The 129,700-nt window shown below is 45.5% G+C and overlaps 23 protein-coding genes, 7 long non-coding RNA genes and 4 pseudogenes across 45 annotated transcripts; 19 read left to right on the forward strand and 15 right to left on the reverse strand.

The window, feature by feature from the left end:
* Nucleotides 1-1,460: 1,460 nt before the first annotated feature.
* On the reverse strand, nt 1,461-1,882 carry LOC136188116 (uncharacterized). Its single transcript, XR_010670122.1, has 2 exons — nt 1,768-1,882; nt 1,461-1,607 (listed from the first exon to the last, which is right to left on the reverse strand). It is a non-coding gene; the product is annotated as an uncharacterized lncRNA (long non-coding RNA).
* Nucleotides 1,883-2,246: 364 nt separating this feature from the next.
* On the forward strand, nt 2,247-4,536 carry LOC136188350 (DNA ligase 1-like). The gene is made up of 4 exons (XM_065976103.1): nt 2,247-3,315; nt 3,377-3,623; nt 4,208-4,294; nt 4,455-4,536. Exons 1-4 carry the CDS (start codon nt 2,247-2,249, stop codon nt 4,534-4,536), a joined length of 1,485 nt encoding a protein of 494 aa, XP_065832175.1.
* Nucleotides 4,537-6,834: 2,298 nt separating this feature from the next.
* On the reverse strand, nt 6,835-9,870 carry LOC136187952 (uncharacterized). Its single transcript, XR_010670054.1, has 4 exons — nt 9,742-9,870; nt 9,220-9,685; nt 7,142-7,235; nt 6,835-6,981 (listed from the first exon to the last, which is right to left on the reverse strand). It is a non-coding gene; the product is annotated as an uncharacterized lncRNA (long non-coding RNA).
* On the reverse strand, nt 7,293-8,239 carry LOC136187953 (uncharacterized). Its single transcript, XR_010670055.1, has 6 exons — nt 8,020-8,239; nt 7,879-7,966; nt 7,773-7,818; nt 7,565-7,720; nt 7,386-7,505; nt 7,293-7,334 (listed from the first exon to the last, which is right to left on the reverse strand). It is a non-coding gene; the product is annotated as an uncharacterized lncRNA (long non-coding RNA).
* Nucleotides 8,437-9,140, reverse strand: LOC136188114 (uncharacterized). The gene is made up of 3 exons (XR_010670120.1): nt 8,973-9,140; nt 8,649-8,729; nt 8,437-8,559 (listed from the first exon to the last, which is right to left on the reverse strand). It is a non-coding gene; the product is annotated as an uncharacterized lncRNA (long non-coding RNA).
* A 74-nt stretch (nt 9,871-9,944) lies between the features above and the next one.
* Nucleotides 9,945-11,598, reverse strand: LOC136188020 (uncharacterized). Its single transcript, XR_010670077.1, has 4 exons — nt 10,737-11,598; nt 10,250-10,374; nt 10,096-10,195; nt 9,945-10,039 (listed from the first exon to the last, which is right to left on the reverse strand). It is a non-coding gene; the product is annotated as an uncharacterized lncRNA (long non-coding RNA).
* Nucleotides 11,599-15,529: 3,931 nt separating this feature from the next.
* Nucleotides 15,530-17,164, reverse strand: LOC136188582 (uncharacterized). Of its 2 annotated transcripts, XM_065976315.1 has the most exons (6): nt 16,682-17,164; nt 16,308-16,372; nt 16,129-16,204; nt 15,846-16,067; nt 15,685-15,796; nt 15,530-15,559 (listed from the first exon to the last, which is right to left on the reverse strand). In XM_065976315.1, exons 1-6 carry the CDS (start codon nt 16,743-16,745, stop codon nt 15,541-15,543), a joined length of 558 nt encoding a protein of 185 aa, XP_065832387.1. In that variant the 5' UTR covers nt 16,746-17,164; the 3' UTR covers nt 15,530-15,540. The 2 variants fall into 2 exon arrangements, 1 of the variants encoding a protein (XP_065832387.1); XR_010670248.1 differs by lacking the exons at nt 15,530-15,559; nt 15,685-15,796; nt 16,308-16,372 and having other exon boundaries at nt 15,798-16,067.
* Nucleotides 17,165-38,666: 21,502 nt separating this feature from the next.
* Nucleotides 38,667-39,621, reverse strand: LOC136187992 (octapeptide-repeat protein T2-like). Of its 4 annotated transcripts, none has more exons than XM_065975701.1 (5): nt 39,516-39,621; nt 39,149-39,238; nt 38,999-39,087; nt 38,841-38,942; nt 38,667-38,789 (listed from the first exon to the last, which is right to left on the reverse strand). In XM_065975701.1, the coding sequence occupies exons 1-5, from the start codon at nt 39,580-39,582 to the stop codon at nt 38,682-38,684; spliced, it is 456 nt and encodes a 151-aa protein (XP_065831773.1). In that variant the 5' UTR covers nt 39,583-39,621; the 3' UTR covers nt 38,667-38,681. The 4 variants fall into 4 exon arrangements, 3 of the variants coding, with proteins under 3 accessions (XP_065831773.1, XP_065831771.1, XP_065831774.1); XM_065975699.1 differs by having other exon boundaries at nt 38,832-38,942; XM_065975702.1 differs by having other exon boundaries at nt 38,668-38,789; nt 38,845-38,942.
* A 2,561-nt stretch (nt 39,622-42,182) lies between these two features.
* LOC136187911 (disks large-associated protein 5-like) lies at nt 42,183-44,860 on the reverse strand. Of its 2 annotated transcripts, none has more exons than XM_065975626.1 (15): nt 44,685-44,860; nt 44,469-44,634; nt 44,357-44,410; nt 44,247-44,301; nt 43,892-44,189; nt 43,735-43,826; nt 43,482-43,658; nt 43,311-43,418; nt 43,153-43,254; nt 42,989-43,096; nt 42,878-42,919; nt 42,783-42,812; nt 42,628-42,720; nt 42,383-42,574; nt 42,183-42,326 (listed from the first exon to the last, which is right to left on the reverse strand). In XM_065975626.1, exons 1-14 carry the CDS (start codon nt 44,845-44,847, stop codon nt 42,389-42,391), a joined length of 1,674 nt encoding a protein of 557 aa, XP_065831698.1. In that variant the 5' UTR covers nt 44,848-44,860; the 3' UTR covers nt 42,183-42,326; nt 42,383-42,388. The 2 variants fall into 2 exon arrangements, with proteins under 2 accessions (XP_065831698.1, XP_065831697.1); XM_065975625.1 differs by having other exon boundaries at nt 43,482-43,679.
* Nucleotides 44,861-44,946: 86 nt separating this feature from the next.
* Nucleotides 44,947-46,587, forward strand: LOC136187955 (uncharacterized). Its single transcript, XM_065975657.1, has 2 exons — nt 44,947-45,019; nt 45,086-46,587. Exons 1-2 carry the CDS (start codon nt 45,004-45,006, stop codon nt 46,519-46,521), a joined length of 1,452 nt encoding a protein of 483 aa, XP_065831729.1. The 5' UTR covers nt 44,947-45,003; the 3' UTR covers nt 46,522-46,587.
* A 2,848-nt stretch (nt 46,588-49,435) lies between these two features.
* Nucleotides 49,436-49,996, reverse strand: LOC136188305 (uncharacterized). The gene is made up of 4 exons (XR_010670192.1): nt 49,859-49,996; nt 49,731-49,797; nt 49,580-49,683; nt 49,436-49,526 (listed from the first exon to the last, which is right to left on the reverse strand). It is a non-coding gene; the product is annotated as an uncharacterized lncRNA (long non-coding RNA).
* A 61-nt stretch (nt 49,997-50,057) lies between these two features.
* LOC136187909 (lysine-specific demethylase 2A-like) lies at nt 50,058-53,078 on the forward strand. Its single transcript, XM_065975624.1, has 16 exons — nt 50,058-50,102; nt 50,169-50,316; nt 50,367-50,445; nt 50,507-50,553; nt 50,627-50,799; nt 50,852-50,958; nt 51,017-51,110; nt 51,167-51,320; nt 51,387-51,502; nt 51,558-51,797; nt 51,856-51,915; nt 51,974-52,333; nt 52,389-52,415; nt 52,462-52,539; nt 52,592-52,660; nt 52,729-53,078. Exons 1-16 carry the CDS (start codon nt 50,070-50,072, stop codon nt 52,954-52,956), a joined length of 2,013 nt encoding a protein of 670 aa, XP_065831696.1. The 5' UTR covers nt 50,058-50,069; the 3' UTR covers nt 52,957-53,078.
* Nucleotides 53,079-53,614: 536 nt separating this feature from the next.
* On the forward strand, nt 53,615-55,142 carry LOC136188297 (voltage-dependent calcium channel subunit alpha-2/delta-1-like). Its single transcript, XM_065976043.1, has 5 exons — nt 53,615-53,754; nt 53,806-53,923; nt 53,985-54,526; nt 54,583-54,738; nt 54,810-55,142. Exons 3-5 carry the CDS (start codon nt 54,255-54,257, stop codon nt 54,997-54,999), a joined length of 618 nt encoding a protein of 205 aa, XP_065832115.1. The 5' UTR covers nt 53,615-53,754; nt 53,806-53,923; nt 53,985-54,254; the 3' UTR covers nt 55,000-55,142.
* A 63-nt stretch (nt 55,143-55,205) lies between these two features.
* LOC136188301 (deubiquitinase OTUD6B-like) lies at nt 55,206-57,043 on the forward strand. Its single transcript, XM_065976050.1, has 8 exons — nt 55,206-55,259; nt 55,309-55,505; nt 55,564-55,704; nt 55,751-55,810; nt 55,865-55,966; nt 56,021-56,079; nt 56,129-56,232; nt 56,287-57,043. Exons 1-5 carry the CDS (start codon nt 55,208-55,210, stop codon nt 55,937-55,939), a joined length of 525 nt encoding a protein of 174 aa, XP_065832122.1. The 5' UTR covers nt 55,206-55,207; the 3' UTR covers nt 55,940-55,966; nt 56,021-56,079; nt 56,129-56,232; nt 56,287-57,043.
* Nucleotides 57,044-59,486: 2,443 nt separating this feature from the next.
* LOC136188298 (uncharacterized) lies at nt 59,487-60,588 on the reverse strand. The gene is made up of 7 exons (XM_065976044.1): nt 60,338-60,588; nt 60,200-60,291; nt 60,005-60,134; nt 59,902-59,952; nt 59,765-59,845; nt 59,636-59,707; nt 59,487-59,580 (listed from the first exon to the last, which is right to left on the reverse strand). Exons 1-7 carry the CDS (start codon nt 60,497-60,499, stop codon nt 59,569-59,571), a joined length of 600 nt encoding a protein of 199 aa, XP_065832116.1. The 5' UTR covers nt 60,500-60,588; the 3' UTR covers nt 59,487-59,568.
* Nucleotides 60,589-60,597: 9 nt separating this feature from the next.
* LOC136188287 (E3 ubiquitin-protein ligase Mdm2-like) lies at nt 60,598-62,338 on the forward strand. 5 transcript variants are annotated; one of them, XM_065976027.1, is made up of 6 exons: nt 60,598-60,688; nt 60,742-60,881; nt 60,933-61,013; nt 61,077-61,219; nt 61,272-61,552; nt 61,606-62,338. In XM_065976027.1, the coding sequence occupies exons 2-6, from the start codon at nt 60,846-60,848 to the stop codon at nt 62,271-62,273; spliced, it is 1,209 nt and encodes a 402-aa protein (XP_065832099.1). In that variant the 5' UTR covers nt 60,598-60,688; nt 60,742-60,845; the 3' UTR covers nt 62,274-62,338. The 5 variants fall into 5 exon arrangements, with proteins under 5 accessions (XP_065832099.1, XP_065832102.1, XP_065832103.1 ...); XM_065976030.1 differs by having other exon boundaries at nt 60,604-60,681; XM_065976031.1 differs by having other exon boundaries at nt 60,613-60,675.
* Nucleotides 62,162-64,814, reverse strand: LOC136188283 (von Willebrand factor A domain-containing protein 5A-like). Its single transcript, XM_065976021.1, has 4 exons — nt 64,377-64,814; nt 63,516-64,313; nt 63,343-63,457; nt 62,162-63,281 (listed from the first exon to the last, which is right to left on the reverse strand). Exons 1-4 carry the CDS (start codon nt 64,784-64,786, stop codon nt 62,334-62,336), a joined length of 2,271 nt encoding a protein of 756 aa, XP_065832093.1. The 5' UTR covers nt 64,787-64,814; the 3' UTR covers nt 62,162-62,333.
* Nucleotides 64,815-64,839: 25 nt separating this feature from the next.
* On the reverse strand, nt 64,840-67,277 carry LOC136188289 (von Willebrand factor A domain-containing protein 5A-like; annotated as a pseudogene).
* A 56-nt stretch (nt 67,278-67,333) lies between these two features.
* LOC136188292 (B-cell receptor-associated protein 31-like) lies at nt 67,334-68,554 on the forward strand. Of its 2 annotated transcripts, none has more exons than XM_065976037.1 (7): nt 67,334-67,484; nt 67,540-67,631; nt 67,682-67,835; nt 67,891-68,023; nt 68,082-68,193; nt 68,245-68,345; nt 68,416-68,549. In XM_065976037.1, exons 1-7 carry the CDS (start codon nt 67,393-67,395, stop codon nt 68,464-68,466), a joined length of 735 nt encoding a protein of 244 aa, XP_065832109.1. In that variant the 5' UTR covers nt 67,334-67,392; the 3' UTR covers nt 68,467-68,549. The 2 variants fall into 2 exon arrangements, with proteins under 2 accessions (XP_065832109.1, XP_065832108.1); XM_065976036.1 differs by having other exon boundaries at nt 67,335-67,484; nt 68,395-68,554.
* Nucleotides 68,547-69,664, forward strand: LOC136188296 (glutamate receptor-interacting protein 2-like). The gene is made up of 6 exons (XM_065976041.1): nt 68,547-68,633; nt 68,693-68,863; nt 68,913-68,984; nt 69,058-69,121; nt 69,200-69,345; nt 69,405-69,664. The coding sequence occupies exons 1-6, from the start codon at nt 68,603-68,605 to the stop codon at nt 69,557-69,559; spliced, it is 639 nt and encodes a 212-aa protein (XP_065832113.1). The 5' UTR covers nt 68,547-68,602; the 3' UTR covers nt 69,560-69,664.
* Nucleotides 69,578-71,379, reverse strand: LOC136188286 (caspase-3-like). 2 transcript variants are annotated; one of them, XM_065976025.1, is made up of 3 exons: nt 71,300-71,379; nt 70,636-71,251; nt 69,578-70,585 (listed from the first exon to the last, which is right to left on the reverse strand). In XM_065976025.1, exons 2-3 carry the CDS (start codon nt 71,249-71,251, stop codon nt 69,654-69,656), a joined length of 1,548 nt encoding a protein of 515 aa, XP_065832097.1. In that variant the 5' UTR covers nt 71,300-71,379; the 3' UTR covers nt 69,578-69,653. The 2 variants fall into 2 exon arrangements, with proteins under 2 accessions (XP_065832097.1, XP_065832098.1); XM_065976026.1 differs by having other exon boundaries at nt 70,636-71,240; nt 71,300-71,362.
* A 684-nt stretch (nt 71,380-72,063) lies between these two features.
* Nucleotides 72,064-76,292, forward strand: LOC136188282 (low-density lipoprotein receptor-like). Of its 2 annotated transcripts, none has more exons than XM_065976020.1 (16): nt 72,064-72,260; nt 72,432-72,566; nt 72,771-72,896; nt 72,948-73,064; nt 73,115-73,276; nt 73,326-73,496; nt 73,551-73,670; nt 73,727-73,867; nt 73,920-74,042; nt 74,103-74,228; nt 74,276-74,418; nt 74,478-74,938; nt 74,995-75,405; nt 75,461-75,640; nt 75,697-75,796; nt 76,254-76,292. In XM_065976020.1, exons 1-16 carry the CDS (start codon nt 72,212-72,214, stop codon nt 76,275-76,277), a joined length of 2,589 nt encoding a protein of 862 aa, XP_065832092.1. In that variant the 5' UTR covers nt 72,064-72,211; the 3' UTR covers nt 76,278-76,292. The 2 variants fall into 2 exon arrangements, with proteins under 2 accessions (XP_065832092.1, XP_065832091.1); XM_065976019.1 differs by lacking the exon at nt 76,254-76,292 and adding an exon at nt 75,885-76,153.
* A 658-nt stretch (nt 76,293-76,950) lies between these two features.
* Nucleotides 76,951-77,985, forward strand: LOC136188295 (large ribosomal subunit protein eL13-like; annotated as a pseudogene).
* An 8-nt stretch (nt 77,986-77,993) lies between these two features.
* LOC136188290 (3'(2'),5'-bisphosphate nucleotidase 1-like) lies at nt 77,994-79,356 on the reverse strand. The gene is made up of 6 exons (XM_065976034.1): nt 79,240-79,356; nt 79,084-79,185; nt 78,922-79,029; nt 78,810-78,858; nt 78,449-78,755; nt 77,994-78,384 (listed from the first exon to the last, which is right to left on the reverse strand). The coding sequence occupies exons 1-6, from the start codon at nt 79,348-79,350 to the stop codon at nt 78,093-78,095; spliced, it is 969 nt and encodes a 322-aa protein (XP_065832106.1). The 5' UTR covers nt 79,351-79,356; the 3' UTR covers nt 77,994-78,092.
* Nucleotides 79,357-79,377: 21 nt separating this feature from the next.
* Nucleotides 79,378-80,435, forward strand: LOC136188300 (N-terminal kinase-like protein). 2 transcript variants are annotated; one of them, XM_065976048.1, is made up of 5 exons: nt 79,378-79,481; nt 79,533-79,592; nt 79,635-79,718; nt 79,774-79,887; nt 79,955-80,435. In XM_065976048.1, exons 1-5 carry the CDS (start codon nt 79,380-79,382, stop codon nt 80,123-80,125), a joined length of 531 nt encoding a protein of 176 aa, XP_065832120.1. In that variant the 5' UTR covers nt 79,378-79,379; the 3' UTR covers nt 80,126-80,435. The 2 variants fall into 2 exon arrangements, with proteins under 2 accessions (XP_065832120.1, XP_065832121.1); XM_065976049.1 differs by having other exon boundaries at nt 79,638-79,718.
* A 400-nt stretch (nt 80,436-80,835) lies between these two features.
* LOC136188288 (RNA-binding protein 47-like) lies at nt 80,836-82,518 on the forward strand. The gene is made up of 4 exons (XM_065976033.1): nt 80,836-81,670; nt 81,771-81,941; nt 81,991-82,201; nt 82,262-82,518. Exons 1-4 carry the CDS (start codon nt 80,881-80,883, stop codon nt 82,296-82,298), a joined length of 1,209 nt encoding a protein of 402 aa, XP_065832105.1. The 5' UTR covers nt 80,836-80,880; the 3' UTR covers nt 82,299-82,518.
* A 30-nt stretch (nt 82,519-82,548) lies between these two features.
* Nucleotides 82,549-83,907, forward strand: LOC136188291 (ubiquitin-conjugating enzyme E2 J1-like). The gene is given in 8 exon segments (XM_065976035.1): nt 82,549-82,604; nt 82,661-82,734; nt 82,791-82,922; nt 82,997-83,081; nt 83,132-83,237; nt 83,297-83,349; nt 83,352-83,425; nt 83,479-83,907. Coding segments are annotated over 8 exon segments (930 nt in total). The 5' UTR covers nt 82,549-82,570; the 3' UTR covers nt 83,851-83,907.
* A 500-nt stretch (nt 83,908-84,407) lies between these two features.
* LOC136188285 (sphingosine-1-phosphate lyase 1-like) lies at nt 84,408-86,210 on the forward strand. The gene has a single exon (XM_065976024.1). The coding sequence runs from the start codon at nt 84,420-84,422 to the stop codon at nt 86,067-86,069; it is 1,650 nt and encodes a 549-aa protein (XP_065832096.1). The 5' UTR covers nt 84,408-84,419; the 3' UTR covers nt 86,070-86,210.
* A 136-nt stretch (nt 86,211-86,346) lies between these two features.
* LOC136188302 (ephrin type-B receptor 4a-like) lies at nt 86,347-90,221 on the forward strand. Of its 3 annotated transcripts, XM_065976054.1 has the most exons (13): nt 86,347-86,394; nt 86,445-86,986; nt 87,038-87,203; nt 87,265-87,404; nt 87,454-87,609; nt 87,666-87,908; nt 87,958-88,051; nt 88,108-88,164; nt 88,218-88,326; nt 88,379-88,567; nt 88,913-89,023; nt 89,069-89,343; nt 90,037-90,221. In XM_065976054.1, exons 5-9 carry the CDS (start codon nt 87,492-87,494, stop codon nt 88,219-88,221), a joined length of 516 nt encoding a protein of 171 aa, XP_065832126.1. In that variant the 5' UTR covers nt 86,347-86,394; nt 86,445-86,986; nt 87,038-87,203; nt 87,265-87,404; nt 87,454-87,491; the 3' UTR covers nt 88,222-88,326; nt 88,379-88,567; nt 88,913-89,023; nt 89,069-89,343; nt 90,037-90,221. The 3 variants fall into 3 exon arrangements, with proteins under 3 accessions (XP_065832126.1, XP_065832124.1, XP_065832125.1); XM_065976052.1 differs by lacking the exons at nt 88,913-89,023; nt 89,069-89,343; nt 90,037-90,221 and adding an exon at nt 88,782-88,896 and having other exon boundaries at nt 87,038-87,404; XM_065976053.1 differs by lacking the exons at nt 88,913-89,023; nt 89,069-89,343; nt 90,037-90,221 and adding an exon at nt 88,692-88,709 and having other exon boundaries at nt 87,038-87,404.
* Nucleotides 90,222-90,794: 573 nt separating this feature from the next.
* LOC136188306 (uncharacterized) lies at nt 90,795-91,356 on the forward strand. The gene is made up of 4 exons (XR_010670193.1): nt 90,795-90,911; nt 90,964-91,082; nt 91,138-91,213; nt 91,269-91,356. It is a non-coding gene; the product is annotated as an uncharacterized lncRNA (long non-coding RNA).
* A 53-nt stretch (nt 91,357-91,409) lies between these two features.
* On the forward strand, nt 91,410-93,129 carry LOC136188303 (ankyrin repeat and BTB/POZ domain-containing protein 2-like). The gene is made up of 10 exons (XM_065976055.1): nt 91,410-91,472; nt 91,526-91,704; nt 91,777-91,903; nt 91,952-92,061; nt 92,117-92,182; nt 92,243-92,296; nt 92,351-92,413; nt 92,469-92,511; nt 92,569-92,622; nt 92,676-93,129. The coding sequence occupies exons 1-5, from the start codon at nt 91,454-91,456 to the stop codon at nt 92,171-92,173; spliced, it is 492 nt and encodes a 163-aa protein (XP_065832127.1). The 5' UTR covers nt 91,410-91,453; the 3' UTR covers nt 92,174-92,182; nt 92,243-92,296; nt 92,351-92,413; nt 92,469-92,511; nt 92,569-92,622; nt 92,676-93,129.
* A 5,987-nt stretch (nt 93,130-99,116) lies between these two features.
* Nucleotides 99,117-109,506, reverse strand: LOC136188352 (NADH-cytochrome b5 reductase 3-like; annotated as a pseudogene).
* Nucleotides 109,507-109,981: 475 nt separating this feature from the next.
* On the forward strand, nt 109,982-117,999 carry LOC136188279 (low-density lipoprotein receptor-related protein 4-like). The gene is made up of 30 exons (XM_065976017.1): nt 109,982-110,122; nt 110,189-110,299; nt 110,437-110,553; nt 110,830-110,946; nt 111,001-111,120; nt 111,171-111,290; nt 111,340-111,459; nt 111,785-111,892; nt 111,952-112,089; nt 112,149-112,283; nt 112,333-112,455; nt 112,504-112,894; nt 112,978-113,369; nt 113,420-113,560; nt 113,615-113,809; nt 113,855-114,366; nt 114,435-114,522; nt 114,607-114,750; nt 114,807-114,944; nt 114,998-115,651; nt 115,711-115,839; nt 115,905-116,113; nt 116,170-116,354; nt 116,414-116,808; nt 116,862-117,005; nt 117,193-117,300; nt 117,356-117,461; nt 117,521-117,581; nt 117,634-117,657; nt 117,719-117,999. Exons 1-30 carry the CDS (start codon nt 110,065-110,067, stop codon nt 117,845-117,847), a joined length of 5,412 nt encoding a protein of 1,803 aa, XP_065832089.1. The 5' UTR covers nt 109,982-110,064; the 3' UTR covers nt 117,848-117,999.
* Nucleotides 118,000-120,069: 2,070 nt separating this feature from the next.
* LOC136188353 (DNA ligase 1-like) lies at nt 120,070-121,181 on the forward strand (annotated as a pseudogene).
* The last annotated feature ends 8,519 nt before the right edge of the window (nt 121,182-129,700 follow it).

Consider the following 129,700-nt stretch of genomic DNA (forward strand, 5'->3'; position numbering starts at 1 on the left):
CCCTAACCCTAACCCTAACCCTAACCCTAACCCTAACCCTAACCCTAACCCTAACCCTAACCCTAACCCTAACCCTAACCCTAACCCTAACCCTAACCCTAACCCTAACCCTAACCCTAACCCTAACCCTAACCCTAACCCTAACCCTAACCCTAACCCTAACCCTAACCCTAACCCTAACCCTAACCCTAACCCTAACCCTAACCCTAACCCTAACCCTAACCCTAACCCTAACCCTAACCCTAACCCTAACCCTAACCCTAACCCTAACCCTAACCCTAACCCTAACCCTAACCCTAACCCTAACCCTAACCCTAACCCTAACCCTAACCCTAACCCTAACCCTAACCCTAACCCTAACCCTAACCCTAACCCTAACCCTAACCCTAACCCTAACCCTAACCCTAACCCCTAACCCTAACCCTAACCCGAACCCTAGCCCTTACCCTACCCGCTAACCCTAACCCTAACCCTAACCCTAACCCTAACCCTAACCCTAACCCTAAGTTTTACAAGACATCGCAACGATTCTAAAACAAAAGATTATAAAATCTATGAACATATGAAAGAAAATAAACTCACCTTCGAAGACAACATTATCGTCACCCCATTGCAGCAAGTAGAAAAAGAAGATCTCGTAACGACCGAGACATACTGGATCAAAACTCTAAAAACACTCCACCCCAAAGGTTTCAACACAAAATTCGAGAAAAGCTCTGATAAAACATGATAAAAATGCTACCTAATCCCATCCCAAACACTCACCCTTGTCCACCACCAAGAATAAGAAAGGAAATGAAATAAAAATGCTATCTAATCCTATCCCAAACCCTCACCCTTATCCACCACCAAGAATAAAAAAGGAAATAAAATAAAAATGCTACCTAATCCTATCCCAAACCCTCACCCTTATTCACCACCACAAAGGAAAAGGAAATGAAATAAAAATGCTACCTAATCCTATCCCAAATCCTCACCCCTATCCACCACCACAAAAGAAAAGAAAAAGAAATAAAAATACCACCTAATCCTAATCCAAACCCTCACCCTCACTCCCCACCACAAAGGAAAAGGAAATGAAATAAAAATGCTACCTAATCCTATCCCAAACCCTTACCCTTATCCACCACCACAAAAGAAAAGAAAAAGAAATAAAAATACCACCTAATCCTAATCCAAACCCTCACCCTCACTCCCCACCAAGAAAAAGAAAGAAAAAGAAATAAAAATACCACCTAATCCCATCCCAAACCCTCACCCTTACCCACAAATCAGCTCATAATTCAAAGAAATGATCCAGCAAAAAAATACACAGGTAACGCACTCTAATAAAAAACAAGGAAAAGCTAAATAATTCAAAAAGATAGTCTATAAACTTATCTGACGACGGAACACACGCAAAATGACGCAAAACCACATATAACAATCTCCTAAAACAAAAGTAAACAAAACTGAGACGCTTTTCATTCAACAAACTTCGATTGAAAAAAGAATCGTCAATATCGACGCAACGACGTTGTTAATGCAACGTAAATGACACTTACCGATGTATCACACTCCACAAACACGTTTTCGTACATCAAGAACTCCGGAAACTGCCCCGAAAACTAGAAATCACTCGTACAAAACACAATGACGTAAAAAAGTGATTGTTATAACGCGCGCTAAGATAATACGGACCATTACTGGTACCGCGCGAAATCACTCAAGAATTTATTAGGACAATATAAAAAACACCTTAACAACTGTCTAAATAAATGAACCTACCATTGGTTGACTGATAAACGTGTAGGTCGGTCCTTCTCCTGCCGAGGTCGAAATTGACCATACGAATAAATATGTTTATTCGTGGAGTTCGGAACTAGGTATTAGGGGTTATTAAACCCGAACCCTAGCCCTTACCCTACCCGCTAACCTTAACTTTCTCGGTCAATTAACCACGCGGTCGAGCTGGTAAGACTTGCACGTATTATCCTCCCGATGTGTGGGAAACGAAATTACTAAACGACAGTTGATAATCGATATCAAATACATCATTACAGAAAAAAAACGCTTAAAAAACGCCTAAAAACGCCTTTAAAAAGCCCCCGTATATCACGTGAGATCACGTGACGATGACATCACACAATCGTATAAAAGGTTGCGCACGCAGCCAAACACGCCACTCGATACCTTGCGACTGACGAAGGCCTAACAGCCGAAAACGTGCCCGGGTTGTTTTTGCTCTATACGGTATCGAAAGGAACATGGATGCGAAACGCAGCAATAAGGACAAAACGAAGAAACAAAACCCGAAGAGGACGACGGAACACTCCCGCAAATCAGAAACGAAGAACGACGCAAAAAGTAAGCTTTCTCTCACTAGCAAACGACGACGCCTCTTCGTGGAAGAGGAAGAAATCGACGACGACGAAATCGACTACGTGCCGGAGACGCCGATGAAGAATATGCCCGTCAAAACGACATCGCCGAGCGATCAGGACGGATTTGAAGATCCAGAAATAACGGATAAAGAAATCGAAGACGAAGAAAGCGAAGAAGACGACGAGGAAACGTCCGAAAAGGTTCAAAATGACGAAGATACGAAGGTGCGAAAAAGCCCTGAAAAGGAGCCCCCCCACGAGGCAGACGCCACGCCCACAATGGCGCGCGCCATGGCTGACGCCCACAATCAGGCTATGGCGAAACAGCTGGAACAAAATGCGAAATTGATTGAAGACCTACAACGACAACTACGAGAAAAAGAAAGAGCCGAAGTCAAAGAAAAGGAAAAAGGGAAGGGAAAAGAGGAAGAAAAGGAAAAGGAGGACAAGTACAAGATTCCAAAGAATAAAATCACGCCTGAAATTATCGAACAACGAAAAGAAGATGCTCAAGAACTTACCAAAAACATAATCAAGAACAAAAGAAAAAAGGCTATAGCTATAGCACGAAAGAATGAGTTGCAAGACTTTCTCGACAGGGAATTGTATCCAAAAGGCCTGCAAATATCAGTGAATATCACGCCGATGATGGCAGAAATCTCGGACATCATGGAAACTTTCAGTGCCGAAAAGAAACAATTTGAAATCAAGACGATGCGAAACCTTATCGCCCATCACATCAAAGTTGAAACGCAGATGAAGAAAGAAATCAAAGAAGACAACGAACAACTGACAAAGCTCAAAAGAATCCTGCCCGGCGAAGACCAATTTTGGGAGGACATCGAATATCAAAATAACAAAGCACAGATGAATGTCGAAAAAGAACTAAAAGAAATGGAAATAAATCACAATGAAAAAGCAAGACATCTTGCAATGCCTAAAAAGGAGAAAAGTAAGAATGAAATATCTTCTTTCACCCAAACACTTTATCCTAATTCTTTTTCAATAACCAGGAAAAGAAACAGGAAAAGGAAAAGGCCACGACGAACGAGAACAAAAGGAGAAAAGTCAGTACAAGGAAAAAGAGACGAAGAAACAATGGCAGAGAAACGAAGGGCCCTCAAGGAAACGCCCGTACAAGGAAGACGACAAAATGCAGGACAAGGAACACAACTGGCGCAGACGAGAACAATTGCTGAAGGAATTACAAGAACTAGAAGAAAGAAAACCAATAGGAGAACGAGAAAGGGAAGAGGAAAGGCAATACGACAGAAGATACGAAAGAAGCTATTATCACAGAAAGGAATATTCAGGGAAAAATTACCACAGGAAATACGACCAGCAGAGGGACTACAGAAGAAGAGAAGAAAGGAGAGACGACCGGCGAAGATACGAAGATTACAGAAGACGATAAGGACAAAGGAAAAAATCAAGACGAAGAAAGACAATGAAAAGACAAAAAATTGTTGTGTTGTAAATTTATCTTCATTTGCTTTGAGTGATATAGAAATAAATTTATTAAACAGAGGGTTGAAATTTGTTCCCACACCAGCCAAACCAAACAAAGCTCGCCTCTTAACCGATCTAAAAACATTCATTAGAAAGGTAAGGATAGGATACTTTTGGGCGATACGGAAAAACGCAAAATCAAAGCGTAAACACCCTCTGGCACCAAAAAGTACCTGGATCCCACCGAAAGCAACAAACATGAAACTAGAAAGAACAATTACTAGACTGGAAAGGACAATCAAACATTTACGGCCTAAAACCCCGAAAAATAACGTTACAAAAGAAGAGAGACGAGCCCTTAAGTCATTAGCAAATAATAAAAACATTATAATTAGAAAGGCGGATAAAGGGGCTGCTATTATAGTAGAAAATGTAAACGACTATATCACAAAGGGACTGGAGCATTTAAACGACGAAAACACGTATAAGAGATTAGATAAAGACCCAACCCAAGCGCTCGTAAAATCAATAAATTCTACTGTAGAGAGCCTTGCCAACCAGGGGGTAATAGATGCTGAAACGACGACATTTCTGCTTAAAAACCCAGAAGAAGTTAGACCCCAGTTAATGTATTTCTTGAAGAAAATTCACAAAAATCCCATGGGAGTGCGCCCAATCTGCAGCGCATCAGCCGGGCCGACTGAAGGTCTATCAAAAATTGTAGATACCATACTACAACCAATAGTCCCAACCTTACCAAGCTTTGTAAAAGACAGCGGACATTTCTGTAAAATCATTGAGGAAACTCTTATCCCCGACGACGCAATACTTGTGGCGTTGGATGTTAAATCTCTTTACCCAAGCATCCCCCAAGAGGATGCAATCTCTGCTTGTAAAGAAGCGACAGAAAAATTCTACAAAAATGATAATGACGCACCAGTCATTGTTGAAACGTTTCTAAACTTCATACTAAAAGGAAACGTCTTTACTTTCAATGGCCAAACATACCTGCAAAAACACGGGACGGCAATGGGCACAAAAACGGCCCCTTGTCTCGCAAACATCTTCATGGGGGACTTTGAACAAAAATTCATGGCCACCCAAGCAAAAAAGCCTCATCTATGGAAAAGATATATAGATGATATCTTTATGGTATGGACACATACCGAAGAGGAATTAACCACATTCCTCCTAGCGCTGAACTACTTCAGTACGAGCATAAAATTCACACATGAAATAAGCCACACGGAATCCACCTTTCTCGATACGACAGTCTATAAAGGACCAAAATACGAAGAATTCAATATCCTGGACATAAAGACCTATTTTAAACCGACTAATAAATTTGCCTACCTCAATTACAATTCATGTCATCCAAATCATTGCAAAACAGCCATCATAAACGGAGAATTAAACAGGTTCCTCAGAACCACTTCAAATGAAGAAGAATACGAAGCACTAAAACAAAAGCACATTGAAAGACTTAAAAACAGAGAATACCCGGAACGTCTCCTTCAAAAAGAAACGGAAAAAATGCCTTTTACAAAACGCCCTGAAATCATCAGTAGAATTACTGGCAAAACAAGAAATCAATTGAATAACAAAAAGAAGAAAATTCCTTTCACCTTCGTCACCACTTTTGATCCATGGCTTCAACATTTTAAAAAAGGAATAAGGGAATGCTGGAAAGACGTGGAAAAGGATCCAATTCTGAGTAATTTATTCCCTGAGCCAATAGTGTTTGCCTACAAGAATGAAAAGTCATTAAATAGCAAATTGGTTCGCGCAAAACTCCCCAACCAACCTCAGCCAGTAATAGAAAAAGACACAGCACCCATCTCTCCAATCCTCCCAAACGTGGAACGGCGAATTACACCCTGCCGCTTCATAAACTGCAAAAGCTGCCACGTCTTAACGACCTCAAACACTTTGAAAAGCCACTCCACAGGAATAATCTATCCCATTAAACAAAAAATGAATTGCAAATCTGAAAACGTAATATACGTACTGACTTGTAAACACTGCCAACTCCAATACGTCGGCCAAACTTCAAAAATGATTCAGGAACGGATTACAAGACATCGCAACGATTCTAAAACAAAAGATTATAAAATCTATGAACATATGAAAGAAAATAAACTCACCTTCGAAGACAACATTATCGTCACCCCATTGCAGCAAGTAGAAAAAGAAGATCTCGTAACGACCGAGACATACTGGATCAAAACTCTAAAAACACTCCACCCCAAAGGTTTCAACACAAAATTCGAGAAAAGCTCTGATAAAACATGATAAAAATGCTACCTAATCCCATCCCAAACACTCACCCTTGTCCACCACCAAGAATAAGAAAGGAAATGAAATAAAAATGCTATCTAATCCTATCCCAAACCCTCACCCTTATCCACCACCAAGAATAAAAAAGGAAATAAAATAAAAATGCTACCTAATCCTATCCCAAACCCTCACCCTTATTCACCACCACAAAGGAAAAGGAAATGAAATAAAAATGCTACCTAATCCTATCCCAAATCCTCACCCCTATCCACCACCACAAAAGAAAAGAAAAAGAAATAAAAATACCACCTAATCCTAATCCAAACCCTCACCCTCACTCCCCACCACAAAGGAAAAGGAAATGAAATAAAAATGCTACCTAATCCTATCCCAAACCCTTACCCTTATCCACCACCACAAAAGAAAAGAAAAAGAAATAAAAATACCACCTAATCCTAATCCAAACCCTCACCCTCACTCCCCACCAAGAAAAAGAAAGAAAAAGAAATAAAAATACCACCTAATCCCATCCCAAACCCTCACCCTTACCCACAAATCAGCTCATAATTCAAAGAAATGATCCAGCAAAAAAATACACAGGTAACGCACTCTAATAAAAAACAAGGAAAAGCTAAATAATTCAAAAAGATAGTCTATAAACTTATCTGACGACGGAACACACGCAAAATGACGCAAAACCACATATAACAATCTCCTAAAACAAAAGTAAACAAAACTGAGACGCTTTTCATTCAACAAACTTCGATTGAAAAAAGAATCGTCAATATCGACGCAACGACGTTGTTAATGCAACGTAAATGACACTTACCGATGTATCACACTCCACAAACACGTTTTCGTACATCAAGAACTCCGGAAACTGCCCCGAAAACTAGAAATCACTCGTACAAAACACAATGACGTAAAAAAGTGATTGTTATAACGCGCGCTAAGATAATACGGACCATTACTGGTACCGCGCGAAATCACTCAAGAATTTATTAGGACAATATAAAAAACACCTTAACAACTGTCTAAATAAATGAACCTACCATTGGTTGACTGATAAACGTGTAGGTCGGTCCTTCTCCTGCCGAGGTCGAAATTGACCATACGAATAAATATGTTTATTCGTGGAGTTCGGAACTAGGTATTAGGGGTTATTAAACCCGAACCCTAGCCCTTACCCTACCCGCTAACCCTAATGCCATTTGAAAAGCGTCCAGAAATAATAGAAAAAATCACCTGCCACACAAAAAATCAAAAACAAAAAGACTACAGTAAAATGCCCCTTACAATGGTCACAACATTTGACCCATGGCTCCGCAAATTCCCAGAAATAATCAGAAAACACTGGAAAAAAGTAGAGGACGACCCATTCCTCAAAAACATCTTCCCTAATCCACTCATTTTTGCCTACAAAAAGGACAAAACAATCGCATCAAAAATAGTGAAATCCAAAATATCAAATCAACCTGAACCTCCAATGGAAAAAGATACCCTTCCAATAAAAACAATTCATCCTAGCTTCAACAGAAAAATATCCCGGTGCAGATCTGCCAACTGCAAACTATGCAGATGTATAACGACATCAAACACAATCACGAGCTCTCATACAAAAAGATCCTATCCTATAAAACAAGAGATGAATTGCAGAACATGGAATGTCATCTACGTCATCACCTGCAAACACTGCAATCAACAATACGTGGGACAAACTTCACAGTCTCTACAAGATAGAATAACAAAACATAGAAACGACCTAAAGAGCAAAAACTACCTAATTTACCAACACTTCAGGAGACACAGGCTTAACATGGAAGACGACATCAAAGTCACGCCAATTGAACAAGTAACAAAAGAAAAGCTACTAGAAACTGAAACAAAATGGATTAAAACATTGGAAACCTTAAACCCAAAAGGACTCAACTCCAAATTCGAAAAGCACTCAGACACCAACGAAATCGTCCAAGCAAAACCAATCGCCACAATTAAACAATGAACCTACTCCAATACACCACCCATACACAAAACAAATATCAACAAAAATACTTCCAACCCAATACCAAACCCCCAACCTTATACACCACACAGACGAAAAAACAAATAAAAATATCACTAACCCAATACCAAACCCTGACCCTAATACACCACACACACAAGAAAATCAATAAAAATTAAAAAATTAATAAAAATATAAAAAGAAAAAATACACCACACGGACAAGAAAACTAATAAAAAACACCACCAACCCTATACACAACCACTCACCCTTCCATCCCATTCGAAAAAGAAACCAAAAACGAACAAGGAAAATACCAAGATAACGAAGAAAAAACAATCCTGATAACGCACGCTATACAACAAGAAAAACCCAAGAAATACGCAACAAAAGAGAACAAATAAACACTTATCTGACAAAAGGACGCAAGAGAAGCAACCGATAAACCCATAGGAAACGAGGAACAACCTAAGAAACAGAGTTTTCATTCAGAAAACGATCGACGGAAACAAAACGAAAAATCACGCTAAATCTAAATCAATACCAATCCTCCTCACCTCAAACATTCGCCGGCAACAACGAGGAACATGAAAAACAGGCGTAAAAGCCGAGAAACGGCAGGGAAACAACAAAGAAACCTTGCCAAAAAACTTTATATAACGCGCGCTAAACAATGTAAACAATGAAAACAAAACGCGCAAAAACTATACCAGTAAAAACACACGAAATAAACACACAATCAAAATAGAATACAGGATACAATACCAGCACCCAAAAGGAAACAAAGAAAACATAAATAGAAAAAGAACCCCCAATAGGGGCCCCAATACAAACTCCTCCAAAACACACTCCAGAAAGGAAGAAATACATGAGAAACTAACCTTCCTGACAAATCTGGATTGGTCTCGCATGACTGGCAAGCCATCTTCCGCGGAGATAAATGTCAGCCTAACATCCATGTCATCTTTGATACATGAATGTTGTTTGGAACTAGGAATTAGAGGTTAATAAACCCGAACCCTAGCCCTTACCCATAACCACTAACCCTAACCCTAACCCTTTTCGATCGCGATCGATCGCGATTTTGGGAAGAACGCGCCCATTTCACTTCTAAGAGTACAAACTTACCTTTTGAAGTCCTCCGGTTGTGTTTCGAATTTCGATTCCGACGCGGGAGAAGCCGTTCAGGTCTCATGAGGCAGTTCTTCGCTGTCACGTGTTGCGCATGCGCACAGTGACTGGATATTAAGCAATATTGTCCAAATTTATAACGAACAATATTACTGAGCCTTTATTATTAATTGGACGAGATTTCCAATTGCCATGGCGACACACGGACACAGAAATTGAGGCAATAGAGTCCTGGACCCTGTTTTCTCACATTGAATGAGAACATGGAAACCAGTCTCTGTACATTCTCATCGTTCTGTCCTAACCCGTGCAAACCCTAACCCTTGAACCCAGTATAGGCAGGGACATTGATTCCCAGCCTTGTTCAAGGCAATATTGTACCACTTTGTTCCTCTGATTCAAAATAGAATAAGGAACAAGCGGTCCACTGTCGAGTAAACCACATAGAGACTCAATATTGACTCTAGACGATGTGACGGGTGTTTTCCAACGACCGTGTTTGGATACTGGATCGCTCACGTGACATATGGGTACTCGGCTATCGACTGGCACCGTGAGAGGATTGATAACTCCTGGGCTCTAGCATTAGCGATGGGGGGACTCGTCCTTGCTGTCTACTTTTGTTATTCCCTACATGGTGTAACCCTAACCCTATATGCCCCTACAATAAACGATTGAAAATATTTCATTAAAAAGAATAATACCTACAACACATACCATTGATCGATTCGTTGCTCATCCCCTCGCTCACCCATCGCTCACTCTTCTCCTCCCTCGCGTGTCCTATTCCTCCTCTCATCCCTCCATACATATGCCCCTAAAGTAAACAATTTAAAATAATTCATCAAAAAGAATAATACCTACAGCACATACCATCGACCGATCCACTGCCATTCCTTTCTCTCACCTATCGCGCATTCCTCTCCTCTCTCGCGAGCCCCATCCCTCCGCTGATCCCTCCATACATATACCCCTAGAACAAACGAATTAAAAACCAAAATAGAAAATAAATAAGTTAAAACCACACCTTATGATTAATCTCCTGCATGACCCATCTCTACACAACACAAAAAACCAAAGCCCATACAACGCATAAAATTACGATGCACTTATCTAACAAAGCCTCGCAACAAGCCTTCCCTAAAAAACAACCTGAAAAAAGAAAAAAATGAAACAAACCTTCCCCCTAAGAACACAAAGAACTACTTAGGAAACAACACCCAAACCATACACAAATCCACGCCCTACTTTCACCCGCACAACATACAACACGCGAAAACACCCGAGAACGCAAAAAATCACAACAACGACGCCGGTTTCCCCACGCGGGCCCCCAACTTCCACCGCGTAACGTAAACGACCCCTCGAGCACGCCCTAAAACCCGTCGCGCAACGATCTAATTCCAAAACTAGCGCAGAGAGCGAATAATAATAATACGAAAACGGATAGAACGCGTAGGTGACCCCGCAACCGAAACACGCGCGATGAAAAGACACACAAACATGCAATCTACCTTTCGTCGCGACCAATTCCCTCTCATTCCCTCTCCTTCGCCCCATTTAAAGCCACCATAGAAATGAAAGAAAATCCTAACCCCGTATGCGCGTAACCCCGGATAACCACGAAGGAAATTTCAAATCATCAACGAAAAATAAATAAGAAAGACTCCCCACACGTCTAAAAACCTACAACACTACACGCCCACCACCGGTCCCAACTTAGAACGTAGCTGAAAATTATCAGAAACGCAAATGTGAACACATCGTTAAAACGGAATTTTATTACATCAAACCTCAAATACGCCCAAGAGACCCTACACCCATATTAAACTACATAAAATTCTCTACAAAACCCCAGTAAAATAATTGCCAATACTCTTAACCTACTATATAGAATAAGAAGTATAAGTTGAAGGTCTTCTAAAACACGTATTTAGTAATAATCAATAGAGATCACACCCAATGACGTCACCCATAGGAATGTAGATAGTACTCACAAAACGCTTTCAAATGATATATTATACGACCACAACGAACCAAATAAGAAGTTAATCCAGCAACTTATAGATTTTAGACCCCCTTTTTGAATTCTAAATTTTAGCATAATTCCATAAACAATGACTTAGGACACCCAGGATTTTTTTCAGAAAGGGACACCCGCGGTAGAATTATATTCCGCAACTTTACCAACGCACTCCCATATCTCCCTAGCAACTAAAAATCTTAAAAGAATTTTCCTAAACACAAACCTCTTTAACCAACCATAACTTTACAATAGAAGCGCGATTCAGGACCCAATCTTCCCCTTCCAGTAATACCTCGCCAAGGAACCTATAAACCCTGCTGTTGCCATAGTTACCAAGAATTTTCTAAAAACCAATATATCGATCCCCAAACCCCGCCACCCGACTCTCCTGCTCCCCACGCTCGCTAGGCCCCTTCCTTCTTCCCCCTTTCCCCCCCCCCCCCCCCAAAGGGGCAATACCCCACCACCATAAATCACCAAACGGAAAACCTACAAGGAATAACTCAACGGGAAAAAAAAGGAAAAAAGATAAACGAAAAATATAAGTATACAAATTACTCCAACCTTCTAAACAGGACACCAAATTCCAGGTCGGTCGTGGAGACTAGCAGTTGATACAGATCTGCCTTGTGCAATATCCGTACTATAACCCTAACCCTAACCCTAACCGTAAAAATTCCAAACAAGCTCACAACATCGCCAAAAATTCTCTTTGCCTCGCTATTCAGAGGACAACGTCCGTGATGAGCAGTGACTCCTTGCTTGCGCAACTCTTGTTGCGCCCAGATAAATCTATTCTCAACTTCATGCAAAAAATCATTAATGGCAATTGCGCGAATTTCGATTTCAGACTGTCCAAAGTACTTGAAAAAATCGAAAGGTTCTTCATTGCGCACAAACCGAAGAGCTTCTCCAAATGTTTTTGTTACTACACGACTTTCTAGACGAAAACCCCCAATGTCGTCTTTGCATTTTTTTAAGTCGTCAAGGAGTTCTGCAAAATGGGTAAGAACGGCAAAGCCCCACTGTGTCGTGTTTGGTAAAGTTTCAAGTTTATATTTGTTTGCCGCTCTAATAAAATGATAAATTAATGAATAAAACTTGACTTGAATACAGCTTTCAGCAATTCCATTTTTGTACTGAATAGTTAAATTGCCACCGTGACTGTGTTGGGGGGCATCACGAGTATCAAGAGGCCCAAATACATCGTATTTGTCCAATTTTACGTCTCGTGGCAACAAGTCTGTGTGCAAAGCTTTTACAACAAAAATCTGCGGATGCGGGCAACTTAGGCTGATGTCCCAGCAGTTTGGAGGATATCCATTTTGCTCCGCAACGCAATTACAAACGTTTTCGCTTCTTGAGAAATCGTTGAACTCTGAAGTAAATTGCTTCATTCCGAAGTTTGTAATCCTGATGTAATGAACACCCAGAGAACGCAATCCGTCAGCAAAAACGTTTGTCGGAATAAATTTTCTATGTCCTTTGATGAGAAACTTCTTTTCATCATCTGCAGGCATCACTATTTGCCCTTTCTCTCTAAAATATTTGCACAAACTTCGTTTTAGATTCACTTGAAACTTTGTTTCAATGATAGTAGAAGTCTCTGACAAAGTCAAGCTGCTGAAATCGTATCTTCTGTAGAAACTGCGATCTTGGAATGCTCGCCCTTGCGAAAACGCCAGTCCAATGGTTTCGCCAACTAACCTTTTCAAAAATTCAGTCAAATTCTCGTTTACTGTAACATTCACACTGTAAAAGTCAATGTCAAACCGACGTCCGTCAAAAAGGTTTCTAAAATCTTGTGCAGAATACGACTCCATTCTATCAGAGAGAGCAAGTTGACTGGAGCACTGGAACACGACGAATGAAAAGCAATAAGCGCTTGCCTAAAATATATTGACAGACGTCTATTAGCGCATTTGACTTCCGTTGCGAAATTCTTAGCGCAGACACCATTTTCAAAAACACTTTAAATACCGGACCCCAAACAACCACATTATGACGTCACATTTTAAAAATTCTCTAAATTTCGTTTTCCTTTAGCGCACTTGCCTTTCCCGTAAGAAATTTTTAGCGCACTCACCACTTTCAAAAAGACTTTAAATACCGAACCACAACCAACCACTTTATGACGTCAGATTTTGAAATTTTCTTTAATTTCGTTTCCCTTTAGCGCACTTGCCTTTCCCTTGAGAAATTCTTAGCGCACTCACCACTTTCAAAAAGACTTTAAATACCGGACCACAACCAACCACTTTATGACGTCAGATTTCAAAAATTCTTTTTATTTTGTTTCCCCTTAGCGCACTTGCCTTTCCCGTGACAAATTCTTAGCGCACTCACCACTTTCAAAAAGACTTTAAATACCGGACCACACCCAACCACTTTATGACGTCAGATTTTGAAAATTTCTTTCATTTTGTTTTCCCTTAGCGCACTTGCCTTTCCCGTGACAAATTCTTAGCGCACTCACCACTTTCAAAAAGACTTTAAATACCGGACCACAACAAACCACTTTATGACGTCAGATTTCAAAAATTCTTTTTATTTCGTTTCCCCTTAGCGCACTTGCCTTTCCCGTGACAAATTCTTAGCGCACTCACCACTTTAAAAAAGACTTTAAATACCGGACCACACCCAACCACTTTATGACGTCAGATTTTGAAAATTCCTTTCATTTCGTTTTCCCTTAGCGCACTTGTCTTTCCCGTGACAAATTCTTAGCGCACTCACCACTTTCAAAAAGACTTTAAATACCGCACCACACTCAACCACTTTATGACGTCAGATTTCAAAAATTCTCTTTATTTCGTTTCCCCTTAGCGCACTTGCCTTTCCCGTGACAATTTCTTAGCGCACTCACCACTTTCAAAAAGACTTTAAATACCGGACCACAACCAACCACTTTATGACGTCAGATTTTGAAAATTCTCTTTATTTCGTTTCCCCTTAGCGCACTTGCCTTTCCCGTGACAAATTCTTAGCGCACTCACCACTTTAAAAAAGACTTTAAATACCGGACCACACCCAACCACTTAATGACGTCAGATTTTGAAAATTTCCTTTATTTCGTTTCCCCTTAGCGCATTTGCCTTTTCCGTGACAATTTTTTAGCGCACTCACCACTTTCAAAAAGACTTTAAATACCGGACCACAACCAACCACATTATGACGTCAGATTTTGAAAATTCTTTATTTCGTTTCTCTTAGCGCACTTGCCGTTCCGTGACCAATTCTCGGCGCACTCGTCACTTTCAAAAAGACTTTAAATACCCAACATCAACCAACCACTTTGTGACTTCACTTTTAAAGAAACCACTTTTGCCTAACAACTACAATATAAATTTTTAAATCATTTATAACTAAAAGGGTTTACAAACAATTTCTTTAAAAACGGCCACTCACCCAAAAAAAATCACCCAAAAAAGTGACTTTACAAAAACCTTCATAACTTCTTTATACTAAATAATTTGCACAGCAAATATAGGATCAATCGAAAGCTTATTAAATTTCCTTTTAAATGATGCTATGCATGACGTCATACGTTCAATATTTAAGGAGTTATTAAGGGTCACCCAAGTGGGTACACCTTTTAACCCTAACCCTAACCCTAACCCTAACCCTACGCTGGGCTAAGTTGGGCTACGCTGGGCTAAGTTGGGCTACGCTGGGCTAAGTTGGGCTACGCTGGGCTAAGTTGGGCTACGCTGGGCTAAGTTGGGCTACGCTGGGCTAAGTTGGGCTACGCTGGGCTAAGTTGGGCTACGCTGGGCTAAGTTGGGCTACGCTGGGCTAAGTTAAGCGTGGTTTGAGCATGCGCTTACGGTGTGGGCGGCGTTAGCCCCAAGAGTGTGGTGACGTTAAGCAAGATTAACTGCCACGGGCACCCGCGGCACTTCCTAATTAGGAAGTGCTTCATTACTTTACAGAAATTATGTGTTTCTAAAATTGCCACTTTTTTTGGTTGCGAATTTGTTTTTCGTTTTTATATACAATTAACGATGAAAGACAAGTATATCGTTGTACGTTCTTTTCGCTCAATTGTTTTTCTATCTTCTGATTTTGCGCGATTTTCTATTGTTTTTTGTTTCTCGGCGTTTGAAGGGCGTTAGAAGGTGATCGCTGCTGAAAGAATACATTAAACATTGAAGCGAATGAAAGCTGTAGCGCGGTTTAGCTTTCTCTGGCGTTTCGAGGGCGCAAGAGAGACTCGCGTTTTCTCCATCGTTTTGGCGCTTCTGCGCCTTACCCAAAGCTTTACTATTATCGCTCTTGGCCCAGAGGAATGGCTAGCATGAAATATAAGGTCTATGAGTAATTTTATTAGAAATAGAAAATTACACAAAGGAACTATGAGTAAACTTGGGATACCTCTATAGTTATTACTCTAAGCCTAGTCCTTATGGAAGACGTTTCGCGATGTAACTTCTTACCTCAACATCTGCATAGGGATCCGGATGGTCTTTGACATAGCTACACGCCCGAAGGATATTCTGTCGCGTTTTCGCGGCCCCAAGGGCCCGCTTGAAACAAGGGAAGATACACCTAAAAAATAAAAAACAATTTTATTTTTTGGTTGCTATGGCAACGATACTTTGGCTATCAACAACTCCGGGGTCAGAGAGACCAGATAAAAAATCTCGGCTCGATCCGACAAAGGGAAGGCACTTTGCCAACGTCGCAAAGATGTACAAAAAGCCAAAAAGTTTACGAGTAGAAATTTCACTCAAAAATTTGACCGACGGCCACCAAACCCTTTCGTCCCTTGCGTACCACCCAATAGAAATTCTCTCCAGGAAAAATCGCGAACGAATTCCTTCAGGGGACGGAGAAAATCGAAAAACAATTTCGAATTTTCTCGTTTGCGATCAAACGACTTAAAAATTGTGCCATTTCGCCACGAAACGTCGCACGACGACCGGACCACGACCAATCGAATCGCCAACGACGACTCTATAAGATTGATTCAAAGCCATGTCGAAATTCGCGAATTTTCGACATAAAAACGTGTCAAATAAACAAACACGCCTTCTCGCGTGCGTCGAAATCACCCCACCTTTGCGACGCCGTCGTGCCTCAACGACGCCACGTACGGCGACAAACGTACCATCGATCGAAACCCTATATCATCTAGTTTTCGATTTTCGATTCGCCGACGGCATACGATACGCCGTTTGTCGTGGAGCGAGCGCGAAAGTTAAGGGCCACGCCCCCTTTTCGCACATCGAAATCGTCGCAAACGACTCGAAATACGCCACGGAATGCAGCTAAACGCTTCGTAACGTTTCGAAAACATGATTCCGCGTCGAAACGAAACGATTCCAGCGCATTTCGCAGGGCGCGTCGCACCTTGGCGACCCGACGCCTCGATTTCGATCGTTTCGCGCCATTGCGAACGGTCGAACGGGTTCTAAACTACTCAAGACTCACCTCTTTCACTCTTTTGACTTCGCTCAAGCTTCGAATCTGTCGTTTTGAGCCATTTTCCATTCATTCGTAACAAACGAGTCAAGCGCGCTAACGCACGCACGTGACTATGGTGGATTATATAAGTGACGTCAAAAAAAGTATTGAAAACCAAGATTTCAAACTATTTACAATCGATAATAGTGTAGCAGGGGTTTGCGAGGGTGTTCGAGGCAAAACGGTACACGTTAAGCGTTAAACGAGCCCGAATTCCACTCGACGGCAGCTCTACACAGTCTGTTCGCTCTAACTCGGTTCGCTTTGTACCTAACCCGATCCCTACCTTCTAAACCTTCACCCCAGTATCTGTCCACGCGGTTCTCGCTTTCCACGTGTCCGTTGCGCCTGTTATGACGACTGGAACGGCGCGTCGTTCGTATTCTCGAAAATTGTCCTAGGACAATTTTATAATTGTCCCAGAACAAATTGTCCCAAGGACAAATTGCCCCAAGGACAATTTTGAAAAGATCCTTTACTCATAATGAAGGTAGAACCTTCACTCCGAATTAAGGTACAGGGTTCTGCCGAGAATATTTTTAGTGTGGGAAGAAGGTATGGAAGGATAGATAAAATACGCAATTTTAAAAAAAGTCCGAGACAATTTTAAAAATCGTCAAAGACAATTTTAAAATGGTCCTAGGCAATTTAAAAAATTTCTTAAAACGATTTTTAAAATTGTCTTGGACCATTTTTAAAACTGTTGGCGATTTTTAAATTTTTTAAATTGTCTCAGGACAATTTTAAAAATTGTTCCAAGACAATTTTAAAGGATTGTCTTGGAACAATTTTTAAAATTGTCCTGAGACAATTTTAGACTTGTCTTGGGACAATTTTTAGAAATGTCTGGGGACAATCTTTAGAAATGTCTTGAGATCTACGAATCTACGATCTACGAATCTACGATCTACAAATCTACAAATCTACGATCTACAAATCTAACGATCTACAAATCTACAATCTACAAATCTACGATCTACGAATCTACGATCTACGAATCTACAATCTACGAATCTAACGATCTACAAATCTACAATCTACAAATCTACGATCTACAAATCTACGACCTACGATCTACGAATCTACAATCTACAAATCTAAAAATCTACGATCTACGAATCTACAAATCTAACGATCTACAAATCTACAAATCTACAAATCTACAATCTACGATCTACAATCTACAAATCTACGATCTACAATCTATAATCTACAAATCTACGAATCTACGATCTACAAATCTACAATCTACAAATCTACGATCTCCGAATCTACGATCTACGAATCTACGATCTACAAATGTACAAATCTACGATCTATATTTACAATCTACAAATCTAACGATCTACAAATCTACAATCTACAAATCTACGATCTACGAATCTACGATCTACGAATCTACAATCTACGAATCTAACGATCTACAAATCTACAATCTACAAATCTACGATCTACAAATCTACGATCTACGATCTACGAATCTACAATCTACAAATCTAAAAATCTACGATCTACGAATCTACGATCTACAAATCTACAATCTACAAATCTACGATCTCCGAATCTACGATCTACGAATCTACAATCTACAAATCTAAAAATCTACGATCTACGAATCTACGATCTACAAATCTACAATCTACAAATCTACGATCTCCGAATCTACGATCTACGAATCTACGATCTACAAATGTACAAATCTACGATCTACGAATCTACAATCTACGAATCTAACGATCTACAAATCTACAATCTACAAATCTACGATCTACAAATCTACGATCTACGATCTACGATCTACGAATCTACAATCTACAAATCTAAAAATCTACGATCTACGAATCTACGATCTACAATCTACAAATCTAACGATCTACAAATCTATAAATCTACAAATCTACAATCTACGATCTACAATCTACAAATCTACGATCTACAATCTATAATCTACAAATCTACGAATCTACGATCTACAAATCTACGATCTACAAATCTACAATCTACAAATCGAAGCTACAAATCTACAAAATCGAAGCTACGAATCTACAAATCTACGAATCTACAAATCTACAAATCTACAAATCGAAGCTACAAATCTACTACAAATCTACGATCTACGAATCTACAATCTACAAATCTACAATCTACGAATTTACGATCTACAATCTACAAATCTAAAAATCTACAATCTATAATCTACAAATCTACGAATCTACGATCTACAAATCTACGATCTATAATCTACAAATCGAAGCTACAAATCTACGAATCTACAAATCTACAAATCTACAAATCTACAAATCTACTATCTACAAATCTACAAATCTACGAATCTACAAATCTACAAATCTACAAATCTACAAATCTACTACAAATCTACGATCTACGAATCTACGATCTACGAATCTACGATCTACGAATCTACTATCTACAAATCTACAAATCTACGAATCTACAAATCTACAATCTACAAAACTACAAATCTACGAATCTACAAATCTACTAATCTACAATCTACAAATCTACGATCTACGAATCTACGATCTACGAATCTACAATCTACAAATCTACTAATCTACAATCTACAATCTACAAATCTACAAATCTACGATCTACGAATCTACGATCTACGAATCTACAATCTACAAATCTACAAATCTACAATCTACGAATCTACGATATACGAATCTACAATCTACGAATCTACAAATCTACAATCTACAAATCTACAATCTACCTACCATCTAATTTTTCTTGGGACAATTTTTAAAATTGTCTTGGACCATTTATAAAATCGTCTTGGACCATTTTTAAAATTGTCTTGGACCATTTTAAAAATTGTCTTGGACGGTTGTTTTGGACGATGTACCCGGCAGTAATTATTGCAAGCTACGGGCTGTCATAACGTTATAGTAGTATGGGTCGGCGATAGGCGAGTAAGGGTCGGGGCCGACCCATGCCGACCCATGTGGGCAGAACCCTGAAGGTAGAACTTTTACTCGTTGTGAATGTAGAACCTTCACTCGTAGTAAAGGTAGAACCTTTACTCGTTGTGGAGGTAGAGCCTTTACTCGTAGTGTAGATAGAACCTTCACTAATATAGAAGGTAAAACCTTCCCTTGTTGTGAAGGTATAACCTTCACTCATAGTGAAGGTAGAACTTTCACTCCTAGTGAAGGCAGAACCTTCCATCGAAGTGAAGGTAGAATCATCACTCTTTGTGAAGGTAGAACCTTCACTCCTAACGAAGGTAAAACTTGTACTACTAATGAAATTAGAACATTCACTACTAATGAATGATCTCTCCTAATGAAGGTAGAACCTTCACTCGTTGTGAAGGTAGAACTTTCACTCGCTGTGAAGGTACAACCTACACTCCTAGTGAAGGTAGAACTTTCACTTGTTGAGAATAAATACCGAATTAATTCCGAATAAATGCCGCATTAATTCCGAATAAATGCCGCATTAATTACGAATAAATTCTCCCCAAGACAAATTGTCCCCAGGTAAAATTGTCCCAGGAGAAATTGTCCCAGGACAAATTGTCCCAGGACAAATTGTACCGAGGACAAATTGTCCCAGGACAAATTGTCCCCAGGAAAAATTGTCCCCAGGACAAATTGTCCCCAGGAAAAATTGTCCAGGACAAATTGTCCCAGGACAAATTGTCCCAGGACAAATTGTCCCAGGAGAAATTCTCCCCAGGACAAATTGTCCCAGAACAAATTGTCCCCAGGACAAATTGTCCCCAGGACAAATTGTCCCCAGGACAAATTGTCCCAGAACAAATTCTCAAAAAATTACAGGGAAATTACAGGGGGTTAGCCAACGTGTCTCTCCTGTAATAAATTACAGCGAAATTACAGGGAGTTAGCCAACGGGTCTCTCCTGTAATAAATTAAAGGGAAATTACAGGGGGTGTATATATTCTGGCAGGCGGTGTACGTACTCCGCCAGCAGGCGGTGTATATATTCCTGCAGGCGGTGTACATATTCCGGCAGGCGGTGTAAATATTCCGGCTGGCGGTGTATACATTCTGGCAGGCGGTGTAAGTACTCAGCCAGCAGGCGGTGTATATATTCCGGCAGGCGGTGAACGTACTCCACCAGCAGGCGGTGTATGTATTCCGGCAGGCGGTGTAGATATTCCGGCAGGCGGTATATATATTCTGGCAGGCGGTGTATATATTCCGGCAGGCGGTGTAAATATTCCGGCAGGCGGCGTAAATATTCCGGCAGGCGGCGTATATATTCCGGGAGGCGGTGTACGTACTCCGCCGGCAGGCGGTGTATATATTCCGGCAGGCGGTGTATATATTCAGGCAGGCGGTGTATATATTCTGGCAGGCGGTGTAAGTACTCGGCCAGCAGGCGGTGTATATTTTCCGGCAAGCGGTGTACGTACTCCGCCAGCAGGCGGTGTATATATTCCGGCAGGCGGTGTATACATTCCGGCAAGCGGTGTACGTACTCCGCCAGCAGGCGGTGTAGATATTCTGGCAGGCGGTGTAAGTACTTCGCCAGCAGGCGGTGTATATATTCCTGCAGGCGGTGTAGATATTCTGGCAGGCGGTGTACGTACTCCGCCAGCAGGCGGTGTATATATTCCTGCAGGCGGTGTAGATATTCTGGCAGGCAGTGTACGTACTCCGGCGGCAGGCGGTGTATATATTCCGGCAGGCGGTGTATATATTCTGGCAGGCGGTGTAAGTACTCCGCAAGCAGGCGGTGTATATATTCCGGCAGGCGGTGTAAGTACTCAGCCAGCAGGCGGTGTATATATTCCGGCAGGCGGTGTACGTACTCCGCCGGCTGGCGGTGTATATATTCTCGCAGGCGGTCTACGTACTCCTCCAGCAGGCGGTGTATATATTCTGGCAGGCGGTGTAAGTACTCTGCCAGCAGGCGGTGTATATATTCCGGCAGGCGGTGTAGATATTCTTGCAGGCGGTGTACGTACTAAGCCAGCATGCGGTGTATATATTCCGGCAGGCGGTGTATATATTCTGGCAGGCGGTGTAAGTACTCCACCAGCAGGCGGTGTATATATTCCGGCAGGCGGTGTAAGTACTCAGCCAGCAGGCGGTGTATATATTCCGGCAAGCTGCGTACGTACTCCGCCGGCAGGCGGTGTACGTACTCCGCCGGCAGGCGGTGTATATAATCTGGCAGGCGTTGTATATATTCTGGCAGGCGGTGTACGTACTCTGCCGGCAGGCGGTGTACGTACTCCGCCGGCAGGCGGCGTAGATATTCCGGCAGGCGGCGTATATATTCTGGCAGGCTGTGTACGTACTCTGCCGGCAGGCGGTGTATATATTCCGGCAGGCGGTGTACGTACTCCGCGAGAAGGCGGTTTATATATTCCGGCAGGCGGTGTATTCCGGCAGGCGGTGTATATATTCTGGCAGGCGGTGTACGTACTCCGCCGGCAGGCGGCGTATATATTCCGGCAAGCGGTGTACGTACTCCGCCGGCAGGCGGAGTAGATATTCTGACAGGCGGTGTACGTACTCCGCCGGCAGGCTGTGTATATATTCTGGCAGGCGGGGTACGTACTCCGCCGGCAGGCGGTGTACATATTCCGGCAGGCGGTGTATATATTCAGGCAGGCGGTGTATATATTCTGACAGGCGATGTAAGTACTCAGACAGAAGGCGGTGTATATTTTCCGGCAAGCGGTGTACGCACTCCGCCAGCAGGCGGTGTATATATTCCGGCAGGCGGTGTATAAATTACGGCAAGCGGTGTACGTACTCCGCCAGCAGGCGGTGTAGATATTTTGGCAGGCGGTGTACGTACTCCGCCGGCAGGCGGTGAATATATTCTCGCAGGCGGTGTACGTACTACGCCAGCAGGCGGTGTATATATTCCGGAAGGCGGTGTATATATTCCGGAAAGCGGTGTACGTACTCCGCCAGCAGGCGGTGTACATTCCGGCAGGCGGTGTATAAATTACGGCAAGCGGTGAACGTACTCCGCCAGCAGGCGGTGTAGATATTTTGGCAGGCGGTGTACGTACTCCGCCGGCAGGCGGTGTATATATTCTCGCAGGCGGTGTACGTACTACGCCAGCAGGCGGTGTATATATTCCGGCAGGCGGTGTATATATTCCGGAAAGCGGTGTACGTACTCCGCCAGCAGGCGGTGTAGATATTCTGGCAGGAGGTGTACGTACTCGGCCGGCAGGCGGTGTATATATTCTGGCAGGCGGGGTACGTACTCCGCCGGTAGGCGGGGTACGTACTCCGCCGGCAGGCGGTGTATATATTCCGGCAGGCGGTGTATATATTCCGGCAGGCGGTGTACGTACTCCGCCGGCAGACGGTGTATATATTCCGGCAGGCGGTGTACGTACTCCGCCGGCAGGCTGTGTATATATTCTGGCAGGCGGTGTACGTACTCCGCCGGCAGGCGGTGTATATATTCCGGCAGGCGGTGTATATATTCAGGCAGGCGGTGTATATATTCTGGCAGGCGGTGTAAGTACTCAGCCAGAAGGCGGTGTATATTTTCCGGCAAGCGGTGTACGTACTCCGCCAGCAGGCGGTGTATATATTCCGGAGGGCAGTGTAAATATTCCGGCAAGCGGTGTACGTACTCCGCCAGCAGGCGGTGTACATTCCGGCAGGCGGTGTATAAATTACGGCAAGCGGTGAACGTACTCCGCCAGCAGGCGGTGTAGATATTTTGGCAGGCGGTGTACGTACTCCGCCGGCAGGCGGTGTATATATTCTCGCAGGCGGTGTACGTACTACGCCAGCAGGCGGTGTATATATTCCGGCAGGCGGTGTATATATTCCGGAAAGCGGTGTACGTACTCCGCCAGCAGGCGGTGTAGATATTCTGGCAGGAGGTGTACGTACTCGGCCGGCAGGCGGTGTATATATTCTGGCAGGCGGGGTACGTACTCCGCCGGTAGGCGGGGTACGTACTCCGCCGGCAGGCGGTGTATATATTCCGGCAGGCGGTGTATATATTCCGGCAGGCGGTGTACGTACTCCGCCGGCAGACGGTGTATATATTCCGGCAGGCGGTGTACGTACTCCGCCGGCAGGCTGTGTATATATTCTGGCAGGCGGTGTACGTACTCCGCCGGCAGGCGGTGTATATATTCCGGCAGGCGGTGTATATATTCAGGCAGGCGGTGTATATATTCTGGCAGGCGGTGTAAGTACTCAGCCAGAAGGCGGTGTATATTTTCCGGCAAGCGGTGTACGTACTCCGCCAGCAGGCGGTGTATATATTCCGGAGGGCAGTGTAAATATTCCGGCAAGCGGTGTACGTACTCCGCTGGCAGGCGGTGTATATATTCTGGCAGGCGGGTACGTACTCCGCCGGCAGGCGGTGTATATATTCTGGCAGGCGGTGTAAGTATTCCGCCAGCAGGCGGTGTATATATTCCGGCAGGCAATGTACGTACTCCGCCAGCAGGCGGTGTATATCTTCCGGCAGGCGGTGTATTCCGGCAGGCGGTGTATATATTCTGGCAGGCGGTGTACGTACTCCGCCAGCAGGTGGTGTATATACTCCGGAGGCGGTGTATATATTCCGGAAAGCGGTGTACGTACTTCGCCAGAAGGCGGTGTAGATATTCTGGCAGGCGTTGTAATTACTCCGCCAGAAGGCGGTGTATATATTCCGGCAGGCGGTGTAGATATTCCGGCAGGCGGTGAACGTACTCCACCAGCAGGCGGTGTATGTATTCCGGCAGGCGGTGTAGATATTTTGGCAGGCGGTGTATATATTGTGGCAGGCAGTGTACGTACTCCGCCTGCAGGCGGTGTATATATTCCGGCAAGCGGTGTACCTACTCCGCCAGCAGGCGGTGTATATATTCCGGCAGGCGGTGTATATATTCCGGAAAGTGGTGTACGTACTCCGCCAGCAGGCGGGGTAGATATTTTAGCAGGCGGTGTACGTACTCCGCTGGCAGGCGGTGTATATATTCTGGGAGGCGGTGTACGTACTCCGCCGGCAGGCGGTGTATATATTCCGGCAGGCTGCGTACGTACCCCGCCGGCAGTCGATATACGTACTCCGCCGGCAGGCGGTGTATATAATCTGGCAGGCGGTGTATATATTCTGGGAGGCGGTGTACGTACTCCGCCGGGAGGCGGCGTAGATATTCCGGCAGGCGGCGTATATATTCCGGCAGGCGGTGTACGTACTCCGCCAGAGGGCGGTGTAGATATTCTGGCAGGCGGTGTATTCCGGCAGGCGGTGTATATATTCCGGCAGGCGGTGTATATATTCCGGCAGGCGGTGTACCTACTCCGCCAGCAGGCGGTGTATATATTCCGGCAAGCGGTGTACGTACTCCGCCAGAGGGCGGTGTAGATATTCTGGCAGGCGGTGTATTCCGGCAGGCGGTGTATATATTCCGGCAGGCGGTGTACCTACTCCGCCAGCAGGCGGTGTATATATTCTGGCAGGAGGTGTATATATTCCGGCAAGCGGTGTACGTACTCCGCCGGCAGGCGGTGTATATATTCTCGAAGGCGGTGTACGTACTCCGCCAGCAGGCGGTGTATATATTCCGGCAATCGGTGTACGTACTCCGCGGGCGACGAACGCTCTAAACTGCTTCGTAACTATCTACTACTTACCTTTTGACGTCGCTCGGACCTTCGCATCGTCGAAAACGAGCCAGAAACCGTGTTTCTTCGAAACGAGACGCGCGCGCTAACATAAGCACGTGACCTCACCGGTTTAACATTGTGACATCATAAATAAACTATTAACGATCGGGGTTTCACATTGCTACGCCTATAGAATGCCACGGCAACACGTACAGAGCGGTTTCGCGAATATTGGAAGAGGGACAATTTGTCCCCAGGACAAATTGTCCCAGGACAAATTGTCCCAGGACAAATTGGGCCAGGACCAATTGTCCCCAGGACAAATTGACCAAGGACAATTTGTCCCCAGGACAAATTGTCTGTCCCAGGATAAATTGTCCCCAGGACAAATTGTCCCTGGATAAATTGTCCCCAGAACAAATTGTCCCAGGACAAATTGTCTTTAGGACAAATTGTCCCCAGGACAAATTGTCCAAGGACAAATTGCCCCAGGAGAAATTGTCCCCAGGAGAAATTGTCCCAGGACAAATTCTCCCAAAAATTACATCGAAATTACACGGGGTTAGCCAACGGGTCTCTCCTGTAATAAATTACAGCGAACTTACACGGGCAAGCTAAGGCCCTGAAGATAAAGTTGAGAGCCTAAACTTTCATTCTAAGGACCTGAAGATAAAGTTGAGGGCCTAAACTTTGATTCTAAGGCCCTGAAGATAAAGTTGAGGACCTAAACTTTGATTCTAAGGCCCTGAAGATAAAGTTGAGGGCCTAAACTTTGATTCTAAGGGCCTGAAGATAAAGTTGAGGTCCTAGACTTTGATTCTAAAGACCTGAAGATAAAGTTGAGGGCCAAAACTTTGATTCAAAGGAGCTAAAGATAAAGTTGAGGGCATAAACTCTAATTCTAAGACCCTGAAGATAAAGTTGAAGGCCCAAACATTGATTCTAAGGGCCTGAAGATAAACGTCAGGACCAAAACTCTGATTCTAAGGACCTGAAGATAAAGTTGAGGGCCTAAACTTTGATTCTAAGAGCCTGAAGATAAAGTTGAGGGCCTAAACTTTGATTCCAAGGACCTGAAGATAAGTTGAGGGCCTAAAAATTGATTCTAAGGCCCTGAAGATAAAGTTGAGGGCATAAACTTTGATTCTAGGGACATGAAGATAAAGTTGAGGGCCTAAACTTTGATTCTAAAGCCCTGAAGATAAAGTTGAGGGCCTAAACTTTGATTCTAGGCACCTGAAGATAAAGTTGAGGGCCTAAACTTTGATTCCAAGGACCTAAAGATAAAGTTGAGGGCCTAAACTTTGATTCTAAGAGCCTGAAGATAAAGTTGAGGGCCTAAACTTTGACTCTAAGGGCCTGAAGATAAGTTGAGGGCCTAAACTTTGACTCTAAGGGCCTGAAGATAAGTTGAGGGCCTAAACATTGATTCTAAGGGCCTGAAGATAAAGTTGAGGGCCTAAACTCTGATTCTAAGGCCCTGAAGATAAATTTGAGGGTCTAAACTTTGATTCTAATGAGCTAAACATAAAGTTGAGGGCATAAACTTTGATTCTAAGGCCCTGAAGATAAAGTTGAACGCCTAAACTTTGATTCTAGGGGTCTGAAGATAAAGTTGAGGGCCTAAACTCCGATTCTAAGGACCTGAAGATAAAGTTGAGAGACTAAACTTTGATTCTAAGGGTCTGAAGATAAAGTTGAGGGCCTAAACTCCGATTCTAAGGACCTGAAAATAAAGTTGAGAGACTAAACTCTGATTCTAAGGACCTGAAGATAAAGTTGAGGGCCTAAACTTTGATTCTAAGAGCCTGAAGATAAAGTTGAGGGCCTAAACTTTGATTCTAAGGACCTGAAGATAAAGATGAGAGACTAAACTTTGATTCTAAGCACCTGAAGATAAAGTTGAGGGCCTGAACTTTGATTCTAAGAATTTGAAGATAAAGTTGAGGGCCTAAACTTTGATTCTAGGGACCTGAAGATAAAGTTGAGGGCCTAAACTTTGATTCTAAGGGCCTGAAGATAAAGTTGAGGGCCTAAACTTTAATTCTAGGGACCTGAAGATAAAGTTGAGGGCCTAAACTTTGATTCCAAGGACCTAAAGATAAAGTTGAGGGCCTAAACTTTGATTCTAAGAGCCTGAAGATAAAGTTGAGGGCCTAAACTTTGATTCTAAGGGCCTGAAGATAAGTTGAGGGCCTAAACATTGATTCTAAGGGCCTGAACATAAAGTTGAGGGCCTAAACTCTGATTCTAAGGCCCTGAAGATAAATTTGAGGGTCTAAACTTTGATTCCAATGAGCTAAACATAAAGTTGAGGGCATAAACTTTGATTCTAAGGACCTGAAGATAAAGTTGAGGGCCTAAACTTTGATTCTAGAGACCTGAAGATGAAGTTGAGGGCCCAAATTTTGATTCTAAGGACCTGAAGATAAAGTTGAGGGCCTAAACTCTGATTCTAAGGCCCTGAAGATAAAGTTGAGGGCCTAGACTTTGATTCTAAGGCCCTGAAGATAAAGTTGAAGGCCTTAACTTTGATTCTAAGGCCCTGAAGATAAATTTGAGGGTCTAAACTTTGATTCTAATGAGCTAAACATAATGTTGAGGGCATAAACTTTGATTCTAAGGGCCTGAAGATAAAGTTGAGGGCCTAAACTCCGATTCTAAGGACCTGAAGATAAAGTTGAGAGACTAAACTTTGATTCTAAGGACCTGAAGATAAAGTTGAGGGCCTAAACTTTGATTCTAGGGACCTGAAGATAAAGTCGAGGGACTAAACTTTGATTCTAGGGACATGAAGATAAAGTTGAGAGCCTAAACTTTGATTCTAAGAACCTGAAGATAAAGTTCAAGGTCTAAACTTTTATTGTAACGGTCTGAAGTTAAAGTTCAGGATCAAAACTCTGATTCTAAGGACCTGAAGATAAAGTTGAGGGCCTAAACTCTGATTCTAAGGACCTGAAGATAAAGTTGAGGGCCTAAACTTTGATTCTAAGGATTTGAAGATAAAGTTGAGGGCCTAAACTTTGATTCTAGGGACCTGAAGATAAAGTTGAGGGCCTAAAATTTGATTCCAAGGACCTGAAGATAAGTTGAGGGCCTAAAAATTGATTCTAAGGCCCTGAAGATAAAGTTGAGGGCATAAACTTCGATTCTAAGGCCCTGAAGATAAAGATGAGGGCCTAAACTTTGATTCTAAGGCCCTGAAGATAAAGTTGAGGGCATAAACTTCGATTTTAAGGTTCTGAAGATAAAGATGAGGGCCTAAACTTTGATTCTAAGGACCTAAAGATAAAGTTAAGGACTTAAACTTTGATTCTAAGGAGCTAAAGATAAATTTGAGGGCCTAAACTCTAATTTTAAGACCCTGAAGATAAAGTTGAAGGCCCAAACATTGATTCTAAGGGCTTGAAGATAACGGTCAGGGCCAAAACTCTGATTCTAAGGACCTGAAGACAAAGTTGAGGGCCTAAACTCCGATTGTAAAGACCTGAAGATAAAGTTGAGGGCCTAGACTTTGATTCTAAGGCCCTGAAGATAAGGTTGAAGGCCTAAACTTTGATTCTAAGGCCCTGAAGAGAAATTTGAAGGCCCAAACTTTGATTCTAAAGGTCTGAAGTTAAAGTTCAGGGCCAAAACTCTGATTCTAAGGACCTGAAGATAAAGTTGAGGGCCTAAACTTTGATTGTAAGGACCTGAAGATAAAGTTGAGGGCCTAAACTCTGATTGTAAGGACCTGAAGATAAAGTTGAGGGCCTAAACTTTGATTCTAGGGACCTGAAGATAAAGTTGAGGGCCTAAACTTTGATTCCAAGGACCTAAAGATAAAGTTGAGGGACTAAACTTTGATTCTAAGAGCCTGAAGATAAAGTTGAGGGCCTAAACTTTGATTCTAAGAGCCTGAAGATAAAGTTGAGGGCCTAAACTTCGATTCTAAGGGCCTGAAGATAAATTTGAGGGTCTAAACTTTGATTCCAATGAGCTAAACATAAAGTTGAGGGCATAAACTTTGATTCTAAGGACCTGAAGATAAAGATGAGGGCCTAAACTTTGATTCTAAGGACCTAAAGATAAAGTTAAGGGCTTAAACTTTGATTCTATGAAGCTAAAGATAAAGTTGAGGGCCTAAACTCTAATTTTAAGACCCTGAAGATAAAGTTGAAGGCCCAAACATTGATTCTAAGGGCCTGAAGATAAAGGTCAGGGCCAAAACTCTGATTCTAAGGACCTGAAGATAAAGTTGAGGGCCTAAACTTTGATTCTAAGAGCCTGAAGATAAAGTTGAGGGCCTAAACTTTGATTCTAAGGACCTGAAGATAAAGATGAGAGACTAAACTTTGATTCTAAGCACCTGAAGATAAAGTTGAGGGCCTGAACTTTGATTCTAAGAATTTGAAGATAAAGTTGAGGGCCTAAACTTTGATTCTAAGGACCTGAAGATAAAGTTGAGGGCCTAAACTTTGATTCTAAGGCCCTGAAGATAAATTTGAGGGTCTAAACTTTGATTCCAATGAGCTAAACATAAAGTTGAGGGCATAAACTTTGATTCTAAGGGCCTGAAGATAAGTTGAGGGCCTAAACATTGATTCTAAGGGCCTGAAGATAAGGTTGAGGGCCTAAACTTTGATTCTAAGGCCCTGAAGATAAAGTTGAGGGCATAAACTTCGATTTTAAGGTTCTGAAGATAAAGATGAGGGCCTACACTTTGATTCTAAGGACCTAAAGATAAAGTTAAGGGCTTAAACTTTGATTCTAAGAATTTGAAGATAAAGTTGAGGGCCTAAACTTTGATTCTAAGGACCTGAAGATAAAGTTGAGGGCCTAAACTTTGATTCTAAAGGCCTGAAGATAAAGTTGAGGGCCTAAACTTTGATTCCAAGGACCTAAAGATAAAGTTGAGGGCCTAAACTTTGATTCTAAGGACCTGAAGATAAAGTTGAGGGCCTAAACTTTGATTGTAAGGACCTGAAGATAAAGTTGAGGGCCTAAACTCTGATTGTAAGGACCTGAAGATAAAGTTGAGGGCCTAACTTTGATTCTAAGGATTTGAAGATAAAGTTGAGGGCCTAAACTTTGATTCTAGGGACCTGAAGATAAAGTTGAGGGCCTAAAATTTGATTCCAAGGACCTGAAGATAAGTTGAGGGCCTAAAAATTGATTCTAAGGCCCTGAAGATAAAGTTGAGGGCATAAACTTCGAATCTAAGGCCCTGAAGATAAAGATGAGGGCCTAAACTTTGATTCTAAGGCCCTGAAGATAAAGTTGAGGGCATAAACTTCGATTTTAAGGTTCTGAAGATAAAGATGAGGGCCTAAACTTTGATTCTAAGGACCTAAAGATAAAGTTAAGGGCTTAAACTTTGATTCTAAGGAGCTAAAGATAAAGTTGAGGGCCTAAACTCTAATTTTAAGACCCTGAAGATGAAGTTGAAGGCCCAAACATTGATTCTAAGGGCCTGAGGATAAAGGTCAGGGCGAAAACTCTGATTCTAAAAACCTGAAGATAAAGTTGAGGGCCTAAACTTTGATTCTAAGAGCCTGAAGATAAAGTTCATTGCCAAAACTCTGATTCTAAGGACCTGAAGATAAAGTTGAGGGCCTAAACTTTGATTCTAAGGATTTGAAGATAAAGTTGAGGGCCTAAACTTTGATTCTAGGGACCTGAAGATAAAGTTGAGGGCCTAAACTTTGATTCTAAGGACCTGAAGATAAAGTTGAGGGCCTAAACTTTGATTGTAAGGACCTGAAGATAAAGTTGAGGGCCTAAACTCTGATTGTAAGGACCTGAAGATAAAGTTGAGGGCCTAACTTTGATTCTAAGGATTTGAAGATAAAGTTGAGGGCCTAAACTTTGATTCTAGGGACCTGAAGATCAAGTTGAGGGCCTAAAATTTGATTCTAAGGCCGTGAAAATAAATTTGAGGGTCTAAACTTTGATTCTAATGAGCTAAACATAAAGTTGAGGGCATGAACTTTGATTCTAAGGGCCTGAAGATAAAGTTGAGGGCCTAAACTCCGATTCTAAGGACCTGAAGATAAAGTTGAGGGCCTAAACTTTGATTCTAGGGACCTGAAGATAAAGTTGAGGTCCTAAACTCTGATTCTAAGGCCCTGAAGATAAATTTGAGGGTCTAAACTTTGATTCCAATGAGCTAAACATAAAGTTGAGGGCATAAACTTTGATTGTAAGGACCTGAAGATAAAGTTGAGGGCCTAAACTTTGATTCTAGGGACCTGAAGATAAAGTTGAGGGCCTAAACTTTGATTCTAGGGACATGAAGATAAAGTTGAGAGCCTAAACTTTGATTCCAAGGACCTAAAGATAAATTTGAGGGCCTAAACTTTGATTCTAAGAACCTGAAAATAAAGTTCAAGGTCTAAACTTTGATTGTAACGGTCTGAAGTTAAAGTTCAGGATCAAAACTCTGATTCTAAGGACCTGAAGATAAAGTTGAGGGCCTAAACTTTGATTCCAAGGATTTGAAGATAAAGTTGAGGGCCTAAACTTTGATTCTAGGGACCTGAAGATAAAGTTGAGGGCCTAAAATTTGATTCCAAGGACCTGAAGATAAGTTGAGGGCCTAAAAATTGATTCTAAGGCCCTGAAGATAAAGTTGAGGGCATAAACTTTGATTCTAGGGACCTGAAGATAAAGTTGAGGGCCTAAACTTTGATTTTAAGGGCCTGAAGATAAAGTTGAGGGCCTAAACTTTGATTCTAGGGACCTGAAGATAAAGTTGAGGGCCTAAACTTTGATTCCAAGGACCTAAAGATAAAGTTGAGGGCCTAAACTTTGATTCTAAGAGCCTGAAGATAAAGTTGAGGGCCTAAACTTTGATTCTAAGGGCCTGAAGATAAGTTGAGGGCCTAAACATTGATTCTAAGGGCCTGAAGATAAAGTTGAGGGCCTAAACTCTGATTCTAAGGCCCTGAAGATAAATTTGAGGGTCTAAACTTTGATTCCAATGAGCTAAACATAAAGTTGAGGGCATAAACTTTGATTCTAAGGCCCTGAAGATAAAGTTGAGGGCATAAACTTCGATTTTAAGGTTCTGAAGATAAAGATGAGGGCCTACACTTTGATTCTAAGGACCTAAAGATAAAGTTAAGGGCTTAAACTTTGATTCTAAGAATTTGAAGATAAAGTTGAGGGCCTAAACTTTGATTCTAAGGACCTGAAGATAAAGTTGAGGGCCTAAATTTTGATTCTAAAGGCCTGAAGATAAAGTTGAGGGCCTAAACTTTGATTCCAAGGACCTAAAGATAAAGTTGAGGGCCTAAACTTTGATTCTAAGGACCTGAAGATAAAGTTGAGGGCCTAAACTTTGATTGTAAGGACCTGAAGATAAAGTTGAGAGCCTAAACTCTGATTGTAAGGACCTGAAGATAAAGTTGAGGGCCTAACTTTGATTCTAAGGATTTGAAGATAAAGTTGAGGGCCTAAACTTTGATTCTAGGGACCTGAAGATAAAGTTGAGGGCCTAAAATTTGATTCCAAGGACCTGAAGATAAGTTGAGGGCCTAAAAATTGATTCTAAGGCCCTGAAGATAAAGTTGAGGGCATAAACTTCGAATCTAAGGCCCTGAAGATAAAGATGAGGGCCTAAACTTTGATTCTAAGGCCCTGAAGATAAAGTTGAGGGCATAAACTTCGATTTTAAGGTTCTGAAGATAAAGATGAGGGCCTAAACTTTGATTCTAAGGACCTAAAGATAAAGTTAAGGGCTTAAACTTTGATTCTAAGGAGCTAAAGATAAAGTTGAGGGCCTAAACTCTAATTTTAAGACCCTGAAGATGAAGTTGAAGGCCCAAACATTGATTCTAAGGGCCTGAGGATAAAGGTCAGGGCGAAAACTCTGATTCTAAAAACCTGAAGATAAAGTTGAGGGCCTAAACTTTGATTCTAAGAGCCTGAAGATAAAGTTCATTGCCAAAACTCTGATTCTAAGGACCTGAAGATAAAGTTGAGGGCCTAAACTTTGATTCTAAGAGCCTGAAGATAAAGTTGAGGGCCTAAACTTTGATTCTAAGGACCTGAAGATAAAGTTGAGAGACTAAACTTTGATTGTAAGCACCTGAAGATAAAGTTGAGGGCCTAAACTTTGATTCTAAGAATTTGAAGATAAAGTTGAGGGCCTAAACTTTGATTCTAGGGACCTGAAGATAAAGTTGAGGGACTAAACTTTGATTCTAAGGGCCTGAAGATAAAGTTGAGGGCCTAAACTTTGATTCTAGGGACCTGAAGATAAAGTTGAGGGCCTAAACTTTGATTCCAAGGACCTAAAGATAAAGTTGAGGGCCTAAACTTTGATTCTAAGAGCATGAAGATAAAGTTCAGGGCCTAAACTTTGATTCTAAGGGCCTGAAGATAAGTTGAGGGCCTAAACATTGATTCTAAGGGCCTGAAGATAAAGTTGAGGGCCTAAACTCTGATTCTAAGGCCCTGAAGATAAATTTGAGGGTCTAAACTTTGATTCCAATGAGCTAAACATAAAGTTGAGGGCATAAACTTTGATTCTAAGGGCCTGAAGATAAAGTTGAGGGCCTAAACTCCGATTCTAAGGACCTGAAGATAAAGTTGAGAGACTAAACTTTGATTCTAAGGACCTGAAGATAAAGTTGAGGGCCTAAACTTTGATTCTAGGGACATGAAGATGAAGTTGAGGGCCTAAATTTTGATTCTAAGGACCTGAAGATAAAGTTGAGGGCCTAAACTCTGATTCTAAGGCCCTGAAGATAAACTTGAGGGCCTAGACTTTGATTCTAAGGTCCTGAAGATAAAGTTGAAGGACTAAACTTTGATTCTAAGGCCCTGAAGAGAAATTTGAAGGCCCAAACTTTGATTCTAAATGTCTGAAGATAAAGTTCAGGGCCAAAACTCTGATTCTAAGGACCAGAAGATAAAATTGAGGGCCTAGACTTTGATTCTGAGGACCTGAAGATAAAGTTGATGGCCTAAACTTTGATTCTAAGAGCCTGAAGATAAAGTTGAGGGCCTAAACTTTTATTCTAAGGACCTGAAGATAAAGTTGAGGCCCTAAACTCTGATTCTAAGGCCCTGAAGATAAACTTGAGGGCCGAGACTTTGATTCTAAGGCCCTGAAGATAAAGTTGAAGGCCTAAACTTTGATTCTAAGGCCCTGAAGAGAAATTTGAAGGCCCAAACTTTGATTCTAAGTGTCTGAAGTTAAAGTTCAGAGCCAAAACTCTGATTCTAAGGACCTGAAGATAAAGTTGAGGGCCTAGACTTTGATTCTAAGGACCTGAAGATAAAGTTGATGGCCTAAACTTCGATTCTAAGAGCCTGAAGATAAAGTTGAGGGCCCAAACTTTTATTCTAAGGGCATGAAGATAAAGTTGAGGGCCTAGACTTTGATTCTAAGGGCCTGAAGATAAAGTTGAGGGCCTAAACTCTGATTCTAAGGCACTGAAGATAAAGTTGAGGGCCTAGACTTTGATTCTAAGGCCCTGAAGATAAAGTTGAAGGCCTAAACTTTGATTCTAAGGCCCTGAAGAGAAATTTGAAGGCCCAAACTTTGATTCTAAGGGTCTGAAGTTAAAGTTCAGAGCCAAAACTGTGATTCTAAGGACCTGAAGATAAAGTCGAGGGCCTAGACTTTGATTCTAAGGACCTGAAGATAAAGATGATGGCAGAAACTTTAATTCTAAGAGCCTGAAGATAAAGTTGAGGGCTTAAACTTTTATTCTAAGGGCCTGAAGATAAAGTTGAAGGCCTAGACTTTGATTCTAAGAGCCTGAAGATAAAGTTGAGGGCCTAAACTCTGATTCTAAGGCTCTGAAGATAAAGTTGAGGGCCTAAACTTTGATTCTAAGGATTTGAAGATAAATTTGAGGGCCTAAACTTTGATTCTAGGGACCTGAAGATAAAGTTGAGGGCCCAAACTTTGATTCCAAGGACCTGAAGATAAGTTGAGGGTCTAAAAATTGATTCTAACGCCCTGAAGATAAAGTTGAGGGCATAAACTTCGATTCTAAGGCCCTGAAGATAAAGATGAGGGCCTAAACTTTTATTCTAAGGCCCTGAAGATAAAGTTGAGGGCATAAACTTCGATTTTAAGGTTCTGAAGATAAAGATGAGGGTCTAAACTTTGATTCTAAGGACCTAAAGATAAAGTTAAGGGCTTAAACTTTGATTCTAAGTGTCTGAAGTTAAAGTTCAGGGCCAAAACTCTGATTCTAAGGCCCTGAAGATAAATTTGAGGGTCTAAACTTTGATTCTAATGAGCTAAACATAAAGTTGATGGCCTAAACTTTGATTCTAAGGGCCTGAAGATAAAGTTGAGGGCCTAAACTCCGATTCTAAGGACCTGAAGACAAAGTTGAGAGAATAAACTTTGATTCTAAGGACCTGAAGATAAAGTTGACGGCCTAAACTTTGATTCTAGGGACCTGAAGATAAAGTTGAGGGCCAAAACTTTGATTCTAAAGGCCTGAAGATAAAGTTGAGAGCCTAAACTTTGATTCTAGGGACCTGAAGATAAAGTTGAGAGCCTAAACTTTGATTCTAAGAACCTGAAGATAAAGTTGAAGGTCTAAACTTTGATTCTAACGGTCTGAAGTTAAAGTTCAGGGTCAAAACTCTGATTCTAAGGACCTGAAGATAAGTTGAGGACCTAAACTCTGATTCTAAGGCCCTGAAGATAAAGTTGAGGGCCTAAACTTTGATTCTAAGGATTTGAAGATAAAGTTGAGGGCCTAAACTTTGATTCTAGGGACCTGAAGATAAAGTTGAGGGCCTAAACTTTGATTCCAAGGACCTGAAGATAAGTTGAGGGCCTAAAAATTGATTCTAAGGCCCTGAAGATAAAGTTGAGGGCATAAATTTCGATTCTAAGGCCCTGAAGATAAAGATGAGGGCCTAAACTTTTATTCTAAGGACCTGAAGATAAAGTTGAGGGCATAAACTTCGATTTTAAGGTTCTGAAGATAAAGATGAGGGCCTAAACTTTGATTCTAAGGCCCTAAAGATAAAGTTAAGGGCTTAAACTTTGATTCTAAGTGTCTGAAGTTAAAGTTCAGGGCCAAAACTCTGATTCTAAGGCCCTGAAGATAAATTTGAGGGTCTAAACTTTGATTCTAATGAGCTAAACATAAAGTTGATGGCCTAAACTTTGATTCTAAGGGCCTGAAGATAAAGTTGAGGGCCTAAACTCCGATTCTAAGGACCTGAAGACAAAGTTGAGAGAATAAACTTTGATTCTAAGGACCTGAAGATAAAGTTGACGGCCTAAACTTTGATTCTAGGGACCTGAAGATAAAGTTGAGGGCCAAAACTTTGATTCTAAAGGCCTGAAGATAAAGTTGAGAGCCTAAACTTTGATTCTAGGGACCTGAAGATAAAGTTGAGAGCCTAAACTTTGATTCTAAGAACCTGAAGATAAAGTTGAAGGTCTAAACTTTGATTCTAACGGTCTGAAGTTAAAGTTCAGGGTCAAAACTCTGATTCTAAGGACCTGAAGATAAGTTGAGGACCTAAACTCTGATTCTAAGGCCCTGAAGATAAAGTTGAGGGCCTAAACTTTGATTCTAAGGATTTGAAGATAAAGTTGAGGGCCTAAACTTTGATTCTAGGGACCTGAAGATAAAGTTGAGGGCCTAAACTTTGATTCCAAGGACCTGAAGATAAGTTGAGGGCCTAAAAATTGATTCTAAGGCCCTGAAGATAAAGTTGAGGGCATAAATTTCGATTCTAAGGCCCTGAAGATAAAGATGAGGGCCTAAACTTTTATTCTAAGGACCTGAAGATAAAGTTGAGGGCATAAACTTCGATTTTAAGGTTCTGAAGATAAAGATGAGGGCCTAAACTTTGATTCTAAGGCCCTGAAGATAAAGTTGAACGCCTAAACTTTGATTCTAAGGGTCTGAAGATAAAGTTGAGGGCCTAAACTCCGATTCTAAGGACATGAAGATAAAGTTGAGAGACTAAACTTTGATTCTAAGGACCTGAAGATAAAGTTGAGGGCCTAAACTTTGATTCTAGGGACCTGAAGATGAAGTTGAGGGCCTAAATTTTGATTCTAAGGACCTGAAGATAAAGTTGAGGGTCTAAACTCTGATTCTAAGGAGCTAAAGATAAAGTTGAGGGCCTAAACTCTAATTTTAAGACCCTGAAGATAAAGTTGAAGGCCCAAACATTGATTCTAAGGGCCTGAAGATAAAGGTCAGGGCCAAAACTCTGATTCTAAGGACATGAAGATAAAGTTGAGGGCCTAAACTTTGATTCTAAGAGCCTGAAGATAAAGTTCATGGCCAAAACTCTGATTCTAAGGACCTGAAGATAAAGTTGAGGGCCTAAACTTTGATTCTAAGAGCCTGAAGATAAAGTTGAGGGCCTAAACTTTGATTCTAAGGACCTGAAGATAAAGTTGAGAGACTAAACTTTGATTCTAAGCACCTGAAGATAAAGTTGAGGGCCTGAACTTTGATTCTAAGAATTTGAAGATAAAGTTGAGGGCCTAAACTTTGATTCTAGGGACCTGAAGATAAAGTTGAGGGCCTAAACTTTGATTCTAAGGGCCTGAAGATAAAGTTGAGGGCCTAAACTTTGATTCCAAGGACCTAAAGATAAAGTTGAGGGCCTAAACTTTGATTCTAAGAGCCTGAAGATAAAGTTGAGGGCATAAAATTTTATTCTAAGGACCTGAAGATAAAGTTGAGGCCCTAAACTCTGATTCTAAGGCCCTGAAGATAAACTTGAGGGCCTAGACTTTGATTCTAAGGCCCTGAAGATAAAGTTGAAGGCCTAAACTTTGATTCTAAGGCCCTGAAGAGAAATTTGAAGGCCCAAACTTTGATTGTAAGTGTCTGAAGTTAAAGTTCAGAGCCAAAACTCTGACTCTAAGGACCTGAAGATAAAGTTGAGGGCCTAGACTTTGATTCTAAGGACCTGAAGATAAAGTTGAGGGCCTAAACTTTGATTCTACGAGCCTGAAGATAAGTTGAGGGCCTAAAAATTGATTCTAAGGCCCTGAAGATAAAGTTGATTGCCTAAAATTTGATTCCAAGGACCTGAAGATAAGTTGAGGGCCTAAAAATTGATTCTAAGGCCCTGAAGATAAAGTTGAGTGCATAAACTTCGATTCTAAGGCCCTGAAGATAAAGATGAGGGCCTAAACTTTGATTCTAAGGCCCTGAAGATAAAGTTGAGGGCATAAACTTCGATTTTAAGGTTCTGAAGATAAAGATGAGGGCCTAAACTTTGATTCTAAGGACCTAAAGATAAAGTTAAGGGCTTAAACTTTGATTCTAAGGAGCTAAAGATAAAGTTGAGGGCCTAAACTCTAATTTTAAGACCCTGAAGATAAAGTTGAAGGCCCAAATATTGATTCTAAGGGCCTGAAGATAAAGGTCAGGGCCAAAACTCTGATTCTAAGCATACCTTTGATCCCTCGATAGTCGTCCTTCCTCCTGATCACTTTTCCGTCCTTCCCACTCGCGTCCCTTGTTCATAGCCTTCTTCCTTACACTCTTCCACATCTAGAAAACGAATTAGAAACTCCTTAATTACTAAAACTCTACCTCCATCACATGCCGTCGATCCCTTGATATTCCTTCATCTTCTTGATTGCTTGTTCCTCCTTCTCCCTCGCGTCCCTTGCTCTTGTCCTCGTTCCTCCCATTCCTATGCACCTAAAAAAACTAATTAGAAATCATCCAACATAAAAAACTCTACCTCCATCACATACCGTCGATCCCTTGATATTCCTCCTTCTCCTTGCTTGCTTGTTCCTCTTCTCCCTCGCGTCCCTTGGTCTTGTCCTCGTTCCTCCCATTCCTATGCACCCCCCCAAAAAACTAATTAGAAATATGTAACACAATTAGGACCCAATATATACCTATGAGTATTGACTCTGCCCTAACACTGCCCCTAAAATAGACGGCCCCGACGGTAAATTTGATGAACCGGGAGAGATTTAACAGCAATACTACGTCGAGAACCACGATTAGGACCCGAATACGCGAAATAGACGCCTAAAACAACTCGACTCCCACGAGACGAATCGATCTCCCCTCCCGGGCCCCCAATTTCCTCCGCGCAACGCCAACAAACCCTCGTGAAAGCTCGTAACATCACCGAGAAGCGCCGAAAACCAAAAAAACCGACGAGAGAGCGAATAAACGCGAAGATAACACCTCCGAACGTACACAGAGCCCCCGTAACGCGATCGCGAGCAACGAGAAGCACGTAAAAACGTTCCTAACCTATCGCGATTGTACATCTTCCCCTCCTTTCATCGCGGTCGCCCCGTTTTGAGCCGGTTTCAGTCATCCCAGCGCAATGACTGAAAATGCAGTTCCCGTATATCAGCAACCTGAATAAACATTATTCGCATATATTGAAAAATACGAACACGATCTCGCACACTGTCACACATGCATAGAAAAAAATTAGACAACCTAGAGCGCGAAAAAACCGAAAATTTTCGCGGCCCGGTTCCTAATAGGGGCCCCATTTTCATCTAATATTTCTTTGCTTATTTTAAGCTGGAAATCACTCGATAGAGCTCTTCTCTAATTAAGAAAAATGTTTTCAAAGCTGCCTTAGCTTTTAAAAGAGCGAAATTTTCTCGGCTCGGTTCCTAATGGGCGCCCCGTTTTCATCTAATAATTATTTGCTTATTTTATGCTGGAAATCAGTCGATAAAGCTCTTCTCTAATTCAGAAAAATGTTTTCAACACTGCTATAGCTTTTAAAACAGCGAAATTTTGGCGGGCCGGTTCCTAATGGGGACCCCAATTTCTTCTAAAAAAATTTTGCGTATCTAACGTTGTGAATCAGAAGAACGATGTCTTATTCATTTGAATGCACATGCTTTTATTTGAATGCACATGTTTTCATTTGAATCCACAGGGCCTCAAGTAAGTGCACAGGCTCTCAATTGAATGCACAGGCTTTCATTTGAATGCACAGGCTTTCAATTGAATGCACAGGCTTTCATTTGAATTCACATGCTTTCACTTGAATGCACAGGCTTTCATTTGAATGCACAGGCTTTCATTTGAATACACAGGCCTTCATTTGAATACACAGGCCTTCATTTGAATGCACAGGCTTTCATTTGAATGCACATGCTTTCATTTGAATGCACACGCTTTTATTTGAATGCACAGGCTTTCATTTGAATGCACAGGCTTTCATTTGAATGCACAGGCTTTCATTTGAATGCACAGGCTTTCATTTGAATGCACAGGCTTTCATTTGAATGCACAGGCTTTCATTTGAATGCACAGGCTTCCATTTGAATGCACAGGCTTTCATTTGAATACACAGGCCTTGATTTGAATGCACAGGCTTTCATTTGAATGCACATGTTTTCATTTGAATCCACAGGGCACTTACTTGAGTCCCTGTGGATTCAAGTGCATTCAAATGAAAGCATGTGCATTCAAATGAAAGCCTGTGCATTCAAATGAAAGCCTGTGCATTCAATTGAGAGCCTGTGCACTTACTTGAGGCCCTGTGGATTCAAATGAAAACATGTGCATTCAAATGAAAGTTTGTGTATTCAAATGAAAGCCTGTGCATTCAATTAAAAGCCTGTGCATTCAAATGAAAGCCTGCGCCAAACCTCTTTGCGTTCGCAGTGAATACTTCAGCAGCATGTTTTCGTCGAATTGGAAAGAAATTTCGACGAAGGACGCGAGCGAGTCGACTCCAATTCGCATTGAAGAAGCAACGTACGAAGCGTTTCATGCTGTCATCACGTATCTCGTCACCGGGTGCTTGGAAGTTCGTAAGTATTTTCGTATCATTCCTGATATACTCGTGTTGGCGGATCGATATCTCGTTGAAAATCTGCGCGAGTTCTGCATCTCGCATATGGCTCGGAGAGTTTCAATTGAAACTGCTCTCGATTATCTGTCTTTGGCTGACAGGTTCAGCTTCCGAGAGCTGAGGAAAACGGCTCTGCAGTTTGCTGCAAAAAATTTCAAGACGCTGTGTCATGACGACCGGTTTGCGGCTCTTGGCGGTGAACTACTTGCCGAAATTATGAGAGTTATTGCGTCGTCAAGTTCGTCGGAGGAAGAACATTGACTGGTAATTTTGGCGCGGATTTCTTTGTTGTATGTGACTTATGCAGTTTTGAGTAAACACAGTGTTTCTTCATTATGATTAATTAATAGTCTGCAGCTTTTCAGCAAACAATAATTTCGACGAGTTGTAAAATCGATCTTTCCTTTCTGAACTTCTATTTGTGTTGCATCGTTTGGCGAAAAAGCGCTTGGAGAGAACGCTGGCCAGATTATCCATGACTAATAACGACAATGCCTGTTGCACTCCCTATACAACCGTTCTAAGTCATCCGTGGGTTCTACTGGTTGATTTATTTACGGATGTTTAATTCTTCTAATTAGCATTGCAGCATTATTCACATCGAGAGAGAGAGAGAGAGAAGAGTCACACATATAAAATCAGCGATTTATTTCTTATTAGACTACCTTGAGTGTCTTTCCTTATTAGGCTGTTGCACTGAGTTCATACTGGATATCTATAACATTGGAATTTTTACGTGCAGGTTTTGAAGCTGCTGAGAAATCAGGGCGAACAGAATAGCTTTGAATTTAGTTTGAGATGAGACGAGTTCAGTTGGAGAACGTCCTGTCCATTTCTATCGTCCTTTCGATATTAGTGTAAATAGCTATCTCCAAGAAGATGGCCCATGCAACGCACTCAACGATAAAGTTAGAAGTGCGTTTTCCGAACGATGTCGGCATTCCGTTCAGTGAAAAATTAAGGACGGCGTTCAATACGTGATGCTCGTAATTAATGCACTACAACAATGAGAAAATGAGGTCAGATTATGTCGACTCGTCCGGAATGAAATTCTACTATACACTCCACGATCCACCACAGATGTTAGGAGAATATTTGTGATGCCACTTGCACTAAATTTTCATAAGCAGGAATCTAAACTAACACATACACTACTTAGCAAGCGCACTATTGTCTGTAGTGTAGGAAAACTGTGAACTGAAACTACGACGTCTTACGAGGAATTAGAAGACTTGAACCTAATTGAAAAACCAATTAAAAATCACATACTTTCCATCCTGAGTGAGAATCTTACTCAGAATTAGCCCTCGTCGTTCGCCTCGACTGGCGACGAGGTGTAAAGCACATCAGATTTAAGTGAATCAATCCCGTTCTCCTCTTCCTCCTCTTCTTCCAGAGAGTCGGACTCAATATTTCCTCCGGTGGACGTCGGCATCAAGTAGGATTGCTGTAGAACAGCTGGCTCATCTTCCTCTATCGGCGAAGTCTAGCATCCGTGCTATTATTAAATCAATCATTTAGCTTTCATTTGAGTCTTACTGCATCCATCGTCTGCTCATCTTCGTCAAATAAAACGCGCTGCTTAGCTGTCGAGCCCTTCTTCTGATGACTGCGGGAAAGTCTCTTCTTTGACTATCACACACACACACACCCATATACAAAAGATGTACGTACAGTTATATCTCTTTCCTTACAGTTGACGATTGAAGGGACAGCCTTGCACGCTAAAATAATAATCACTACTGTATTAGCCCAGTCCAATACGCAGCACGCGACTCCTATTCCTTACCTCAAATTTCAATGACAAGGGAGTCTTTTCAAGCAGTTTTTGCTGCACAAAAAAAAAAGAACACCAGTCAGGTCCAAAACAAAGAGAGCACCATAAGAACGTGTATCTTACCCTGATAATTAGTTGCCTCTGACTTCGTCTCTTACTCTTGGATTTTCCGCTAGACGGCCACTTCGGTGGCGGAGGAGTTCGGCCCTCGTCGTCGTCATCGCTGCTCAACTAAAATAAAGTGCATATAAAAGAAAGTGCAGTCGTCATGTTTCATATAAACGTACTGTAGGTGGTGGAGTCTTCAAATCGTTTTCAACTGGCATTGGCGCCACTGCTGCTGCTGCTGCTGCTGCAGAATCATCTGTATGAGCTTTCTGAGCAAAAATCTAATGCAAAAAAATTCCGCCTCTCAATCACAATACAAAGAGCACTCTCTACTCACGACAACATCACCAGAGGAAGCCTCTTCTTTCATGGCTAACATCTTCTTCTTAGCCGATAGCAATCGTGAATGAAGTCTTGTGCTTCGCCTGATCGGACACGGTGTTTTCTGTAACAAAACCAGATTGTAAATAAAAAGCCATTTGATTATTACATAATATACACACGTCACCTTCCTTGTCTTCTTGACTTTCTTTTGACGAACAGGAGTCATCTCCCTCTCCCAGCCGTTGAGCTGCGTCTTCTGGATCTTTGCAAACTGCTTGTCGATGTCTTCAATTTGGCCCTCGATCATGTCCCAATAGCCCTGGACATCGTCGAGAGTCACTTCCTTATCAATGTCGACATTCTTGAAAACAAAAATGAAACGCTTTTAATTAATTAATTAATTAATTAATTAATAATAGAAAGTCGAGCGCGCGTACCTCTGCGTCATCACAGAGTTTTTCGAAAAACGTGAACTTCTTTTGAAGCAGAAGCTGCGCTTTTCCGACAGCAGCCCGAATCATTTTGCAGCCTGAACAAAAAAATAAATAACGCAGCGGTAAACAATTCCTCAAAAAATTTCAATTAATTAAAAACCTTGCTCTGGGATATCTGTCTCTAAGTAGTTCGACCACGTCGTGCAAGCAACGTCAATTTCATCCGCCTTTTTGCGAATGATTTGTCGGAAATGGTTGAAGCCAGCAAGTTTAGTAGTAGGAGATTCCTCTTCCGTTTCCGTTTCCGTCTCTGTCTCCGTCTCTGTCACCGTTTCCAGTTCTTTCACGGGTGAAGCGGCGGAAGGGAGAGGAGGTGCCGCGAATAACACACCAAAAGGCGAAAATCCTTTTCCGAATTCAAACGACGACCCGGTTTTACTTTTTGGCGTCATCAACTTCTGCGAAAAGAGCGCGTTAATTGAATTAATTTGTAAAAATCCAACATTCAAAATCGCCTTTGTTTCAGTAGGTGTAGTTTTAATTTGTTTCTTAGGAGCCGGCATGGCAGGTCTAAAAACAATCTCTAATGAGTAAATTAACTAATTACATATGTATTCTTAGACACTTGTTTGTGAGGCTTATCGCCTGTTTTCTGCTCTCCACCGTCGCTGAGGTGAATCTAAAAAATTGTAAAATGTATGTGTCATGGGCAATTTCGAGTTTTTCTTATACTGTACCCCATTTTCTTGACGGGTTCCAGTCTTTCTGGAATCGTATTCGTCTTCGAGACGAGGACGAACGGCTTTTTCTTCATCGCCTCCTGTCGTTTCAACAGCTCTTTTCGCTTCTTGAATTCCTGCATCCGTTCGCTCATCGATTTTCCCTCGTCCTGGGTCGTCGGTCCTGAAGCGAAAGACTCGCGCGTCAATATAGAGCTCGAAAGGCGAACGAACTCGTTGCGATGTGCCGTTTCGGCCCCCTCTTCGGAACGCGGTTTCGTCGCGCGTTCAGAGCGTCGTGACGTCGCCGATCGTGTTCCTCTTCGTGTTTTCGAAAGCGGCGGTCCTCGGCAGAAAGTCCTCGCGCTTTGTACGCTCGCTGACAGTTGCGATCCATGCCTTCTTTTTGTTCGAATTGTGCGCGTGCGCTTTGCAAAATTTATAGACACGTGGTCTCTACCTAGTCTAGCGCGCACTAGATAAAAAGTCTTCCGAAGCCAGAGATTAAATAGGAGATCTCTGCCGAAGCCCTGTTCCGCGAAGCCTTCCGTAAATGACGTCTACCGAAGGTAAGAAGCGTGTGGACAGCCATGTTCGTGTTCGTTACACTTCGGACGTCTTCTTCGTGCATCTAGTTGGCTTCGTTGAGACTCTTTCACGTTCGCAATCGTTCTCCCAACTCGTCGGCATAGTCGTGCTAGACGAAGGCGTGTTTTGCGCCGACTGCGACAAACATTGCATCTGGAGAGTCGATCCTTCGTCTGGAACAGTCTCGTGCTTCGCCGGAGTCGAGGGAATCTTCGGATGTCTCGACGGTTCTTCAACGACGGCGAGGTTCTACGGCCCCAAAGGCCTCGCCGTCTCACCCTCCAAATCGTCTATCTACGTCGCTGATTTCCACAATAGCCTCATTAGAAAAGTACAATTAGGCGATGGAGCCGTGTCTACTGTACTACTACTAGTAGGCATTCCACGAGGAATTGTGGCAACAGATGATGAACGCTTGTTATTTTCCTGTTGGGATTGCACTATCCGCGAAATTCGGCTCGATACCAAACCCGATTTGACGTCCGTGGCGGCGGGTACCTCGTTTGAATCAGGCGACCGTGATGGCCACGGCAATGAAGCAAAATTTGATTCTCCTTGGGAACTGGCCTTAGGACCAGACGGTTCTGTGTATGTGGCCGACATTGGTACTATAAGAACGATCAGCAGAGATTATGAAGTTGGAACCATTGGCACAGGTTTTAATGAAATCGATGGCGTCGCCGTAGATGATGAACGAAACGTCTATGTCTGTGATCAGTCTTATAAAATCTACATGCTTGCGCCATCAGGAGAAATTCAAACTGTGTGCGGATCAGGTGAAAGTAACTCCGTTGACGGCAGTGGTGCCCTAGCTTCGTTGAATGAACCGCAATCCTTGTTCTATGATTCCAAATCTGGATTCCTCTACTTTGCAGAGTCAAAAGCAGTTCGTAGGGTCAGAGTAAAGGCTTCTACTTTTCGTGATCCTAAACTGTCGATCGACTTGGCCAAGATGATAAACGGCAGTGACAGTCTCCCAGTGGGTAACACTATATTTTTGGTCGAAGGAAAACGCATCAGTGTTTGCACGAGTCTCCTCTGCGTTCGAAGCGAATATTTCAGCAGCATGTTTTCGTCCAATTGGAAAGAATATTCCGAAAAGGTCACAAGCGAGTCTACTCCGATTTGCATCAAAGCCACAACGTACGAATCGTTCAGCGCTGTCATCACTTTTCTCGTCACCGGTTGCTTGGAGATTTTAAAGCATTCTCATATCATCCCAGATATACTCGTCTTGGCCGATCGATATCTTGTTGAAAATTTGCGCGAGTTCTGCATCGCACATCTGGCTCGGAGAGTTTCCAATCAAACTGCTGTCGATTATCTGTCTCTAGCCGATAGGTTTGGCTTCCGAGAGCTGAAGAAAGTGGCTCTGCAGTTTGTTGCAAAAAATGTCAAGACTCTCTGCCGTGACGAGCACTTTGCAGGTCTTGGCAGTGAGCTACTTGTCGAAATCGTGACAGCCATTGCATCATCAAGTTAGAACATAATTGACAGCGTTAATTTTGACGCGGATTTCTTTTGTTTTGCGTGTCTAATGCAGTTTCAAAGTAAATGCAGTGTTGCTTAATTATTTAGTTAACAACAATAAATTCGTCATGTTTTGGTGACCAGCTTGTGCGTTTGAATTTCTACAATTATTTACACTGTACGAAGCCTGGCTCTGAATTTTCTCCAACATCCAACACGACGTGCTCTCATTTAGCGCCGAACCCTCAGCGGAATCTCCGCGCAGTCTAGCGCGCACTGATATAAAAGACTCTTCCAAAAGCGGCCGTAAATGACATCTACCGAAGGTAAGAAGTGCACGACAGCTATGTTCGTTGCACTTTGGAAGCCTTCTTCGTACAACTGAACTCTGCGGAATAGTCGTGCTACAGTAGAAGAAGGCGTGTTTTGCGTCGACAACGACAAACACTGCATGATGTGGAGAGTCGATCGTTCGTCCGGAACAGCGTCGTGTTACGCGGGAATCGAGGGAGACGCCGGATTTCGCGACGGTTCTCCGACGACGGCGAAGTTTGACGGTCCAAGAGGCCTCGCCGTCTCAGCGTCGAAATCGTCGATCTACGTCACCGATTTCAACAGCGGTCGCATTAGGGAAGTGCAATTAATTAATTAAGCGACGGAACAGTTTCTACTCTAGGCAATCGCACAGTGACACCTACTAAGCCAGAAGGGATTGATGGACGCTTGCTAGTCTCCTGTTCTGATAGCACTACCGGTATCCGCGAAATTAGGCTCGGTGTTGATCCCGCTTCGGTGGCACTAGCGGCGGGCACCAGGGAAATACGAGGCAACAGAGACGGCCACTGCAGCGTAGCAAAGTTCCGTCATCCCCGACAAATGGCCATGGGGCCAGACGGCGGTTCTGTTTACGGTTTACGTGACTGACTTCTATAATCACACTCTATGTTGGCGATCGGTCATACATGTATAGAATCTATATGCTCGTGCCATCGGGACTCTATTGGAACTCTATTGGAACTCTATTGGAACTCTATTGATGGCAATATAAATATCATTATATATACATGTACATACCACTTGGTTGAATGGGCAAAGAAGCAATTCTCTCAATTGAACGATGGGGCTAATCGTGAACGACGAAGTCACGCCCGTTTCATTGCAATTCGCCGCCGCCGTCGATCCACGTTGTCGCAAGACTCCTCATTGAAGTTGAACGCGAAGCGGCCTTCAAGAGTTGCCCTGACATTCGCGAGCGGATTGCTCTGTATGCAAGCAATCCGATAAAATAGTGTTTGGGTGCAAAAACCTTTTGAAAAGTGGCAGCGACCCGAATTCTCTCCCGGCAAATTACCGAAGCGTTGAGCGGATCGAGCGAACCGAAGCACGTCGCGTCGTAGACGGTCGCCGCGATCGTCGACTCGTCTTCGAACGTCGTCGCGGAGAAGACGAACTCGTCGCGCGACGTTTTGCATTCGAGAAGTTCGGCGAACGAACCCGCGTACTCGAACGCGTCTTTTCGCGGCGACGCGACGGCGGCGTCGTTCCCGTTCGAAACGTTTGGATGAACGTGCCGCCGCCCGACGCGACCGGGTCGAAGTCGGCGGCGAACGCCGTCGGCGTGTCGAGTCTTTTATTCACGGTTGCGCCCGAACCGAAACGTGTCCGGGAAGACGCTGCGATCGACGATCGCCAGCGCGTCGACGTCGCGATGCGATTCGAAGTCGAATGTCCAGAGTTCGTATTCGTCTTTGCATCGATCCGTGTTGAGCGTGAGAGACACGTTCGCAGTTCCCCGTCTACGGAGAAGTCGAGCGTCGCCGTGCCCGAACATGGCGTCGCTTGGGACCCCGTTAGCGCGACGAGGAAAATAGGCGACGAGACGTCGCTTCGATTGTACGACCATCGTTTCAGGCGAACGACTTCTCGAGCCGAGCTCTTGAGGCTAACCTTCCCTTTCGGTGCGCGTGACGTCATGTCGTATATTGGGGCGTCGAAGCATGGATAGGTTAGCTTACTTTCACTAATATTGACTAGTACACTGCGCCTGACAAGGCCGCCATCCGAAGCCTTCACTTGAAAACGATGAGTTTGACTTCTACGTTTCCTAATACTCTCTCTGACCAAAAGAACGCCTGTAGAAAAGTCAACAGAAAAAAACGACGAGCCGTTGAGAGAATAGTGCACTTCTCCATTGGGACCTATATCCGTATCATGAGCAAACACTTGGCCAACAAACGCTCTCAGTTCAGCCGCTTCAGATATAGAGAAAGTATAGTTGTCTTCATCAAAACGCGGTATGTTGTCATTCACGTCATCAACGTCAACGCCCACAATCACTTGGACACGCGTCGAAAAACGCCGTCGTACGCCTCAACGAGCAGTCGATATTCGCTTCGTGTCTCGCGATTGAGCGATCCAACGAGATAAACATCACCTAAAGCAAAACGTCCAATCATCGAAGAGCGAATAGCAAACACTTCCGGTGACGTCATCAAACGAAAGTCGATGTTTCCCTTCGTGTCCTCGTCGAATCGAGTCTTTTACCATTGCGAATCCTGATAGGAGCGTTGACGTCTGGCTCGACTGCTTCGCGACTCAGCCACAGGCTATTCCAAGTCAAGCCCCCGTTCGAATCCTTGTTCGAACGTTCTTTGTTCGCTACCAGCGTTTTGCTCTTAATATTATTTTATTAACTAGACGTGAGAAAGCGCGCCAAGAGACACGCCCTTTTCAACCCGAACATACGGGCATCATGCAAAAGTAATACATTTAAATGACGTCACTCCTGTTAATTTTAAGAAGCAACTTGCGAGCGTTTGACTGCTTTCCCACGCCAGTCTTTCATGATGCGCTGGTACATGCCCTGCCTATCATACCGTTCTTTTATTTCTTATTTGATTAATTAATCAATAAGTATATAATATAAAATACGACATGTCAATGTAAAATAATAATGCTACGGCTAGCTACAGGTACTCTCTAACCTTGTCCTTGTTCAATTGACTTTACCGTGTATCTCTGTCAAAAAAATACAATGCGACATAGGAAAAACACGATGAAAAATCGCAAACCTTTCTCGGACACATTTTCCACAGCGAGAGCCCCCATACGCTCGCGCTACTGCCTTTTTCGGCTTCGCGAGAAGTTGGAGCTTTTTTGGCCGAACGGCTGGCAGCTAAAAGAAAATTATTGGCAATGAAGTCGTTTCGCGAAGAGACTTACAGTTTGCAGTCGCCGCAGCACGGCACTTTTCCCGCTTTTTTCGTGTACAAATATACGAGACGACCACCTAAAGACAATCGCTAGCATCGTTTTTCTTCGTACACGTACGATGCATCGCTAGAGCGTACCGGGCGTTTTCGATCTGTTCGCGAGAACGGTGAATCGATCGAGAGCTCGCCTTCGACGGGCGCGACGGGCGCGAAGAGCGCGTCCTTTTCGAGCCACAGGCTATTCCAAGCCAAGTGATCGTAACTTCTTCGAGACATTTGCAACGCGTCACGTGCCTAATGACCTCAGCGTGTTGCCCTCTGCGCATGCCCACTGTAGCAGCTTCAAAAAATGATCAGAAACGACGCTTCAGATCGGCAACTGGTATCGCTCGACCGACTCGCAGGCGTCGAATACATGCACCTGACGTCTAATTTGCATTGCAAATAGCGAGATTCGCGCGGCGCTCGCCGAACGATCACGGACGACGTTCCGGAACTGAACGAGTGTCTTTCGTCGAAGCGCGCCTTCACTGTCGAGACGAAAATCACGAGCGGTCGATTTCCGGAGCGATTCGTTCGCTACATGACGGGAAAAGGTGCGAAAACGACGCGCGAAGCGAAAAATATATAAATTTTGTTCATATAGATTTTACGTTGGATTACGTTCGACGGAACGGTTTCTTTTCGCCGCTCGTCTTTCGCAACAAGGAGGGTTTGGACATGAGGTTAGAGAATGAATATCGATAATTAGAATTTGACGTTTATGGCTTCCGTTGTTCTTCTTAGGATGCCCAATGAACAATTCTCGGTCGATGACGTCAAGTGTTACGTCGGTACGCGCGAGTTCGAGTCTCCCTTCCTTCGTCTTCGTCAAATTTTTTTTTTAATTTTTTTTATTTAATTAAGGCAATAGACGGATTATTGACGTCATGGACGTTTCGTCGCAGCAGGCGTTGGAAATGGCGATGGAAGAGTTTGCCGCCTATTATCAAAGTCGAAAGCGCTCGCGTCTGCTCAACGTCACAAGTCTCGAGTTCAGTCAGACGCCTATGGATCAGTTGGTCCAATCGCCAAGAGTGGTACGCATGAAAACTCAGTCTAGGGGGAGATAGCTTATTGTGTATTTCTTAGGTTCGATTAATAGACTGGGTCGACAAAGTTTGGCCGCACAATTTGAAGCTGGAGCAGACGGAGGGAACGAATCAGATGATGAATATGAAATATCCCAAAGTGCAAAAGTGAGAACTATATGAGATAAAATTCAATGGATTATCTAATGAAGTCTTTGTCCGGCAGATATTGTCTAATAAGCGTCGGCGGTTCGTACACGGATTTCCACATCAATTTCGGAGGGACATCTGTATGGTATCACGTACTAAGAGGAGAAAAGGTATAGGGTACTCATATCATATAAGACGTCTCCCCTGTATTCACGACTTCTTCTAGATCTTCTGGCTAATACCTCCAACACCAGAAAATCTTATCATCTACGAAGAGTGGGTGAAATCGGGTCGCCAACAGGACGTCTTTCTCGGCGATCTCGTCAACGAATGCGGTCTCGTTCGACTACGAGAGGGCTACACGTTCATGATACCCACAGGTAATAATTCAATTAATTCGATTAATTAATTCAATTAATCTAATTATGTTTTTAATTCGATTATAGGTTGGATTCATGCCGTGTACACTCCCATGGATAGTCTCGCGTTTGGGGGCAATTTTCTGCATAGTTTTAATATTGAAGGGCAACTCGTCGTTTCTGATATAGAAGATAGGACTCAGGTTTTACATAATTATATATTTTTTCGCTTGCAATTGGTTTTCTTTTTTTGCGTAGGTTCCTTTTAAATCTCGCTATCCGTTTTTCGTCGAGATCATGTGGTACGTCATCAAGGATTACGTGACGTCGCTCGAACGGAAACGGGACAATAGTGCGGCAGCTTTGCTCAACTGTCTCTCATTGTACGAGATTCAAGGCTTAGCCGCGTTGGTCTTCCGCATGGAACAGACGCCGCTCTGGCGAAAGCGAGTCCCAACGGAGATGAGCGACCCCGAAGCTCTCCTAATCCGGCTAAAAGTAAGAAAACGTATGGTATCTTCATGATGGAAAAAGATGCAAGACAACAACGTCTTAGAGTCTTCTAAACGGATATCAAATATTGACAACATACATGGCATCAGAATTACGAGAAGAGGTAAAACGGAGAGAGAGAGAGAGAGAAAGTTAATTTAATTCACTAGGATCTTTCCTAGAAACCTCGAAGCGTCAGGGACGATTCTCCGCCTCCGCCTTCGCTCTCGCCGTCGCAACGCTTCAGCGATCATTACTACTGGCGTTTTCCCGAAGCGAAGCGTACAAAGACTGAAGACGATCGTCATCAAAATGATGATGACGACGACGGCGAGTTGACGGCGGCACGAGTTCGCCGCCGCGACGACGTCGTCGCGGCGTCGCATTCGTTACAGGACGTTCGGGAGCGGAGGAATCGGTGCGGGCGATGCGTCCGTTGTCTGTCGGTCGAGTGTCGCGAGTGTCGCCATTGCTTGGATATGCCGAAGAACGGCGGGACGGGACGATTGCGACAGGCGTGCGAGAAGAGAAAGTGTTTGAAGGTGAGATTGAGACTAACGTCACGTGTGAGATTCTTATTTATTGTTTATTTATTAGATGAAATGTCAGACGACTGAGGAAACGGTATGCCTATAGTTTTTCCTTATTATTATTGTTTATTTTTTTTCAGGAAGACCGTGATGATAGCGAGAATGATGATGATGATGAAGAAGAGGTCTCGTATGACGACAATGACACGTCGTCTGACGTAAGCGATGTCTTCTCTACCTCGAAAAGGGGGCATCGTGATTTCTCTCAAGGAGCTATCTGACGTTTCTATCTCGTCATCTTCATCGCATTCTATGCCAGCAATAGGACGTCGAGAGAAGGTGACCTCTTTCTCTACACTTGCCTTATTATTATTATTATTAATCATCATTATTATTTTTTTTTCAAGGCTAAGGTTCAGAAGACTGGTCGGACGCCGCGTTCAGCTAAATCTCCTTCCGCGGGTCCCGACGCTCTTTCTGAACTCGACATGTTCGACTTCAACGAAGAGGCATTGGATCTGATGGTGGGATCAGTTCAAGGTTTAGCCGATCTCACACCAGATGACCTCGTGAGTCTATACGGCGGTACGACGACGGACCCCAACGGCACTCACAGCGTCGCGAGAACGGAATAAAGACTGGGCATCACCACAATCGGTTGGATAATTTTTGGCGTTGTCCGTGTTTGGAACGGCTAGTGTAAGAGTTTCGCTAAGAAATTAATTACTCAATTACTTTTATTCTTTTCAACGAATATTGCCCGAAAAAAAATTTTCGCATTCGCTTTCGAGACTTTGAGCAAATCGACAATTCGCAAGCAGTGAAAATAATTGATATCTACGCTCAAATAATTTAATGTCACCATCGCCATGGCAACCGTACAGGATCCCCGTAAGAGAAGAGTCATTTCTTACTGTACTGCTCCGCCTCTTTTTTAGGCCCGCCCTACTGTACTGTAGGAACAAAGCGCCCGTACATGTATACGTTTGAGGTTTTTGGTATTACGGGCGATCGAATGAAAGAGGCAATGGCTAAGGATATGGCTATGATGGGAATAGCCAATAGTGGAGAAGATCGCGATAAGGATCCCGTTTTCAAAACGAGAGAACTTCAAAAGATACGGAAATGGGATGTGGGTGACGTCATGAAAATGGCAGCGTAGCACAGACTCGTTTAATCGTTCATGGACCTTTTCATATTGATTTGCACATTTTCCAGAGGCACAAAATAGTACATAGTCGAGGCACGTGTCTTCTAGCTGCTGTCCCGTATTAGTGTTCGCGGACACTAAGAAAACGTTCGATATGTCGTCGTCGCGGCCGCGAAAACGGTCCCACCAGTCGCTCGATTCGTCGGATCATCGAGATGAATCCGTAGCCATGTCGTACGAAGAGCTTAGTGGCGATCATTCGCAGCACAGTGAAGCGACGAGGGTAAAACGAATGAAATGGAGCTTTGAGATGTCTTACGAAGCGATTATAAAGCGATCGGAATCAGAAAACGGCATAATCGAGCGATTGGAACTAAAAAACTTTATGTGCCATCGTTTTTTGGAACTCGAACTCAATCCTCAAGTAAATTTCATCATTGGAAAGAACGGAAGTAAGTGAGGCCCCTTTTGGGGAACGAGCGAGCCTATCAATTCATTGTGTATTTATAAAAGGTGGAAAAAGTGCTGTTATGCAAACGACGGGAGAATGCTTTACGTTCGATCCGGCGAACGCCGGATCGCGTCTTCTTCCTTCGAGCGTCGTTTTACTTCTTCTTGGGCTCTTCGATCGACGTTACTTTGGGGGATTCTAATTGTTGTTCTTTCCCTACTCGTCGTGAGAGGGCGTGGTCAGGCATTAACATCGACGTCAAAACGTGGACTCAAGTGATCGGAAGTCAATTGACTGGACTCAAAGTGGCGGACACTCAGAGAGCGTTTCATATGAATTCGTTCTTGTCGGAGAACGTTTCCGGGCTGGAAATGGTCGAACGAATTGCTAGTGGATTGGAAGCGTTTTTCGATCAAAAACAGAAGGCGGTTCAAGATCTCGCCGCGATGAAGCGGAATTATTGTATCAAGACTTTGAGAAAAGCGACTACTACGTCAGCCCTGACGATTCTTCTCGAACGGTCGCTCCCAATACGGATGGGTATTCGAACGGATTACAGTGACGCCCATTTTCCTAATTCTTTATTGCAAGCATCCTATTCGGAGTAAGAATAGAAACAAAACTTTAGGAATTTCAGTCTTATATGTGCGCGTGTTCTAGCATTTTCAAACAGAAGGTTTCGTTCGATCCGAGTGTGATCAAACTCCCGGATGCTGTATCGAGAAGCGACGCTGGCGTCGCCGCCGCCGAAATCCGATGGGCGAACGGTCTCGACGATCTCTTCAAGAAGAATTACCAAAACGACTCGTCGCTAAGGTACAAAAAATAATCCTATATTTTATATATTTATTAAATTTTAATTAATTAATTAATTAATTAATTAATAGGTGGCAATACTTTGCGACGACGCGTGGCATGATTCGCGTCTATCCTTCCTACGAATGGGGACGCAATTTCGCCGGTTTCCATCGCGACTACGATCCGCGCATTCGTCCCTGGTACGTTTCGTCCACGTCCGGGCCCAAAAACGTCATGATCATTCTCGACTGTTCGTCGTCCATGGTGGGCACTCGCTAAGGCCGCGGCAAAAACGATTCTCAACACGCTGACGCAACAGGATTACGTCAACGTCATTGGTTGTCTCTTATTTTATCTACTAGTGGTCTTGTCTGTTTCTCCTATACGAATTCTTTGATGTCATTGTTTGCTTGTTTCTTATTGTGTCTGATCGTTTATTTATAGTACACTCCGTTTACTCTTGTGTTGATTCGCGCGCGCTAGTGAAATGGAAGAGGAAGTTCTTCTTCGTCATCGAGAGGAAACGAAAGAACTGCGAGGTTATACAAAGGTTCCGCCTATAAAACTATTCTCAGTGCTTTGAGTTAGCTCGTCTTTTGGCTGTGCGAAAAGCGGCGAAGGGCGATAAAAAGGAGAAGAAGCGTGCGCTAGCCGAAATTGAAAAATTGGAGAACGAAATGAAAGAACGACACGAAAGAGAACTCGAGCAACTGAAAGAGAATGACGATTCTGGTGAAAAACCACTGGCTCAGCCGCCGAAACAGTCGAGAGCGCAAAGAAGAAAAGTCTATTCCATGCAACCACGCCCACGTCGATTTCTAAAAAACAACGAATTTTTTATAGGAGCGAAAATTAGGCGAGGCGAAAGAACGAGAAGATCGCGTGCTAGCCGAAGAAGAAGAGGACAGAAAGACGTCACAACGGCATTTGGAAAGAGAGAAATTGAAGGAGTTGCTTTCAAAAGGGAATATGACAATTCATGACGTAAGATCAGAACAAATTAAAATTATTAGTTAATGTATATTTCTAGATTGCGCCAGATGGTGATTGCCTTTATAGTGCCATAAGCTATCAGCTGAGTCATGAAAAGGCAATTTTTTATCTTTCAGTCCAATTGACTAATCCATTGTCTGACTTTTTTTAGATGACGTACAGCGCTAAAGAGCTTCGATCTTTAGCTGCAGACGAGATACTATACATATGTTCCTTTTCTTATTGATCCACGAAAGTGGCCACAGTCCACAAGGTCCTCAATCTTTTTCTTCGTTGCCACACACGTACTTAGGCTTTATTTTTAAAGACATACGAGAATATTGCACGCAGATAAAGGAGACTAGTAATTGGGGTGGTCACGTTGAGGTATGTACATGTATTTTCTTATTAATAATATGGTTGAGCCTGGTGATAGATTCAAGCACTATGTGCCAGACTTAATTGTGCCGTGCGCGTCTATCAAGCGGAGGAAAATCAGCCACTTTTGTTTGGCTCTGGCTCAAAGACCCTTCACTTCGTGTAAGTTGGTTACGATATGATGAGAAGATTGGCGGCCAAATCGAATTTCTTTAGATATCATCGTCACGAATACGGATTGGGAGAACATTACAATTCCGTCACAGTCCAAAACAAGTAGGTCAATTAATAGTAATTAATTAATTAATCAATCACGTTGAAACACCCTTGAGGTTAACATAGCATTAATAATCCTCCCCGTCCTCCTCGGCCTCCCCTCATTCCACCACGCCCACCAAAGCCTGCATCTAAAAAATACCAATAATAATAATAATAATTTTCGTGACTAATTTAATTTACCTCCTCTGCCGCCTGGGCCCTTTTGACCTGGGGGTCTCGGTAAGAAACGCATAAGCGGGGGAGTAGCCGATTGGGATCAATGTACAGCTAATTTTTAATTGAAATGACGTCACGGTTATTAATTACTTATTTTACTAAACTACCTTGTCTTTCACTCCAAATGATTATTTCGCTTACATTCCTTCAGACAGTTTAACAGAAAATAACTACATATAGAATCTCTCGATTTTAATTTTAAAGTGATGGCCCCTTTTTCTGTTTTCCTCACGTATTCCGTCATTGGTCCGAAATACGGAACCTTTTCGATGGTTGCCGTACAAACTAAATCACCCTCGCACTCGTGCATCACTTCTCCCACTTCTAAAATAACGAATTATGGGCTCTATCTCAGAAAAAAACCGCCATTCTTAGATTCTACCTATGACATAGTCGGGAGGTCCTTGCGGGTATCCTGAGAATCCTCCGCGCCCTCCGCCTTTGCCTCCTCTCCCGCGAAATCCTCCTCGCGAGCCTCCGCGACACGAGGGGCTAGGGACCGAGACATGTGATTCTGCGCAGTAGACGCACGTGACGTAAACCCCACTTGTCTCTCGTTCTCTGTACAGAAGCAAGTGTGGAAGCTCGCATATGATGAAAAAAATCCCAATAATAGTTGTTAGAAACCCGTTTCTACTTTTTCAGGGATTCGTGTTTGCAATTACCGTCGCCGTTTCAAAGCGACGACTATTATCGTTTCGACGATAACCAGAAAGCGCTCGAAAATGTTTCTGGCACATTCTAGGGTATCATTTACCTACATATACAAGGTTTCGGTTGAATTTCAGCATTTGAAGGAGGCTATAGACAAAGAAGAACAGTCTCTTTTTCATGTAATATGCTGAGAAACCTTTGTATGTAGGTACATGTTACTCTAAAATGTTCTAGAAAATTTTTAAAAGGTTTCTAGATTTTTGGAAATTTTTTCTTCGATTTGCGAGCTTCCACCCTAACACACTCCCTAACACACAAACGAGACAAGTGGGGTTTTACGTCACGTGCGTCTACTGCGCAGAATCACATGTCTCGGTCCCTAGCCCCTCGTCTCCGCGACCCCGGTAGGCCATGTTTTCTGATCGAGATAGCGTGCGCCGAGTCCTGCGGCTCTTTGCGCACGCTGCACTGTTTTCTCCGCGTGCTCTCTGACTGTCGAATTTGACAGCCGACAGAGGTAGGCCTAAAGCGCAAGATCGCCCACGTCCTGAATCCGAAGAGACTTCAAGCAAAGGTAACGCGTCACCTCAGTCCACTTGCAACAAACGGTTAACAATAACAACAATCAACAATTCGTTGCAACGAACGGCGGCCAGCAACGACGATGTCGGCCGTTTGTTGCAAGCCTTATGCGTTGGTAATCGGACACCGCGATGCTCTCACATTCCCTGCACAAGAGGACGGCATGACTAAGTACTGCTACAGCATGACTTATTATATTATTCAGGCTGTTTTTTTAGGCTGGCAGGGGGTCCTGAGCATGACCCCTTATAAAAAAACTGCTCTTGGGCGTCCTGAGCATGACGCCTTCAAAAACTGCTCTTCGGGGTCCTGGGCAAGACCCCGTCAAAAAAACTGCCCGCATGAAAGCAAGAAGAGGACTGTTGTTTTTTTATTTTTATTGAAATAAATTTGCTATACTCTCTCCTTTTCTCCATGGCGACGGCAGCACACACGGGGTGTACCACCTCGCCGGTGCCCCATCTAACCTATCTAACCTACCTATTCTACCTAACGCGCAAACGCTCGCTGTGCGCTGTCATGTTATGCGCCTAACTACAACCGAAACGTGCAATATAAAGACAACAAGCAAAACGTCCTCAATGCTTTCTTGGACACCTGCCTTCTCCGATCCAACGTGAAATCAAATGAAATGCGGCGGCGGGTTGGCGCGTGCAGAGCAAGCTCGTGCAAGCTAACGTACGCTACAAAGCAGAACAGTTCAAATCGTTTCTCGCGAAAATGACTTACTACGGAGGCATTTTGGGCGGTGCGACGAGCTCCAACATCGGAACGAGCTCGAGTCTCGGCTTGAATCCTCACTTGGAGGGCGTCGACACATGATGCGTGCAAAGAATTGGCGAAAGCGTCGGCAGGCCTCGCACCGACCGATTGCTTGCGCGCATTAGGCGTGACAACGAGCGGCGGCGGCGACACGACGAAGATCCGAGACGACATGGAAAAGGAAAAGAATCGGCGCGAGAAATATCCGGGCACGTACGGGCCCATGGCAACGGCGTGCCCAAATGGCCAGTTGATCAATCCAGACGAAGTATGGATGTGGAGGCTGGGGCCATTTGATTGGCGACGAAGTATCCGCATTTTGGATAACCCAAAAAGCGATTAAAATGATTTACGACGCCGACGACGGACTCGAAGCGGCTCCCCACGACGTCCAGTTTCTTCGAACGAAATTGTTTGACTTTTTGGGCATGACGGTTTGCAAATCGTCTTCGTCGTCACCGTTCGTAATTTATTAAACTATTGATCCATTATTGATTAATAATTAGATTCATGAGTTTACGTCTCACCTGAGCCGTTCTACCGCAATTCGGTTCTAGACAGTCCTGAAGAGTGACTTTATCACCTGGAAGAGGCACCATGGGTCTAAGGAACAAAAAGGATAAGTCTCCTAGGACATCATATGTAGGATATGAGGCACCCCATTCATTCCAGGCATATTCCCCCAGAAGTATCGTCGTCTATTCGCCGCCGACACGGGAAACGCGTCAACAACGACAGGACTACACTATCAAGAAAAAATATATATAAAATTAATTACTGTAATACTAGATATCGGGTTTCTTACCTGAAAAAATCTTGAAATTGTTTTTCGAACTTCGGACGTCATTGACATGACATTTTCAAAAAGCCAAAAGAAGGGTCTTGATTGGCTGTGAGCGCACGACTCGTTCGCCGTGCACGGATCGTGAACGCACGGCTTCAAATATTAAAAAATGCGATAAAACTCGAAAAAGAGCTGACCACTACCCTCTAGATAGAAAATCCTCATATCAATTTCTATCCAAATAAATAAATAAATAAATAAATAAATAAATTAGTGACGTCATAGTACCATTCTTGTTTCGGACTGCATCAATTTACAACAATACCAATTGGAATCTTCTTCAAACACGGCACCACAGATCTAAAAAAATTAATTAATTAATTAATAATTAATTAAAAACCATATTTTTAAACAGACCTGTCCGATTTGAACAGCAGGCGTTTTGGGACACCAAGACTTGAACCACTCTTGTAATTGTTGCAATTTCGACTCGGACATCTAAAAAAGAGAGAATCAAAAAGAAACTCCCTTCTCCTTCATTGTATCTTTCTTACTTGCGCCCAGAAACTGCAATCGGTCTCCACGCTCGTAATAATAAGCGACATCTACAATATACATTGTACGGTACACTCGTCTATGCACGTGCACGTCACGTGCCTCTTCCGGTTCCGCCGGCGCGTCTCGCCGTTCCGCTTCGGTATTCGATCGCCCCTTCGAACGACGATAAGACTCACACGTAGTCGAATAAAACGCGAAGCGCGAGCGATCTGCTACTTGTACTGTAGTACTGTATGAAAGAAATACGAGAACCAATGAGAAGGCGCCGCGGGTGCGTGGGAGGTCCTCACGCACCTGGACGTCTTCCAGAAAACATTGTTCCAGTGAGCGCGCGTTCGGCGCGTTCGGCGCGTTCGGCTTCCTCGTCGTTCGGAAAGTGTACGAATCTATAAAAAAGTCGACGATCGAAGCGATCGCTGTTTTTTTACGTACGCGTAGCCAGTAGGCCTTGACGTTTGTCCTTCGTAAGCATCTGGATAGTCGATCGACGACACTTTGGCGTGTTCTCCATTTTAGCAGTCGTCCAACTTGAATCATTCCCATGGGGGAGCTGGGGGGGCCTCCCATCCCTCCCGTACAGTGCCTTGCGAACATCGACCGAGAGGTTCCCCACGCGCAGATCGAATCCCGATTCGAGCTTTTCTTCGCTTGATGATTCGCTAAAAGGCGTGTAGGTGTGTACGATGACGTTGGACCATAGACACGCCCGGATTATAACAAGTCGTCCTTTGTCTTCGAGAATACAGTACCGTCACTCAGGTGACCCTATCGTAAAAGTCCGCGGTATATATTGTGGTGAGAGAACCGACGGACCCACCAACGTGTGCTCTGGCTAGTTCTGGGCTGCACGCCCCGACAGACTCGCCTCGACGACTCCAGGCGACGAGCCGAACAACTCCGCGCCCGTGAGCAGTACCGTACAACTACAGTGACCATCCGAATGGCTAGTCAACCGTACCAACGGGGAACCACCTACGTAAGCTATCTCTTTTGGCTCGTCTCTTCCACTTTGAGCGGCTCTTTTCAGTACCAAATATCGCGCGAATTGGGCTTTGTCCTTCAACCAACGGTAGCCCAACAAGCGTCGCTGCTTCTTTCGCTCAATCAGGCACGGTTTCACGCGCACCGTTTCAACCACGCAATAATCGATCCATTCTTTTCTCATCAACAGATAACGGAACACATTCGCCTCTATCTCGTCGCTCGCAACCTGATCGACGAATCCGTGCGCCCGGTCGTCGTTCGCTGTGGCGACGATCCAATCGGCAAAGTCCTCGGCGTTCGACAATTCACACTCGTTCACGACACGCTCTGGTATCTAAACACACGCCTTCAATTCTTCCTCATATACTGACTCTTGGTATAGCTCTTTGCTGCTTCCCCACTGCCGCAGAGTGACTGTCCAAAGACCCGACGCTCCCGCCATCATCGCTGCCGTTGCCGCCGCGGCGGCGTCTCGCGCTCGAAACCGTGACATCGCTGCGACTCCGACTCCAACTCCGACTCCGACTCGTCCCTTCCTTGTACCTCCCTCAGCGCTGCCTCCATCTGACTCGGGACCATCAGCTGCTTCTCGAAGAGAGGCGGCAAGATCGAGAGAAGAGCAATCGAGAGAAGAGCAATCGAGGGAATCTCGACCGTCTATCGGTACAGAAACAGAACGACCTGTTAATATTTTTTTTGTATTGGCTAATTTTTAGAAGAGGAAACAGCAGTTCCCCTTGCTTCTTCGACTCAAACTTCTCTCGGCTACGACACGGGCAACGACAGCGATGCAACGATCATCTTGTCAGCCGGAGAAGAACAAAAGGAGGAAGAAAAAGAAGAGGTAGAGGAAGAAGAAGAAGAAAAAGAACTGGAGGAGGAGGAGGAGGACGAAGACGAGGCAGAGGAAGAGGAGGAGGAGGAAGAGATAGAAGAGTCTGGCATTTTTATCCAGCGTTACCAGCAATTGTCTCAAGAGGACACCGACGTGCCAGAAGTCAACGACGACAATTACATCTATCTTGACGAAATGCTAACCGAGTACGAATTCACGGAATACGAGCCGGACAGCGTATCGAGTTCAGACGGTTCATACTACTCCGACTCTGCTGAATCAGAACAGATGATCAATGCTCAAGTGGGAACTGTTGATACTGACGTCAGGTCTTCAGTTGGCGTGCACAGTGCGACGGCGGCGGCGGCGGCGGCAGCGGCACGCACGTGCGTCGTCTGCTTGACGCGGCCCGTCAATGCGACAATCACCCACGGGGTTTCGGCACACTTTGTCTGCTGCATGCGCTGTGGACGACGTTTGGCAAGAAAGCGAAAGGGCTGTCCGATATGTAGAAAAACTATTGAGTCCGTTATATTGACTTATACCTAATGTAGACGTTGCCCAGAGTCTCTCTCTATTTGACTATCAAAATTAATTGATAGGGTTAGCTCAGCGTCTTGGTATTTCTTTGGACTCTGAAGTGTTCTCACCTTGATATTTGGTCATCATGAAGGTAAAACCAGTGGACGAATCCTTTCCAAACGGCGAGAGGGCGTCCAGATCTTTAGCGGATTTCTTAAGGAGACGAGCGACGACTGAATCAAGTGGCCATGCACCTGACGCTTCTTGCAATGACACAATTGTTATAAATGCATCATCGGCATCAGGCATCTTCTGCCGTGATGCGCCCTCACAGACACGCTCATCTGCTGCGTCAGCCACAGCATCAAAATTCGAAAGAAATCTTGAACTAGTAATTTTTACACCAAGTGTTACAAGGCGAGCACCACCACGAGCACTACCAGTAGGTAGACCACGAATCATAGGAGCGCCTTTTTTCTTACACTTTTTCAGAGCACCCATTGACATACATGAAGTCCCACTCTGCTCTGCCATGGCCATCGGAATCTGTCTCAACTCCATGCTGCCCGTCACTGGCTCTTCATTTTCTTTGTCAACCGCTACAAACGATGTGTGGCTGCTAATCACGCTAGCGCTGGTGCTCAGCTTTACGATGGCCTCCTTGACTGCGCTGCCAAGTTGCTTCTTTACAAAAATTTTGTCAATCAAATCACTTTCGACGTCTTTGATCAGTGATTTGATTGCAAGCTGGTGAACAGCTTTTCCTCCTCCACTACTTCCACTCGGTTTCACTTCAAAATCAATAGACAGCTCAAGATTCTCCGTTCCTATGTACCCTTTGAGTGACGCGGAGCCTTTTAGGTCACCTACTCGTGGAAGGTCAATGAGCAAGCCGTAAATGATGAGACGATCTCCGCTAAACACCGGAGGAACTTTTGACGGAGTTTGAACGAGTTTGCTTTCCCCGGGTAAGGACCAGTTGATGTGAACGTCGGAAACTGACGGAGCCAAAGCACGCTTTAGCATTCTCATAACCTATAATAGGAAAACAGACATGAAATCATCTCATCCCCTTGTTTATAATGACAATTCACACCTTGGGCTGCATTCGTTCTCCTGATTGAATGAATTCACTTGAGCCTTTACCAGCTTCGGCTATTCCTTTCACAAGTTCAGTTGAAGCGCCTGATCCGATCCCAACAGAGAAACACCTACAACACCGAATTTGTCATCTGACATCATCATAACTCCAAAGTCATTACAGCTTACCTGGCTTTGTGAGCATTCTTCTTTACTTCTTCTATCACACCGTATGTATTGGATACGGCCCCATCTGTGAGTACAAAGATCTGCTTTGGAAGACCTTTCACAGATGGCATCTTGAAGATCTCTTGGAGGGGTGCTAGCAATACTGTTCCGCCGAGATTAGCGTGAAGACTTTTCGTGTGCTGCATCGCCTTGTCTAGATTGCCCTGATTATAGGCAACGCTCTCTTTAAACAACTTCTCGTGGCTCGATCCGAATCCCACGATATTGAAATAGCAATCATCGGGTATGCTCTTCAGAAACAACATCATCGTTTCTTTGGCAGCCTCAATGTAGCCGCCACTCATGCTACCACTTCGATCTATAACGAAGATCAGTTCGCTCACTGCATCCGTTGTACTGAAATGAGGAAAGTAGTTCAGCGTCACTGCTGGATCAGACAGAAGAGCGACGCCGCCCTCCGCTCCCATCTCAACAACAGCATGCGGTTGGTGAGCGTTCTTTGGCTTGATGGTCACAACCACGTCTTTGTCGAATCTGTGTTCTTCAGCCAATCGAACTAGCGTTACGCTATACCCATCGTCGTCTACTGGTACAGCATGTTCAGTCGTCAGTTGATGAGTCGGCGACGTGACGCCGTCGACATCGGCTTCAATTCTCATTTCAAAGGAGAATGTGTAAGGAATCGCTGAAGCCGGCAGATACGTCACGCCCGTCGTCGGATTCGTCGATTCGGCTGGCTTCGATGACGCTGCGTGATAAGGCGGTGTTAGAACGGATGGAAGATTGAAACGAACCGAACTGAACAAACAAATATAATTAATTAAATCATCGACTTTATCTGTTGCTAAATATCTTTTCTACCCGTCGTGTTCTGTCGGCAATTCCATTATGAACGTTATCATCTCGACCGTCGCTTTCTTCTTTGGTGGAAGATTTGCGACGCTCACCGTGAAAATGTCGTGACGGACCGATTCCATAAGAAAAGCCGATTGACCGCTTGCGATTGCATCGTCATACGCTTGCTTCGCTTCTTCTTTCTCTTTCATTATCCCGACGATCTTTCTGTCGTCGATTAGAGCCGTGAAATCGACGACAGTCGACGATTCGTCGAGAGGAAACGTAAAAACGGCTTCAACTGGGTTCCCTTCCTCGTTTTCGTACTCCAATCGAGACAGGACTCGAGCCGTGTATCCAATTACAGTGCTCTCGACTCTAACCGATCGCAGAGGAATCGGAGAGCCGCCGCTCTTCTTGCATAGACCACACGGCATGAGAGGTTCAGAGGCTTGCGCAGTGCAACATCCTGTCACGTCAGATACGGCCTACACACACAGAATGAGATCTAATAAGCAAAACGAATAATTAGCTTGCAATTTGCAGCGCAGTGCCTGTCATGAGCAGTTTGTCATTAGAAGAGCTTTTGAGCTGCTTTCATCAAATCTTCCCACGTTGTTTGCTTCGGGAGCTTCTGCTTCTTAGCCCACTTTGTAGCCTTGTTTGCCATTAGCTCCCATTCGTCTTTGAAGCTTGCGCACGTGACCTCCAGCTAAGTCAGAACGATGGCCGTTGCCCAGATGCTCTTGCACACAGCAGACGATCCCTTTCCAAACGGCGAGAGAGCATCCAAATCTTTAACAGATTTGCTGACGAGACGAGCGACGGCAACATCAAGCGGCCACGCACCTGACGCCTGCTGCAATGACACAATTGTTATAAATGCATCATCGGCTGTTTTCTCCACTGACGCTTTCGCCTTCGTAGGCAATTGAAACGCTTTATGCTCCTTCTTCTTCTTCTCCCCCTTCTCCTCTATCTCTATCTCTTCATCGTCATCAGACCACTCTGAATCATTATCATCCTCATCATCATCATCCAAAACAGCAGCAGCCCTTCGAAGCCTCAAACTGTTCAACGCGGATCCTCCAGCCACGTAATTCCTGGCATCTATAATCCTCCTCCTCCTCCTCCTCCTCAGCGACCGGAATACGCCTTAGATTCGTGCTTCCCGCCACCGGCTCATCGTTTCCTTCATCGACAGCTACAAACGATGTGTGGCTGCAAATCACGCTAGCGCTGGTGCTCAGCTTTACAATTGCATCCTTGTCCGACTTGACTGCGCTGCCAAGTTGCTTCTTTACAATATCTTTGTCAGTCAAATCACTTTCGACGTCCCTGATCAGTGATTTGATTGCAAGCTGGTGGACAGCTTTTCCTCCACTACTTCCACTCGGTTTCACTTCAAAATCGATAGACAGCTTGAGATTCTCCGTTCCTATGTATCCTTTGAGTGACGCGGAGCCTTTTAGGTCACCTACTTGTGGAAGATCAACGAGAAAGCCATAAATGATTAGACGATCGCCGCTGAACACCGGAGGAACTTTTGATGGAGTTTGAATGACTTTGCTTTCCCCAGGTAAGGACCAGCTGATGTGAACATCTGAGAGTGATGGAGCCAATGAGCGCTTCAGCATTCTCATTACCTACAGGAAACCAAATATGTGAAGTGTCACCCTAATTAATACCGTAGTGAGAATTTATACCTTAGGCTGCATTCGTTCGCCAGCTTGAATAAATTCACTTGAGCCTTTACCAGCTTTGGCTATTCCTTTCACGAGTTCAGTTGAAGCGCCGGATCCAATTCCAACAGAGAAACGCCTGCAAAAACAAGGCAATTATTTCAAAATGAACATTGACTGGAAAGACAGTACCTAGCTTTGTGAGCATTCTTCTTCACTTCTTCAATGACACTGTATGTATTGGATACGTCCCCGTCTGTGAGTACAAAGATCTGCTTTGGAAGACCTTTCACAGATGGCATCTTGAAGATCTCTTCGAGAGGTGGCAGCAATTCTGTTCCGCCGAGATCGGCTCGTATGCTTTTTGTGTGCTGAACGGCCTTGTCTAGATTTCCCTGATTATAAACAACACTCTCTTTGAACAGCTTCTTGTGGCTCGATCCGAATCGCACGATATTGAAATAGCAATCGTCGGGAATGCTCTTCAGAAACAGCATCATCGTTTCCTTTGCAGAGCCGTAATATATTTGCCACTCATGCTTCCACTTCGATCGATCACGAAGATCAGCTCACTCACAGCATCTGTTGTACTGAAATGGGGAAAGTAATTGAGCGTCACTGCTGGATTGGCTAGAAGAGCGTCACCGCCCTTCACTCCCATCTCAACGACGGCGTGCGGTTGGTGAGTGTTCTTTGGAAGGGAATGAAAGGCGGACGCGGTCGACGCAAATCGAGACTCTCGAAAATGGGCGCCTTGACGACGCGAGTCTCGCGCGCCCTCCGCGTCGACGTCATCGTACCAGACGGTTCGACGTCGAGAAACAGCGCCGACGCACGTATTACTGACGGGCTCAAACACGCGAGCCCACGGCCCGACGTAGTTCCAAGGGCGCGAATCGACGACGAGTCGTCGACGCGTACCGTACGCGAGTGCGAAGCAATAGGCGACGTGATGGAGCTGGCAGCCGAGACCGCAGTCCTTGTTCACGTCGCAGACGAGCTCTCTCGCGTCTGCGCATGTGTCCGATTGGGGATTTTGGAGCGTTTCGAAGCGGCTTCGAACGAGGCGACGGAGTTTTGCCGCTGCGACGTCGTTTTTCGGCGACCTTTCTTCGTTCGTATCGGTCGTTAGGGCGGCGAGAAGCGGCTTGAGGCGGTTTGCTAGGTCGTGCGACTTCGTCTCGGCGCGTACGAGTCGCCAGCGACATGGGGAGAGAAAGGCTATTTTAGGCGCGTCTGTCCAACTACATTTGTCCTATTATGTAATCTCTTTTTGTGGAACTCTTGTGGTGACGTATGCATGACGTCGGCTGAACTCGCGCTGCGCTACTGCGACACGTTCACTTTTGTTCCCCTTTGCAATGACGCTGCAGTGGACTCTCGTTGCTTACTTTCTCTACGGCGAAATAGGCCTCGTTGCTCTCCTCTGCATTCCCAAAATATCCGCGAGAAGGTAAAGCGACTCGAACGTGGCCTCTTCGAGAGAAATTTCGACGTCGCTTTTGCAGATGGAATCGCATCTTCAATTCTTCACTGTTGAATTGGTACGCTACCTTCTACTTCTTTGCTTTTGTTGCCGTTCTAGTTCTTTTCTTCGCTGGCAAGTCTATAAAAACGAAAAAATTCATAGACTCTATCCTTTGATTTCAGATGCCATCAATCAGATACAAAAACATCCCGGAAGAGAGGCGATGGAAGGCAAGACAGGACCTACTCACTTGCACGAGCAGACTCTCGACTCTATTATTCGATTTCGAGCACAGAGGAATTTCTACATCAGCGGAATGGCCCTTCTTTTAATCGTGTAAAAAAGAGACATGTCTAATAATGTTGTTGCCTTATTCGATTTCTTTTTGTAGCGTGCTGCAACGAATGATTACCTCGCTGTGCAGAGAAGCGCGACGAGAGGCGTCTCACGAAGCAGCCATAAAACAGGCCACCAGTGCGAGTGATCAAGCGCAAAAACTGATGGAGGAAGATGAGAAATTGAGGGTCAGCTTGGGGATACAGTATACGTGTGGAAGTCTTATGGACGGTGTCTTTGTTGCAGGCTGACGAACTTGAAAAGGAAGAAGGGAAGAAAGGTGGCGAGACAGAGGATGTGGAAAAAGACGAAATTGACGGGGAAAAACTTAGAAATGAGCTGGAGCGTTTGAAAGAAAGTTGGGTCAGAAAAACAGGTTCTTTATCTCTTCCTCATTTGGGGTTTTCAGAAAATGCCACATTGAAATCTGATGCCGAGGCATCAAGAAAGCAAGCCAAAGGCGTTTCTACGGAGTATGATCGTCTTATGTCAGAGCATTCTATTCTTCAGGTATATTGACAAGATTTGCTTGCTGGAAAGAAATGACTTTTACATATAGAAAAAACTGCAAGACGTGGAGGAAAAACTGCAAGACGTGGAGGGAAATGAAGAATCGAAGAAAGATCAATAAATCTGCACTAAAAATGTGACTGCTCTGTTTTGTTGTTGTTGTGCTAGCGTTGCATGACGTATTAGATAATACGGGATCGGTGTCTTGACAACGTCATCAACGCGTCGGAAAGTGTCTCCAGCTCGTACAAAAGAGAATGGGCAATATCCAAGGAGCGCGATCAAAAGGCAACCATAGTATAGAGGCAAAGCGAAATTCTCTTGATTGCTTCGCAAAAAAACCCCAGGCAAACGTCGAAAAGCCTCCACCGATTCTCCGCCGAAGGTCCGCGAATCGAAAACGCCACCGCCTGCCGCTCCAGCCGTCGCGGACGAAGAAACAGTGGCGACGACAAAGAGAAAACGACGTCCTCCTCGAAAATCGCAGACGCACGTCGATCCCGCGTCGGCGAAAGCTGGTATCTCGACAAAACGGCTTAGGCGCGAACCAAACTCTCTCCGTCTAAGGCACGAAAAAGGAGGTCGCCTACGTAGAATTGTTAAAGCAAACCGGTCAAAGCCTCGGCCTTATTTTGGCTGGTGCGAAAGCAAACGTTTGGCTTGCCCATGTTTTGTAAATATTCCGTTTTTTTTTCTCCCTCTCCTCCACCAGGCGGAGCGGACAAAGGGCAACTGCTACGAGTTGGTGGTCTACGACCGAATGGAATAGCGAATCAGTGAGAGAGAGAGAGAGAATGGGGGGAGGAAGCACATACATACAGATATATATATATGATTCTTTGTTTTGTCTATAGAAGCGAGTCGCTTCAAGTTGGCCATCGCATATTGGCTGTGAATGGAAAGAGCACCGATGCGTTGACGCACGACGACGTCATTCAGCTCGTAAAGAATGCCGAAGAGATGATCAATTTGGAAATTGAGTACGACGCACCGTTGGATGGTATGCTCGTTCTTTCCGCCGTCATCGATAGAGAGACGTCGCGTTCCTGCGCGCTTTAGGCCCGTCTCCCGATGACGGAGTCACAACGAAGACGGTTTTGATTTGTCTGAAAAAGGAGGGCTCCACGTTCGGATTTACGATATCGGGTGGAGTCGAGAAGGGCCGTCCTTTGACGGTGTCCTACGTTCGTCCGGGAACGGCTGCGTATAAGTGAGAAAGAGGGGATCGACGCATGACGACGTTTTTGATTTAGATGTAGACGCCAACTAAATGCTATTTTACCTGCATGCAAAACGATGAGTCCGTTCTTAACTAGAAGTGAAGACCAGTCGTTTCGTCAGTTGATTGATTGGCGACGGAATCTGCTTCAAACCTTCGCTAGTCGTTGCTTGAGACAGACGATGATTGACGAGAATCAGCATGTCAGATAGAGACATGCCCTCCTTGGCATACTCATTCAGCACGGCTACCAGGGTGCAGATATACCATGAGCCGTGCGTTGTACTGCGAAAGGAGACCGTTTCAGGTGCCGTGGAGTAGCCAATGAGAAAATCAGCCCCGAGAGGGATTTTGATCTGTTCTTGGGCATCGCGTTGTGCGATCCTTGGCAAAGAATCCGTCTCAACTCCTTTATCCTCCCCAGAACCCCGGCACGCTTGAATGAAAAAAAGCTTCGGTTTGAGATTCAAACTGGGACAAGCGAGTCCGTTCACTTTCGACAAGATTTCGCTCACGGACACGGGAAAGGAGTCGGAGCCGTAGATAAAATCTTTTTTGCCGTGCGTCAGAAGGCAACAAACGAAGCAATCGTAATTGCTGTGATCTCTTTGTCCGTAACTGGTCATGACGCGCACGATTTCGCTGCTCGTGCAATCGCGGTGAATCAATACATCAAAATTGAGGTTTTTGAACGCTGTTTGCAAATGTCCGGCATCGACGCTCGTGCCCTGTCGCAAACCCAGATTCAGTTCCGTTCTTTGAAAATGTTCTATGCTTATGATGACCGCTAAGCCTCTGGGATTTCGTTTCATGCTGTAACACGGCAAAGCGTCTCTCAAGCGACCCTTTTGATGATGATGATGCGGTCTGCTATTAACAGCCATAGAATTAGCACCAACCACCACTCTTCCAGAAGCAAAATCGTTTCGTGGCTGCACACCCATTGTCTCAGGCACATTCATTACTTCCTCTGGCAAGTGTGCAGACACATCCATTGGTTCGTCGGGCAAGCGTGCAGCCACTACACGTAAAACGCTATATAAAGGGTTAGCATATATAAAACAATTTTACCTCTTTGATAGCCAAGTGTCAGCACATGCCCTCCAGCTCCACTTGGTCGAACAACTTCCTTCCTTTCCTCGAAGATTTTCACCACATTCACCAAATCACGTCTTCCCAAGATATCCATCAACTCAATAAGAAAATTGAGGTTATCTTTTCCCAGGTGACCTCTCGCCTCCAACTCCGTTAAAAAACTCTGCAAATCATTCAAATATTGACGTCGACCACCTGGTATATCGTCCCAACAAAGCTGCTTCAAAGACTCCAACTCAGTTGACGTTATGCTCTCCGATAGAACGTCGACGAGACTACGGAACGAATGGTCAGGGTTGACCACCGGTTTCGCGCGGGCAATTTCTCCTTCCGACGGCCGAATATCAAACTTTCTTATGATATCAAAGCGTTGGATTCTTTCCAAGATTCGAATCAAATAGTTGAGATTGTCTCGTTTTAGAAGACCCAGCTCTTCCATGAAGTGAAAAAGCTCTTGCGCCGTTCGTGCCCGTTCTCTTTTGCCTGCGGGAATATCTTCGGCGCATAGTTGCTTTATTCGGCCCAATTCGGCTCTGGTTAGCTCGTCAGAAATCTGCTTCAGCTTTTTGCGATACTGAAGACTGGCAGCCATCTAGAAAACAAAAGGAAAAAGACCGGCAACCCTTTTAGAAAGTCTTACGTTCAGAGTAATCCAGGGAATGACTCGTTTTGACCCGAAACCAGAGATATATCTCTGTCGTTGTCGTCACGCCATGCCCCGGATCCAATAAAGCGCGCGCTAATCTCGTTAGCAACACTGTAATTGGCGAAGCGGCGTTTTCTGGGTCTTTAGTAATGCTAAAGACTTCTCTTTTTCGTGGGAAGCTCCGCCCTTCAATAATATACGGGATAATGTAAAAGCGCGAAAATACAGAACCCATCACATGCACCTCCAAGGTTTTCAATACGATATAAATGTCCGATCGACCACGAGAAAACTTTTGTGCTAGTGGCTACTTTCTTACATATAGATCTTGAGAGTTCCGTGTCAAGCGACTTTGTGATGGTTCACGTTCATTCGTAATTCCAATAGCTGAAATTCGATTTTGGTTTATGCGTTCGTTCATTCTTTTTCTATTTAGAATCTGTGCCTTTTTTTCTGGCTCGTTTCGATTCCTAGCCCCTGACATTTTATGAAATGCGTTTCTTGTTGTTCCCTATTATCTCGAGAATTGGCGTATTTGCTTGAAATTTCGATCGACGTGACTCCGTTGAACGTTCTCTTGATCGTCGTCTACGTTGCTTGTCGAACAATCCAACGTCTCTTCGACGAACTCTAAACAGGCTCAGATGGTAAATAAAAATCATTTTGTAATCATTATCTAATATTATTGAAGGGATTTCAAAGCGGTGGCATGAGCACATACCCCGGATGTGCTCCCGAGCACATGCCCCGGATGTGCAGATTTCACTTCGCTCGGCTCGCTCGCGGACACGTCTCTCGTCGCTCCCGTCTCGTGTACATCTATCTACGAAGTGCTGCGCGATCTCGCTTCTCGTTGGAAGATCGCGTATCCCTCCTCGAGCCTTCGATCGCTAAAAGAAGGCGAATATGGGCGAAGTACTCGTCGTAGCGGCCCTATGTATCGGCCTAGGACTAGGTAAGCGTGAATCTTGCGGTGCGAAGCGCGCGATCCCGTCTGCCCTTACGCGCACGTGTCCCCCTACGCGTCCTCTCACGTTGTTGTTCGCTTCGTCGACGTTTCCCATTTCTTCGACGCTAAAACAGTTCCGTCCCAGCATAGATCTCCTCTCTCTCTCTCTCTTCTTAGCGGATCTATGTAAGGAGCACGCCGACGAGCTCTTTTCGTGCAAATCGGGCGCGTTCAATTGCGTCTCGCGATCGTTCGTCTGCGACGGCGAAAATGACTGCGATAAGGGCGAAGACGAACACTACTGCGGCGTCGGTAAGACGAAAAGCGTCCGATTCGATTCGTCTGATTGGGTGGGGCTCCCTTTTTCCCTTCGCATTTCTTTTGAATGCCGTAAGACTTTCTATTGGTCCTTCTCAGTGAAATGGGAACGTAAAATCGGGGGGGTTATCACCCCTGGGGCGAACAATTCCCTCGATCCACAAGGCGTTCCGCTAAGAATTCCTTTCATTTGCGCAGATTGCGAAAGCAAGGGCTTATTCCGTTGCGTCATCGGACACCCGTGCATTCCGGGATCGTGGAAATGCGACGGCGACAACGACTGCATCGACGGATCCGACGAAACGACGGCACTATGCGGAACGAGTAAGCGAAAATAAAAGCAAATCGATTTATTATCTCTGTTTCTAATAATAGAATGCGACCGACCTAATCAATTCCACTGTGGTTCCGGCGAATGCATAGCGGTCTCCTCCGTGTGCGACGGCAATCGCGACTGCTTCGACAATTCAGACGAAACTCCGCCAAACTGCTGTAAGAAAATATATTAATTAATGACTAATTATTTATCTTGTGTTTTTTAGTTGCGACTCCTGAGCCTCCCTGCAATACGACTTTTCAGTTCGACTGCAAAGAGGAGTTGTCTCGATGCATTCCTCTCCAATGGAAGTGCGACGGCGAAAACGACTGTGACAACGGCATCGACGAAGATGGATGCTCCAATGCGCGACCACCACCTCAGCAACGTAATAAATGAATAAATTTATATATATATATTATATACATATTGTATAGCGTCACCTGTTTCTCCTGGTCGGTCACGTCCCACTGTTCCGGCTATACTCCAGTGCAGCGATCGCGAGTACAAGTGTCTCGATGGCGAGCGTTGTATTCCCTATCCCTATCGATGCGACTCGTATGTCGATTGCAAGGACGGCTCGGATGAGGACCAAGAGACGTGCAAAAGTAACGTGGCTGAGATTTTTAATTTTCAATTTTTTCTGACGTCATAATTCATAGCTGCACCGAGATGCCCGCCCAGACTTCAGTTCTCCTGCGTGACAACGCCCCAGTGCGTACCGTGGTCGAAGCACTGCGACGGAACCGACGATTGCCAGGACAACTCGGACGAATATGGATGTAAGCGTGCATAAATGTATGACTCATTGAAAAATCAATAAAAATAAATGATTTAGGTGAATTGACTAACGCTCCTTCGTTTCTGATTGCCTCCTGCGAGGGCATGTTCAAGTGCGGCTCGGGCGAGTGTCTCTCATACAAGCGCGTGTGCGACAACAAGACGCACTGCAGTGACGGATCGGACGAGCAGAATTGCTGTTAGAATTACCAATGACGCGTTACGATTTATCTCTATTGATGTCTTTCTAGTCATCAATGAATGTGCGAGTGGGACATCGCCGTGCCGAGGCTCTCAGACGTGCGTCGATTTGCCGACCGGGTACGACTGCACGTGTCAGAAAGGATATCAAAGAACTGCAAGCGGATGCGAAGGTAGGACATCCGGGATGAGACTCATGAATCCCTAAGCTAAAACGTCCTCTCTCTCTCTAGATATTGATGAATGTGCTTCATTTGGATATTGCCAGCAGCACTGCTCCAACTCTGAGGGAAGTTTCAAGTGTTCGTGCGACTCAGGATATATACTGAGACCTGATCAGCGTTCCTGCAAATCCGAGAGTGAGTACTAAAAATAGGGAGAATAGTATTGACTGTGGGCTGTCTAGGCGGAGAGGCGTACCTGCTCTACACTCACGGCAGCGAAATTCGCAGCATGGACCTGGCGTCGCTGCAGTACGACAAAGTCTATCACTCGTCCCAAGGCACAATCTCGTACGTCGGAGTAACATTCCACTACCAAAGCAGCATGGTAAGAACAAACAACATATATTCAATAATAGATTAAATAAAATACATGTACATGTATAGGTGTACTTTTGTGACTTTCAATCTCACTCCATCCACGGCGTCCCGCTTTCCGGCGGTGACGTCATCGAGCTCTACACCGACGTCGGCGCGCCGGAGGGTCTCGCCGTCGACTGGCTCAACAATCGTCTCTACTGGACCGAGTCCGATCACGGCAACGTCGTCATGGGATCGCTCGACGGAGACGTGAGCTCGCGACGCGTGATCGTGAGCATGCCGAAAAGCAAGCCTCGCGGCATTGCCGTCGATCCGCGACGCGGCGTCATGTTTTGGACGGATTGGGGCGAGTGGTCGCTCGTCGTGCGCGCCAACATGGACGGAAGCGACGTGCGCGTGCTGATCAACGACACGGACGTCGCCAAGTGGCCGAACGGACTGACGATCGATTTATACGGCGAATACGTCATCTGGTGCGACGGATGGTACGAGAAGATCGTCGTGATGGACTACGAAGGAAAGAAAATGTAAGTACATAGAGAACGCCCTATATATATATAGAATTATATTTATCTGTTATTAGGAAAACTCTTATTCAAGGTGGCATAGGCAATATATTCGGACTCGCTCTCTACGACGACAAGCTCATATTCTCCGAGTGGCGCCAAGGCAAAGTCTTCATCTCCGGCATGCTCGACGGCAGTCACAAGTACACCGTCGCCTCGTCGGCGGTCAGCAACGTGCAAGGGATCGCGATGTATCAGGAACAGCAGCAGCCGTTCCACGATAATCCGTGTCGAGGATCGATGTGCTCGCACTATTGCGTGCCGAGTGCCGGCGCCGAGACGGGCTTCGTTTGCGTGTGCGATTCCGGTATACGATTGCTTAACGACGGCGCGACGTGCGGACATCCGGAAGTGCTCTGCGATAATCAGTATTGCAATTGGAATGGCGACTGTTTGAGGAAATTGGATTCGGTAGATCAAGTCTGCTTGTAAGTGTATATAAAATATTTATTTATTTATTTTATATTTTCCTTTGTTTTTTAGGTGCAATAAGGGGTTTTATGGGTCTCGGTGCGATCTGTTGACGCTTATTATTATTGCGCCAACTCGTTCCGCCGTTTCATCGTCTTCTGATAAATTACCTATCGTTTTCGGCACTGTTTTCGGCTTTCTATTCCTCGCTGTTGCAGTAGCCGTGATTTTCTTTTTCCTACGACGCAAATCGTGAGTTTTTTGACGTTCGATTACTGTTTGCGTATTCTAAAGACGTTTTCGTATAGGGAAGTGAATTTCGACAATCCCGTGTACGATTCGAACAGGGACAGCGTGACCGTGAGAGCGAAGGACGACTACAACACATCCCCCAACGGCCACACTCCGGTAAAATCCTTATAGAAATATATGTCATAATAAATAGCATGCACACAAACACGTGGGGGACTTAGTTATATTATAAATTATTATGTAGATGAACGGTGGCACAACGGTGACGAGCGTTTGATTGACGCGTCTCGTCCTGGTGGTGTTTATGTTTTTGGGGTTTGGATAGAAGGAGACTGGGACATGGCATGGAATGTCTTTTTTTTTGTTGCGATACGTTGTGTCAGAAAAACGAATGATACCCCCTGACTGAAAATCTAATTATTCAGAAGTACCATAGTCCTTGCTTTTTAAAACCTATTATTGTTAGAGTTGGCTCTTGAGCCTGTACATAGTAGAGAATGATTTATTTACAGACTCGTTTCTTCTTTGCGTCCGCGTCTCGAGCCCCCGTATTTGATTTTCGTCTGTCTACAAAGCGCATCATTTTTTATTGCTTGTATTTGGAATGTACTAGGCTATCGCCTCTGAAAGACGATAATCAATCACGGAAGCGGTCACGCGGCGCCGCCTCCTCCCGCCGCCGCCGCCGACGCGCTCGCCGCCCGGTAGACGAGATTCCTCGAGAGGTACCTCATCTTCAGTAGCCTCTTTTCTGTAGACTTCTAGACGAAGCTGTAGACGACAAAGAGAGGAGTGGAAAGGATCTTGGAAAATGGAAGGGATCGGCTGTCGCGTCGTTCGCGGTCCGGACTGGAAGTGGGGCTAGCAAGACGGCGGCGAAGGTGACGTCGGCACGGTGCGAAGCTTCGAAACGACCGAAGAAGTCGTCATCGTGTGGGACAACGGCACGGCGGCGAACTATCGCTGCTTCGGCGCGTACGACCTTCGCGTGCTCGACAGCGCTCCGTCGGGAATTCGTCACGAAGGCGCGACGTGCTACGGCTGTCGAATGCAGCCCGTCATCGGCACGCGATGGAAATGTCTCGACTGTTTCGATTGAGCGACAACTGTGAGTATATTGTGGGTGGGGCTAATAGAATTGTTACGACGCCTCTTCGAGACACATTACGGCGCTCTCTTTCGGTTGAGTTTTTATGTGAGGATTGAGCAAGCTAGCTTTATTAATTAACTTGAGAAAAATCTCCAAAAATCTAGAGGCAAAAAAGGCTGCCGTAACAATTGCCCACGTGTTCGAGGAACGAGCGAACTGCGCGTGCGTCTAGTCGGCCATCATCGTGTGCGTCTCTCGTATTTTATCCCGTCGCATCTCGGTAATCGTTCGCGTTGCCGATCGTTCAATACGACCAAAAGCAACCTAAAACGTCTCTCTAAGATCTACCGTCTGAAATGGCGGCGCCGAGAGGCAACAACATAATCCAAAACAACCACTTCTACAAAGACTGGCAGCGCTACGTCAAAACCACCTTCGACCAGCCGGGCTGCAAGAAGCGTCGTCGCCTCGCTCGCCAAGAAAAAGCGAAACGAATCGCTCCACGCCCCGTAGCCGGCTCAGCTCGTCCAACAGTCCGCTATAACACGAAAACGAGAACGGGACGCGGCTTCACTCTCGAAGAAATCAAAGTAGGAAATCAGAATCGTTCGACTCTCAAACGGGGCCCCAATCAAGGATCTCTCCTCTAGGCGGCTGGATTGACCCCGAAATTCGCCCAAACAGTCGGAATCGCCGTCGATCATCGGCGTCGCAACAAGTCAACCGAATCGCTGCAGATGAACGTGCAGCGCTTGAAGGAATACATGAGCAAGTTGATCGTTTTCCCACGAAAGGCGAACAAACCGAAGATAGGCGATAGCGACGTAAGTTACTTGGAGCCACGTCTTCTCCGTACCCCAAAGGGGGTCTCCTTATTCCATTTCTACCATTCAGTATCCATACATGTAGTTATAATGTTTCTTTCCTCTCCTGCCTCATTCTTTCATGGAAGAAATCTCTTTTCATTATTCTTTTTACTTCTTTCCAGGCTGAAGAGTTGAAATTGGCCCAGCAGTTGGTCGGTCCACTCTTCCCCAACGCTTACCCTGTTGATCCTCCCAAAGCAAGAGTCATTACTGAAGAAGAAAAGTTAGCGTATTTCAGTCAATGCGCATTGCGCGCTAATCGGCATTCGCGCCCTGCGAGCAAAGAAAGCCGAAGAGGCAGATTTAACGAAAAAGAAGTCGACAGACAGGAGTTGCAATTTTGTAACGTGGAACAATCGATCAATATAATAAAAATACCTGTTGTGACTATCCCCACACACCGCGTCGCCTAGGAAACGACCAGAAATTACCAGTATAGCAAATATCAATCCATTTATATCAATCCAATTAGGGACTGTTTTAAATGCTGGGTTCTTCATACGGATTGTAGTCTCGCTTGTACGGCCTTCGTATTGGCTTCAGTGACATGTACTCCGAACCTCGGCGTTTTTGAGATGACGTAGTGAAGTATTGTACCTGGTTTGTTTGAAACTCTCGCGACGTTGCATAAGTGCTGTTGAGCGGCTTTCGCGATTTGAGTCACTCTCTCGAGCACGAAACCTCCCTCCGTGTCTGAAGTCCATAGGTGAAGAAAAGCACGGCAATTACGCCCTGGCCCGAGTCCCCCAAATACAGGAGGAAACTGAACGTCAATAGCTAACTGCATGCTAAAGAACACGTGCAGTCATTAAAGACGTGGAATTTTATAATTAATTAATTAATCAATTGTACCACATTTGGATCTTCCGGACTGCCGCACAATTCCGTGATTTTTCCCCAAAGGTACACCGTTGCCAATAATTTCGTCTATCTTCTCCGAAAAGCTCACTTCCGTGTGTTCGCGTTGAGGCGACGATTTGGCGTTGGGGTGGCAATTCAGCTGGGGTGTCGCCACGTATGCCCACGCCCATCATTCCCCATATCATTCGACCAGGCAAAGTGTCCGGGGTTTTTTGATAGAATGGTTGATAGATGACGCCGGCAATTGGCTCGCTTCCAATCGCTATGCCTATTAGGACTGTGACGCGATCGAGAAAACCTAAAAAAATGATTCGAAATGAAATTAGTTTTCTTTTGATTTTAATTAATTAACCGGCTGTGAATTCTGACGTTCCGTAGAGAGGATTGACCCATATGGAAATCTGAAAGGTGATAATAAAAGTTCTATATATAGAAATCGAGTTCTTTTTTTATATATACTGTACGTCTTTTTCTTCTATTCCCTTGTAGATTTTTGGGCATTCCACGCTGAGAACGCTCTCGTCTTTAGCGTCCGTTATAAGACGTTGATCGTCTGCAGAAGGCGGTAAATCCTAAGAAAAACAATTTATAATAATAATGATTTTTTATTTTTTAGCGCATTCTACCTCTTCTCCTATCACGGTCACGTTTGGATATTGGGATTTGAGCGATGCTAGAATGCATCGTTGGGAGCGTCGATCGGCTTCTGTTTGCGGATCGTCGACGCCCTTTAGCGGAAAGTCGAAATCGTTTCATCTTCTAAAATATCGTCGTTTTCTTGCCTTTTCGACGACAGCGAGCTTTCCCGATTGGAGAACGTCTCGTATGTGTTGACCTGCTCGTCTGGCTACCGCCACAGACGAAGCTAATAAACGAATCATGAGATCTTGCATATCTTTTTGTCATAAAGGACCCGGATACGATGGGCCAGGGTCAAGGAAAAGACCTTTCCTACGAAATAGAAGACAAATACGAATGCCTAATCGGCAAAACGGTTTGGTCAGTTCACAAAGGAAAACGAAAGGTAGTCGTAAACGCTGTAAAAAGACGCCATTTTACTCTGGCGACATTTTAGTCCGATAATTTGGCCGTGACGCTCTTCGTGTTCGAAGGCAGTGAAGGAAGAGAGCAAGAGGTAAAACAGCGATCCGTCGTACGCCAATTCCGAGTTGTTTAGCAGATGAAAGCAGCGAAAAGAGCGTACGTTCGACTAAAAACGTTTCGTCATCCAAACGTCATCAAATTTATCGATGGAATGGAGGTAAGAGAAAAAGCAACAGTGAAATTGTTAACTACAGTAGAATTGTGCAATGTAGACGGAAACGACTCTAACAGTGGCCACGGAACCGGTCACTCCTTTGGAAGAGTTTCTTCGTCAAAAAGACGGAAAAAATGAATTGGAAATTAGTTGGGGATTGCATCAAATTTCGGTACGTAAGAAATCATCCCAGCATAGGAACTAAGGGAATTAATTAATTAATTAGATATTCTCTATAGAAAGGATTGACGTTTTTGAGTGAGGATTGTAGTCTTGTACACGGAAATATTTGCCTTTCTTCCGTCTTTGTTGATCAACGAAGACCCCAAACGAGGCGAGGCGTGTGGCCCGATTTTTATCTTCTCAACCCGGGCCTCAAACCGGGCGTAAGAAGAAATCGCCGCCACTAGCGTTGCCCTGGGCTGGAGATAAGCTTATCACTTCCGGAGTAATCAAAAGCCTTCAAATGGAAGAAGGGATCGGACAAAGCTAGCTTCAGATAAGTGTTTAGATAATGCCTTAGTTTCAGTAGCTTTGGTCATCTTGTTTGTTGCAGGGATCGCTTTGCGTCGTGATGTATAGGGTGAGGGATGGGTTCATGTTTGGTGTTCAGTTTTCTTTTTAGACTTTGAGGACATGTATATACAGTATAAAAAGTGCCCTATGACGCATACATATTGTACAACTGCATGCAGTGAATTTTATTGTTATGTGTCGTACAAATCATTCAGTTCAGCGAGAGCGGTTTCTGTCTCTTCGACGACGCTCGTCGCTTCTACGTCTGTCGTCGCGGTCGTCGTCACGGTAACGGTCTCGTCGTCACGGTAACGGTCTCGTCGTCGAGGGCTGTCTCTTCTGCCTCCGCTTCTTTCCTCTTCAAAGCTTCTGCGTCTTGAGTCTCGATCTCTTGCAAGGATCATAGCGATCCTGATGCTCCTTGTAATCTCTTCTCTCGCGTCCATGTTGCAGTTGCAGTTTCACTATGGTAGTACGAGCAATTTGGGATCAGAGCATACTAGTAGTCCCAAGGGTTTGTCCGTGCTAGGCGTTATGATTAAGGTAAGAAAGATGAAATAATGATATTTGATTTTATATTTTGATGCGCGGCACGTGACATTTCAAACCCACTAGACGTCTCGCGCAGACGCGCACGAGTCGTGGAAGCATGAAAGCACCGAACGACGACGTCGCCGAAGAACGTCCACCGGACTCGCCGTCGTCGCCGCCGCCGTCCAAACGCGTCATCCCAGCTCAACACTATCGAAAAGGAGATCCTCTTCCCGAAGGCGTCAGCGGCGCGCCGAACGAACGCCAGCTCGTCGAGCTCATGGAAAAAACGGGCTGCATGATTTCGCAGACGAACGGCCAACGACGCTTCGGTCCGCCGCCCGACTGGCCGCCCGACGAGCGACCACCACGTGGCTGCGAAGTGTTCATCGGAAAAATACCGCGGTATCTCTACGAAGACGAACTCGTTCCCGTGCTCCAGATGATCGGACGACTCTACGAGCTACGTCTAATGATGGATTTCTCTGGGAGCAATCGCGGCTACGCCTTCGCCGTCTTCGCGTCGCGCGACGAGGCGAAGCAATGCGTGCGCGCGCTGGACAACTACGAAATACGCCGCGGTCGATCGCTGGGCGTATGCATGTCCGTCGACAACTGTCAACTCTTCATCGGCGGCATACCGAAGAAGGTGACCAAGGCGGACATACTCGACGAGATGCGTCGACTCACGGACGGCGTCGTCGACGCGATCGTCTACGCGAGCGTCGGCGATAAGACGAAGAATCGCGGATTCGCCTTCGTCGAGTACGAGAATCATCGCGCCGCGATGATGGCGCGACGAAAGAGCATGCGTCAGCGTCTCGTCGTCTGGGGAACCGAAATCACCGTCGATTGGGCCGAGCCCAAGTGGGGAAGACGAGGATGTCATCATAGATGGCATGGCGAAGGTAAAGTACGCATATTGATAAGACGGGATAAGGATGCGGGTTTTTCCAGGGGGGGTTAGAGCTCTGTCTTCCACTGCATCCTCCTCTTTTTCGTTTTTAGGTCAAAAAGTGCTCTACGTTCGGAATCTCATGGTGTCGACCACCGAAGAGCAGATTCGTCAGAAGTTCGTCGAATTCGGCAAGCTGGAGAAAGTGAAAAAGATTCACTATTACGCCTTCGTTCACTATTCGACGCGCGAGGATGCCGTGGCGGCGAAAGAGTCCATGGACGGTAAATAATCACGTGCACCTAAATCCAAATGTATTCCTGACGTCATTAGGCGAGGAATTTGACGGAAGCCTTCTGGCAATATCGTGGGCCAAGCCAGTGGACAAGAAACAGCGTCAATTGGCAAAGAATTTCGGCAAAACGTTCTACGACGGAGTGACCATATATCCCTCGGTGAACGACGTGAGTGGAGGGGGATCAGGAGGAGAGATGGTGCCTCGATCTCCAACGTCCACACAAGCAATCAGCCCATTTTTCAGACGGTAAAAATAATTTATAGGGATTATGAACTGGTTTATTTATTTATTTATTTATTTTTGCAGCATCTTGCCATTGGACTCAAGGGCTTCGATCCAATAGCACGCGGTCCTCTTAACGGAAAGGTATTGTGACGATTTTTCTCTGTTGCAGTATGTGGATATGTAGTGTAGAAGAAAGTTTTTGGACTCTCAAAGATGTAGTTAGCGTTGACTTTTGGATTTTGCTGATTTTGCTGTGTGTTTTTTTCTTTTTGTTCTCAGTGGTGGCTTTCAGTGCTCTGAAGATGAATCAGGGCATTTTAGCTAAGAAACAATGATTTCCTGGATAGCAGTCGCTACCGGCGCGCGCTACAAAAAGAAGGACGTGGCGAAATGGACGGAATATACAATGTCCGAAGGACTCCAGGTATTCTCTCCCCAATCCATCGCCTATTTTCTAACTCGCTTATCCTCCTTCTCCAGCGGTTAAGCGACTCATGCGCGAAGCAAAAGAACTCAGAGATCCAACGTACGAGTACAACGCCCAGCCATTGGAAGTGAGAGAAACCCTTCCTCCCCCTCGTCGATCACCCGCTTCACGACGTCTTTCAAGGACAATCTCTTCGAATGGCACTTTACCGTCCGCGGTCCACCCGACAGCCCCTATGAAGGCGGAATCTATCACGGCAGAATACTCTTTCCCCCGGAATATCCCATGAAAGCACCCAGCGTCATACTTTTGACGGTATGGTCCTGGCACATAGGAGAAAAACTATCGCTTTTGGTTTCTACTATTTTATTCTTTTCGCATTCTTTTAGCCAAATGGACGTTTTGAACTTGGCAAGAAAATCTGCTTGAGCATATCGGCTCATCATCCGGAAACGTGGCAACCGTCGTGGAGCAGTAAGGGTCTTTGAGTCGACACAAAGCCTCATCAGATCTCTTTTCTCTAGTTCGAACGGTGCTCGTTGCTATTCGAAGCTTTATGCCAACGAAGGGAGGAGGAGCGATTGGAGCCTTGGACTATACGCCTCAGGAGAGGCAAGCGTTGGCGAAAAGGTCTTAGTATGTGCTAGGTCGTGGCAAAAGCAAACAACCGGAGTCAATTTCTTTCACAGGTCTGTGAATTGGTCGTGCGAGATGTGCGAGATGGTCAATCGGGATACTCTGCTTGACACAAAGAGGAAGAGGAAAGCGACGCGGACAGAACAAAGGACGAAGAACTTGCTGCACAGATTTCGTTTAAGGTTGGAGACGAAAAAATGTGGCGTAAGAAAAGAAAATCATTTTTATTTTGAAGTCGGAAGCTGAGGTGAAATCCGAAGTGGAAAAAGCCAAAAAGCAGCAGCAGCAGACGCAGGAGACCTCAAGTCAAAGTTTTAACCAATCGATTAGCCAATCTGAAGGAAGAAGCGAAAGTGAAGAAAGCCTGTCACCACCTCCACTGCCATCTCCACCGACACCACCGGCACCGGCACCGGCACCTGCAGCGAGAAGGCGGCGGCCTGTTGCTACCCGGAGAAGTGATCTTTCGGTGGATGATTCGACTCGAATCAATGATGGTCATGGCAATGGAAGGGGGTTGATTATTTTGGCTTGGCTGCTGGCTTGCCTTTTGCTAGCGCTCCTAATTCGACGTGTGTATAGAGACACGGAAGATATTCCAATTTAGTAAGAATAAGAACAGGCACGACCTTGTACTGTATGGGCACACGTAGCATACATAATACGGAACTTACGTGTAAGCTTTCGACGTCGATTTTACGCTTAGGAGTTGGCGCCGTGCTTCCCACACGACAGCCGTAAAAGCAATGAGAAGAGAGCCGACGTCCTAACTCAACCCGCGCGCGCGACCGATCGAGATTCTCATGGGCTGCGGATCGTCGCGATTGAGCGTGTCTCCATGCCACAGCCGGGCGCACCGTAAAAAACGCATGCACGCACGCACGCACGCACGCACACTCCGAGAACGACATGATTTTTTTGCTTGCAACGTTCTCCAGCAGATCGCCGAGAGCGAGAAAGCGACTGCTCGTCGTCGCGTGGCAACGAGGCGTGAACGAAAAGCCGAAACAAGCGCGATTCGACGCGAGTCCGCGCGCACGAGCGAAGACAGCGGATAGGAAGCGAAAGATCCAAGAGTCGCTCCGTGCATTCGTATCACCAGAAACGGAGCGACTTCGCGTGAGACAGATCATCGTATCAGCACCTAACGCACGCCGAAGGTGACATCACACGACCATGCCGCTCGTTGCTGATGGCTTCTTATACCCGACAAACAATTGCCTGACGGATCTAGAACCGTGGCAAATCCTTCTGTACGCAATCGGATTCACCCTCATGACGACGGCCGCCTACGCGTGGCTTTTCGACTCGATATCGACGCCTTGGGCACGAATGAAAGCGTTCACCTTCGCATCGATGCGCTACGTGCCCTACTTGTGGTCCAAAATCGAAGCAAAACTAGCGAAGACAATCGACGAAGTGAAACAACACATAGCGCCCTACGTTCCAGGCCAAAAGTACGTTACGAAGCTTCCCAACGACGGCCTCGCGCCCGACGCCGTGCTCGACGAAATCAGCAAGATGGAAAAGCTCGCTGAGACGGATTGGAAAGGTGGGCGTGTTTCCGGAACCGTCTACCACGGAGGCGACGAACTCACGCACCTCATCACTCGCGTATTCGAACGCTGCGCGTGGTCGAATCCACTTCATCCGGACGTTTTTCCGCACGTGCGCAAAATGGAAGCCGAAATCGTTGCCATGTGCGTCGATTTGTATCACGGCGGTAGCAACGGCTGCGGCGCCGTCACGTCCGGCGGCACGGAGAGCATACTTCTCGCCTGTCTCAGTTATCGTCAGTCGGGCTACGCGCGCGGCATTAAATACCCGGAAATCGTCGCTCCCGTGTCCGTTCACGCCGCCTTCGAAAAGGCGGCGGCCTACTTTCGAATGAAACTCGTGCACGTGCCCGTCGTCGAGACGACGCGCAAGTGCAACGTCGCTGCCATGGCGAAGGCAATCAATAGCAATACCGTTCTACTCGTCGCCTCCGCACCCCATTTTCCCCACGGCGTCATCGATCCCGTGGAGGAGATTGCAGCCTTGGCTCGTCGGCGTGGAATCGGTTGCCATGTCGACTGCTGCCTCGGCGGCTTTCTTCTTCCCTTCATGGACGAGGCCGGCTATTCGTTGGCGCCGTTTGACTTTCGCGTCTCGGGCGTCACGAGCATATCGGCGGACACGCACAAGTACGGATTTGCGCCCAAGGGAACGTCGGTCATCATGTACCGATCGCAAGAGCAATTGCACGAGCAGTTCTTTGTCTCACCCGATTGGCAAGGAGGCATCTATGCGACGCCGACCCTCGCTGGATCGCGTGCCGGCGCCGTCGTTGCCTGTTGCTGGGCGACGATGAGGTACATGGGTCGAAAAGGGTACGTCGATGCGACGCGACGTATTGTTGGCGCAGCGAAGGCAATCGAACGCGCGCTTGAATCCGTCGACGAGATTTTCTTGTATGGGAAGGTGGAGGTTAGCGTCATTGCACTAGGATCCAAGGTCTTTGACATCTATCGTCTTGGCAGTATGCTTTCGGCGCGAGGATGGAATTTGAATTCGTTGCAGTTTCCGCCAAGCATTCACTTGTGTTGCACGCACTTGCACACGGCCGATGGAGTTGTCGAGCGTTTTGTTGACGACGTGAAGGAGTGTGTCGCGGAGATTATCAAGTTTCCCAAGCAAAGAACCGTTGGAATGGCAGCTATCTACGGTCTGTCGCAGAGCATACCTGATCGTTCATTGGTGACGGAAATAGCGTACGGGTTTCTTGATGGTTGCCTGCTGGCACGGCCAAAGAGGCGAGGATTGACGAGAATGGTGCTGACGTGAAAAAGTAACTACAGTAAGTCATCAGTTGGACAAGAGAGGAATTCTTTAGTTTTGAATTTCCAGTTATATGTGCATGTTGTATTGTTTTCCTTTTTCGCATGGTTTTTGCTGTTGCTGTACACGAAAGGGCCACGTGAGAGTAGTGAGCATTGAGTTGGTGTCACTAGCGTGCGTAGCGCGTCACCTGGTACGGCGAAGGTAGCCTCGCGTGCGCCAGGCCCTTCTCCTCTGCTCCCGGATAAACCCGGGGAGGAGAAGGGCCTGGCGCACGCGAGGCTACGGCGAAGGATTGTCAGAAGAGGAGGCCTCGTACGGTACACTTTTCGTAAGCGAGAAATGCGCTCGATTGCTATTGACGAGGGAGAAATGTTGCAGAGGAGTCTCGATCGCTGGAGACGTCATATCGGTCGGCGACTGCGCTCTCGTCCAACCGGCGCGGATCGGCGACGATCCATTCGTCTGTCGCGTGGTTCTTTCGTTTCGCCGGGTTCTCCGAGGAGACGCCTTGACGACGACGACGGAGAAAACGAAGCGGAAATCTACGCCAGTCACAATGATCTTTATTGTTTTGCATAACGATGCCGATATTCAGTCCACCCAGACCTCCCAGACACAAAGAAGTTGTTCATATAAGAGTAAGGCTCCCTCTACATTAGCTTTCGAAAATATGGGGCCAATTCGACTCATCCGGCTTACATTTGATTGAATTACGACGTGATGGACGGCGAAGAGGAGACGGCACTCGGTCTCGGCTTGTGGACGGGCCAGCTGGACGTGGCAGAGCAACTTGTCGCCACCGGAGCCGACGTGGAGTCGAAAACTCGCCAGGGACTCACTCTTCTCATGCAAGCGTTGTTGCGAGGCGACGGAGCGAGCGTAACGTTCCTACTCGACAAAATAGCTTACGTGGGATCAACGTAAGGAAGATCGGTACTAATAGTTCAATTAATTAAAAATCTGACGTTTAGTGCTTTTGGTTTGTCCGCACTTCAATTGGCCATTCGCCTTCGTTTGCCGGACGTCGTCGACGCTCTGTGCAAACATGGTGCCAATTTGAATCAGGTTGATCAGAAGGGCGATCCTCCGCTCTGGGTTGCACTGCACACGAAGCAGGATGAAATCGACGCCGCTCTCGTACGAAAAATATCGCTCTTGACGTCGCGTCGTTTCTATGTCATAAATCTAAAATCATAAGCGGTTAATGTGTTCCAAACGCCAAAGCTATCGTAGCACCGCAGCAAGGCTGTCAACCAGGGGGTCTATGGAATGGAGTAGTGAGTGGAGAAGGATGTGAGTGTCTTTCAGGCTATGAAATTCAAAATGCATCATGCAGAGGTAAAGAAGACGTGTACTGGGGTGATAGATACTATTTGTTACTTTATAGCTTGTCGGCCAGAATTCTTTAAGGACTCGAAAGGAAATATGAACTATTCGTTGTGTTCCGGAAATTCCTTTAGCTTGACGACGGGCAGTCTACGGTGCACTTGCCATTCTGGTTTTGATCGTACGGAAGAAGATCCGTTGAGCTCAGCGTGTACAAGTAAGTACTTTGACATACTGGTCTCATTCGCTTTAATTAAATAAAATTATTCGCAGTATTTGTCAGCTGGAGTCCTCCATTGTCAAATGGGGGTCGCTCTGACCTCATGTACCGAATCAGCACAAAGGAAGGCAGTACTTCCTCTGTAATGGTAATGACAAGCAACACGGAAGCAGTCGTTACGGGATTATCTCCTTTTACCACAGTTGAAGTGGTCGTATCTTCAGTCAACGGAATCAGCTTGAAACGCAATCTATTTCTAAATAGCTCTTCTGCCTCAGTCCAAATGCCCGAAGATCGTAAGAGGCGTCTTGCGTACTCTTCACGTCGTTCACGATCAATATTTAGGTCCATCGACTCCGCCTAGCGACGTCATAGTGGCGGTGACTGGTAATAATCTATCACAAGAGAACTTTCAAATGGAGGAGACTATCTATATCAGGCACGTCGTAATAGCTGACTGAAGTCCTAGGTAGTCAAGCGTTGTTTGCATGGCAGGTTCGAGCGGCTATTTCTGTTGGCGCTGGGGTGTATTCATCTCCGGTTTCTCCATCAGTAGGTTCAGGTATGGCGCTAGGGGTATTCTTTCGTTGATTTGTTTGTTTCAGATAAACTTTCTCAAAGACGTGGTTCAAAAGGAATGCGAGGAACGAATGGAGTTGCTTCAGGCGTTAGAGGCCGCAAAGAAAACCGAGGCGACGTTTTTTCAAAATCACAGTAGGTGCCAATGCAGTAGGCAATTGTCCTGGGAAGTAGCCTGTTTCTTCAGGAAGCGCTAGTCGTCAGTCCGGACGACTCGTGACTCCCATCAAAAATGAACTAACAGAGTCACGAAAGAGAATTGATTTGGCTATCAGACGTGGTCAGCATTCGTAGCGAGTCATTTTATTTATCATCAGTTGGGAAGCAACGTAATCAAACGGGGAGACCGTCGTATCTACACAGAATCCGTTGGACGGTGAGTTAACCAGCAAGTTACCGGTATTTGTGTTATAAGTTGATTAGCACATAAAACGATTACGTACCACTGTTGTGATTATTATTACCATTTCTAATATCATTATTGGTAATATTGTTATTAGCCCGTTGTGAACGAGAAGTTGATTGAAACCGCTTTTATTGATGCTAATCGAGGGTGTCCATTCTCATAGCCAATCTCCTATGTCTGCTAGGCAAGTACAGCCCTGTAGTTCCCTCTTTTCCGGCAGCGCTCATCGCTCTAAATAGCTCAGAGTCCTCAGCAAAGAGGGACTATAGTTACATCAATAATATTGTGATGCCAAACAAATGACGTTTCTTTTAGAGTTCGAGAAAGGTGCCCTTTCAATTTCTCTGCTCTCCTTCAATTGAAACTTTCCAGTCTAGTTGCCTGTCCTTATGCATCGATTCGCGAAGAGAATGTAACGAGGAACAGGTGGAGCGTCTTCATGCACGCGGCAATCCGTCAACATAAAAATAGCGCCTAGCGGCAAAAGAATCCCGACACGCATTCCTCGACTGAATCGACGCACGACTCAATTGTCAGATTGCGGCAACCAACGCGTAGCTCGAAGAGACGCCGCGTCCGCCCGCCCGACGAATGACGACATCGCTCAGTGCGACGGAATGAGAAAGCGCGGAAACGACAATGGAGGAAGATACGTCAATCGTTCCAAATCGTTCACGTACGGTGCCCATCGACTGCGTCCGGCCGACAACCGCAATAATCGCGTCCCATCGCCTGACGCGAACAAGGTAAGGCCTTTTTAGATCATACCTGCGGTCGATTCCAATCGACCGTTCCACCGCGTGCTTTCCTAAAGTGCATGGGTAGTAAGTGGGGGAAGACACAACAGAACACAACAGAACACAGGGGGAAACGGTAGTTAGGAAACCGAGCGTGCTCTGGGCGCGTGAGTGATCGAGTTAGGGCCAGCCCTGCACGAGAACGGCCTCTCTGTGTACACTACATCGATATGTTTGTATGCAAAGACGTCAGTTAGTAGGCTCGTACGTCAACAAACGAATAATTAATTAAGTGGAAGAATCGTTGGCCATTTAATTAATTGATAAGAGGCACTTTGGCTGATCTGCGAAGGCGCCTCCGAAAAGCGATCACGTCATTTTTCGAAAGTCTCGAATGTAATGTCTCGCGACTTTTTCTCCCCCTGGGGATCCTTTAGCTGTCTAGACCCGGAAGAGAGTCGGAGGTCGCATTTTCCGAGCGTGTAGCCCAACCTACTCGGTCACATCGGCGCCCAATTTAGCTCGAACATCTCCGCCTCTAGAATAGATCGATTCGAGCCCGACGACCGGTGCCGGAGCCCTTTGAGAGCGGCCTTTCCCCTGTAATCAGTTTCCACCGGAGCTCTTTATTAAATGTCCAAAACGGCAAAGGCATCAATATAAAGGGAAAATGGGTTGATAATTCAGTAAATTCTTCTATAGATATGCAGCCGTTTTTATCTGTGTCGCAAGTCCGGAAAACAGCCTAAAGAAAATCCTTATATTCAGCTAAACATGTCTAGGACAGACGTACATCAACCATCAGGCTTATGTGCTTCTTCAGAACGGTCTCATTGACATTGCGTTCAACTCCTGACGCCCAATCACTGAACAAGCTATCCTCAGTTTCCACCAGCTAAAAAACCAATAGTGTAAGTTTAAAATTAAAATGTAAATTTAAGAACGAGACTATATACTGTAGATACGGGAAATCCCCAGGAAATCCCCAATTTTTTCTTACCGTAATCGATATTTGTTTTGACCGAGCGTATTCCAGAGGATCGTTCGGTCGCGCGATCCCGAGACGAAGCGTCGCGTTGTGTCCCAAAGGCGAAGCGTCGAGTCCCACGAATTCGAGAGAGCGAATTGGCCGTCCGACGAGATGACGAGGTCGGAGACGAAGTGATTGTGGCCTTTCGTTAGATATTCCACTTGATAATCCGTCGCGTCTCATGTTTGGGACTTGGGGAGTCGTCGCTATTTGCGTCACACAGTCGCTGTGGCCTTTTAGGGAGCCGACGAGCCTGAGTTGATCGTCCATTGCGCGTCGGATTGCGTCGATTCGACGGGATGCAATCGGCTGGTTGAAAGGCGAGCGATTCGGAAGCGCGCGCTAACGACGGACGTAGTCCCCTGGTCCCCGAAGTAAGGAATGGTTTTTGATCGCTCTTATTTGCGCTCTAAACTTTTTCCGCACATAGGTAAGGCGAAACGGCTAGAAACAACGTTTCAGAACTCCCGGTAGTGTCTTAGGCCGCTGATGCCGGAAGATATATCGTAGTCTCCGTCGTATTTTTCATTTATCTCTCAAAGCGGAGGTGCAAAATAAGTCGTTTCTTTACGCCGTTGGTGAAATCAATGTTTTTTTAGGATCTGAAAGAGGCTCTTTAAATTCGTGCTTTCATTCAACTATTTACTCTCGTACTTATTCCCTGTACGCTCGTTCACGTTCTAAGATATACGGATATCAACAGATTGTTACTGGATGGGTCAGTCTTATAAAGTATTTTCATTAATTATTTAATTGTGATTATCTATATTTAGCGTGTTGATTGTCAGCTGCATGCCTCCTCCAGTTTCTTCAGCTGTTATTCTCACAAAGGCAGTAGGAGGAACTGAGGTCTGCTAAACCTGTAGTTGATCATTATTTCTGTATGAGGAACAAGTCTTCTTAGGCAGCTGCCTTATTTAATTCTGCTTTTGGAAGTATTCTAGTACATCCTTGATAACAATATTCGAGTTCGAGAGCCAAAGCTCTTCAGGCGAGACTCTAATCTATTAATTAATTTATTTATTTATTTATTTTGATTTTTAGGAAGCTCTCTATTTGAGTGCTGAGCACGGGTTTTTCGACGTTGCCATGGAGCTGCGTAGCATTGGTAAATAAATAAATAAATAATTTTTTGATTTTGAATTTTTATTTTTATATAAGGTGTTCCGTGGAATCTTCACTGTTGGTTGCAGACTCTCGCCGCCGCGGATCGCGCGCGCAAGTTGGAGCTCATCATCATGTTGCTACTTGACTTCGCCTCAATTAATCACGACGAAATGGGAGACGAATTCATGCAGGACGGAATCGCTCTTCTCTTCTCTCTGTTCCGAAAATACAACGTAAGATAAATACGTATTTTTATATGTACAGTAGGGATACCATAAAGGGGTTTCTCTTTTTTCTTTTTGAAGGAGGAGGCTTTGTATCGGCAGTTGGCTAGCACGCTATGCAGTTGCTATGGTGATCTGCCGCCTCCTAGGCCTCTGGAATTGCCGCCGGATGTGGACGGATTCACGTCGTCATTTCCTCGAATAATTGGTTAGAAAGAAACTCGTTTATTGATTTATTTATTAATTGGGTATAAAGGTCCGGAGTTTGTTAATAATCCGGAAATGTCTGACGTCACGTTTATCGTGGAAGGAAAACCGTTCTACGCTCACAGAATCATTCTCGTTGCGGCCTCCAGCAAATTCAAGGCAAGAAAATAAATTTTTATTTATTGATTTTTGTCTCAAAACGGCTGTTACCTAGGAGATGCTGTACAGCTGCAGCGCAACTTCGCCTAGAGGAACAAGAAGCCAAAATTAACGTCATGAAGTCAATATCGATATCTTTCTTAATTGGGCAAATAATCTATATTTTGTTCGTTTGATTTAGGCGAGATCTCGCTTCTGCGAATGATGAGTACAAGGCCACGACTTTGACTATGAGGTCTTCATTGCATATTTCTTCTCATGAGTGAATGAATAAGTGAATTTCTTTTAGACAGAAGGTGGATGATGCTCAGCGCAGTCTGCAAAATATAAATGAAGTGAACTCCAAGTTGAGGTTATCACAGATATTATATTCAGAACTTCATGATTGTCAATAAATTGTTTTTCAGAGACAAACTATCATCAGCCCTAGAACGTGGACCTGAAGTTCAGGTTGTCTACGATAGGGAGCATATTCTTTTTACAAATAACTATTTCCGCTGTTGATAGTACACAGACGGAAAGACGTAGAAATGAAGGAGAAATAAATACGTCAATCAACCGGTATGCAACGCATCTCAATCACGTATGAGTTTCTTCACGCCAACATCGCGTAGATTATTCTTCATCCTCCAACCCTATCACGTGTTTTGTTGCTGAGCATTTTAGCTACAATCTGCGTTGGTGTCTATGTTGGATATTCGAAGACGCCGTCTCCTACAAATTCGTCCCCGGTTTCCTTCTACACTGCGCCTTGGAACGACTTCTCCCGGGTCGTTTGTGAAGCCGGTTTCAACAGCTGGCAAGACATAGGAGACCGGTTGGGGTACGACTGGCAAAGTCTTCAAGGGATTCGCCAAGGAAGCAAAAAATCAATGTCAATTTCTTCTCACAAAGTGTGTCGAAGAGAATGGAGATTCAAAAGAATCGCGCAGCAAAGTTGTCGATGCGTGTCGTGGCATTCAGATTGGAGGTCGACTCAAGGATATCGTGAAACGGAATGGCTATTTCATTTGATGTGATTTTTTAACTTCCGTTTTTTAGTTTTTCTATGATTTTTATCGGGTTGTTGTCCGGATCATAACCGGCGATTTATGCGTATTGGCTCATTGATCTTTTAGATGCCACGTGCTTCGAAGCCTCCCGTCTTTGTTTTCAGCGTTTGTCTCGCAAACGTCTCCAAACCGAAGGTACGGCGCACTTTTCTGAGTTTAGGTGCATTGAGTAACCTTGTCGATGCGTTTTAGCTGTCGCGAAGTTCTGTGAAGCGCTGTTTCGGGCATTTTTCGTCGAAGACGTCAACAACGGAGGCTCGCATCGCGTCGAAAACAGCAGATCCTGGTCAAATCTGTAAGTCCTGCTAGATAAACTGCGATTCGCGATCAAAAACGAGCCGAAAAGAGTCGCACGGCTCTCCCCCGAAACGTCGATCGCCGTTTTCCCCTTATTTCGCTAGTTAGAAGAGATCTAATAGCGCGAAGTGCCTTCGAAAATGCTAAACTATCATTCGAGACCACTAGAAAGACGATTCGCGATGGGGTCAGTTTAGAGAAAGCGTGAACTATAGCACACGGTTTTTGGGCCATTTGGCTCACCTCTTCGTTGTCTAATTTTTTGCTATAAAACAACGGGAATGGGTAGTCGGTTTGATCTCGCCGCATCAAATTGACTTCAAACGCTAAATTTCGGGTAATTTTTGTACATCGCGTTACCGGAAGTAAACCGTAAGCAGGGTCCAAATAATCAACATAATAATAATAATACCACATTTTTATTTTTGGAGGTTTTCTCAAGAAGTTGACGAAGAGGTTGACTGCACTGCGGTCCCAACGTCCTCGGCATGACGGAGACATTGTAACTTCCTCGTAGTTGCATTGTCTTATAAACTGCCTGTATGCCTCCTTCTTGGTATGAGGCTTTAACGTCTAAAAGGCCAACCGTCTCGTGGGCACGAGCCAAAACTGCCCAAATGGCGTATATCTTCGAATAGAGGCTGCTATTCGTATTGGCAGTCTCTGCAGGAGAGTGACGCCTACAGAAAACGTGCCTGCTTTTTTAGCAGGCACACATTACTGTGGGGACTGCAGTCTCAGTCCCGTGCCTTGCCTGCTCTTTCTATAGAGTGGGTGAGGCACACCTGGGGAGGGGAGGGAAGCAAGAGACGATAGAATGAAGAAATGTTTTTATTAATTTATATTTTCAATAAAAAATTTGGACATGGCTTCCGCAGGTCTCACGTGCATGACGCTACATCGCGGACCTTCTAAGCGTGCTAGTGCGCGTCATACCCTGGAGATTGAAAGCGTGTAACCTAAGTAGATACCATGCAAAATACGTGCAAGCAATTATATATTTATTGTTCGTTGTTCCCTTCTTCAATTGACGTCACATCTTCCGGCGGCGGTTGAAAAAAATAAATTTTGGCGATGTCATTTGTAAAAGACTGAAGTTGAACTATAGTTCACGGTCAATTTTGGATAAAAAAGCATGAACTATATATAGTTCACGGTCAATTTTGGATGAAAAACCATGAACTATTGTTCACGGTCAATTTTGGATGAAAAACCGTGAACTATATATAGTTCACGGTCAATCTGGGATAAAAAACCATGAACTAACTACAGTTCATGGTTCATCCTAACTATTGTAAGACTACGTGGGCACTGCCGATTAGGTGCCGAAGATTTTTTTTCTGTATGGGAAGGGGGAGCAAAGCCCTAAGAAACATTTTTGGGATTCGTGGTTACACCTAGTTTATCTTATAAAAATTTTTCTAACGTTGAGAAAATTAGAGTTCCTAGAAAAGCATCAAGCGTCCTCTTTATGCGATTTTGACTTTATGCTTGTCTCTAACCCTGGCCAGTCCTTTACTGAAAGAACGCGGCGACACTGCATACTAAACATTTTTACTAGTATGAGCTGAACGTCCAAGCGTTCAATCGTTCCATGCGTTCAAACGTTCGAACGCGTCCAAGCGTTTGAACGTCTAAGTGTTCAAGCGTTCAAACGTTCACGCGTTCAAACGTCTATGCGTTCGAACGTTCAAACTCCAAGCGTTTGAAAGTCCACGCGTTTGAACGTTCAAACGTCCAAGCGCTCGAACGTTTTTGAACGTCTAAGCGTTCAAACGTCCATGCGCTCGAACGTTTGAACGTTCGCACGTCCAAACGTTTAAGTGTTTGAACGTCCAATTAAGCGTTCAAACGTCCAAGCGTTCGAACGTTTGAACGTTCGCACATCCAAACGTTTAAGTGTTTGAACGTCCAAGCGTTCAAACGTCCAAGCGTTCAAACGTCTATGCGTTCAAACGTCCATGCGTTCGAACGTTTGAACGTTCGCACGTCCAAACGTTTAAGTGTTTGAACGTCCAAGCGTTCAAACGTCCAAGCGTTCAAACGTCCAAGCGTTCAAACGTCCAAGCGTTCGAACGTTTGAACGTTCGCACATCCAAACGTTTAAGTGTTTGAACGTCCAAGCGTTCAAACGTCCAAGCGTTCAAACGTTCGAGCGTCCAAGCGTTCGAACGTTCAAACGCTTGGACGCTCAAACGTCTGAACTTGTGGGGCAAAACCCTGACGTGTATCTACAAGATTAGTTGGCTGAAAGTGCAATAAGCCTTACTTGGCTCAAATCCCCCGCACCCATGCCCCACTTTCAGCTTTCACTTCACCTTTACGGCCTTTGGCCTTTGATCCGAGGAGCGAGAAGAGCGACGATGTGGCTCTCAGTCCAACGGCCACCTTTGTGTCCACTTTGACTTGGCGATTGCCTTTGTTCTTCTCATGGAAACGAGCACGCGTTCGGCGAAGCAATCTCACACGAAGATCTGGGGCCTTCTAGATTCAATAATTTATAGGTAAAGGAGAGCAATGAATGAGGAAATTCAAAACGCTTACTGTGAGAATTCATTCCAAAGTTTTATTTCCATCCAGATACAGAAAATTGACCTTCAAGAGAAAACGAGAAAGTCTACTGATTCATGAAAAAGAGACTCTATACTAGGATTTCTTACTTGTTAATTAATTAATTAATTAATTAATTAATTAAAAATTCTTTTGTTGATTCCTTTTGGGCTGAAAATTTCCAAGTGCTCCGTCGGACTGAAATCGAATCGTCCAAAATGCAAAAGTGACCCCCTTTCGTAATATTCTAACACGTTTCATACGAATTTCGCTCTTTCGAAACGAACGCCTTTTCCGCCGAACCGTTCGAACGCGTCTAGACTTAAAAACTGCATTCGCCTTACAGAAAAAAATAGCGTTTTAGGCCTTACTTAGCTCGGAAAGTTCGCTCAAGGCGCTACGTAAGCCATTCCACGTTCTCCTTCGATTTTCCGAGCGAATGACGAGTTGCACTCTTCCTTCTCTTCGTATTTATCGTAGAAGCGGCCGCGTTTCGCTCGAATTCGGTCGCGAATGGCCTCGAAACGAACTTGGTACCATCGATCGTTCGATATCACGTGAATCGTACGCCCGTATCTTCGTGCGACGAAATGAGCGGCGAAAAACAACGAAAAGACGTACCTAACAGCGATTTCGTTTCGTCGTGGCCACGTTTTCTCCGCCATCTTGCTCGATGTAGGTGCGATATGTGTCGCCTCTAACCGAAATCGTTATGCAATATTTCGTCAGACCGGAATCGAAACCGGTTTGCCTTTTGACACCTTCTTTCCAAAGAGCCAATGAGCACGAAGAGCGGAAACCAGCAAGCCAATCAGAGCGATGGGCGGGGTCATAGTATATAAGGAGCACGCGCCCCCAATTTCCTTCAGTTGCGGCAGAGGGTGGATGGGTCGCGGAGCAATCTGCGTCTCGTCCTTGACGGATCGACCCGGGAGCTTTGGCAAAAGGCAAGTCTGGATAGTTGACTCAGCGTGGCCCACGGTATAATGCCGTGCCGGAGCCTGTAGGCAGGGCAATGGGGGGCTTCGGCCTCGGTCTACGCACTGGGATTCGCGATTACTGCCTTATTGTCGCTAATGGGCACGACTCACGTTAGGCTCGAGTGAGAAACGGCTCAGAGGGGGTGTTCAACCATGGCCTGGTTGCCGGCACTTTTCTCACCCGACAGCACGATTAGACCAAAGATAATCCGACCCAGGAGACTTCGATTCCGGCATGCACTGTCTTTACTGTCGACTCCTACAAACGGTGGTCGGCCGCTCTCCACTTCCAGTAGCCCCGGTTCTTCTCAGGAACACATACCGAAGGGTTTTTTGGTACCACCGCGGGACTACGGTATTAGGGACCGTCTCTCATCCAGGCGGGTACCGGTGGGGTGGCTGATGACGTCGTGGCTCGCCCGACAATTTTTGGAACGGGTGGCCATTGCTTTTGCGGTGGCTGCCTTGGGCTACGAAGCGTCCGAACCTCCGCGCGGTGTAGCCTGGATAGCGCGAATACGGACGCAGCAAAAAGGTACGTACAACGATTTTTTGACAGATACTAATTTTTTTCTTTTTTTCTAGGTGGAAGCGTGAAGGAGAGAGCTCGAGAAATCGAATACGGAACGACAGAGACAAATCTTCTTGTTTTTAGGGCGAAATGTGGACGAGAAGGCTGAAGAAAACGAAGATGGAACGACAGACAAATCTTCTTCTTTTTTCGGCGGAAACGTGAACGAAAGAGCTCAAGAAATCGACGACGGAACGACGGGATGTTTTCTAGGTGGAAATATGGACGAGAAAGCTGAAGAAAACGAAGACGAAACGATCAAATCGAAGAAGGAACGATTGGAAGGAGTTTGCGAGCGATCGAGCGCATGCAACGTTTTTTCTTTTTGTATGAAATAAAACTGTTGTAAGACTCTATGGTAATGGCTCGTCAGCGCTGTTTCTCGAAGCAAACGCGATGGAAGTTCGATTTTATCGCTCCGCGTCGGTGTCTCCAAACCCGGATTAACAGCGACGAAGTGCCTCTTGTCTCAAAAGAAAGGCGGAAGAGAGTGAAAGACTTTAACGCGAGGAATGCTTCTTATTATTTATTCATCCACTATTTATTTGTCCAAACAAGGCGCGTCCATGCAGCCCAAACAGATCGCTCTCAAGTCTACGTACAGTACGTCACATGTAGGAAGAAAGAGAAGACAAAGTCATTTCAAGGTGGACGATTTCCTGGCCCCATGGTGCAGTGGCAGCTCGACGACTAAGCTGCAGCTGGAGAAACGAACTCGAATAAGGAGAGAGAGAGAGAGAGCCAAGAGCATTTCCTACGAATCCCTGGGGCCGAACTATTATTAGAAGTCGTGGGTATTGCCGATTATTTAAATGTACTCGATGAGTTGCCGAAAGTGCAAGACGCCTCCTTGGCTCAAATCCCCCGCACCCATGCCACCTTGAGCACAGCTTTCACTTTGCCCTTATGGCTCCTTCGCCGAGGTCTCTCTGCGTCGCCGTCCTCGCCTTTCTCACAGTCCACCGGCATCGTCGAATGGCTCATCTCCACGAGCCAGAAAAAGAACGAGGAAGTGGCTCTAAGTTCAACGGCCTCTTTCGTCGGAGCGTGCTTTCACTTTAGCTTGGCAATCGCCTTCGTTCTCTGGGTTATTCTCATGGAAACGAGCGCGCGTTTAGCAAAGCAATTTCAAAAGAACCACTGCTTAATCCTCGCTATTTCGTTTCTAACGATTCCAATCAACGTCATGGTAACAATGACAACGAATATCATAAGTTTCTACCGCGGCGACGAGAACGCCTTAGCAATCATAGCCCTATTACTGGGAATCCTAGCAAGCGTCGGGGAAATCTCATACAAGGTGAAAAAGAAAGAGGGAGACACGTGGAATCGCGTCGTACAAGTCAGCCCTGTACAGGACTAAGTATCTAGCGTGAGACCCATCATGTATCGGTTTTGTAGACGTAGTCGCATGCAGTTTTTATCCGCTTGAGGTTCAGTTAGTCAGCTCTGTGCTAGTGTAACGTCATTGTGCAAATATATAGGGAAACCCTAATACTAAACCTATGTTGATGTGATGCGAAGAGTCTATAGAAAGGAGCAGCTCTACGCGTAACTCTTGGTGCCACAATAAACCAAAAAACAAGACAACGAAAAATAAGGAACTCATGGCGAGCCTCCAAAACAATGTTGCAGCTTCAAAAAGCGAAGTGCATTTGGGGCGCGAAGGCCGAGTTTCTCCAAATTGGGAAGACACGCGTATTTGATCATGGGCGGCGGACCGCACATAAATCTGCGTGGACGCGTCGGCGGGGGGCAGGTGCTCGCGAATCATTTCCTCACTCACGAAACCCGAACTGTATTTCCAATCTGGGGCGTGATTGCGTCACAACGACTGGGATCCCCAGGGGATATATAATTAACATTACGGCAAGCAGTGTACGTATCCGCCGGCAGGCGGTGTATATATTCCGGCAAGCGGTGTATATATTCCGGCAAGCGGTGTACGTACTCCCGGTGTATATATTCCGGCAGACGGTGTATATATTCCGGAAAGCGGTGTATATATTCCGGCAGACGTGTACGTACTCCGCCGGCAGGCGGTGTATATATACCGGCAGGCGTGTACGTACTCCGCCGACAAGCGGTGTATATATTCCGGCAGGCAGTGTATATATTCCGGCAAGCGGTGTAGGTACTCCGCCGGCAGGCGGTGTATATATTCGGGCAGGCGGTGTATATATTCCGGCAAGCGGTGTATATATTCCGGAAGGCGGTGTATATATTCCGGCAAGCGGTGTATATATTCCGGCAAGCGGTGTATATATTCCGGCAAGCGGTGTATATATTCCGGCAGGCGGTGTATATTCCGGTAAGCGGTGTAAATATACCGGCAAGCATGTACTCCGCCGGCAGGCGGTGTATATATTCCGGCAAGCGGTGTACGTACTCCGCCGGCAGGCGGTGTATATATTCCGGAGGGCAGTGTATATATTCCGGCAAGCGGTGTATATATTCCGGCAGGCGGTGTATATATTCCGGGGGGCGTGTACGTACTCCGCCGGCAGGCGGTGTATATATTCCGGCAAGCGGTGTATATATTCTGTATATATTCCGGCAAGCGGTGTATATATTCCGGCAGGCGGTGTATATATTCCGGCAAGCGGTGTACGTACTCCGCCGGCAGCCGGTGTATATATTCCGGCAGGCGGTGTAAATATACCGGAAAGCATGTACGTACTCCGCAGGCAAGCGGTGTGTATATTCCGGCAAGCGGTGTACGTACTCCGCCGGCAGGCGGTGTATATATTCCGGCAGGCGGTGTAAATATACCGGAAAGCATGTACGTACTCCGCAGGCAAGCGGTGTGTATATTCCGGCAAGCGGTGTACAGTATATATACCGGCAGGCGTGTACGCACTCCGCCGGCAAGCGGTGTATATATTCTGGCAAGCGGTGTATATATTCCGGCAGGTGTGTACGTACTCCGCCGGCAAGCGGTGTATATATTCCGGCAAGCGGTGTACGTACTCCGCCGGGAAGCGGTGTATATATACCGGCAGGCGTGTACGTACTCCGCCGGCAGGCGGTGCATATATTCCGGCAAGCGGTGTATATATTCCGGCAGGTGTGTACGTACTCCGCCGGCAAGCGGTGTATATATTCCGGCAAGCGGTGTACGTACTCCGCCGGCAGGCGGTGTATATATTCCGGAGGGCAGTGTATATATTCCGGCAAGCGGTGTATATATTCCGGCAGGCGGTGTATATATTCCGGCAAGCAGTGTATATATTCCGGCAGGCGGTGTATATATTCCGGAGGGCAGTGTATATATTCCGGCAGGCGGTGTATATATTCCGGCAGGCGGTGTATATATTCCGGAGGGCAGTGTATATATTCCGGCAAGCGGTGTATATATTCCGGCAAGCGGTGTATATATTCCGGCAAGCGGTGTATATATTCCCGCAGGCGGTGTATATATTCCGGAGGGCAGTGTATATATTCCGGCAAGCGGTGTATATATTCCGGCAGGCGGTGTATATATTCCGGAGGGCAGTGTATATATTCCGGCAAGCGGTGTATATATTCCGGTAGGCGTGTACGTACTCCGCCGGCAGGCGGTGTATATATTCCGGCAGGCGGTGTATATATTCGTAAATATACCGGCAAGCATGTACTCCGCCGGCAAGCGGTGTATATATTCCGGCAAGCGGTGTACGTACTCCGCTGGCAGGCGTGTACGTTCTCCGCCGGCAAGCGGTGTATATATTCCGGCAAGCGGTGTATATATTCCGGCAAGCGGTGTACGAACTCCGCCGGCAGGCGGTGTATATATTCCGGCAAGCGGTGTATATATTCCGGCAAGCGGTGTACAGTATATATACCGGCAGGCGTGTACGCACTCCGCCGGCAAGCGGTGTATATATTCTGGGAAGCGGTGTATATATTCCGGCAGGCGTGTACGTACTCCGCCGGCAAGCGGTGTATATATTCCGTCAAGCGGTGTATATATTTCGGCAAGCGGTGTACGTACTCCGCCGGCAGGCGGTGTATATATTCCGGAAAACGGTGTATATAATCCGGAAGGCAGTGTACGTACTCCGCCGGAAGGCGGTGTATATATTCCGGCAAGAAACTACAACGACTACAACGGCTACAACGACTACAACGGCTACAACGACTACAATGACTACAACGACTACAACGGCTACAACGGCTACAACGGCTACAACGACTACAACGGCTACAACGACTACAACGGCTACAACGGCTACAAGGGCTACAACGACTACAACGGCTACAACGGCTACAAGGGCTACAACGGCTACAACGGCTACAACGGCTACAACGGCTACAACGACTACAACGGCTACAACGACTACAACGGCTACAACGGCTACAAGGGCTACAACGACTACAACGGCTACAACGGCTACAAGGGCTACAACGGCTACAACGGCTACAACGACTACAACGGCTACAACGGCTACAAGGGCTACAAGGGCTACAACGGCTACAACGGCTACAACGGCTACAACGGCTACAAGGGCTACAAGGGCTACAAGGGCTACAAGGGCTACAACAGCTACAACGACTACAACGGCTACAACGACTACAAGGGCTACAACGACTACAACGGCTACAACGACTACAACGGCTACAACGGCTACAACGACTACAACGGCTACAACGGCTACAAGGGCTACAAGGGCTACAACGACTACAACGACTACAATGACTACAATGACTACAATGACTGCAACGGCTACAATGACTACAACGACTACAACGACTACAACGGCTACAACGACTACAAGGGCTACAACGACTACAACGACTACAATGACTACAATGACTACAATGACTGCAACGGCTACAATGACTACAACGACTACAACGACTACAACGGTTACAACGGCTACAACGACTACAAGGGCTACAACGACTACAACGGCTACAACGACTACAACGGCTACAACGACTACAGCGGCTACAACGGCTACAACGACTACAACGGCTACAACGACTACAACGGCTACAACGACTACAACGGCTACAACGACTACAACGGCTACAACGACTACAACGGCTACAACGACTACAATGACTACAATGACTACAATGACTGCAACGGCTACAATGACTACAACGACTACAACGACTACAACGGCTACAACGACTACAACGGCTACAACGACTACAACGGCTACAACGACTACAACGGCTACAACGACTACAACGGCTACAACGACTACAACGGCTACAACGACTACAATGACTACAATGACTACAATGACTGCAACGGCTACAATGACTACAACGACTACAACGACTACAACGGCTACAACGACTACAACGGCTACAACGACTACAACGGCTACAACGACTACAACGGCTACAACGACTACAACGGCTACAACGACTACAACGGCTACAACGGTGTATATATTCCGGAAGGCAGTGTACGTACTTTGCCGACAGGCAGTGTATATATTACGGAAGCGGTGTACATACTCCGCGGGCAGGCGGTGTATATATTCCTGCAGGCGTGTACGTACTCCGCCGGCAGGCGGTGTATATATTCCGGCAGGTGTATACATACTCCGCCGGCAGTCGGTGTATATATTCCGGCAGGCGGTGTATATATTCCGGCAGGCGGTGTATATATATTCCGGCAAGCGGTGTACGTACTCCGCCGGCAGGCGGTGTATATATTCTGGCAGGCGGTGTATATATTGCGGCAAGCGGTGTACGTACTCCGCCGGCAGGCGGTGTATATATTCTGGCAGGCGGTGTATATATTCCGGCAGGCGGTGTATATATTCCGGCAGGCGGTGTACGTACACCGCCGGTAGGCGGTGTATATATACCGGCAGGCGTGTACGTACTCCGCCGGCAAGCGGTGTATATATTCTGGCAGGCGTGTACGTACTCCGCCGGCAAGCGGTGTATATATTCCGGCAGGCGGTGTATATATTCCGGCAAGCGGTGTAAATATACCGGCAAGCATGTACGTACTCCGCCGGCAGGCGGTGTATATATTCCGGCAAGCGGTGTACGTACTCCGCCGGAAGACGGTGTATATATACCTGCACGCGTGTACGTACTCCGCCGGCAGGCAGTGTATATACTCCGGAGAGCGGTGTATATATTCCGGAAGGCAGTGTACGTACTCCGCCGGCAGGCGGTGTATATATTCCGGCAGGCGGTGTATATATTCCGGCAAGCGGTGTATATATTACGGCAAGCGGTGTACGTACTTCGCCGGCAGGCGGTGTATATATGACGGCAAGCGGTGTACATACTCCGCGGGCAGGCGGTGTATAATTATATTCCCTAAGGCGTGTACGTACTCCGCCGGCAGGCGGTGTATATATTACGGCAAGCCGTGTACGTACTCCGGAGGCAGGCGGTGTATATATTACGGAAGCGGTGTACGTACTCCGCCGGCAGGCGGTGTATATATTCCGGCAAGCGGTGTACACATTCCGAAAGGCAGTGTACGTACTCCGGAGGCAGGCGGTGTATATATTACGGCCAGCCGTGTACGTACTCCGGAGGCAGGCGGTGTATATATTCCGGCAGGCGGTGTATATATTCCGGCAAGCAGTGTATATATTCCGGCAGGCGTGTACGTACTCCGCCGGCAAGCGGTGTCAATATACGGGCAAGCGGTGTACGTACTCCGCAGGCAGGCGGTGTATATATTCTGGCAGGCGGTGTATATATTCCGGCAGGCGGTGTATATATTCCGGCAGGCGGTGTATTTATTCCGGCAGGCGGTGTGCGTACTCCGCCGGCAGGCGGTGTATATATTCCGGCAGGCGTATACGTACTCCGCCGGCAGGCGGTGTATATACTCCGGAGAGCGGTGTATATATTCCGGCAGGCGGTGTGCGTACTCCGCCGGCAGGCGGTGTATATATTCCGGCAGGCGTATACGTACTCCGCCGGCAGGCGGTGTATATACTCCGGAGAGCGGTGTATATATTCCGGAAGGCAGTGTACGTACTCCGCCGGCAGGCATTGTATATATTCCGCCAAGCGGTGTATATATTACGGCAAGCGGTGTACATACTCCGGAGGCAGGCGGTGTATATATTACGGCAAGCGGTGCACATACTCCGCGGGCAGGCGGTGTATATATTCCCTAAGGCGTGTACGTACTCCGCCGGCAGGCGGTGTATATATTACGGCAAGCGGTGTACATACTCCGCGGGCAGGCGGTGTATAATTATATTCCCTAAGGCGTGTACGTACTCCGCCGGCAGGCGGTGTATATATTACGGCAAGCCGTGTACGTACTCCGGAGGCAGGCGGTGTATATATTACGGAAGCGGTGTACGTACTCCGCCGGCAGGCGGTGTATATATTCCGGCAAGCGGTGTATACATTCCGGAAGGCAGTGTACGTACTCCGGAGGCAGGCGGTGTATATATTACGGCCAGCCGTGTACGTACTCCGGAGGCAGGCGGTGTATATATTCCGGCAGGCGGTGTATATATTCCGGCAAGCAGTGTATATATTCCGGCAGGCGTGTACGTACTCCGCCGGCAAGCGGTGTCAATATACGGGCAAGCGGTGTACGTACTCCGCAGGCAGGCGGTGTATATATTCTGGCAGGCGGTGTATATATTCCGGCAGGCGGTGTATATATTCCGGCAGGCGGTGTATATATTCCGGCAGGCGGTGTGCGTACTCCGCCGGCAGGCGGTGTATATATTCCGGCAGGCGTATACGTACTCCGCCGGCAGGCGGTGTATATACTCCGGAGAGCGGTGTATATATTCCGGCAGGCGGTGTGCGTACTCCGCCGGCAGGCGGTGTATATATTCCGGCAGGCGTATACGTACTCCGCCGGCAGGCGGTGTATATACTCCGGAGAGCGGTGTATATATTCCGGAAGGCAGTGTACGTACTCCGCCGGCAGGCATTGTATATATTCCGCCAAGCGGTGTATATATTACGGCAAGCGATGTACATACTCCGGAGGCAGGCGGTGTATATATTACGGCAAGCGGTGCACATACTCCGCGGGCAGGCGGTGTATATATTCCCTAAGGCGTGTACGTACTCCGCCGGCAGGCGGTGTATATATTACGGCAAGCGGTGTACATACTCCGCGGGCAGGCGGTGTATAATTATATTCCCTAAGGCGTGTACGTACTCCGCCGGCAGGCGGTGTATATATTACGGCAAGCCGTGTACGTACTCCGGAGGCAGGCGGTGTATATATTACGGAAGCGGTGTACGTACTCCGCCGGCAGGCGGTGTATATATTCCGGCAAGCGGTGTATACATTCCGGAAGGCAGTGTACGTACTCCGGAGGCAGGCGGTGTATATATTACGGCCAGCCGTGTACGTACTCCGGAGGCAGGCGGTGTATATATTCCGGCAGGCGGTGTATATATTCCGGCAAGCAGTGTATATATTCCGGCAGGCGTGTACGTACTCCGCCGGCAAGCGGTGTCAATATACGGGCAAGCGGTGTACGTACTCCGCAGGCAGGCGGTGTATATATTCTGGCAGGCGGTGTATATATTCCGGCAGGCGGTGTATATATTCCGGCAGGCGGTGTATATATTCCGGCAGGCGGTGTGCGTACTCCGCCGGCAGGCGGTGTATATATTCCGGCAGGCGTATACGTACTCCGCCGGCAGGCGGTGTATATACTCCGGAGAGCGGTGTATATATTCCGGCAGGCGGTGTGCGTACTCCGCCGGCAGGCGGTGTATATATTCCGGCAGGCGTATACGTACTCCGCCGGCAGGCGGTGTATATACTCCGGAGAGCGGTGTATATATTCCGGAAGGCAGTGTACGTACTCCGCCGGCAGGCATTGTATATATTCCGCCAAGCGGTGTATATATTACGGCAAGCGGTGTACATACTCCGGAGGCAGGCGGTGTATATATTACGGCAAGCGGTGCACATACTCCGCGGGCAGGCGGTGTATATATTCCCTAAGGCGTGTACGTACTCCGCCGGCAGGCGGTGTATATATTACGGCAAGCCGTGCACGTACTCCGGAGGCAGGCGGTGTATATATTACGGAAGCGGTGTACATACTCCGCGGGCAGGCGGTGTATATATTCCCTAAGGCGTGTACGTACTCCGCCGGCAGGCGGTGTATATATTACGGCAAGCCGTGTACGTACTCCGGAGGCAGGCGGTGTATATATTACGGAAGCGGTGTACATACTCCGCGGGCAGGCGGTGTATATATTCCGACAGGCGTGTACGTACTCCGCCGGCAAGCGGTGTATATATTCCGGCAAGCGTGTACGTACTCCGCCGGCAAGCGGTGTATATATTCCGGCAGGCGTGTACGTACTCCGCCGGCAAGCGGTGTATATATTCCGGCAAGCGTGTACGTACTCCGCCGGCAAGCGGTGTATATATTCCGGCAAGCGTGTACGTACTCCGCCGGCAAGCGGTGTATATATTCCGGCAGGCGTGTACGTACTCCGCCAGCAGGCGGTGTATATATTCCGGCAGGCGGTGTATATATTCCGGCAGGCGGTGTATATATTCCGGCAAGCGGTGTATATATTCCGGCAGGCGGTGTATATATTCCGGCAGGCGGTGTACGTACACCGCCGGCAGGCGGTGTATATATACCGGCAGGCGTGTACGTACTCCGCCGGCAAGCGGTGTATATATTCCGGCAGGCGGTGTATATATTCCGGCAGGCGTGTACGTACTCCGGCGGCAGGCGGTGTATATATTCCGGCAGGCGTGTACGCACTCTGCCAGCAGGCGGTGTATATATTCCGGCAGGCGTGTACGTACTCTGCCAGCAGGCGGTGTATATATTCCGGCAGGCGGTGTATATATTCCGGCAGGCGGTGTATATATTCCGGCAGGCGGTGTACGTACTTCGCCGGCAATCGGTGTATATATACCGGCAGGCGTGTACGTACTCCGCCGGCAAGCGGCAGGCGGTGTATATATTCCGGCAAGCGGTATATATTCCGGCAGGCGGTGTATATATTTCGGCAGGCGGTGTATATATTCCGGCAGGCGTGTACGTACTCCGGCGGCAGGCGGTGTATATATTCCGGCAGGCGTGTACGCACTCTGCCAGCAGGCGGTGTATATATTCCGGCAGGCGTGTACGCACTCTGCCAGCAGGCGGTGTATATATTCCGGCAGGCGTGTACGCACTCTGCCAGCAGGCGGTGTATATATTCCGGCAGGCGGTGTATATATTCCGGCAGGCGGTGTATATATTCCGGCAGGCGGTGTACGTACTCCGCCGGCAATCGGTGTATATATACCGGCAGGCGTGTACGTACTCCGCCGGCAAGCGGTGTATATATTCCGGCAGGCGGTGTATATATTCCGGCAAGCGGTGTATATATTCCGGCAGGCGGTGTATATATTCCGGCAGGCGGTGTATATATTCCGGCAAGCGGTGTACGTATCCGCTGGCAGGCGGTGTATATATTCCGGAAGGCAGTGTATATGTGTATATATTCCGGCAGGCGTTGTATATATTCCGGCAAGCGGTGTATATATTCCGGCAGGCGTGTACGTACTCCGCCGGCAAGCGGTGTATATATTCCGGCAGGCGGTGTATATATTTCGGCAAGCGGTGTATATATTACGGCAAGCGGCGTACGTATCCGCCGGCAGGCGGTGTATATATTCCGGCAAGCGGCGTATATATACCGGCAGGCGTGTACGTACTCCTTATGAATAGTCTTACCTTCGGGTGGACGATCTAGGGTGTACCAAAGCTTGAAGTTTGGATTATCTGCTGCTATTTTTTTCTAGTTCAGGACGAAGGAGAATGTCATCTTCGGTCTATGGTATACATTATTGGTCGGAGGGTATTATCTATTTATTTATTTATTTATACCTGATTGGCAAATATGAGTGACATTTCTGTTCTGTCGTATGGGTCTTTTAGAATTGCTTGTACGATTTGAAGTATTGGGGTGATGCCTTGCGCACGAAAATATTGTCTAATGATAATACATTATTATTAAATACCGGAGCCTCCAGCTATCATTCCAATGTGAGTGCATTGTCGAGATTCTTCCTTTTTGCCTTCCTTGATGTGCATTTTGCCTTGGTGAAGAGAACACGTGTCTCTGTCTCTCTCTCTCTCTCTCTTATTAATTACCTTTGCCGAGATAGGTCAGATGACCTGATGGCCCACGCACGTCAATTGCATCCCCAATTTCAAGGGATTCCAAGTGCTGAGTCATTTTACTGCCATCAGGAAAACGCGGATGAACATTGGCAAAATAGACCTAAAATAAATAAATAATTAAATACATCACATGACCCATAAGTATCCATAGCTACCTTGATGACTAAATCAAAGTAGCCAATTTCATCGTCAGAGGTCACGGGGGTATATGGACGAATGACGAGATCGTCTTTGATACGGGCGCTCAAGTACATGTGTTTCCCTGAGAGAAATGATTTCATGAAGGGGTCCCGGTCCCCCCTCTTCGAAGACTCACCGATTGGTAAGCCGAGAATCATGTCCGAGCGAAGCGAAAGCGTCGCGTGTCGTGACTCACGATCTACGTGCGAAAAATTTCGACGCGGCTCTCTAGTCACGTGGTTTTGTCTCGTTTCGCGTTTTCTTTCGGCTACCTCCTTTTCGATTAGCTTCATTGGGATCTTCATTGTTGGATCCAAGCATTTTTCGTGTTTCGGTGGCGTTGGGGACCCCGCTTTGCCTGTCGTTCCCCAGAACGTTCGGTAGGACGACGGGAACGATTGCCGCCACGACTAGACCAATCTAAAATGCATTAGAGAGACGACGTAATCGGCGAGCGAAGACGTCCTTTGGCTTACCATTTCGACCTCAGCGCACGTGGTGACGTCAAATAATCCGGGACAACCACTATAAAAAAATTGAAAAAATTGGTTACATACAAAATGATGGCTTAAAAATCTAAAAAGGAAGTTAATTAAATTCGTATCAAGAAATAAAATAGCCATTCCGTTTCACGATATCCTTGAGTTGACCTGCAATCTGAATGGCAATACACGCATCAACAACTTTGTTACGTCCTTCTCTTGAATCTCCATTCTCCTCGACATATTTTGCGATTGCACTCTTACTCCTTAGATGTCGTAAAAGTGTTCCATAATTGATACGCCACGCCCTTCACCTAGACCGGAATTGCGCCTAAACGAATGAACGGATTGAAACCAGCGATTGATAGTATTATTGCCCGATGATAGGGCTTTCAAACGAGCTATGGCACGTCTAGATACGTGCCGGCATCGCGGAGGACGGTCGGCTGTTCTATCATCAGTACGTGCGTTCCATCATGCGTGTGACGCGTACAGTACCACTTCCGCTTTACCCGCCCCTCACTCCGCGAACGCTGAGCCGCTAGAGCTGATATTGCACACGCTAGTTTGTGAATGATGTAGGTATGTATTCGTAAAAAAGCCGCTTCGCAATCTCTCTTCGTTTGGCCGGGACAGGTGTTCCATAGTACATGTCGTTACGGGACTCTATCCAGGTCTACGCCCACTGCCACCAGTTGACGTCTGGCTACGACCAAAGCTGCATATACGCTCTGGCTACGACAATAGAAAGCGTCTAGCACATTCGGTCGTCGTCGTTTCTTCTTTCTAATGGGTCGAAATCTCTCTATCGTCTTCCTCATCGTCGTTTTCGTTCGATTTGCGCACGGTAGGCGACGTCACTCGAGCGTTCTTCGTCGCCGTGAGCTCCCCTTTGTTTTGTTTCTTGTCGTAGCCTGCCCATCGATCGATTTCGAGTGCGACAACGGGCTCTGCATTCCGAAAGAGTGGCAGTGCGACGGCGATTGGGATTGTCGCGACGGCGAGGACGAATTCGGCTGTCCCGGTTAGCGAGAGAACGCGTTTTTCCTCCTCTGCGCTGCACACAGCGCTGTAGTGTGGTAGTTTTTCCGCTCGGGGCCCCCCTTTCTCGCTCCCACGCCTACATGTACTTTCTTCTTTTGCTTCCGGGGAATCCCCCAGCGAGCCGGAATTGTAGCGCGGGCGAATTTCGGTGCGCGAACGGTCACTGCATACGTCCGACGTGGAGGTGCGATCAGGACAACGATTGCGGCGACGGCAGCGACGAATCGAATTGTCGTAAGTTTTAGAGATTTGATATCTCCGGCTTTTTGTTTCGGAAACGTAAAGTAAAAAAAGCGGGCCACCAGAGTAACTTTATATCTCTGATGGCACGTGCGTTTTTCGTTATACAGTATCCTTTTTTTGAAGAGTCACTCTCGTATGATAACCTATAGCTTATTGACGATGCACTGAATCTCCTGCATAAATATTTTGCCCTTATATAGGTCGATCGTGCAATGCCTAAAATACAAGACTTAGAGCACGCAGTAATGTATTATTTTTTTCTTGTAGCGCTTAAAAATTGCACGTCTTCCGAGTTCAAGTGCGACCAGGGTAAGTGCATTCGAGCGAGCTGGCAGTGCGACGGCCATAACGACTGCAGCGATTCGTCGGACGAGAGAAATTGCAGTAAGTTACGATGCCATACGGCATAAAGGAAAGAGTCGTTTCTTCGTCTCCTAGCGGGCGTCACCTGTTCGGCGGTCGAATTCCAATGCGTCGGAACGTCCGAGTGCATCGCGCAAAGTTGGAAATGCGATGGCGAATCCGATTGCGGTAATGGAGCGGACGAAAAAGATTGCCGTAAGTATTAGAGGGAGGGTAATCGCAGAGAGGAGGTCGTTTTCTCACAGCTCCCACAACGAATTGCTCCGCGAATCAGTTTCTCTGCGCATCAAAGCGCTGCATTCCGGCAAGCTACGTGTGCGATCGCGACAACGACTGCGGCGATTGGTCAGACGAATCGTCGTGCCGTAAGAATAGAGTAGTACCAATGGTACCCCCATCTCACGCGTCGATTAGGTGCGCCCGGCAATTGCGCCGCAGACGAGTTGAAATGCCGCAGCGGCTTGTGCATTCCTTCCTTGTGGCGTTGCGACAGCGATTACGACTGCGAATTGAATTCCGACGAAGAGAACTGCAGTACGTGGGGAATTAGTAGAAATCTCCTCTCCACCTCTCCCCAAAAAAAATTTTTATGGGACTTGTCAAACTTATAGACAAAGGCTATTCACTGAAAACTCTAATTTATAGCCTAAGGAAAATTTTTGGTTTGATTGATCGGGATGATTACATTGCGGTGCTTCGCTTGGGGAATGAGTCTAGGACTCTTAGCTAGCCTAATTAGTGCAATCTTCTAGGAACTTCACTTAGAAGGAGGAGACTTAATTTTCCGTATAGAAAACTCTAAAATGGGGAGACTCCCAATATTTGCCGGTTTTTAATTCGCCTTTTTTTAAAAAATTAGCCTGTCTTCCCGGCGAGTTTCACTGCGCCAATTATCGTTGCATTCCGATGAGCAAAAGATGCGATGGGACGGACGAGTGCGGCGACGGCTCGGACGAAAGCAATTGTCGTAAGCGACTTATTAGAGACCCCTAACGAGATGATGAAGAGAAACAGGCGCTTTTTTAGCTACGCCTACTCCGACAGTTCCGCCCTGCCCTCAGAACGAGTTCACGTGTGGCGATGGGCAGTGCATAGCGCAAAAGTCGGTGTGCGATCTCCGAAGGGATTGCGCGGACGGAAGCGACGAGGAACCGGCGAGAATATGTACGCAATTAATAAATTCGTATAGGCATATATTGAGTTTTTTCTCCTTTATATTATAGGTCCTACTGTTCGCGTTAACGAGTGCCGGCAGAACAACGGAGGCTGCGCGCAGAAGTGCCACAACACGAAGCACAGCTTCTACTGCTCGTGCCACGACGGCTATCAACTGGGAGCCGATCAGAAAAGCTGCACAGGCAATCAAGAGATAAAGAAGCACAATAATATTTAATTATTTATGTATAGACATCGATGAGTGCGCCGATCCGTCCGTTTGCGTTCAGTACTGCGAGAACACGCAGGGCAGTTATCGATGCTCCTGCGCCAGCGGATACGTAAAAGACGGGTCAAAAAGTTGCGTCGCCCAAGGTAATAATAATAAATAAATAAATAAATAAATAATACGTTTGCTTTTAGATCGATCGTCAACTGAAATTCTCTTTGCAAATCGCATCGATATTCGTCAAATTAAGCCGGATCGAAGCGATTTCACGAGCGTCGTCGGTCATCTGTCCAACGCGATAGCCGTCGATTTTCACTTGGAACGCGACTACATCTTCTGGACCGACGTCACGACGGATAAGATTATGCGCGCGCGAATGAACGGGAGCGACGCGCGCGAAATCGTCGCGTCCAATCTCGTCATTCCCGGCGGCTTGGCCGTCGATTGGATACACGATCGGCTCTATTGGACGGATTCCGGTAGTCGACAGATCGAAGTGTCCGACTTGGACGGCGACACGCGATCGGTTCTCATTTGGGAAAAAATCGATAAGCCAAGAGCAATCGTTCTCGATCCATGCGAAGGGTAAGGATAACGAATAGTTATCTATATATGCATTCCTACTCTTTAGTCCATCTCATTGTCTTATATGTATGTCTCTTTTTCAGCTGGCTCTATTGGACGGACTGGGGTTCCCATCCCCGAATCAATCGCGCGTCGATGGACGGCCAAGCGCAGCAGCCCCTCGTCAATCAGACCATTTTTTGGCCAAACGGTCTCACCGTCGACTACGTCAAACGTCGTCTCTACTGGATCGACATCAAGTTCCATCGCATTGAAACGATTCGCATGGACGGCACGGATCGGCGCGTCGTCATCGCTTTGGGCATAACGCATCCGTTCGCGCTGAGTCTCTTCGAGGACGCCGTCTATTGGACCGATTTGCAAACGAAGGCGATACACAAGTCGAGTCTGTGGGGCGAGAATCCGCACATCGTTCAAGACAATCTCTATTTTCCTATGGACGTTCGCGTCGTTCATCCGCTCCGACAAGCCAAATGTGAGCCTCCTTCTCCCTTCCCGCTTGCGTCACGGTTTTTTTGAATTTAGGTCCGAGTCGCTGTCTCGATAATGGGTGCAGTGACTTGTGCTTGGCGCGCGCCAATTACGACGGGAGCGGCGACGTCACGCATTCGTGCGCTTGTCGCACGGGATTTCTTATAAAGTCGGACAAGAAAGAATGCTTTCACGGTGAGCTATGTATGATACGCGTACTTTTGACCGCGATGAATCTCTTTCTCCTAGAGCACAACAAGTTTCTCATGTTCGCTCGTCGGACGGACATTCGCGTCATATCCTTTGACACGGCCATCCATTCGAACGTCATTCTGCCGCTGAACGGTCTACGAAGCGCAATAGCGCTTGATTTCGATATCAATCAGAATCAGGTCTTCTGGAGTGACGTCATTCTCGATTCCATCAGCAAATTCAAAATGAACAGTAAACGAAAACATAGTCCATTATTTATCTATTTTTTCTCTCCAGGTAAGGAACAAAAAGTGATTGCGTCGAATAACCTCGAGATTCCCACCGGCTTGGCCGTCGATTGGATCAACGAGAAAGTCTACTGGACAGACGCCGGAACGGATAAAATCGAAGTGAGCAACTTCGACGGGAGCCAACGAAGCGTCGTCATCTGGAGCGGCATGGAACGTCCGCGCGACATCGTCGTCGATCCGTCGAACGGCTATTTCTATTGGACGGACTGGGGAACGGTCGCGCTCATATCGAAGGCCTATCTCGACGGCACTCGCGCGTCCGTCGTCGTCAATTCGAATCTGACGTGGCCGAACGGCGTCACGATTGGCGACGAGAACGGCGTTCGGTTTCTCTTCTGGGTCGACGCCGGACGAAAAGTGATTGAGAAAGCGCGAACCAATGGGAGAAGTCGGACGATTTTGATCAGTTTCGATTTGCCTCATCCGTTCGGTATTACGCTGTCGGGGAATACGCTCTATTGGACGGATTGGCAGAAGAAATCCGTTGAGAGAGCTCAGGTGGGCCTGTAGAAGGGGCTTCTTCGATTTAATTAATTAAAATTATTGTGAATTTTTTATTTATTAAGACGGACGGGTCAAATCGGGGGACCGTTGTCGGCGATTTGGAAAATCTGATGGATATTCATTTCTACGACAGGGCTGCAATGAGAATCGGTACACAGAGTCTCGCCGCCTTAGTATAGACCCTCCCGTCTGTTCATTGCTCTACTGTCGTCTTTTCTTTGCCGTTTCTTTTAGCCAAGGCTAGGACGAATACTCCGTGTGCGATACGTAACGGGGGCTGTAGTCACATCTGCGTCGGGCAGCCGGCTTCGAAGCGCGCCTGTTTGTGTCCAACTGGGATAACGATGGCGAAGTCTTCAACTACTCAGTGCAATCAAGGTGATCGCGGGGGCCACAAGAAGTAATATTGTATTTTTTTAAAAATTTATTTTTAGATATGACGGCATTTTTGGTTTTTGCTATGGGCGATTCGATTCGCCGAATCTCGTTCGACGTGCCGTACTACGCCGACGTCATCGTCCCATTGGACGGTCTCAAGAGCGCCGTCGCTCTGGACGTAGACACAGTGACAGGTAATAACGAAATAAATAAACATTCTAATTCAAATCATCGACGAATAATCTAGGCACAGTCTACTGGACGGACGTCAATCAAGGCACGATCTCCGCCGCCTTTTTCAACGGCTCAAACCAGCGCGAAATCATCAACACAGGACTCGACATGCCTGACGGCTTCGCCATCGACTCGTCGTCGCGCCTCCTCTACTGGACGGACACGGGAAAGAATCGCATCGAAGTCGCCTCTCTCGATGGCAAACATCGTCGCATTCTCTTCTGGAAAGATCTCGATAGTCCGCGCGCGATCGCGCTTGATCTTCTCACGGGGTACATGTTCTGGACGGACTGGGGTAAGACACCGAAAATCGAGCGCGCTTCGATGGACGGCGACTTGGCGTCTCGCACGACGCTCGTGCGAAGTCAGTTGGGCTGGCCGAACGGCTTGGCCGTCGATTCGACGGCGAAGCGGCTCTATTGGGCGGACGCGCGCACGGAGAAGATCGAGACGTGCGATTTTGATGGAAACGGGCGACGAGCTCTCGTCACGAAGGTTCCGCATCCGTACGGATTGACGCTCTTTGGGGGGAAGATGTATTGGACGGATTGGCAAGATTGGGTCGTGCAGGCGGCGAGTAAGGCGGACGGGAGCGGCGGGGAGATTCTTCGGAGAAATCTGCCCGGGCTGATGGACATTCATGCGGTGAATAGGAGCCTTCCACGAGGTAGAAAAATACGCGGCGTGTAGAATAGATAATATTTATTGAGAGTCATTTTTTTCTAGTTCGGAGTCCGTGCGATTCAATGTCTTGCTCCCACTTGTGTCTTCCCAGACACGCGAGTAGCGGAGCAATTGCCAATTGCGTGTGCAGCACGGGAATCGTCCCCAACGGAAACGGGATATGCTCTTCAAGTAAGCGTAGGCCCAGAAGCGTGGCTTGTAGTAGACGTACTGGGGATACGAAGGCGTGTTCTTAGCTCCCAACGATTTCCTGCTTTTCTGCTCGAGAACCGCGGTGAGTCGCATTTCTCTCGACACCATCGACAACACGGACGTCGTCGTCGTGAAAAATCAACAAAACGCCATAGCAACCGATTATCTATACGCGAGCAATTTGATGTTTTGGACCGACGTCACTTCCGACGTCATAATGAGCTCGACGTTCGACGGGACGAAGATCACGACGGTCGGTCGAGAGAAAAGAACGAATTTTCAACAATCGCTTTGAACTCTTGTGCGTAGGTTATTAGCGATAACGTCGTAACGCCGGACGGCGTTGCTGTGGATTGGATAGCGGGCAATCTTTACTGGACCGATACCGGGAGAAATTCGATCGAAGTGGCTCGCATCAGTGGCAAAGCTAGAAAGGTCTTAGTATCGACCGACTTAGACGAACCGCGTGCGATTTCTGTTCATCCAGTAAAAGGGTAATCGTCATTGATGTATAGCATAGGATTAGTGTCAATTATGAAATCTTTTTTTCTAGTTTCATGGTTTGGTCCGACTGGGGCGACAATCCGAAGATTGAAGTCGCTGCTTTGGACGGCACGTTTCGACTTGAAATCGTCAACACGGACTTGGGCTGGCCAAACGGATTGACTGTCGACTACGACGCTGACCTCATCTACTGGGCCGACGCTCGTACGAACAAAATCGAACGCTGCGATTTGCTCGGAAACCGTCGAACGGAGCTTCAGTTCACGCCGACGCCGCCTCACATCTTCGGATTGACTCTCAAAGGCGACTATCTCTACTGGACCGACTGGCACACGAAAACTATTTCAAAGGCGACGAAAAACGGGTCGACGCCGGTGGAAGTTATTCTCGGCGATTTGCAAAGGTTGATGGACGTCGTGGCCGTTTCGAGCGATAGGCAGAAGGGTAAAGATAATGAAAATATTAGTTTTTCTAATCAAAATGATTTTTTTGTAAAGGAACGAATCTTTGTGCGGTGAAAAACGGCGGCTGTACGCATCTCTGCTTCTACAAACCGGAGGTGAAGAGCGGCTTGGGCGTCGGTCCGTTTCGCGTATTGTGCGGCTGCCCGGACGTTTCTGACGGAAGACGATGCTCCAAAGGTAAAGTGTAGTGAGAATTTGATAGCTACGAGGTTAGTACAATGAGACCTGGGAAATTATCCCGTTTCTCTTCCTTGCAAGGGGCGCGTTTTCTGGTTCTATGTAGACAGGTTCTCTGAACACTTGCGTAGGATTTTTTATAGCTATACTGAGCAACATACATGTACGGAGTCACATTTTCTTTTAGTTCCACCTTCTGATATACCTACAAATGCTGTAAGTACGGAAGGTGCCACAGGAACGAGTGGAGGCGATACGACACCAGTGACATCAGAGATGGCTACCCAACCCTCAGGTTTTCTCCCACTAAAGCAGAAGCGTTGTATGATTTCATCTTTTTTTCTGCGTAGACTCGTCCGCTTATGTTATTGCGGTCGCTGTGGCCGGCTGCGTTCTCGGGCTGATATTGATCATCCTCGTCGTTTTTCTACGTTTGTTTTGGCGTTATTATCACAGGTTAGACGTCACCGTTTTTGTGGTCAGCCTGACTGAGTCCCTTATTTCTCGTACTGCAGAAGACGACTGTACACTGACACTGTTGATGAAGGCTTTTTGAATCCTGCTGTTGTCCGCACGGTAAGATTTGCATTAGCGATTTGTCTGGTGACAATGCGTGTTTTGTATGTAGACGAAAGTGAGGAACAGTGAGCCGGTAAGTATTGATTTTTAGACGCGGTGAACACTATTTTTTTCTATACACGTTTTTCTTGCAGGTCCGGGAGCCTGAAGGCAAAGCCAGTCACTCGTGCTCGGCAAATCCATACCCGCCCTCTGACGTCAAAGTGACTGCTTCGTCAGCTCACTACACAAAGCCTCCTCATCCGTCGGAAACAGAAGTGTAGCTCGCTGCTCAACCTTATTAACTCATAAGGCTCAATCAATCGTGCTCCAGATCAGAATACTTTAGCAAATCAATCAATCAATCGTGCTCCAGATTAGAACACTTTAGCAAATCAAACGTCTATCCTCAATAATTTTGCCTTAGATATTATATGCCGATGTTGTGGCAGTATAGCCCGTATAGCACGCTCCTTTGCATCAGAAACACTTTAGGAGAGAGTCATTAGTAACGTGCCCGGAAGATCTTCCGCTCATCGTTCAGGTCGAAGAATGCTGGATTCCTTCTGAAACAAAGAGCAGATGCAGTGCTAGACTTTCCGCTGACGTCAGAGATTAATCTATTTTATGGAGGATTATCTAAGCATCCGGTAGACGCATCTTTTTCTTTGTTTGACACCTATCGCTGATTTCTTTTCTTTTTAAGTTTCGTCCAAAAAGAACAGAATCGTATTTGAAGGGAAAATGTTTTCTCAGAACCGAACTGTTCAAAAGTACGACAAGGAAATAGTAGAACGAGAAAAAGAAACCTCTTTTTAGATTCCTTGGCTTGTCTGGAAGAAGAGATCTCGGATGAACCGGGCTCTGCATTTAAGAAACGTCTTGCACTGTCCGTTGTTCTATTAGGCGACCCGGAACTTCAGTTAATTCATTTTTGAAATCGTCGTCTCTTTGACAGTTCTATCTCTTTGTTCTTCGAGAAAAAGTATCCTCCAAGCGACTATTGTCGGCGTCTCGATCTATACCGCGTCCAATTAGCCACGGTTCCGAATATGACAAGTTCGAGGAACATCCATCGAAATTTCCTCTCACCAAATCGATGCCAAACGTGTCAGCAAAGTTGCAGGCATCGGGAGGAGCCGAATACGTTGATGACATTCCGACCTATCCTAATGAAGTTCACGGGGCTTTTATCATTTCAACGCAGGTAAGAGAGAAAATCTTCCTAAGCGGCTCTTAGTTATTCATGCATCCTATATAGGCCAATGCAACGATTAAGAAGTTGGATTTCTCTAACGTTTTGGTATGTCAACGCTAACATGGATTTACACTTTGATGCAAGATCAGCGTTTCAGAGCCAACCAGGCGATCTTCGAGTGGTGACGAAAGATAATATTCCGTCTAACGGTATCAACGACTGGAGGTGGGACCCCTGGGCACCAGAGCCGGTGAGTTGACAATGAGAGTCATGGCGGTTTGGGCGGCGAAAAAACGCGCTGGTCTGCGGCGGCGAAATCTCTCCAAGCGACGTAAGATAACTTGGCAGGCGACGTTCTAATCGCTTCGGGAGTCAAGGATGGTGAGCGTTTATCGTGTAATCGTTCGGGCGTCTTTTCCACGACGCGAACGAACGCCATGTTGGAATTAGCGTGCGGTAATCGTAGGCTTTGAGACGTTTGGGGCTCTTTCTACTGCTCATTTGGGGTACCGATGAATCCGCAGAGATATTGAGTATAGGCATAGGCATAGAGACTGCATGTCACTACACTGTGCACTACGATTCGCGAGTTCACGTGACTCCAAAAGGGGCCCGTATTGTTCGAAATGGGGCAATCTCGAATATCGTACGTTCAGTGTCTATTTGTCTGCTTCAGTCGACTTCAATGCACACTCCTAGGTCCTTTTGTGGTAATGCAACAGCAGGAACTTCCAAATCATAGTAAATTCTTACGTGACAAATTTTCTGAACGACTTTCACCTGCTCAGGAATTAGAACAAGCGAAAGCAGCGAACACAAGCAAAGAAAAAGAAAGCGTTTGGCATTTTCTGACGACGACAGCAGTCCAAAGCGAGAATCGGCCCGAATCTCGAACGAATCCACCAAAGGTTGACCAGTCAGTCAGTCAGTCAGTCTCCCAGAATATAAGAAAGATGGATTTTTTACGTCATTTAGATTAGATGAAAGCAATTGCACCTGAGAAAAAAGAAGAAGAGAAGTGGGTCATTTTTTTCACCGACACGTGTTTGTACAATGTTTTCCGTAGAGAAACAGTTATCGTCGATCCTTCTTCGTGCAGTCCCGACAAGAATCGATACGATCCCATATCGGATGCATGCTGGAGCAATGAACAGGAGTATGAAAAGTATCTCTCAGTAAAATTCGTTTGTTGATTTTTTTCTATTAGTGTTCCGTACCTTGCTCTGACGAAAACGTTTGATATCTGGACGGTTTGAATAGTTTGCTTTCGTTCTTTTTTGACATGCAATCTAATTCCATGCTCCTAGACTCAAAATCATTTTGAACCTTTTTCGCTCTGTCGTTTCACTCACTCCAGACGATCTTCTGGCATGTGTTTATCTCTGTCTCAATCAGGTATAATAAAGAATAGGTTACATCCTGTCATTATTCCTTATGTGATCTATTTTCTGTGTTGTTAGATTGGTCCTGCTTACGATGGCCTCGAGTTGGGAATAGGCGAGAGTCTTCTCATGAAAGCCGTTTCCCAGGCGACGGGCCGAACGCTTGCCTCCGTCAAATCTCAAAAGTCAAAGATGGGAGACTTGGGTGCAGTAGCACAGGTAGGAAAAATTCCAGACGGTCTTCACGATTTCATTGGCACTTGCAGATGAGTCGTACAAACCAAAGGCTCATGTTCCAACCACCAAGACTGACTGTGAAATCCGTCTTTGGCCGGCTAAAAGAAATTGCTAAAATGACTGGCAATGCAGTAAGAGACAAGCGAGTCGACTGACTGTCTTTCCTCTCGAAGGAGTCGGCGACACGTTGAATGTCGTCGTGATTAGAGGCTACGACGGCACCGGTAAACGAACCGGATGTTACGGCGGATTTCTGCTCGCCTGCTATGACGAAGCGACGGAGCAATTCCAGTCTATTTGCAAGGTACGGCTTCCGGCGAGACTTTTGCTTAGTCACATTACAACAACCTTATTTGTGATTAATTAATTAAGCATCCGCGTTGCCCTTTGTCCCCTGTGGAATCTCTGCTTAGAGGAGAAGACTGACCCATGAGAACACTTTCTAGATTGGAACTGGCTTCTCCGAGATGAGCAGCTTCAGAATCATACAAAATTCCTGAGGGATCACGTCATAGACGGTCCTAAGTACTATTGCTATGGTAGCAGCGTGGAAGCGGACGTCTGGTTCGATACGGTTCAGGTATGTAGGAGACGCGCGAAACTCGCGACGTGCTGCGATGAGCCTGTGGTGTCGCTACGTTTGGGAAATAAAAGCGGCCGACTTGTCCGTTTCGCCGACGCACAAAGCCGCTATTGGAATCGTAAGAGATATAAGGCGTGGGGAAAGCGGATGTTTCCTATTATGGTCACGTCCTGCAGCAGGTGGATCCCGAAAAGGGTATCTCTTTACGATTTCCATCGAGGCGAATCCGGCGAACATGTGCGTCTCGTGCCTGAGAGCGCGCGTCGACATAACGGAGGGCATTCCGAAGCAGGGAACGATCTATTTTTGCAAGTTCTGCGAGAGGTGACCCAAGCACAAAAGCGCAGACGTCTCTATTTCACCAATAATCGATATATCGCATAAAGATACCTTCAACCTCCTGCGGTTTGTGGACAAATTGCACTTTGGAATCAAGAGAGGTCGTATTCGAGGCAATCTCATGGGAAAAGGCGTCGATTTTTCCGCCCGCGCCGTCATCACACCCGACGTAAATATCCGTATTTTAAAAATTAGATGTATTAGGATAGAGACATTGTGTTGTTTTCAGGCTGCAATCGATGGTGAATCGCGGACCGAATCAGTATCCCGGGGCTAGATACGTCATGCGAGATAACCAGAGAATCGATCTGCGTTATCATCCCATGCCAAGTGACATCCACTTGACATTCGGCGACAAGGTAAAAGATGCAGAATCAATGCAGAATCAATGCTGCATTGATGCAGAATAAATGCATCACTGCCAGCGTTGCTCAACCAATGCAGCACTGATTCTGCATTGATTCTGCATCGTTTATGCATCAATGCAGCATTGATTCTGCATATATGCAGAATTTGTTCTCAATCAATGCAGCACTGATTCTGCATTGATTCTGCATCGTTTATGCATCAATGCAGCATTGATTCTGCATCAATGCAGCATTCATTCGGCTTCAATGCAGCATTGATTCTGCATTGATTCTTCACCAATGCAGCATTGATTCTGCATCAATTCAGCATTGATTCTGCATTCTGCATATACGCAGAATCAATGCTGCATTGATGCTGAATCAATGCAGAATTGATGCAGAATATATTAAGAATCAATGCTTTATAGCTGCAGAATCAATGCTGCATTGATTCTGCATTGATTCTGCATCAATGCAGCATTGATTCTTCATCAAGACAACATTGATTTTGCATGGATTCTACATCAATGCAGCATCGATTCTGCATCAATGCAGCATTGATTCTGCATTGATTCTGCATCAATGCAGCATTGCTGCTTTGATGCAGAATCGATGCTGCATTGATGCAGAATCAATGCTACATTAATGCACAATCAATTCTGCATTGATGCAAAATCAATGCTACATTAATGCACAATCAATTCTGCATTGATGCAGAATCAATGCTGCATTGGTGCAAAATCAATGCAGAATCAATGCTGCATTGATGCCGAATCAATGCTGCATTAATGCCGAATGAATGCTGCATTGATGCATAATCAATGCGGCATTGATGCATAAACGATGCAGAATCAATGCAGAATCAGTGCTGCATTGATAGAAAACAAATTCTACATCGACGCAGCATTGCAGAATCAATGCAGCATTGATTCTGCATTAATGCAGCATTGATTCTGCATATATGCAGAATGCAGAATCAATGCTGCATTGATGCAGAATTAATGCCGAATGAATGCTGCATTGAAGAAGAATCAATGCTGCTGCATTGATGCAGAATCAATGCAGAATCTATGCTGCTTTGATGCAGAATCAATGCTGCATTGATGCATAAACGATGCAGAATTGGTGCTGCATTGATTGAGAACAAATTCTGCATTAATGCAGAATCGATGCTGAATTGATGCAGAATTTGTTCTCAATCAGTGCAGCACTGATTCTGCATTGATTCTGCATCGTTTATGCATTAATGCAGCATTCATTCGGCATTGATTCTGCATCAATGCAGCATTGGATCTGCATTCTGCATATATGCAGAATCAATGCTTCATTGATGCAGAATCAATGCTACATTAATGCAGGATCGATTCTGCATTGATGCAAAATCAATCCTGCATTGATGCAAAATCGATGCTGCATTGATGCAGAATCAATGCTACATTAATGCACAATCAATTCTGCATTGATGCAAAATAAATGCTACATTAATGCACAATCAATTCTGCATTGATGCAAAATCAATGCTGCATTGGTGCAGAATCAATGCTGCATTGATGCAGAATCAATACTGCATTGATGCCGAATGAATGCTGCTTTGATGCGGAATCAATGCTGCATTGATGCATAAACGATGCAGAATCAGTCCTGCATTGATTGAGAACAAATTCTGCATTAATGCAGAATCGATACTGCATTGATGCAGAATCATTGCAGAATTAATGCTGCATTGATGCAGAATCAATGCAGAATCAATGCTGCATTGATGCAGAATCGATGCTGCATTGATGCAGAATCAATGCATCACTGCAGCATTGATTCTGCATTAATGCAGCATTGATTCTGCATAAATGCAGAATGCAGAATCAAAGCAGAATCCATTCTGAATTGATGCGGAATCAATGCTGAATTGATGCGAAATCAATGCTGAATTGATTCTGCAATGCTGCATTGATGCAGAATCAATGCTGCATTGATGCAGAATCAATGCTGCATTGATGCAGAATCAATGCTGCATTGGTGCAGAATCAATGCAGAATCAATGCTGCATTGATGCCGAATGAATGCTGCATTAATGCATAATCAATGCTGCATTGATGCATAAACGATGCAGAATCAATGCAGAATTAGTGCTGCATTGATTGAAAACAAATTCTACATCGATGCAGCATTGCAGAATCAATGCAGCATTGATTCTGCATTAATGCAGCATTGATTCTGCATATATGCAGAATGCAGAATCAATGCTGCATTGATGCAGATTTAATGCCGAATGAATGCTGCATTGATGAAGAATCAATGCTGCTGCATTGATGCAGAATCAATGCAGAATCAATGCTGCATTGATGCAGAATTAATTCATCACTGCCAGCGTTGATTCTGCATTAATGCAGCATTGATTCTGCATAAATGATGAATGCAGAATCAATGCAGAATTCATGCTGAATTGATGCGGAATCAAATCTGCATTGATGCAGAATCAATGGTGCATTGATTTTGCATCAATTCTGCATTGATTCAGCATCAATGCAGCATTGATTCTGCATCAATGCAGCATTGATTTTGCATCAAGGCAGAATCGATTCTGCATTAATGTAGCATTGATTCTGCATCAATTCAGCATTAATTCTGCATATATGCAGAATTTGTTCTCATTCAATGCAGCACTGATTCTGCACTGATTCTGCATTGTTTATGCATCAATGCAGCATTGATTCTGCATCATTGCATCATCGATTCTGCATCAATGCAGCATTGATTTTGCATCAATGCAGAATCGATTCTGCATCAATGTAGCATTGATTCTGCATCAACGCAGCATTGATTCTGCATCAATGCAGCATTGATTTTGCATCAATGCAGCATTCATTTTGATTCAATGCAGAATCGATTCTGCATTAATGTAGCATTGATTCTGAATCAATGCAGCATTGATTCTGCATCAATGCAGCATTGATTTTGCATCAATGCAGCATTCATTTTGCATCAATTCAGAATCGATTCTGCGTTAATGTAGCATTGATTCTGCATCAATGCAGCATTGATTCTGCATATATGCAGAATGCAGAATCAATGCTGCATTTATGCCGAATGAATGCTGCATTGATGCAGAATTAATGCTGCATTGATGCATAAACGATGCAGAATTAGTGCTGCATTGATTAAGAACAAATTCTGCATTAATGCAGAATCGATGCTGCATTGATGCAGAATCAATGCATCAATGCAGCATTGATTCAGCATCAATGCAGCATTGATTCTGCATCAGTGCAGCATTGATTTTGCATCAATGCAGAATCGATTCTGCATTAATGTAGCATTGATTCTGCATCAAAGCAGCATTGATTCTGCATCAATGCAGCATTGATTTTGCATCAATGCAGCATTCATTTTGATTCAATGCAGAATCGATTCTGCATTAATGTAGCATTGATTCTGAATCAATGCAGCATTGATTCTGCATCAATGCAGCATTGATTTTGCATCAATGCAGCATTCATTTTGCATCAATGCAGAATCGATTCTGCGTTAATGTAGCATTGATTCTGCATCAATGCAGCATTGATTCTGCATATATGCAGAATGCAGAATCAATGCTGCATTGATGCCGAATGAATGCTGCATTGATGCAGAATTAATGCTCCATTGATGCATAAACGATGCAGAATTAGTGCTGCATTGATTAAGAACAAATTCTGCATTAATGCAGAATCGATGCTGCATTGATGCAGAATCAATGCATCAATGCAGCATTGATTCAGCATCAATGCAGCATTGATTCTGCATCAGTGCAGCATTGATTTTGCATCAATGCAGCATCGATTCTGCATCACTGCAGCATTGATTTTGCATCAATGCAGAATCGATTCTGCATTAATGTAGCATTGATTCTGCATCAATGCAGCATTGATTCTGCATATATGCAGAATGCAGAATCAATGCTGCATTGATGCCGAATGAATGCTGCTTTGATGCAGAATCAATTCTGCATTGATTCCGAATGAATGCTGCATTGATACATAAACGATGCATAATCATTGCTGCCTATATTGAGAACAAATTCTGCATTAATGCAGAATCGATGCTGCATTGATGCAGAATCGATGCTGCATTGATGCAGAATTAATGAATTACTGCAGCATTGATTCTGCATTAATGCAGCATTGATTCTGCATAAATGCAGAATGCAGAATCAATGCAGAATCCATGCTGAATTGATACGGAATCAATGCTGAATATATGCGGAATCAATGCTGAATTGATTCTGCAATGCTGCATTGATGCAGAATCAATGCTGCATTGATGCAGAATCAATGCTGCATTAATCAATGCTGCATTGGTGCAGAATCAATGCAGAATCAATGCGGCATTGTTGCCGAATCAATGCTGCATTGATGCCGAATGAATGCTGCATTGATACATAATCAATGCTGCATTGATGCATAAACGATGCAGAATCAATGCAGAATTAGTGCTGCATTGATTGAAAACAAATTCTGCATCGATGCAGCATTGCAGAATCAATGCAGCATTGATTCTGCATTAATGCAGCATTGATTCTGCATATATGCAGAATGCAGAATCAATGCTGCATTGATGCCGAATGAATGCTGCTTTGATGCAGAATAAATGCTGCATTGATTCCGAATGAATGCTGCTTTAATGCAGAATCAATGCTGCATTGATGCATAAACGATGCAGAATCAGTGCTGCATTGATTGAGAACAAATTCTGCATTAATGCAGAATCGATGCTGCATTGATGCAGAATCATTGCAGAATTAATGCTGCATTGATGCAGAATCAATGCAGAATCAATGCTGCATTGATGCAAAATCGATGCTGCATTGATGCAGAATCAATGCATCACTGCAGCATTGATTCTGCATTAATGCAGCATTGATTCTGCATAAATGCAGAATGCAGAATCAATGCAGAATCCATGCTGAATTGATACGGAATCAATGCTGAATTGAAGCAGGAATCAATGTTGAATTGATTCTGCAATGCTGCATTGATGCAGAATCAATGCTGCATTGATGCAGAATCAATGCTGCACTGGTGCAGAATCAATGCAGAATCAATGCCGCATTGTTGCCGAAACAATGCTGCATTGATGCCGAATGAATGCTGCATTGGTACATAATCAATGCTGCATTGATGCATAAACGATGCAGAATCAATGCAGAATCTGTGCTGCCTTGATTGAAAACAAATTCTGCATCGATGCAGCATTGCAGAATCAATGCAGCATTGATTCTGCATTAATGCAGCATTGATTCTGCATATATGCAGAATGCAGAATCAATGCTGCATTGATGCCGAATGAATGCTGCTTTATGCAGAATCAATGCTGCATTGATTCCGAATGAATGCTGCTTTGATGCAGAATCAATGCTGCATTGATCCATAAACGATGCAGAATCAGTGCTGCATTGATTGAGAACAAATTCTGCATTAATGCAGAATCGATGCTGCATTGATGCAGAATCATTGCAGAACTAATGCTGCATTGATGCAGAATCAATGCAGAATCAATGCTGCATTGATGCAGAATCGATGCTGCATTGATGCAGAATCAATGCATCACTGCAGCATTGATTCTGCATTAATGCAGCATTGATTCTGCATAAATGCAGAATGCAGAATCAATGCAGAATCCATGCTGAATTGATACGGAATCAATGCTGAATTGATGCGGAATCAATGCTGAATTGATTCTGCAATGCTGCATTGATGCAGAATCAATGCTGCATTGATGCAGAATCAATGCTGCATTGATGCAGAATCAATGCTGCACTGGTGCAGAATCAATGCAGAATCAATGCGGCATTGTTGCCGAATAAATGCTGCATTGATGCCGAATGAATGCTGCATTGATGCATAATCAATGTCGCATTGATGCATAAACGATGCAGAATCAATGCAGAATCAGTGCTGCCTTGATTGAAAACAAATTCTGCATCGATGCAGCATTGCAGAATCAATGCAGCATTGATTCTGCATATATGCAGAATGCAGAATCAATGCTGCATTGATGCAGAATTAATGCCGAATGAATGCTGCATTGAAGAAGAATCAATGCTGCTGCATTGATGCAAAATCAATGCAGAATCAATGCTGCATTGATGCAGAATCAATGCATCACTGCCAGCGTTGCTCAATCAATGCAGCACTGATTCTGCATTGATTCTGCATCGTTTATGCATCAATGCAGCATTGACTCTGCAAATATGCAGAATTTGTTCTCAATCAATGCAGCACTGATTCTGCATTGATTCAGTATCGTTTATGCATCAATGCAGCATTGATTCTGCATCAATGCAGCATTCATTCGGCATCAATGCAGCATTGATTCTGCATTGATTCTTCACCAATGCAGCATTGATTCTGCATCAATTCAGCATTGATTCTGCATTCTGCATATACGCAGAATCAATGCTGCATTGATGCTGAATCAATGCAGAATTGATGCAGATCAATTCTGCATTGATTCTGCATTGATTCTGCATCAATGCAGCATTGATTCTTCATCAAGACAACATTGATTTTGCATGGATTCTACATCAATGCAGCATCGATTCTGCATCAATGCAGCATTGATTCTGCATTGATTCTGCATCAATGCAGCATTGCAGAATCAATGCAGCATTGATTCTGCATCAATGCAGCATTGATTCCGCATCAATTTAGCATGGATTCTGCATTGATTCTGCATTCTGCATTTATGCAGAATCAATGCTGCATTGATGCGGAATCAATGCAGAATTGATGCAAAATCAATGCTGCATTAATGCAGAATTTGTTCTCAATCAATGCAGCACTGATTCTGCATTGATTCTGCATCGTTTATGCATCAATGCTGCATTGATTCTGCATTAATGCAGCATTCATTCGGCATTGATTCTGCATCAATGCAGCATTGATTCTGCATTCTGCATATATTCAGAATCAATGCTTCATTGATGCAGAATCAATGCTACATTAATGCAGAATCGATTCTGCATTGATGCAAAATCAATGCTGCATTGATGCGGAATCGATGCTGCAATGATGCAGAATCAATGCTACATCAATGCAGAATCAATTCTGCATTGATGCAAAATCAATGCTGCATTGATGCAGAATCAATGCTGCATTGATGCAGAATCGATGCTGCATTGATGCAGAATCAATGCATCACTGCAGCATTGATTCTGCATTAATGCAGCATTGATTCTGCATAAATGCAGAATGCAGAATCAATGCAGAATCCATGCTAAATTGATGCGGAAGAAATGCTGAATTGATGCGGAATCAATGCTGCATTGATTCTGCAATGCTGCATTGATGCAGAATCAATGCTGCATTGATGCAGAATCAATGCTGCATTGGTGCAGAATCAATGCAGAATCAATGCAGAATCAATGCTGCATTGATGCCGAATGAATGCTGCATTGAATGCAGATTCAATGCTGCATTGATGCATAAACGATGCATAAACGATGCAGAATTAGTGCTGCATTGATTGAGAACAAATTCTGCATTAATGCAGAATCGATGCTGCATTGATGCAGAATCAATGCATCAATGCAGCATTGATTCAGCATCAATGCAGCATTGATTTTGCATCAATGCAGCATTCATTTTGCATCAATGCAGAATTGATTCTGCATTAATGTAGCATTGATTCTGCATCAATGCAGCATTGATTCTGCATATATGCAGAATGCAGAATCAATGCTGCATTGATGCCGAATGAATGCTGCTTTGATGCAGAATCAATGCTGCATTGATGCATAAACGATGCAGAATTAGTGCTGCATTGATTGAGAACAAATTCTGCATTAATGCAGAATCGATGCTGCATTGATGCAGAATCAATGCTACATTAATGCAGAATCGATTCTGCATTGATGCAAAATCAATGCTGCATTGATGCAGAATCGATGCTGCATTGATGCAGAATCAATGCTGCTATGGTGCAGAATCGATGCTGCATTGATGTAGAACCAATGCAGAATCAATGCTGAATTGATTCTGCATTGATTCTGCATCAATGCAGCATTGATTCTTCAT

Source organism: Oscarella lobularis, chromosome 6 (genome assembly GCF_947507565.1).
Source record: "Oscarella lobularis chromosome 6, ooOscLobu1.1, whole genome shotgun sequence".
Classification (NCBI taxonomy): Eukaryota; Metazoa; Porifera; class Homoscleromorpha; order Homosclerophorida; family Oscarellidae; genus Oscarella; species Oscarella lobularis.

Coding starts and splice junctions, on each gene's coding strand:
- LOC136188297 (XM_065976043.1), top strand. CDS start 54,255: ATGAATTCGTTCTTGTCGGAGAACGTTTCCGGGCTGGAAATGGTCGAA. Junction 54,527..54,582: donor TTGCAAGCATCCTATTCGGA/GTAAGAATAGAA, acceptor CGCGTGTTCTAG/CATTTTCAAACAGAAGGTTT. Junction 54,739..54,809: donor CAAAACGACTCGTCGCTAAG/GTACAAAAAATA, acceptor ATTAATTAATAG/GTGGCAATACTTTGCGACGA.
- LOC136188303 (XM_065976055.1), top strand. Junction 91,705..91,776: donor CTCTGTTCCGAAAATACAAC/GTAAGATAAATA, acceptor TTCTTTTTGAAG/GAGGAGGCTTTGTATCGGCA. Junction 91,904..91,951: donor GTCATTTCCTCGAATAATTG/GTTAGAAAGAAA, acceptor TTGGGTATAAAG/GTCCGGAGTTTGTTAATAAT.
- LOC136188292 (XM_065976036.1), top strand. CDS start 67,393: ATGACGCTGCAGTGGACTCTCGTTGCTTACTTTCTCTACGGCGAAATA. Junction 67,485..67,539: donor CCCAAAATATCCGCGAGAAG/GTAAAGCGACTC, acceptor TCGCTTTTGCAG/ATGGAATCGCATCTTCAATT. Junction 68,024..68,081: donor AGGAAGATGAGAAATTGAGG/GTCAGCTTGGGG, acceptor TCTTTGTTGCAG/GCTGACGAACTTGAAAAGGA.
- LOC136187911 (XM_065975625.1), bottom strand. CDS start 44,847: ATGGATCGCAACTGTCAGCGAGCGTACAAAGCGCGAGGACTTTCTGCC. Junction 44,411..44,468: donor GAACCCGTCAAGAAAATGGG/GTACAGTATAAG, acceptor ACAATTTTTTAG/ATTCACCTCAGCGACGGTGG. Junction 43,255..43,310: donor CTTCCTCTGGTGATGTTGTC/GTGAGTAGAGAG, acceptor TTTTTGCATTAG/ATTTTTGCTCAGAAAGCTCA.
- LOC136188288 (XM_065976033.1), top strand. CDS start 80,881: ATGAAAGCACCGAACGACGACGTCGCCGAAGAACGTCCACCGGACTCG. Junction 81,671..81,770: donor TCATAGATGGCATGGCGAAG/GTAAAGTACGCA, acceptor TTTCGTTTTTAG/GTCAAAAAGTGCTCTACGTT. Junction 82,202..82,261: donor ATCAGCCCATTTTTCAGACG/GTAAAAATAATT, acceptor TTATTTTTGCAG/CATCTTGCCATTGGACTCAA.
- LOC136188296 (XM_065976041.1), top strand. CDS start 68,603: ATGGGCAATATCCAAGGAGCGCGATCAAAAG. Junction 68,634..68,692: donor CCAAGGAGCGCGATCAAAAG/GCAACCATAGTA, acceptor AAAAAACCCCAG/GCAAACGTCGAAAAGCCTCC. Junction 69,346..69,404: donor GTACGACGCACCGTTGGATG/GTATGCTCGTTC, acceptor TGCGCGCTTTAG/GCCCGTCTCCCGATGACGGA.
- LOC136188283 (XM_065976021.1), bottom strand. CDS start 64,786: ATGCCGTGTGGTCTATGCAAGAAGAGCGGCGGCTCTCCGATTCCTCTG. Junction 64,314..64,376: donor TTGCCGACAGAACACGACGG/GTAGAAAAGATA, acceptor TTGTTTGTTCAG/TTCGGTTCGTTTCAATCTTC. Junction 63,282..63,342: donor GAGAACGAATGCAGCCCAAG/GTGTGAATTGTC, acceptor TTCCTATTATAG/GTTATGAGAATGCTAAAGCG.
- LOC136188282 (XM_065976019.1), top strand. CDS start 72,212: ATGGGCGAAGTACTCGTCGTAGCGGCCCTATGTATCGGCCTAGGACTA. Junction 73,277..73,325: donor GCGACCACCACCTCAGCAAC/GTAATAAATGAA, acceptor CATATTGTATAG/CGTCACCTGTTTCTCCTGGT. Junction 74,229..74,275: donor GCGTTCCTGCAAATCCGAGA/GTGAGTACTAAA, acceptor TGGGCTGTCTAG/GCGGAGAGGCGTACCTGCTC.
- LOC136188302 (XM_065976054.1), top strand. CDS start 87,492: ATGAACTATTCGTTGTGTTCCGGAAATTCCTTTAGCTTGACGACGGGC. Junction 87,909..87,957: donor AGTCCAAATGCCCGAAGATC/GTAAGAGGCGTC, acceptor ATCAATATTTAG/GTCCATCGACTCCGCCTAGC. Junction 88,052..88,107: donor GAGGAGACTATCTATATCAG/GCACGTCGTAAT, acceptor TTTGCATGGCAG/GTTCGAGCGGCTATTTCTGT.
- LOC136188298 (XM_065976044.1), bottom strand. CDS start 60,499: ATGTTCGCAAGGCACTGTACGGGAGGGATGGGAGGCCCCCCCAGCTCC. Junction 60,292..60,337: donor TCAAGGCCTACTGGCTACGC/GTACGTAAAAAA, acceptor ACTTTTTTATAG/ATTCGTACACTTTCCGAACG. Junction 59,846..59,901: donor ATTGCAGTTTCTGGGCGCAA/GTAAGAAAGATA, acceptor TCTCTTTTTTAG/ATGTCCGAGTCGAAATTGCA.
- LOC136187909 (XM_065975624.1), top strand. CDS start 50,070: ATGATCAGAAACGACGCTTCAGATCGGCAACTG. Junction 51,321..51,386: donor CACGTTCATGATACCCACAG/GTAATAATTCAA, acceptor ATTCGATTATAG/GTTGGATTCATGCCGTGTAC. Junction 52,416..52,461: donor GTCAGACGACTGAGGAAACG/GTATGCCTATAG, acceptor ATTTTTTTTCAG/GAAGACCGTGATGATAGCGA.
- LOC136188290 (XM_065976034.1), bottom strand. CDS start 79,350: ATGCAAGATCTCATGATTCGTTTATTAGCTTCGTCTGTGGCGGTAGCC. Junction 79,030..79,083: donor TGACCGTGATAGGAGAAGAG/GTAGAATGCGCT, acceptor TGTTTTTCTTAG/GATTTACCGCCTTCTGCAGA. Junction 78,385..78,448: donor GTCCGGAAGATCCAAATGTG/GTACAATTGATT, acceptor CGTGTTCTTTAG/CATGCAGTTAGCTATTGACG.
- LOC136188279 (XM_065976017.1), top strand. CDS start 110,065: ATGGGTCGAAATCTCTCTATCGTCTTCCTCATCGTCGTTTTCGTTCGA. Junction 114,523..114,606: donor CAGGGCTGCAATGAGAATCG/GTACACAGAGTC, acceptor CGTTTCTTTTAG/CCAAGGCTAGGACGAATACT. Junction 116,114..116,169: donor ACGGGACGAAGATCACGACG/GTCGGTCGAGAG, acceptor TCTTGTGCGTAG/GTTATTAGCGATAACGTCGT.
- LOC136187992 (XM_065975699.1), bottom strand. CDS start 39,582: ATGACTGAAACCGGCTCAAAACGGGGCGACCGCGATGAAAGGAGGGGA. Junction 38,943..38,998: donor GGAATATCAAGGGATCGACG/GTATGTGATGGA, acceptor TAGTTTTTTTAG/GTGCATAGGAATGGGAGGAA. Junction 38,790..38,831: donor ATCGACGGCATGTGATGGAG/GTAGAGTTTTAG, acceptor TTCGTTTTCTAG/ATGTGGAAGAGTGTAAGGAA.
- LOC136188285 (XM_065976024.1), top strand. CDS start 84,420: ATGCCGCTCGTTGCTGATGGCTTCTTATACCCGACAAACAATTGCCTG.
- LOC136188287 (XM_065976027.1), top strand. CDS start 60,846: ATGGCTAGTCAACCGTACCAACGGGGAACCACCTAC. Junction 61,014..61,076: donor TGCTTCTTTCGCTCAATCAG/GCACGGTTTCAC, acceptor TCTCATCAACAG/ATAACGGAACACATTCGCCT. Junction 61,220..61,271: donor CTCGTTCACGACACGCTCTG/GTATCTAAACAC, acceptor CTCTTGGTATAG/CTCTTTGCTGCTTCCCCACT.
- LOC136188301 (XM_065976050.1), top strand. CDS start 55,208: ATGGAAGAGGAAGTTCTTCTTCGTCATCGAGAGGAAACGAAAGAACTG. Junction 55,506..55,563: donor CGAGAGCGCAAAGAAGAAAA/GTCTATTCCATG, acceptor AATTTTTTATAG/GAGCGAAAATTAGGCGAGGC. Junction 55,705..55,750: donor GGAATATGACAATTCATGAC/GTAAGATCAGAA, acceptor GTATATTTCTAG/ATTGCGCCAGATGGTGATTG.
- LOC136188286 (XM_065976025.1), bottom strand. CDS start 71,251: ATGGCTGCCAGTCTTCAGTATCGCAAAAAGCTGAAGCAGATTTCTGAC. Junction 70,586..70,635: donor GACACTTGGCTATCAAAGAG/GTAAAATTGTTT, acceptor TTTTACGTGTAG/TGGCTGCACGCTTGCCCGAC.
- LOC136188350 (XM_065976103.1), top strand. CDS start 2,247: ATGGATGCGAAACGCAGCAATAAGGACAAAACGAAGAAACAAAACCCG. Junction 3,316..3,376: donor AATGCCTAAAAAGGAGAAAA/GTAAGAATGAAA, acceptor TTCAATAACCAG/GAAAAGAAACAGGAAAAGGA. Junction 3,624..4,207: donor CGAGAAAGGGAAGAGGAAAG/GCAATACGACAG, acceptor CATTATAATTAG/AAAGGCGGATAAAGGGGCTG.
- LOC136188300 (XM_065976048.1), top strand. CDS start 79,380: ATGGGCCAGGGTCAAGGAAAAGACCTTTCCTACGAAATAGAAGACAAA. Junction 79,719..79,773: donor AATTTATCGATGGAATGGAG/GTAAGAGAAAAA, acceptor TGTGCAATGTAG/ACGGAAACGACTCTAACAGT. Junction 79,888..79,954: donor GGGGATTGCATCAAATTTCG/GTACGTAAGAAA, acceptor TATTCTCTATAG/AAAGGATTGACGTTTTTGAG.
- LOC136188582 (XM_065976315.1), bottom strand. CDS start 16,745: ATGAATGGAAAATGGCTCAAAACGACAGATTCGAAGCTTGAGCGAAGT. Junction 16,373..16,681: donor AAGTCAAAAGAGTGAAAGAG/GTGAGTCTTGAG, acceptor TAGATGATATAG/GGTTTCGATCGATGGTACGT. Junction 16,205..16,307: donor GGCACGACGGCGTCGCAAAG/GTGGGGTGATTT, acceptor TCAATCTTATAG/AGTCGTCGTTGGCGATTCGA.